This window comes from Schistocerca serialis, chromosome 1 (genome assembly GCF_023864345.2).
Source record: "Schistocerca serialis cubense isolate TAMUIC-IGC-003099 chromosome 1, iqSchSeri2.2, whole genome shotgun sequence".
NCBI classification, from domain to species: Eukaryota; Metazoa; Arthropoda; class Insecta; order Orthoptera; family Acrididae; genus Schistocerca; species Schistocerca serialis.
The window spans coordinates 550058828-550203006 of NC_064638.1; the positions used below are offsets into that span (position 1 = coordinate 550058828).

General features: G+C 41.7%; 1 protein-coding gene and 1 non-coding gene across 2 annotated transcripts; one reads left to right on the top strand and one right to left on the bottom strand.

The window, feature by feature from the left end:
* Positions 1–14145: 14145 nt before the first annotated feature.
* On the top strand, positions 14146–98134 carry LOC126414853 (odorant receptor Or1-like). The gene is made up of 8 exons (XM_050083388.1): positions 14146–14384; positions 36508–36766; positions 47964–48113; positions 57619–58103; positions 72871–72970; positions 79562–79675; positions 84699–84854; positions 98025–98134. Exons 1-8 carry the CDS (start codon positions 14146–14148, stop codon positions 98082–98084), a joined length of 1563 nt encoding a protein of 520 aa, XP_049939345.1. The 3' UTR covers positions 98085–98134.
* A 22571-nt stretch (positions 98135–120705) lies between these two features.
* Positions 120706–120780, bottom strand: Trnat-ugu (transfer RNA threonine (anticodon UGU)). The gene has a single exon. It is a non-coding gene; the product is annotated as a tRNA-Thr (tRNA).
* Positions 120781–144179: the final 23399 nt, after the last annotated feature.

Consider the following 144179-nt stretch of genomic DNA (forward strand, 5'->3'; position numbering starts at 1 on the left):
TACAAAATAGATTGGTGTTTCAAAGTTTTACTGACCTTCAAAGTAGTCACCAGCATTTTATATAACCCGTTGCCAGCGACGTGGAAGTCGTAGGGTACCCTTAGCAGTGCCAGTTGTGTTGACAGTTCAAGCGGCGCTGTCTGTTGCCCGACGAATTTGTAGCAGTTCTGAAGTAAATGCCGTGAAGTGTTTCCTTGAGTTTAGAAATCGAGTTGAACTCATGAGGGCTTAAGTCAGGGGAGTGCAGTAGGTAGAGCAGCACTTAGCAGCCCCATCAGTCAAACAAATCAGTAACAGCCTGCAATGTATGTGCTTGAGCATTGTCCTGCAAAATGATGGTCAGGTCCTGCAGAAAGTGTCATCACTTCTGTCTCTAAGCTGGTCGTAGGTTGTGTTCCAAAAATGAACAGCGTAGATACAGAAGTAATGACAATTTCTGCAGGACCTGACCATCATTTTGCAGGGTAATGTTCAAGCACGTACAGTGCAAGCTGTTACTGATTTGTTTGACTGATGGGGCTGCGAAGTGCTATACCACCTACTGCACTTCCCTGACTTACGCCCTCGTGAGTTCAACTCGATTTCTAAACACTTCACGGCATTCGCTTCAGAACTGCTACAAATTCGTCTGGCGATAGACCGCGCCGCTATAACTGTCAACAAAACTGGCACTGCTATGAGTATCCTACGACCTCCACATCGCTAGCAACGGGTTATACACAATGCTGGTGACTACTTCGAAGGTCAGTAAAACTTTGAAACACATTTCTATTTTGTATGAGCTGTAAATAAATAATTGCCACTATTAAAGTTCCAACCCTCGTACGTTATTATACAGCCAACTGAAATGGCCCTTGTGTACAGCAGCTGTCATTCCTTCTTTGTACTAAATCTAGAAAAAGGTCTCGCTTACACTTCTTCCACGTATTGTCGTATCCTCATGTATACCGACCCTAGATCTCTCTTAACGTCTTCTGACACGCTTACATTGTGTCGTCGTCCCAGCTTTCCTCGCCTCTTGCATATCAACAAAAATCTTTCTTTATCCATTCACAAGCCAAATTTGCTGGCTGCCCGGCCCTTCCTCCTCCATAACATTTTCGGTACAATCCTCGTTTCATCTTCCACTCTAGTAGTTCGACTGATCCATTTTCTTATTTAATATCATCACCATCAGACATTGAAATGGATGCAGAGAAACTAATGTGGGTATCGCAGTGGAATGGTACAGGACACGTCGCTTCGGCAGAGCCCCTAGCGCACGTGTTTACCTGCCAGCGGCAGGAGGGGAGGCTGTTCTATCGCTGATTTCAAAGCCCGGCGGACCAAGCCTCGGACTCAAGCAGTGCACTGTCTCGTGTGCTGTTTTCAGCAACTCCCGCTAGTCGCCTGTGGCGTTTCCCTGCGCGCTCGTTCCCGGCGAGTGGTCGGACTCTCTGCTCCCGGCAGACTGACTCGCATGTCGAATTTCGTTCTTTACTCCGGGACTGATCTTCCCGGCTCGTAGTCGAGCCACCGTCGGCCAGCCTAGTTACATGCGGGTCGATAGTGACGATTCCACGGTGTTTTCACGCCGTGCCGATACTTAACTTTTGCATGTGTCTCGTAATTCTCAGGAAGCAGCTCTTCGTTTGAAGCTGAGTAAACCTCAGTTATTGAATAGTTTTCCCGTTAAAAAATTCGCATTTCTAAGGGACGCATGCAATTTGGTAGAAAACACTGTGTCGGAACAGTGTTTCCACTCTCTTTGCATGAACTAACGCACTTGTTGCAGTCCAGCTTCAGTACAGCTTGAGAGTTCAGAATACAATAGAATGTTTTGGATGGCTGCATTTACACAAAGAATAAACGCTGTGAAATACTGCAAGTCAGTGAATAAAGCGCAAGTCGGTCGTACTGCAATGAAAAATCTAGAAAAAGTCAAACACCAAATGTAGTCCAAGGTCGCAGCTTGCATCACCAATGAGAGGTCGTTCAACAAACATGTTGTAAGCACGTATGCTTACGACACTGGTTTGTGGCCGCCGTGCGGGCAGCTTTCTGCCGCTCTGGAGACCATGGATGTGACGGGACGTGGCGAACGAGGGCGTGTCGACAGCCCGTTGCTGCGTGTTCACTCTGCGCTGCGTGCAGCGATCATATAGTATGTGATCAAAAGTATCCGGCCACCGAAAAACATACGTTTTTCATATTAGGTGCATTGTGGTGCCATCTACTGCCAGCTACTCCATGTCAGCGACATCAGTAGTCATTAGTCATCGTGAGAGAGCAGAATGGGGCGCTTCGTGGAACTCACGGACTTCGACCGTAGTCAGGTGATCGGGTGACGCTTGTGTCATACGTCTGTACGTGAGATTTCCACACCCCTAAACATCCATGGTCCACTGCTTCCGATACGATAGTGAAGCGGAAACATGAAGGGGTAGGTACAGCACAAAGGCGTACAGACCCACCTCGTCTGTTGACTGACAGAGACCGCCGACAGTTGAAGAGGGTCGTAATGTGTAATAGTCAGACATCTATCCAGACCATCACACAGGAATTCCAAACTGCATCAGGATCCACTGCAAGTACCATGACAGTTAAGCAGGAGGTAAGAAAACTTGGATTTCATCGTCGAGCAGCCGATCATAAGCCACACATCACGCCGGTAAATGCCAAACGACGCCTCGCTTGGTGCAAGGAGCGTAAGCACCAGAGGAAAAACGTTGTGTGGAGTGACGAATTACAGTACATAATGTGGCGATCCGATGCCAGGATGCAGGTATGTCGAATTCCTGGTGGACTTCATCTGCCAGCGTGTGTAGTGCCAACAGTAGAATTCGGAGGCTGTGGTGTTATGCTGTGGTCGTGTTTCACATGGAGGGGCCTTGCACCCCTTGTTGTTTTGCGTGGCACTATCATAGCATACGCCTACCTTGATGTTTTAAGTACCTTTTTGCTTACCACTGTTGAAGAGCAATTCGGGGATGGCTATTGCATTTTTCAACACGATCGAGCACCTGTTCATAATGCACGGTCTGTGGCGGAGTGGTTACACGACAATAACATCCCTGTAATGGACTGGCATGCACAGAGTCCTGACCTGAATACCACAGATCACCTGTGGGATGTATTGGAACACCGTGCCAGGCCTCACCGACCGACATCGATGCCTCTCCTCAGTGCAGCACTCCGTGAAGAATGGGCTGTCGTTCCCCAAGAAACCTTCCAGCACCTGATTAAACGTATGTCTGCTAGAGTGGAAGCTGTTCTCAAGGCCAAGTGTGGGCCAACACCATACTGAATTCCAGCATTACCGATGGAGGGCGCCACGAACTTTGGCCAGGTGTCCAGATACCTTTGATCACATGATGCATGTTTTGTGAAATCATTATCTAAACTAGATCAGACAAACATTCGATACGTCATTTGCGTTACATGATTTCGAGTAGCTTGAAGGGTACAGTGTGGGATCGAGTGAATAGTCTCACTCTCTGAGTCTCTGGCCATATAACGGCGCCTGCAAAATTTCTGTTCTAATCTCGTCGTTATTTAGGTCAAATATTTGAGCGGTGCGAAAACAAAACTCACCGTAATTTCTGCTATGAATTTGTGTCTGAATGTTCATAGCCAAACAGTATGGTATTAGTTAACTGCAGAAGCGTCGAAGGAAAAGTCCTAGAATTAGTCTCACCCATAAATGGTAACAATGCCCACACAGTACTGGGATCAGAGCGCTTGCTGAATCCAGATGTCAATTGCAGTGACATTCTAAACTCTGAATAGAATGCATGTAGCAGTGTTTGGCGTAACGATGGTTGTGGAGGTGTGTTAATAGCAAAAATACACGGTAACGTCTAGTGAGATTAGTATAAGTATTTACATATTTACTCACAAAAGTTTACGAACATTTAATAATAAGGTAGCACCACTTGATACTATGTGAGAGAGAGCTTAGTCACACACATTCACAGAAACCCAACTTGAGTGAGAGCACTTAAATTATTCGTGAATGAAGACGCTTACATTTCACGATGGATAGCCAGTATGGAGATTCAGAATAGCCACTGCATGAGACAGCATAATCATGCAAACAGTAAACGGACGCCCACCGTAATCTCTTGGAGAGTTGAGAACTGCTCGGCCAAGGACTGCCATCAAGTAGGTGTTATGATGAGTTTCCTATGAATCAGGAACCTGCGGATGCTATTCTGCAGATCCACCGGCACCCAGTTCTGGAAACTGGAAGATGGGAACCCAGCCCAGAATCACAGTGAACATAGTCTTCTTGGAAATTCAGATGCTGAGAAGAAGGCGGGTTCTGTGCATCGCACAGAGATAGCTTTTTCAATGACCCAAGTTCACATCCTCTGTCGACACCCAATACCACAACAGTGACCAAAAATGCATCTTTCAGCGCCAGGACAAGGATACTGTCGACGTCACGGCAATTTCTGCAACTGCTGTCAAACACACCGCTTAACCGCCTGTCATGTCGAGAACGCATCCTGGCCGCGACAGCGTTTAAATGCTAGCCCACAGCCCTGCTAATTGCGGGCAAGCTGGAGAAGCTGTTGTGGCCGGAGAGGCTAAAAACGAGTCCCCATGACACAGGTCTTCCGGCTAAAATATAACAAGTAGAATCAGTTCTTTTTGGCCGGCCGGAGTGGCCGCGCGGTTTTAGGCGCTACAGTCTGGAACCGAGTGACCGCTACGGTCGCAGGTTCGAATCCTGCCTCGGGCATGGATGTGTGTGATGTCCTTAGGTTAGTTAGGTTTAATTAGTTTTAAGTTCTAGGCGACTGATGAAAAAATGAGCACTATAAGACTTAACTTCTGAGGTCAGCAGTCCCGTAGAACTTAGAACTACTTAAACCTACCTAACCTAAGGACGTCACACACATCCATGCCCGAGGCAGGACTCGAACCTGCGACCGTAGCGGTCGCGCGAATCCAGACTGTAGCGCCTAGAACCGCTCGGCCACTCCGGCCGGGGCTACTGATGACCTTAGAAGTTAAGTCGCATAGTGCTCAGAGCCATTTTGAGTTCTTTTTGCAGATGACGGCAGTATTGTAATCAAACCAATCAATATACAAAAACAGCTGAAGTACTAAACAATGTCCATAAATAAGGTTGTTCTTATTATTACAGAAGTTTATTTACGCAAAGGGTACAAAAGTACAGAATTATTACTAGTTTCAGCGAGGTTAAATCGCCATATTCATATCATTTCTACAGAAAAAAATTTTTACAGTGCCAATCCATTTCGTCCACTGTTCACATTAATCAGACACAATCGTAATGTATATAAAGGAGCAATTACGGAAAATTCTAACGTCAAACCAACACAAAATGCACACAAATTCAAATGTCGTCTCTATAAGCTATGTTTATTTTGTAGAGACGACATTCCACAGTACTGTCTCCCATCATTCAATAAAAATATATATTATTGTATGAAGAGACATGGTGCTATGAATAAGAAACCTTCTACCCTTTCCTTTGACATCATGCTAGTAGTAAGGCTATCGAGCTTCTGGCCTATGGTTTATATGTATATAACCTTGTAAGCTCAAACTTATTATTGTTTATGCAAAGTGATTCAGCAGTTGTGATCAATGCTGAATTCTAACTATTTTACCAAAGCTTTACTTTTTCCTTGTGTATTCTTCACCAAGATCAATGACCTAGTCTTGTTTTCTATATTTTGAAGTATTTAAGAGCGAAATTTAAAGCAATTTGCTTACTTGCATATATTGCATTTTTGCGCTACTAAGACCCTACATTCCAAGTGGAACATACTAAAACTTTATGATAGCTTGCATTGTAGGTGCTGCATCTGTTGCTGCAGGTTGTGATCAGTTATTAGTAGGTACAATGAATGATCTATCGTCACCTGTCATTTTAAGACTTATTCAATAAAGGTTCACTACAACAACCAATACTCAAGAGAAAATGATATTAATGTATATGTTTTACGCTAGAAAAATATAAATGACGTTTGTCTGGCTTTTATAGCTTTTTATTACTTTATATTTTACTTCTACTTGATGTTACGACCCACTTGATGGTTCAATAACCACACTATGGCCATCTAACATTTTTAGAAATTTTTCAGTAATCATTCATTTCACCAAAAAGTAGTTTAGGGAGGAAGATGATAATGCTTCATTTTATGCAACAGAAAAATATATTTGATCTTACTGGCTAGCTAACAGAACTTTTAAATAATTTTTATTAATTTTCCAGAATGAGATTTTCACTCTGCAGCGGAGTGTGCGCTGACATGAAACTTCCTGGCAGATTAAAACTGCGTGCCCGACCGAGACACGAACTCTGGACCACGCCCGATGCGTGAGTCGTGCTTCGGTAGCTCAGATGGTAGAGCACTTGCCCGCGAAAGGCAAAGGTCCCGAGTTCGAGTCTCGGTCGGGCACACAGTTTTAATATGCCAGGAAGTTTCAATTTTTATTAATTTTGTTTTTATCTACATGATAGACAACATTGAAGTAGGAAGTGATGAAGGACAATTTCCTATATAGACATTAATATTACATATTTTCATCAGAGACCTACGACAAATACCAGAAGACCCTCATCCAACTCCACAGCAAAGCTTTAGGTGATCATAGTGTGGTTATTGCACCAAAAAGTGGATCTTAACATCAAACAGACCTAAAAATCTAAAGTAATGAAAAGCTATAATAGGCAGCTAAACGTCAATAACATTTTTCAAGTGTAGAACACATGAATTATTATTTTTTTCTCCCAGTATTGTTTGGTGGAGTGAACCATTACAGATAAAGTCCAAAACGACCGGTGCCGAGGTATCGTTTATTGTACCGATTGTTCCTTGGTCATTACTTGCAATAACATATGCTGCCCTTGGTACACAAACAGCACAGACATAAATTTCAGTACATTTCAGTTAGAATATGGCGTCGTAATGGTGCTAAATTGTAGGCATTCACTGCTCGACTCATTGCAGCTCGCATCGTCGCTGTTATCACTCGTCACGCTCGCCTAAAAATAGCCGACATGTCTGGAGGGAGGCAAAGCGGCTGTAGTGGTTGAGTTCCTACTCAGGACGGCCGGGAACGACCGAGGAGGCAAGAAGAAGAATACAAAGGTAGAGCAGTGCTGTCGTTGTCAACAATTTGGCGATGTCACCAACTACTGCAGCAATGTTAGTGTGTGCTTGAAGTGGGTATAAGCACAGGACACAAGCAACTGCACCAAGACACACGACGAAGTTGCGTCGTTTTTCAACAGCGTTGCCGCACACGAAGCAAACCATTGTGGCTGCATTTATACCACGAACTGGATCCATGACAACAAAAAGAAGAGGAGGAGACGCTCCAGCATGGCAGCAAAAGAAGAGGCTGCGGTGCCCTACATCATCCTGCAAAAGCCGCCAGTAGTCCCCCTGCTCCCTCCCCCCCCCCTCCCCCTCATCCCCTACTACCACTGGGGAAAGAGGGGCAAGCCGGCCACGCTATCATTAAGCTACTTCTGTACAATGTTGCGAAAAGTCACCTATGAAACAGGTTTCCGTTCTCAAATCCGTCATGGTGGAGGACAATGTGACCCTGATGGCAGATTTGGTTTTCGTCTTTTTTTGCTTTAGGGCGCAAAAAATAACTGGGGTCATACGAACCAAAGTCAAAACTGTAGAACACGAAGACAGAGAGGAGCTAAAAAACGACTGTACGTCTCTCCCAATTGACGTAAGAGAAGACAGCTAGAAACAGGCACGTGGAGAAAGAGCTAATAAAGACACCATACAGAAACGGAGGTCCAAAACTAAAAATTAAATATCCTTCGCCATATTGCTTTGGCGGATAAAAAGTAAAACGAGGTCGACAGATTGCGCGTCATTTGCTAAACCGGCTGATAACCCAGACGGAAACCCAATCGGGAGCGTAAACGGTTAAAAAATGCGCATTCCATCAGGAAGTGGTGGACAGTTAAAACTTGGACCCAATGTGTACAAAGTGCTGGGATAGCACCACTAATCAAATGACTATGGCTAAGAAGCCAGTGCCCAATACGCAGCCTAGTTACAAGACGTCCTCCTGGCGGGATGGGCTGGAAGGGGTCGGCCAAGCCGCTGGGAGCTTATTGCCGCGAAGGGAGGACCATTGACAATGCCAAAGGGACACCACCTCCTGAAAGACGACAACACAGAGATCATCGGAGGGAACATGGGAACTAGCGGGCTGAGCTGCCAGGACTGCAGTCTTAGCAGCAGTGTCAGCAGCCTCGTTTCCTGGCAGAACGACATGACCAGAAACCCACATAAACATCACAGTGGCTCCACCAAGGGTGACCAAATGACAGCTTTCCTGGACTCGTTGCACTAAGGGGTAGGCTGTGTTCAGCGGACACAGACTTTGAAGGGCGCCGAGTGTCTGAGCAGAGGACACAATTGCGTCGCTGGATATACTCCATGGGCTGATAGAGGGCAAAGAGCTCTGCTGTATATACTGAGCAGTGTGCCGGAAGCCGATATCGAAAGACACGAGTGCCAATGACGAAGACACACCTGACCCCACGGTCAGTCCGAGAGCCATCAGTGTATATAAAGATACTATCGCGAAGTTCTGTAGGAAGTTCGTGGAACTGGAGGTGATAGAGCGAGGTAGGAGTAGTGTCCTTAGGAAGCGAATGAAGGCCAAGATTAACATGGGCCACTTCACGAAGCCAAGGTGGTAAAGGGTTCACATCCACCGGGAAAGTGGCAGGTAGTGTGAAGTTAAGCCGCCATAGCAAGTTCCGAAAGCGGACCCCAGGAGGTAACGCGCTCCGTAATGGCGATCAAAGGAATCATCGAAGAAGGAGGCATAGGATGGGTGGCCACACAAGGGAGACAAACAACATGCGTACCCGCTGAGAACAAAGTCACGGAGGTAGGACAGTGGTAGTTCAGCAGCTTCGACATACAGACTCTCCACTGGACTACTGTAAAAGGCGAAGTGGCCAAGCAGATGCCACGATGGTAGATAGTGCTGAGACGCCGTAAGAGGGATGGACCTGCAGATGCATAAACAAAGCACCCATAGTCGAGTATGGAACGAGCAAGGGACCGGAACAAACGGAGGAGGATGGTTTGGTCGGCACCCCAGGAAGTATCATTGAGGACACGTAGGAGATTGAGGAACCCCATACTGCGGGCTGCCAGGTAAGACACATGGGAGGACCAAGAGAGTTTCTTATCGAGCATGGGCCCCAGTAATTTTGTAGTTTCAACGAACGGAAGGGCCACAGGGCCAAGATGTAAAGATAGTGGGCGAAACCAGTTGCCTCGCCAGAAATTCATTGTCAACGCTCCAGCTGTAAAGACGATCAAGACACCGCTGAAGACGCCGCTCAGTGAGACAGGTCCGTGGAGAACTGCGATAGATGGCAAAATCGTCAGCAAAAAGGGAGCCGGAGATGCTCGGTGGGAGACAGGCCATTACAGGCTTAACGGCGATAGCAAAGAGGATGACGCTCAGGTTGGAACCCTGAGCACACCGTTTTCCTGGATAAAGGTATCCGACAACCAGAAACCACACGCACCTTCAAAGCCGGCCGCAGTGGCCGTGCGGTTAAAGGCGCTGCAGTCTGGAGCCGCAAGACCGCTACGGTCGCAGGTTCGAATCCTGCCTTGGGCATGGATGTTTGTGATGTCCTTAGGTTAGTTAGGTTTAACTAGTTCTAAGTTCTAGGGGACTAATGACCTCAGCAGTTGAGTCCCATAGTGCTCAGAGCCATTTGAACGCACCTTCAAAACTCGGTCTTTTAAAAATTCCTCAAGGAAACAGGGCAGCCGGCCATGGAAGCCCCACATGTAAAGAGTACCGAGGATACCGGTTCTCCAGCAGGTATCGTAGGCCTTCTCTAAATCGAAAAACACGGCCACAGTCTGGGATTTCCACGGAAAACCATTCATGACATGGGTGGACAAAGTAACGAGATGGTCAACTGCAGAACGCCGCTCTCTAAATCCACACTGTGCATTCGTCAGTAAATTGGGAGACTCAGGCCACCATACCTGTTGGGCATGAATCATACGTTCCATCTCCTTGCAAACGCAGCTGGTGAGAGAGATGGGGCTCTAGCTAGAAGGAAAGTTTTTGTTCTTACTGGTCTTAGGTATGGATATGAAGGTGGCTTCACGCCAACGTCCGCGAAATGTGCCCTCTGCCCAGATGCAGTTGTACGGGTTAAGCAGAAAGTGCTTGCCCACAAGAGAAAAGTGCTACAACATTTGAATGTGGACGGCGTCTGGCCCTGGGGTGGAGGATCGGGATGAACTGAGAGCATGATCCAGCTCCCTCATAGTAAAGGCGGCATTGTAGCACTCACTATTCGGAAAAAAGAAGGCTACCGCCTAAGCCTCCTCCGCTCGTTTCCGATGGAGGAAGGCAGGATGATAGTGGGAAGGGCTCGAAATGTCCGCAAAACGGCGACCCAAGATGTTGTAGACAGCAATAGGGTCCACCATGACATTGTCTGCTACTGTCAGGCCGGAAATTGGGGAATGGATCTTAGTCCCAGAGAGCCATCGGAGGTTTGTCCACACGACAGAGGAAGTGGTAGAACTGTTAAAAGAACTAGTGAATGAAATCCTGCTAGCTCTTTTGCTATCCCGAAGAATGCGACGACAATTTGCAAGCATCCGTTTATAATTAATGCAGTTTGCCATCGTTGGATGACTGTTAAAAACGCGGAGAGCACGTCTCCGTGAACGAATTGCGTCGCGGCATGCCTCTGTCCACCAAGGGATTGGGACACGACGTTGTAAAGAGGAAGTGCGAGGAATGGAACGTTCTGCAGCGCTAAGGATAAAGTTTGTGAGATATTCCACCTGGTCATCACAACTGGGGAAATCTTGTTCCTCAAAGGTCGCCAGGGACGAATAAAGCTGCCAGTCAGCAAGATACCATTTGGGTGTGCACACAGCTGGGATTGTAGTCAGAAAATGGATAGTACACAAGGAAACAGTTGCTCAAGTAGGTGTCAGAAAGAACGCAGCACTCAAGACGATGGGCAAGCTGGGAATTGTAGAAGGATAGGTCCAAATGGGAATAGGTGTGCGAGGAGTCAGGAAAGAGGGTGCCCCAGTGTTAAGGAAGAAGGAGGTAAGTTGTTTAACAAGGTCAGCCAAGAGGACACATTCTGAAAGGTCCTGGGAGAACCCCAAAGAGGAGATGCGCATTAAAATCACCACCAGATGGCAGAGTTGGACGAAGCTCGCCACTATGTGTGGCACCTACGTGAAGCTCTGGCTGGTGTGACTCATGCAAGATGAGGTACTTGTCCCCACAAAAATGAGGGTAGGCACGGAAACCCCCACGGTCGCCACCTCGAGTGGTGTGGAAACACAGGCTGTGAAGGAAGTGGCCATGGAATTGAAGCATCTGCCCCAACCATGCAGATGGACACCATGGACGCTGTAGCCTCACTGGCCCCTGCATAGATGCAGGAGGCTGAGGAGGTGGCCATGGATGTGGAGCTCCGGCGTCTCTCTTTAAGTAGGGGTGACAGAGCCCAAATATGAAGAATACAAGCCTCTTTTCTGTGCCTGCTCCTTCCATACAGGAGCCATGCGGGTAGTGCTCAACAAGGATGCCATATCTCCACATGATAGCTCTCATCCCCACCACAACTATCACTATCATTTCTCTGTTGGCAACATTCCTGAAATCCCATGCCAACCCTACACCTTCCACTGTGGGAGTGAAGCCTTGAATTGGGCATTCAAGAATCAGGAGATCTCTAGCTCATCAGTTCACATTCACATCTTCAGCCCCAGCAACTGGACTTACATGAATGAGGAAGCAGTCAAGAACATTCAGAGGAAAACACCACTGAATCCAAGTATCAGCGAGATTTCCATACCAAAGTGCCAAAGTACAAGAAGAAGAAAATGATGATGATGATGATGAAAAAGGGAAGACCAAGGTCGTCCTCCGAATCATTATTACTAACGACAGTATGTCTAGAACCCATGTTTCTGACGTTTCTTGTTTTCTTTTTCAGTTCATTATCAACCAACTCAATCCATTACGAGAGGTCTATATCGTCACCAACCCACCAGGAACAGCAGGATTAGCACTCTAGTGATTAAACTGCAACCCTGTTGGACCAATGAAAAGTCCGACTGTCAGCATCGGCATCCACAGCACAGCATTCTCAATCAGCACAAAAAGCTAAGCAATTCATACAGAATGACTTGAACCAAATAAAAAACTATACAATTTGCATCTATTGGTAACAACTTACCTGAACATTCCTATAGGCCTACATCACATTATAGACGATATAGAACATATAGTTAAGAAAGTATCAATGGAAATGCAGAAAAAACATAGAGGAAAAGTATAATGTGGTCACGAGACAACAGCTGCAGTAAAAGACATGGACATATCTACGTTATCAAGACTTTCAACATATATTTTTCCCAAAGATAACGAACCTCACTGATGCACAAAAAATGACAATTTTGGATGACTAGATTCTCATCCAGTTGGTAGAGGCAATAAGTTACTCACAAAAGCACAGAAACAAAACGTAGTACAATAAATAATTCACCAACACCAGTTCTCAAATACCAATCCAATAACTGACAAATCTTCAACATATTGAGTAAAATAAACACCTACAAACAAGACAATGCACAACAAATCCTATCACCTATGTTCTGATATAAAGTGTAGCCATCAGACATATGGTGCATAAGAAATGATGAGAGCCTCTAAGGAAACATAACTATAAGGAGGAACTAAACATGTTCATCAACATGGCAGAAAGGAATTGATACCACAGCAATGTAGTACGCAAGCTACGTAGCACCTTAAAAATAAGATACAAACAAAAAAGAACAGAAATAAGAAAAATCCATATATACTAACGGAGAATTACAATCCACATCCTGGTTCACGTCAGGAAACTCGTAGCATAATACAAATAAAACAGTGGCACCACACCACATAGCACAACCAGTTCCCATACAAAATTAATAACACCTTCAAAAAACATATAAGACAAATTATACAATACAAAAAAGTTAAGAACCGTGAAGAAAGAGAAAGATAAATACATTACTGTAGGTGACTTCAGAGGAGGAGAGAGAAAGAGGAGGGAGATGAGTGGGTCTTGAAAGAGAAGAAGGGAAGTAAGGTTAAAAAGGCTTTATGGAAGTCCAATTACGTACCACAAAATATAATCTGGAAAGACGTGTAAACCTGTTAACGCAACAGTTTGCTAACACAGATATCTATCTTTTTTATTATGTAAAAGACTTTCTGAGGTTTGTGCAGCTTAGCATCAGTCTTCATTATAAGTGCCTCGCAGTGTTACAGCCACTCGAGACAGACGTTAGCTGAACACCTAACCACCTGTTCACATCTCAGACCAGTTAACAGTTTAATGGCCAGTTAGCTAAAGGTTCCTTTTGTGATGTATGGAGACACTGAGTGCATACTGGAATCAGTTAACACATGCAGTCATAGTCTAACTTTGGTTCATATTAGGAACAAGAACATGTACATATGACTTTTAGTGTTAGCGATTACTTCCACTGTAGCTATGGTGGTGAATATCAATATTTTAAGTTTTATACAGATGGTGACTAGATGAAGTTGTTCACAGAGTAGCTATACTTGTTTGCCATGATTGTCAATAAATTCTTATTGCAAAATATAAAGACTGACATCAGCTGTGAAGAAGAAATAGTATTTTAGTCAGAAATCTTTGACATATTAAAGAGTTTCAGGAAGGTGAGATAAAAAATATGTATCACAGTTTGCTTATGTATATAGTGCAGCTGTACATGCTTGCTGTAACCTGCAGTATTTTTTTAAACATACACTGTATTTCTGAACTTGAGCAATTATAATGGCCATGTTTCGCTCACAAACGTACATGAAGATTTACAGAGAGAGAGAGTGCATAAAAAAATTAAAAATAAATGAGAAATTTGTTTCTCTGATAGCCTCAGACATGGAGAAGTTCAAGTCATTCATAAAATTTCAGACTTACCATATCAGTTACTGTCTGCTGAGATCGACATTCACTAGGCGATTGACTGATATTCTCCATGGCTAATAAGCTGCAATGACGAATCTGGAACAATTGCAAACGCTGCTCACATTTAACTTCCGTCTACGAGCGCCATGACACTGGTGTGGAGTTTATGGCTGGATGTTTCCCATGACCAGTGCGGCGGCGCGCTGGGATCCCAGAACTTTGTCGTGTGGAATGCTGCTGAGTGCCGGCATAGAGGTGGCAACAATCAAACGTTTCATGGCATGCTAGAGTCGAGACCCTCCGAGCATGTGTGGACTGCGCTGCTGCTGTGTCAGCGTGGTGGTCCGATGACGGCCGGTGTGGTGATGTGGTGGACTGAACACAGGTACTCGGAGCATGGACTTTGCTACGCCGCCATGAAGACCTCACTGCTGCCATACCGGCGATATACGCGCATAGTGGTCGAAATCGAATGATCTCAAGCCCTTAATCTTCACTTGCGATCCACACTTGCTCAACGCAACCTTCAGTTACAGCTCTCTATAAAACTAAATCCCTGAACCGAACCTACATTTGCAGCAGTACTAGTCGGTTCGCCTAGAGGATGATTATTTCTACACTTACTGTAATTTTAATAATAAAAAGATGAATTTCTTTAACTATAATGTAGTAAACAGATTTTAAAAAAAAAGTAAGTTTATCATAGATGCGGCAATTCTAAATAACAAACCCGAAGTACTGATGGTTAATGTTCAATAAACAATGTTTGTTCTTAAACCACGTTGATACTCTGATATGAAATTAAGTGAACTGAAAACAGCTGAGGCCCTCAGTACATAAAAATAAAGTATCTGGAAAAATCAAACGGTGTTTACAGCTAAGTTGTTTGTAGTTAAATTTACCATAACTCAAATTAATACATCTCTGACCGACGCATAATGTAAGTATCGTAAGTGCCACTAAGTCATAAGAACTAATCAAAGTCCTCATTAACAAACTGGGAAAATTCAGTCTCACTGCAGATACTTCTAAGCCCTCATTGACCGTTAGTGAAATATTGTAAAGTATTGTAAGTGCTGTCGCTGGAAAACTTCTAAGTCATACATTGTATGGCTGCACTGCTGCCCATACTAACACATTTCTTGCCTCTGTAACTCCATCCAGAACAATGCTAATGAACAAGGTGGCCACTGTCCTTTTATCGCCTTGGTGGCCCCCAAAAAGTGGTACTCCCACGTCATTTTATGGGTTAAGGCTATCACCTGCCGTTCTTACAACTTTTTATATAAATTTAATGTTTAAAAAATGTAAATTCTTGTTGCAGTGTTCAGTAGCAGTTCATGAATTCTGTGCCTTCAGTGATCACTGTGCAGACACGTGTGGTACCTCTATCTCATACAAATGTTCATCCTGTTCTCACTGCTTCAATCACAATTAACATATATAGATGCTATCATTCTTAATTATCTCGAAAACTGTGCAAATTAATAAGCAATTAATTAAAAGCTGGACTCTAGCCATATTTTTGCTCTCTTGGGACACTTATCTGATATGTAAGTTATGGGGTACAATCACGGTGTTATGCAAATCACTTCGAACTGGGTTTTTATTTAATTTCCACAGGTTGTATAACGCAGTCTTATAATGTCCCTGATATAAATCCTAAGTGGGGTAGCTAGCCTCTCATATAATTTATTCTTTAAAAGAACTGATCAAAGTTCCCCTTCAGAAATGATGATGAGAAAGGATTCTGGTGAGTGAAATTGTTTTGTAGATAAATGGCGTCCTAAAAAATTACAACTAAATTTATTTTCCTTATATGGAACGCAAAATTTATCATGAATTTGTACAAGGAACGATCATGTGTATTAATTAAACCAAACATGCAAATGGTCCTCACCTGATAGAGGTGTTGGCAAGAACCTAGTATAAACGAAACTGCCTCCGCCAGGACTTTGTGCGGGGAGCTTTCTGGCGATAGCTGCAAATGGCACATGATAACGTGGGTGCCAAATGTGACGCCGTTCTGTCAGTTCTCCCGTGGAGCTCGGAACCATTTCTCCGAAACGTCCCAAACAGTTCCACAGCAGGACCCTGAGCTGGTGCATTCCTGCCCAAACCGTGAGGCTTTCACCAGAAACCTGCCACCAGCCACTGTAGAAACAACGAACGTTAGTCCTCTGGCTCTTCAGACCCAGCATCAAGAGACGAAGCCACCCGCCACAAGTCGGGACTCCGTCCGCAACTCACAGTAACTGAATGTTCCCCTCACCTGCTATTCGCTGCTATTGTGAGCGGTTGGCCTCCCCACAGCCCAAAAGTTTCCACTTGTCTCCAGCGTCAAAAGAACAGAATTATAATATGCATTAATCCCACTGTCAACCACGTACATGCTGGTACACAGCTCCCGTTTACCCGCTTTGCATGACAGTGTAATACTGTACTGAAATGACATTAACTTGCAAGTATGTAAATCAAGATTCAGGAAATGCAAGACAGGTTTGTTTAATGGCCCTTCTTAAGTGTATGAAGAGGCCAGGGGGCCTCCCGTCTCGCTAAATAAAAATTAAAATTATATATATCACACACAAAATGTAACTGGTGTGTATTCATATCTGTTAATACATCATGTCTCGCTATTAGTTGTTTTAGATTAAAAGAATATGCTGATTTCAATTAAAAGTTCAATTAAAACGTCTCCCATAGGTTGATTGAATTGAGTAGTGAAACATGTCGATCTTATTGACTATCTCTAGTATTTGATCCATAGGTCGATCTCTTTTTTGCCATTAAAACAGTAGTATTTATTAATTACTTATTATTTTTCCATTAAATAATCTTTGTCTCGACACTACTCATCTCCAAGCATATCGATATATGCACGGTATCGTCTTTCACTCGCCTTTAACATATCGAACTTTGCAGCTGCTCATAGCACATGACCACCACACCTACCCACCACATATCAGAATGTCTGACCACAATCAAACATTAATTCTCAGATACATTGAACATTTATGTGGAAGCGTGCATGTGTGTGTGTGTGTGTGTGTGTGTGTGTGTGTGTGTGTGTGTGTGTGTCACTTTCCACCTGTACCGGCCATTGTAGCTGCAATGCTGGCAGATGGTCAAGAGGTGTATGATGGGAATAGTACTAAAGATTCTATGGTACTAAGCTTATAAAACGTGGGCCAGAAGCCCCATGTTGACTGAGACTATGTTTATATGTTTATCTGTTCTGTTCAAATGGATCAGATGGCTCTAAGCACTATGGGACTTAACATCTGAGGTCATGAGCCCCCTAGACTTAGAACTGCTTAAACCTAACTAACCTAAGAACAGCACACACGTCTCTGCCCGAGGCAGGATTCGAACCTGCGACCTTAGCAGCAGCGCTGTTCCCGACTGAAGCACTTAGAACCGCTCGGCCACAGTGGCCGGCTATCTGTTCTGTCACCTTGGCTATAATGTTTACTATTGGTTAACTTGTAGTCTATTAGTCCTCACCTTCAGCACTAATGTTGATTTGGGCCTCTCTGTTAATCTACCTCACAGTTTTAAAATTTCAGTTTATTAACAAATCGTAAGGACTGACATAGAATCTGAAAATCGTTGTATAGAAACACGCACCAAGCAGAGCAGAAACTGTACTGTCAGGTTTTAATCTAAGTTGTTTGCATATACTTCCGTGTTAGGTCTCTTATCTTCCACATCTTCCACTGTTTACCAAAAGGTAACCCCTCCTTGATAGTATTGCCACTTCGCTGACTGCAGCCAGCATTCTCCGCCCTCAGAAACCTTATTCAGCCACCTTCAAATCACTTGTCCACCGTATTACTCGCATCTCCTGTACCGGCCTTAATAGGCAGGAAGGCAGTCAGGAGAGACGTTGTAGGGACAGGAAGGTAGGAGGGAGGTTATGGCAACTCTAGCCGTGAAGTGGGACTAGATGGCTCAGTCAATAATAGAATTCCCAGGAAAGGCAGCAACCTAGATACGAACTCCAGTTACACAATACGATTCAATTCGTCAGGAACTTGCCAACAGCAGTTGTTGAGTACTGTTATATGCACTTCTGTGTAATATGACAGTATTTATAATAAACTTACTTCAAGCATATAATGTTGCACAGTAAAATATTATTAGTTATGTCGCAAAACAGACATTTGACTTTTTATAACCCAAAATGATGTAAAAATTGTTCATTGGCTGTATAGGATGATTTCAATGTTTTCTTCACATTCATAGTTGAGGTGATTCACAGAGTCTGTTAATGGTTTATGAAATCATTAGACAGAATGAGCATCATTTGTCTCATTTGAACCATCTCTGGTACGTATACAGCTATCGTGAATTCCATATCAAGTGGAACATCAGATTCCATTGGATGAAACAGTATGGTGTAGATCAGTAAGCAAGCATATTGTAGAATCGTTTACCCCAAAACTACCTCTTAACACCAATACGAAGCCATTCCCAAATTTAGAGAAAATTCCATTACTGGTACATAACAACGGTGGTATCAAACGTCCATCATTCTTTGGCGGGCAAAGGAAGGAGAGAGGCCGTGGCGTAAAGCTCCTAATCAGCAACACACTTTGCGCCAGTGCCTTCGATTAAATTCCAAACACCTCCGCAGTGCCTCGTGGGTGAGCGAGCGCGTGTGATACTGTCGACGGCGACACGTCCATCCGAACGCTACGTCAGGACCTGCGGTGTTCTTGGTGCTATTCAAGAAGCGTTGGCTATCTCCTAGCACTGGGTGTCAATCTCTTCCTTCTCTCATTACCGTGCAACTCAAATATGACACTGCGCTATATGCATACCAGTTATTCATTTACGCTTGACAGATACACTTAAGATACAGCACTTACATACCACATGGAAAGGGAATTGTGGGAGGAGGAAGGAAACTAGTTCCGTAGATGGACCCACACTTAGAGTTCTCCCAGCTAATAATAACATACTACTCTCGTTTCTTGCGACGATCGTTGGAATCGCTATCTAAATGTTTTTTCTGAGAAGCAGTATGCACCCGATAAATTGTATCTTGACTGAGGTATGACATTATCAGTAATATTACTCATTTCTAGAAACAATTCTCCGTTTCTATAAAACTGATTTCCGATGTTGCTTAGGACCATATGTTAAACAGGCAACCAAACATTACACACCACTCCCAAATAGCAATAGGTTTCATTAAAAAAACTAAATTAAAAAGTTAGGAGTATCGTACCATTAAAGTCAATTTTCTATAGATCACTGCTGTGAGAGAGTAAAAAGCCATCCTTGAGAATAGGGGCAATGAGGGCTAATCATTTGGTCGAAAATATACAGGTTAAACTGTGTTGCTAGAAGGCAATAAACGAAAGTGTGCTTGAGTTATTCCAAACGAAATATGTAGCCAGCATATTGTTCTGTCGTCGCTGAACATACTACTCACATAATCCACTAGGAAAAGATACCCCCGAAAAAATAGTTACATTTTTGATATGTCAGTTCAAAGATATGTTTGCTATAAAAAGTTAAAGGCTGTTACCATAAGTAATAACAATCAAGCTCTGAAACCTTCAAATTACACATAATGTACATTTCTCAGCACCAGAGGAGCAGTTTTGGAACGCTGTGTGACTCATGAAGTTGAAAAGAAATTCTCTCTCTCTCTCTCTCTCTCGCTCACACACACATATATACTACCTTACTTGAGCGCAACGTAAAATAAATAGGACATGCGTATCTTATACTAAAATATCATACAGTGAGTACTGATTCGTAAGAGACAATGAATAAAATGAAACATGTGTTAGTATTTTACATATAGCATCCAGGGTGCGATAATGTAATTCATGATTATTATTTTAACGTTGCATAAAAACAATGAGTGTGAAATCTGTCTGTAAAATATATAACCAAACAGTAACCTGCCGAAAAGCTCCCTTTCATCTACCTTGAGACCGGACCTGATAACCTAATGCTATGCAAAGAAATACCGCTTTTATAACGAACGTTAAATATGGGTTTGTTGCACCAGCAGCGACATGTGACCGTGTTTGAACTAGAAATAAGATGAGGAAGAGTTCAGTGCTGACTGGTAATCGAACCACAAACATATCGTTGTTGGCCACACACAAAGAGACGTCAACTACCAAATTTTTCTCCACCAGCAGCTCGGAATAACAGCCTGGAACTCACAGTTATCTCGCAAATAGTTCCGTGTCTCACTGGGAGTAAAAAGCGTCAGATATCGTTAGTGTTGACAACTAATGAAACTACATTAAAAATCAAAGTCATTAACCACCAGCAGATACGTGTTCTCATGCTAGAGCTTGATAATACATAATGAAAACTTTAGTGCTAGGCCTGGATTTTAACCCATTAACGAGCAATATGTGGAGCCGTTAGGGAATGTGCAGTTTTGAACAAACAACAAGTTGTAGTCGCACTGTATTGTCATGAAGGGATCAAATTCCGGGTTAAGAGTGGTCTGAGTAGCATTCCCGGTTCAGAACCAATTTTTTCGACTTACAGAAGTTCAAATAAAATATGAAATACTTGTCCTGCAACCCTACATAGCGTTTGTTTCGTCACTAGAAATAAATAACTAGTATAAAAAAGGTTACTGGTGATAGAGTTTTTACATGTCGCCACTCCTGACTGTATTGTGGTTCAATCTAACGTCTACTTGGTAGAGAAGGAATATCGTGTTAAATGTGAATTTCAGACCACAATGCCATTATACCTTCTTCCCTTGCCGTAGCTAAGAGAGAATAGAATCTGTCTCTCCCTATCAAAATCATCAGTAGAAGTTGGAATTGAACCAAGACCGAAAGTGTACGACACTAGCATCAAACCAACAGACAACCAAATCACCTGGTCTGTGACTAATTTTTCTTTCGTAATGCACCACACTGGATGAGAATTCTGACGCACAGGCTCCATGTAGTGGTTTGCAGCATGTTAAGTACATTCATTTGCTTGGTTGACCGAATCGCCATGAACTAGCTGCCTCGGCTACCCACTGCATACATTCGACTCAATTTTGTAATCACCGAAATAAAATCACGTGATTGTCACCTACACAAAACTGCCAACAGTGTAGGATGCAGAAATTTAAATAGGGAGTGTTCCTTTCCAATTGAGCTACTCCATAGCACTATCTGTGTATTGAAAACGTCGTGCAGTGCAAAAGAAAAGCTGTAACTGTCTGTCTCTCAGAAGTCTAGAGCCAGCCATATGCATTATTTCACAGCACTGTGGAATGCAGAAGTTATGGAGGAACTATCGTTGACTTCTGGTGGTGCTGCAGCTGCGTGTCAGCTAGTAGTGTAACGGTAAGCATTGCATACCGTACATAAAAGGTCGGGAGTTCGAGTATATTTACTTCTACATTTTTTTAAACACAATTCTGCTGTCTGCTGAAGTTATCAGTCTACTGGAACTTTGAACATAATTCCCTTCACTACTCAACCCAAAATATTTGCATGTGGAAAAAGGGCTAACTTCTGCGGCATCTTTTTCTTTTCAGGTTTAATAGATGGCTAGGCAGCAGGTGCATCACAAACCTTTTGTATTATGTATGGGGAAAGCGCATCGTGACAAAATGCATCAGAAAAGTATTTTCTGCATTAGCTGTCGTGTTATAGTCTCATTTTATTCTTCCTTAAACCTTGTTTAACAGCTTTAACTCAGTACTAGTTTTCTACATGCATGTTATCAATAAACTGCAAGTGCATTGTCAGACTGTTATAGATAATATCAAAGAATTCGCATATATCGTTGATGTTTAATTTCTCTCTCATGTCTACTATTGTTTTAGCAACACTAAAGGAGACCTTGCGAAAATTGTGCACTGCATTATAAGAAATGAAATAAAACTTCCCACCATAACCTTATGACAAAAGTCTGTTTTAATAAAACTGAGTATATGTACACAAGGGTGCCTCTATTGACACAAATTAGTAAAATACTACTCACTTAGATTTCGATTGGGTCAGTGTTTCATTGGTATGCTTTGTCATACTCAAGAGGTATGCAAATGTGAGATTTCATAAATAAAGTTAAGTATTCCTGGAAACCCAAAATTTGCTTGTCAGCATCGGAAAGCGGTGTTACCTCTTGTGCAGCATTGTGAGTTTTTCACAATTGCACTACGAACCGAAAGTATTTTCTTGCGATTTCCTTATCGATGTCTGATGTGACAGCTTGTAGCTCTTTCACAGAAGGGATAAAAAGCTACAGTGAGCGAGACTGGAACGGGAACCAGAACAGACCCTTTTACGATTGAGCTAGCGAGGAGGTATACGGCTTGCTTTCCTATTATGAGGCCAATAGTGACTAGAACACATAAACCGCTATTTAAAGGATATTAGTTGCGACTTTCTTGGGCTGAAAACCGTAAATTTACAATCTTTTGTTACACCTGAAGCGGTAATAACTCAGATTATTCATTGGAAATAACAGGAAAAATCAAGTGAACTTTGAGGCTTACTTCCGTGCACACCAGAAAGTAACTTGTCGATCACAGAGTTGCCAAACATACCTTGCCTTGTTGCCAAATACCAGTTACAGTACCAGCAGGAAGAAGACGAACCAATGTGTTCCTACAGCGGGCTGGGAAGTGACCAAAGCTGGCATCTCAAAGACATGGCTGCCACGGCCTGGAATACGTCTGATTCGCGTTCCTGTAACTAGGTTCAGAGACTGGAGCTTAGTTACTAATAATACTCAGAACTGACTGCAAACTAAGCACCATAAATCAGTAACTCTCATAGTTTTTTATATTTGTTTCATAAGAGTACTCAAAACTAAGGAACGCATTCATAGACGTTTTCGTGACTGGCCGACAGTCGAGCACAACAAATAAATAAAAAAAAAAAAAAAGAATGTGTGTGTGTGTGTGTGTGTGTGTGTGTGTGTGTGTGTGTGTGTGTGTGTGTGTGTATTTGTGTGTGTGTGTGTGTGAGAGAGAGAGAGAGAGGGAAGAGAGAAAGAGAGAGAGAGAGAAAGAGATAAATATAAAAAAGAATGAGGGAGGGAGAAATTCAATCATGATATGTAATGAAATCTTTCACTAAAATGACATGTTCTGCATCATTACGAAATGTCGTATTCATGAACTATGGAACAAGTATTAATCTAATCAAATCCAATCCAATATAATCCAATCATACTTTTTACTAGCCATGAAGAGTCATGAATTACCGAAATTTTCGCCAATATCAGTAACCAAATCTAAGCTTGAAAATCAAAGACGAAAGTTTTTGTAATAAACCGGGACTCCTATCAAGATCCTTTCGTCCCTGTTAACTAACCACGAAAGATGTCTGATTTCCCACCATTCAGAAGTAACATAGTGTGTATGCATTTAAAGATGAAGCACATGATGTGAAGTTCTGCGACGGAGATACAAACCCAACAAGTAATCGGATTGTTAAGTAAGTAAAATCAAATGTTACATATCGGTTTTTCTCACCAGCTGCTAGGTGTTTGAATCTAAAATAAGGATACAAATTTTTGTGCCTGAGCGACAATTGAACCGTACACCTACCATCTTTCTTTATCATCCACGACTATAACTTAAGTATCAATTGCTTACTCACCAACAGTAAGATGTATGCATGTTTGACCAGAAATAACGACACTCATTGCGATTGTTGGCAACACATAAACAGACATTAAAAATGCACGTTAATTTTCACTATCAGGCCAGTGTGGACATGATAGGGCTTGAAATGAAATTATGAATATTTTTGTACTGGTTCAGGATTCGGACCCAAATACTTACCTTTGGAGGAGACCTAGGGAAGATTGCAGTCTTGGGAAAAGGAAAGAAAGGATTGAACTATACTGTTCCGAGAGATTCAGATCCTCGAAAGAGGAGATACGAATTCAAATCGCAGTCCAGTGCCAAATTTTTCAACGTCTCTAGTTCAATCAAGTACAAGTAAAATACGAGCCCTGTTCCATTAAATGGCTATCAGTTCATCAAATAAAATATGATGTAAGTAAGCTTACAGGCGACAGTATTCCTGTTTACCATGATTCCGCCTATGTCATTTCCCAACGTAAACCAGCTCTGTCCAGTTGGTAACGAAGGAACATGATGTTGAATGCGGATTCTCGATTATAAAGTCTCTTGAGGTTACCAGAGGTAAAGTAAATCTGTCTGTACCTCTTAAAAGTAAATCCTTGAACCCACGCATTGCACCTGTGATAGTTCGTTCCACCAGACCATTGTGGCCAAATTGCCCAGCCCCAGGAGTGTGTTGTAACGGATGATGTGCTTAGCTTACAAAATTAGCCACGGTGGAAACTTAGTTCAAGAAAATCCACTGTGAAGTGTGAAGTTACAGGATAATTCGATTATTACCGTCATTATTACTATCATTTTCTTCATACCGCTGCTGGAACACATGTGCCTCAAGATCATTTAATGCCTTTTGGTCATTACAGAAGTAGTTGCCCAAGAACAGGTTCTTTCCCTGTCTACGGAATCCTTTTCATGTTAATATCAAACATCAGCAACTACTCGTAGATTAGATTAAAACTAAAGTAATTGATGAAGACGTTACTTGATAACAAAAACGCGCTACCTTTCTTCATTTACTTGCGCCTAGAAATGGCTGTCGAATACTGCCAAACCAAAAGCCAAGGGATCTTACTGCCTTCTGATATACGTCGCTGTCGGTTCTTCCATATGATTTTGTCGACGTGATCTGCTTCAAGTTGTGTATGACAGAGAATGCTTTAGAAAATCAATTTTTTTCCCTTGCAGTAAACAGAAAGATTTTCATTCTAAGCTATCAAAATCCAAAGTTTTCGCAATGTTATTTCAAATTTAATATTCGCTTCTATGATGTATTAAAGTATTTCATGGTTACAAAACCCGTATCAGACTCATTGACCTTACACTTAGTCGCTGACCATAAATTCTAGCTCAGAGTGACGCCAGTTTAAGTAACCTAATGTAGCGAAGACTATTTGCTAGTGCTCTTTCTCACCGTAAAATACGAAATTCACTCATTGGGCTCCATAAGTACACTGGAACAATAATTTCTGTATGTATGCAATGCATACGGATTGTAGAATTTAGTGGTGCTCTCTCTTTCACTTCTGTATACAATAAGCCTGACCTATATGGGCCCTATATCATTACAGGCTCTGGGCAGTGCAACATCATACTGACAAAAGTAATGTGCTTATACTGACAACGTCACAGTTCGTTTTACCTGATTTTGTAATCATTTAAATAAAACAATATGACCTTCCAATGGGAGACATTTCGTACCTCTTTTCCTTCTGTGAAATTTGTCACTAAGCTTTTTGCCTTCCAACCAGCGAAATGCGACAGAGAACGGCCAGTAAACGATTCACAAACCACGATTTAGTGCCGTTAAGACGATTTCTTCAATCATTGTCGCAGCTGAAGCAATTTAGTGTCTTCTTAAATCGTCTTATGCAGCAACGTTCACAAATATCTCAAACAGGAAAAGTTCTTTATCCAGGTACGAAGGTTGTAAAACAAATTCCCACAGTTTGTGTCATGTTGATCTTTTCGGCAGATAGCACTGCGCAAGTATTTTATCTAAGAGGTATCACAAGTAGTGTTCCTGTAGCTGTGAGAATCGTTGGTTGAAAACGAGTTTAAAACCCATGGGTACAGTGCTGCTAAATGTTCAAAATGATTATCAACCTAAGACTGAGTTCATCCACAAACTGAGGCGTATTTATAATATTGAAGCCAGAATGTGTATCCATGTCTTCTATGAGTGGGCATTGGGAGGCGTTTACACACACGTATACAGTACTATGAATACTTCGAACGCTACTGTTAACGTTGCTCTCATAAACTAATTTTCTTTTTTTAATTCTTCTGGATCTTCAGCATGCAATTTGTGTTGTAGACACAGCCTTAGACAAAAAAATTGACCTCCGAGCCGCTCACGTAAGGTGGACAATACGGTCGTGCCCCCCTCAGAATTCTATGTCGAGGAGTCTGCTCGATCTGGCAACATTGTAGACTGCGGCACTTCCCGGAGGAAGTCTTCACTCCAGACTGCAAATTTTGGGTTTCCAGGAATACATAACTTAATTATGAAATGCCACATTTGCATACCTCTTGAGTATGACACAACATACAAATTATACACTGACCCATTCGAAATCTAACTGAGTAGTATTTTACTATTTCGTGCCGATAGAGGCACAATTGTGTACAGATACTCAATTTTACTAAAACAGACTTTCGTCATAACGTTATCGTGGGTAGTTTTACTTCATTTCTTGTAAAACAGTGCAACGATATACGCGAATTCTCTGATGATGTCCATAACAGTCTGACAATGCACATGCAATTTATTGATTACATGCATGTAGAAAACTTGTACTGAGTTAAAGCAGTCAAACATCTAATGTAGAAAACACTTTTCTGAAGCGTTTTGGCACGATACGCTCTCCACATACGTAATACAAAAGGTTTGTGATGCACCTGCTGCCTGGCCATCTATTAAACCTGAAAAGAAAAAGATGCCGCAGAAGTTAGCCTTTTTTCCACATGCAACTATTTTGGGTTGAGAAGTGAAGGGGATTATGTTCAAAGTTCCAGTAGATTGATAACTTCAGCAGACAGCAGAATTGCGTTTTAAAAAATGGAGAAGTAAATATACTCGAACTGCAGACGTTTTATGTACGGTACGCAATGCTTACCGTTACACTACTAGCTGACACGCAGCTGCAGCACCACCAGAAGTCAACAATACTTCCTCCATAACTTCTGCATTCCACAGTGCTGTGAAATAATGCATATGGTTGGCTCTAGACTTCTGAGAGACACACAGTTACAGCTTTTCTTTTGCACTGCACGACGTTTTCAATACACAGATAGTGCTATGGAGTAGCTCAATTGGAAAGGAACACTCCCTATTTAAATTTCTGCATCCTACACTGTTGGCAGTTTTGTGTAGGTGACAATCACGTAATTTTATTTCGGTGATTACAAAATTGAGTTGAATGTATGCAGTGGGTAACCGAGGCAGCTAGTTCATGGCGATTCGGTCAACCAAGTAAATGAATGTACTTAACATGCCGCAAACCACTGCATGGAGCCTGTGCGTCAGAATTCTCATCCAGTGTAGTGCAACGGCTTTACGAAAGAAAAAGGAGACACAGACCAGGGGATTTGATTGTCTGTTGGTTTGATGCTAGTGTCGTACACTTACGGTCTTGGTTCAATTCCAACTTCTACTGATGATTTTGATAGGAAGAGACAGATTCATTTCTCTTTTAGCTACGGCAAGGGGTATAATGGCATTCTGGTCTGAAATTCACATTTAAATTGATATTCCTTCTCTACCAAGTAGACGTTGGATTGAACCACAGTACAGTCAGGAGTGGCGACATGTAGAAACTCTATCGCCAGTAACCTTTCTTATACTAGTTATTTATTTCTAGTGACGAAACAAACGCTATGTCGGGTTGCAGGACAAGTATTTCGTATTTCATTTGAACTTCTGTACGTCGAAAAAGTTGGTTCTGAACTGGGAATGCTACTCAGACCGCCCATAACGCGAAATTTGATCCCTTCATGACAATACAGTTCGACTACAACTTGTTGTTTGTTCAAAACTGCACATTCCTCAACAGCTCCACATATTGCGCGTGAATGGGTTCGAATCCGGACCCGGCACTTAAGTTTTCATTATGTATTATCAAGCTCTAGCATGAGAACACGTATCTGCTGGTGGTTAATAATTTTGATTTTTAATGTAGTTTCATTAGTTGTCAACACTAACGAATCTGACGTTTTTTACTCCCAGTGAGACACGGAACTATTTGCGAGATAACTGTGAGTTCCAGGCTGTTATTCCGAGTTGCTGGTGGAGAAAAATTTGGTAGTTGACGTCTCTTTGTGTGTAGCCAACAACGATATGTGTGGGGTTCGATTACCAGTCAGCACTGAACTCTTCCTCATCTTATTTCTAGTTCATACATGCTCACATGTCGCTGCTGGTGCAAAAAACGCATATTTAACATTCGTTTTCTCTAGAATATAAGAGCGACAGGTGCCGGGTTTGAGTCTTTGGAAGGCAAAAATTAATGTTTCGTCTCGTCATTTCAGTTAAAACATCTAGCTAGTGCCGAGAAAAATCGATATGTCACAGTTTATTGTGCTTCGATAACAATCCGATTAGGTTCTGGGTTCGATCCCTGTCCAACACAAAGCTTTACGTCACGGCATTTCAAGTAAGTTACTTGTGAAGAAGCAGTATTTAACATCTCTCGTAATTCGTTAACAGGGACAATAGATGCTGGGTAGGAATTCGCATTCGTTAAAAATGTTTAAGTTATGTAATTTAAAGTTGATGTTTGCTAACTGATACTGCCTAAAATCGAGGTATATCACTCTCTGTACGCCTAGTCAGGAATGACTGTTAGCTTCCGTCCGCAACATCTGCAATTAAATGTGGACAATCGTAACATGATATACATAAATAGATAATAGAATAAGAACTAGAGACATATTCTATGCTTCTCAACCGTAAATATAGGATGTAGATGCTTACTTTCCCTTCTTCTGTGTAAGTACTCATCGACAGTGCCAGTAAATATTACTTCCGTTCCATTTTACGAGGTGCATTTGAGTTCTAAGGCCTCCCATTTTTTTTCTCCGGACTGGAAAGAGATAGAAACATGCGCATTGTTTTAAAATGAGGCCGCATTCGTTATCAATACGTCCCAGAGATGGCAGCACCGTACGGCAGATGGAATTTTACCGCCAGCGGCGAGAATGAGAACTGTTTTAAATACTCAAAATGGCGACGTTTTCCTTACTTGAACAGCGTGCAATCACTCGTTTTCTGAATTTGAGTGGTGTGAAACCAATTGAAATTCATTGACAGTTGAAGGAGACATGTGGTGATGGAGTTATGGATGTATCAAAAGTGCGTTCGTGGGTGCGACAGTTTAATGAAGGCAGAACATCGTGTGACAACAAACCGAAACAACCTCGGGTTCGCACAACCCGGTCTGACGACATGATCGAGAAAGTGGAGAGAATTGTTTTGGGGGATCGCCGAATGACTGTTGAACAGATCGCCTCCAGAGTTGGCATTTCTGTGGGTTGTGTGCACACAGTCCTGCATGACGACCTGAAAATGCGAAAAGTGTCATCCAGGTGGGTGCCACAAATGCTGACGGACGACCACATGGCTGCTCGTGTGGCATGTTGCCAAGCAATGTTGACGCACGACAGCATGAATGGTACTTTCTTTTCGTCGGTTGTGACAATGGATGAGACGTAGATGCCATTTTTCAATCCAGAAACAAAGCGCTAGTCAGCTCAATGGAAGCACACAGATTCACCGCCACCAAAAAAGTTTCGGGTAACGCCAGTGCTGAAAAAATGACGGTGTCCATGTTCTGGGTCAGCGAGGGCGTAATCCTTACCCATTGCGTTCCAAAGGGCACTACAGTAACAGGTGCATCCTACGAAAATGTTTTGAAGAACAAATTCCTTTCTGCACTGCAACAAAAACGTCCGGGAAGGGCTGCGCGTGTGTTGTTTCACCAAGACAACGCACCCGCACATCAAACTAACGTTACGCAACAGTTTCTTCGTGATAACAACTTTGAAGTGATTCCTCATGCTCGCTACTCACCTGACCTGGCTCCTAGTGACTTTTGGCTTTTTCCAACAATGAAAGACACTCTCCATGGCCGCACATTCACCAGCCGTGCTGCTATTGCCTCAGCGATTTTCTAGTGCTCAAAACAGACTCCTAAAGAAGCCTTCGCCGCTGCCATGGAATCATGGCGTCAGCGTTGTGAAAAATGTGTACGTCTGCAGGGCGATTACGTCGAGATGTAATGCCAGTTTCATCGATTTCGGGTGAGTAGTTAATTAGAAAAAAAATCGGAGGCCTTAGAACTTGGATGCACCTCGTATAACCAGTACATAGCAGTCGAGATTTGAAACCATGATTCGTATCAGAAGAAACGCTACATTTCTGGAATGTGTGTACTAACACAAACTTCCTCAGAGAGGTAAGGTGAAAAATTTGTGACAGTAAGTAGTGAAAATCGACACTGCAAATCTGCCCCAGCATGGTGGGTCCCACTTTGAGTCTTTGGGTATTCCCACATTCGTTCGTTTAATGTGCAGTTTTCCACCCCAACTCTTATTTACAGAAATACATTGTACCGGTTACCTGTTGTGTACCTGACAGCGTTTCCTGAAATGTTACGTTTCTGATCAACAGTTGCACTGCTTGATGCATGTACCAGATAAGCAAAAAAAAAAAAAAAAAAGAAAAAAAAAGAAAAATAGTGTATGAATTCCTAAGAGACCAAACTTCTGAGGCCTTCGGCCCCTGTACTTACACTCTACTTAACCTACCTTAAACTAACTTATGCTAAGAACAACATGCACACCACGCGCCAGGGAGGACTCGAACCTCCGTCGGCAGGGGCCGCACAATCCGTAGCATGGCACCTTTTTTTTTATTTTGTTCGTTATGGTTCGTTGTATTTCGTCGTAGTGGACGTCACATGACATCCGTTGAAGTTCGTTTTGATCTTTTCACTCAGTTTTTTTTTAATTTTTTTTTTATTTACAGAGGCTAGCCAGCTCTCTGACCGAACACGCTGAGCTACCGTACCGGCGTCTGAGACCACGTGGCCACTCCGCGCGGCGCCAGATAAGCATTACGCAACCGTTTTAAGTCATTGTGGACGATGTTATTGACGATCAACAGGACGTAATGCCGGATACGCCTACATCTTTCTTTTCAAGTGCCATTTACTAACAATAACAGCTTATCATGTCTAACGAATATAGGTTTGCGTCGGAAACATTTTGACGTCGCGTAATGTGCTGTGTTTCGTAAGGTACTCCATTATGCAGCAGACGTATCTAGTAACGCTAAAGCTTTTGTGTACTGTGTGAACGAACTGATCGTAGGTGCAAATATGAATTAGAACCGCATCTTGAAAGTGTTGTCTAAACCGATACAAAGAGCGCTTTGGATAATGCAGGCTTAAGAAAGTAGAATGACGTACTGAGAAAATTGAGGTATCCTTTTCGTGTTTGAAAATTACCACCGGCACGTGACCCAAGACTTATCCCTTAAACTAAGCAGGCGGGACCACAGTCTCCTCCACTGCTGCCTGAGATCCGGGGAGGACAGCTGGTGGAACAGCAACACGGAGTAACTCAAGGTCTGCACACGTCGAACATTCACGTTATCTGTCACTGATTTAAGCTTGTTATCTCTTACTTGCTTCTGTCACTCTATAGCTCTGTCGAATCCCATGAGAACTGTATCCTCTTTCTCACTCTCATTTCATCTACGACTTGTCAACTTTATAAGCTTTGAGGTCCTCACATTCTTGTTAGACTTTCAGAACGTGTCACGATTCTTAGTGGCCTTTAAGACTTATCCCATTATCGAAATTGTAGTTGTAGCGTTCACCGCGTTCATTTCCTGAATACCAAAATTCAGTATGTGGGATGCCGCAGTACAAGACTGCACCACAGATACTCTCCCTCTATCTTAACCATTTTCCATCCATATTTCTTCTAATATATGCTTACCAAACGAGCTGGTTCCTTTTGCTTCTTTCTTTCATAGCTGTGAAGGATATATGAGCATAGGACCGATATTTCCGTTCCTTAACTTCTTTTCGTCATGTCCATCTCTAGAATTTGCCGTTGATTCTGTTAATTCTAGGCTGACATGCAAAACTGAGAACTGAGTACACAGCTCCGTCAACTTTTGTGTTACTATATTACTATTCATTTGTTGAACTTAACTCTGTCTCCGATCAACTCAGTGTTGTAAGCACCTGATTTGGCATTCATTTTTACCATGAGGAACAAATGTCTGTATTTAATTTCTTTTAAATTTCACAAACACTTTATCTTCAACTTTTAATACTGAACGCTTGCTCCTAAAAAGTGTAGCCTCTCTTCTTGTTGCCATTGTTTCCTTTCCATCTCAGTATCACCAATTTTTAAAACAAAATCTCATTTCAAAGCACATTCATGTAAACAGACGAAGTTCCAACGCAACCACAGCTACGTGGAATGAAAATACTGGCACATCTTTTTATAGTACTTCTAGCAGACGTCTCCTGCAACCGTCTTTTAAATCTTTCAAGTTTTATTTGTTAACGGAAATACTGAAATTCTTCAGCAAGAGTTATCGCACTGCACAGTCTGTAAAACTTGATATATGGTACAATGCAAATTTCGATAGATTTGATCTTATACTGAAATAGAAGTATTGTAACGGAGTTAAAACAAAAGTTATCCTCCAGAGCAAGACAAGCACCATGAAATTGTCGTTGATTGGTGCTACAAACTATAATAATTTCTAAAGCCGAGTAATGCTTGTTTCTCCGTCAGTCTTATATTAATCTTGAAATATTTATCGCTTCAACGAGACAACAAATAAATATTATAAAAATATCATTATGATATTAATATTACTCTAGTTTGTGTGTACCTGTCTTTACATCAGATACACGGCTTCCTCAAGTCAGATAAATTTCTTTCTGCTCGATGTTAAATTCTGGAAAGAACAACACGGGGCGGAGGGAAAGGCTTAATTAGACTTCAATAAGCAATCACTGTGACACTTTTTACACAGAGTAACTTCTTGTTTCTTTTTTAATTATTTTTTTTTTTAATTTAGTGAAACCTAAGCACATTTCAGTCAGTCTAAAGAAAAAAGGTTTGTTGATTGGCTTGTAATAGAGGATCGTTCAAACTTTTCCAATAAAAATTGTAAAAAATCAATAGTTTCCTGGAAGTCACACATCAGGCTGTCTACACTGTTTTGTAGGAACTTGTGTCCAAAAAATGGAATTTGTTGTGCCGAATTAAAGGAGTCCGAATTACGCTTGAGCATTACTCTCTGTATATACATAAATGACTACGACATATATTAAGAATACACAGCACTTCTCTGGTTGCAGCCACCGTAACCGAGCATATGAGGACCTAGGGAGAACAAGTAACCAAACGTTACACACTTCATTTACGCTAGCCTTCAAGGTTTGCTCGATTCGTGTGACTTTATCAACAATGTCACAGTCTTAAATTACATCACAAGGCATGAGAAGTAGGATGTACATGTTATGGTAGTTTGTCTTGCCCAATTTGATGTTTAACCAGATCTGTGCCAAGATCTTTTACTGTTTGATAAGATAGATAAGGCGTATCATCAAGGAACAAGCGAGAAACCGTTTCATAGGGATAGTCACTGACCAAGTTGGGGTTTGATGTGAGGATCAATGATTTCTTACGATTTAATTTCCGGCTTAAGGTTTGGGCTGATCTTATTATTGAACAAAGGCAGTAATTCATGCCTCATTTGGCAGAAACGACTTTCTTAGGATTGGCATATAGGTACAGACAGATGTCATCACGGTACAAGTGACAGGTGAGAAATGATAATGACATTAGTAAACAAAACTAATGGACAAAAATCTGAACCCTAAAGGATGCCTGACTTCATCATTCCACAGATGACTCATTGATACATGTTGTTCCCGAGAGATCCGTCAAGCTCACCATTAACTTTTTGTTTTGTTTTGACTTATTAAAATGTTCCTTCACATCTATCCACATCTCTTCTGACATCATCAGTCACCCATATTGATGCACTAATTGTGCTGCGGTGTTATCAAAATCCCGAACGATATTTGTAGCAGGTTTTATTAATTGTAAGTCAGTTCACTACTTGATGATATATGATGATCTCTAAAGCTACGAATAGTGTGCAGTTTAATTCACACACGTGTTACACTTTGGACTACCTTCATATCATATAAGGATTTATATGCACTCTGTTGTAGTAGTAGTAGTAGTAGTAGTATACATCCTTACTGGTACTGAAATTGAAGCTATCTGCGGCCAGCGGAGTAATGGCTTCGGCAGCGTTTTCAATCACGTCTACACTCGCTACATCCTAGCCCATCACCTCAAAAGAGGTTCTCGACTTTCGTTCGTTGATACGTGTTATGAGACCAAGGCGTCTGATACATAATTGGTATGACCGATAAATTTATGATGAGTGAGAGCTATCTTTGTTTTGATATTCACACTTACTTATCAGAGTGATCTGAAAGTCCATTCCATTGTAAGCTCGACAAGCAAAGTATTAGCACCAACGTAAAAGAGGACACTAGTCGCTTTGGAGATCAGCTACTAGGCGATCATCTGATGCTCCACCGGTGGCGTAAGTCACAGCAGTTACGTGGTGTGTATGTGTTGGCTGGTTGTATGGAATCTGTGCAGTAAGATGGGTCGACGTGTAGACGTGATAGAATGGCTGGAAGGAGCTGTGGTGTTTGCACTTCTCTGTCACCACACCGCGAATGAAACTGCCTGATTCGTTGGTGTATCAATGCGCACTGCCAAACGTATATTTAAGGAATGGCAGTCATTTGCAACCATGTAAGACGGTGAAAGAACGGTGGTCGTAAAAACAGCCTAACCGACAGGGACTGGAGACGAGAGTACGCCTTCTCAATGACAATCGGTTTAAAACCCTACGGAAATTGCTCCTGTTAATAAATGTAGGTTCGTCTCAATCAGTTTTTGAGCAATATTGTGAAGGGAACCGTGTTAGAGACCTATACCTCCAACATGGTCTTTCCTCACAGCGTCACATGAAGCTGCATGTGTTTAGTAGTATGGATGGCGTACTTCAGACAGGAGTGAGTTCTGTGATATTTGGGTGGTGTTATTCGTACCGTGACTAGGGTCCACTCGTTCAGGTTGACATGAACATGAAGCAGGGTGTTTACCTCAAGATTTTCGCTGACCAAGCGTTGCCCTCCCTTCTACATCCCGATGATGAGTATTCTGCAGACCCTCCCGCCTTCCAAGACGACATACGTTACTAGTTTGACGAACACTCACGCATCTTACTGTATCACCACTGGCCCTTGATATCACTCTGTCTTACTCCCACAGAAAATGTCTGGAAGTATTTGGAATGTCGGGTGGAATGCCGGAATCAACATTCCCTCAACTGCGTACCTCTATGAGATTTATAGCAATCGATTTCTTCAACTGGATATGGCATACCAGAAGAAACTTATGGGTTGTCTCCCTCACCGAACTGAGGCAATTATGAGGGGGAGAGGTGGCGTTATGCGGTATAAGAATGGTTTCTGCTGGGTATAGGTAATATCTTGTCCAGTGTCCTTACTTGTCATGCTGACTGATCCTCCTGTCGTTTGAAAGCTCATAAAATACCCTGAATAATACACTGGGTGAACATTAATAAAACCGACAAACTGCAGGGACGGATTTCTGACTGGATAGGAGGGAAAACGCTCGTATGAACATGTGTCCGGAAAACTCTGTCTAGGTTAATGCGTATGTGATCGTTTCCCTATCCATCTCAGTTCTTTTTTCTAACATCATTCGTAGTCATTTTGGATAATCGCGGTGATCCGCCTCGTACTTACACGATATTTAGATTGCGAGTTACGCGATCGAAGTATCATGCAAACAGTAAACCTTATTTTCCAAGATGACAACGTTTAGCCGGAGAAACACGAAAACCTACCGGTTTAGATATCTTGCTTGGTTTCTTTTTCATACACCCAAATTTGTCTTCTGCTGATGTTGGTTATTCAGTGTATCCATATTTTTCTTTCTACTTTTCACCACACGGGTTGCATGTAAGTACAGGATGGTTACAACATCACCCACGCTATTTGAGCCAGTTTAGAAGGAAAGTATTTATTGTGTGGGCACTCAACTTTATAGGAATGATGTTCGTACTTTACGCCACAGTATTTTCGTTGTCAATATTGTTAGTGTCGCGAGTGGCCGTTAGGCGCCGGTGCTGGTACGGCACGTATGGTTGAAATACAAGCGTCCGTGTGAATGACGGCTGCAGACAGTCAACACGAGTCTGGACGAGGTGAGCAGAGCTTTATTCGTATTTTCGTCTCATTAAAACATTAGCAATAGTGCTGCTGCTCTTCGAGAGTATCGACGCATTAAAAGAATACGTAGAGGTCCTCTTTCAGCGGCAGATCACCGGATTTGGCTCCGTATTGTGTCCGGCTGTGGAGTAATCTGAAGGACAGTGTTTTTCAACGGGACAGTAACGCACGTTAGGGGTGTAACATAAGCATAGCGAGAGAGCTAGCCAACATTGCACCTGAGATGTCTGGTGCAGGAGAAGAGCAATCTCTTTTGCACTTCCAGGCTGTCGTCGATGTGGATGGCCGACACCTCGAGTGATGTTCGTAACCTAGAATGTAAACAGGGTACGCAATAAACAAATGTTATGTTCTCAAGTCGAAATTAGTGTTTCTTCCACTGGTTTATTCGTTATTTCCCTTCCGTACGTCCGTACAAATGTTTACACAACGTTTCATTGTCCTACCATCACTCGTTCATAGGGGCCCTCTCAAGCAGCGAAAGTTTAATTGTAACCATCCTAAAGATTCAAAGATGATTAAAGTGTGTTTGTATCTGACAGCTTGATGGAGGAGACGGGAAGTGACGAGCGCGCGCTGCTGGGCTCTGGAGCCTCCCTGCGCCGGCTGCTAGGCCTGTGGTGGCCCCAGAGGGGGCGGGGCCGCTTCCGGGCCGCCGCCTCCGCCTCCTTCTCGATGCTCGTCGTCGCCTGGCTGCCGTCTTTCACCGCCCTGAAGCTCATCATGGACACCTCACAGGAGCTGGACGAGATCGCACTCTGCTCTCTCGTCATTTTCGTCTCTTTCGGATTTGTGACCAAGGTAGGCATCAAGTAAGAGCTGGTCCACAGATACGTCCATCTAATTGTGGTCACCTGCAACCGTCTGCCGACAACCCAGACTTGTGCCAGCGTACTGAAGGAGCGTGGCTGCGCAGGCAGTGGTCTGGGTGAGCATGTAGCTGTCCGCTGATAGAATTGACAGTCAGAACCATCTACATCTACATCTACACCCATACTCCGCTAGCCTCCTGACGGTGTGTGGCGGAGGGTACCTTGAGTACCTCTATCGGTTCTCCCTTCTATTCCAGTCTCGTATTGTTCGTGGAAAGAAGGATTGTCGGTATGCCTCTGTATGGACTCTAATCTCTCTGATTTTATCCTCATGGTCTCTTCGCGAGATATACGTAGGAGGGAGCAATATACGCCGGCCGGAGTGGCCGTGCGGTTCTAGGCACTACAGTCTGGAGCCGAGCGACCGCTACGGTCGCAGGTTCGAATCCTGCCTCGGGCATGGATGTGTGTGGTATCCTTAGGTTGGTTAGGTTTAATTAGTTCTAAGTTCTAGGCGACTGCTGACCTCAGAAGTTAAGTCGCATAGTGCTCAGAGCCATTTGAACCATTTTTGAGCAATATACGGTTTGACTCCTCGGTGAAGGTATGTTCTCGAAACTTCAACAAAAGCCCGTACCGAGCTACTGAGCGTATCTCCTGCAGAGTCTTCCACTGGAATTTATCTATCATCTCCATAACGCTTTCACGATTACTAAATGATTCTGTAACGAAGCGCGCTGCTCTGCGTTGGATCTTCTCTATCTCTTCTATCAAACCTATCTGGTATGGATCCCACATTGGTGAGCAGTATTCAGGCAGTGGGCGAACAAGCGTACTGTAACCTACTTTCTTTGTTTTCGGATTGCATTTCCTTAGGATTCTTCCAATGAATCCCAGTCTGGCATCTGCATTACCGACGATCAACTTTACATGATCATTCCATTTTAAATCACGCCTAATGCGTAATCCCAGATAATTTATGGAATTAACTGCTTCCAGTTGCTGACCTGCTATATTGTAGCTAAATGATAAGGGATCTTTCTTTCTATGTATTACACTTGTCTACACTGAGATTCAATTGCCATTCCCTGCACCATGCGTCAATTCGCTGCAGATACTCCTGCATTTCAGTACAATTTTCCATTGTTACAACCTCTCGATATACCACAGCATCATCCGCAAAAAGCCTCAGTGAACTTCCGATGTCACCCACAAGGTCATTTATGTATATTGTGAAAAGCAACGGTCCTCCGACACTCCCCTGCGGCACACCTGAAATCACTCTTACTTCGGAAGACTTCTCTCCATTGAGAATGACATGCTGCGTTCTGTTATCTAGGAACTCTTCAATCCAATCACACAATTGGTCTGATAGTCCATATGCTCTTACTTTGTTTATTAAACGACTGTGGGGAACTGTATCGAACGCCTTGCGGAATTCAATAAACACTACCTGAGAACCCGTGTCTACGGCCCTCTGAGTCTCGCGGACGAATAGCGTGAGCTGAGTTTCACACGATCGTCTTTTTCGAAACCCATTCTGATTCCTACAGAGTAGATTTCTATTCTCCAGAAAAGTCATTATACTCGAACATATTACGTGTTCCAAAATTCTACAACTGATCGACATTAGAGATATAGGTCTACAGTTCTGCACGTCTGTTCGATGTCCCTTCTTGAAAACGAGGATGACCTGTGCCCTTTTCCAATCCTTTGGAACGCTACGCTCTTCTAGAGACCTACGGTACACCGCTGCAAGAAGGGGGCCAATAACGGCAGACCTGTCGGCCAGACAGGTACGCGGAGCGATCTCCCTGTGAACATGGGCCTTAACCCGATAGCTACCATGATCCCCATTTGGGAATCGTCTAAAATATATCGAGTACTTCAAGGTCCGAGCGGTCTAAGGCGCTGCAGTCACGGACTGTGCGGCTGGTCCCGGCGGAGATTCGAGTCCTCCCTCGGGCATGGGTGTGTGTGTGTGTTTGTCCTTAGGATAATTTAGGTTAAGTAGTGTGTAAGCTTAAGAACTGATGACCTTAGTTTTTAAGTCCCATAAGATTTCACACACATTTGAACATTTTGAACTTCAAGATCATTCCATTTCTTTTTTGTTATTTTACATTCATTTTTCCAGTCTCCATGTCAATCAGGTAGCCCAAAAACAAATGTACGTTGAAAAACAATAATTTGGCAGTTCATGGATTAAGGGTACATAACGTTATCTTCAGTCTACGTGATATCTTTAGTAAACTGAAAATTAATTTTGTGTGAAAACTTGTACTATGGTGGTATTTTTTCATGAGACGTGACGTGCTTATCGCGTGCCTTGCATATTGGTCGCGCGACCTCGTTTTACTTCGTGAGAGACCGTATTTCAAAGCCCAAATGCATGACCTTGAGATGAGCAATAATCCAGCTACTCGCTCACTTTGATCAGCGTACAATCCGCTCTAGGCGCCTAATCTGCTTTGCTGTTTGTCTCATGTACGATGTGCCCGCAGTAATTACAAGTAGCGCATGGATCTCCACCAAGGAAGTGGACAGTGACAGGACGTTCCAAACAAAAAGCAAGATGCCTTTTAAAACCGCTGTTTAATCACAACTTCTGATGGTTGATTGGTTGGTTGGTTTGGGGGAGGGGGCCAAACAGCAAGTTCATCAGTCCCATCGAATCACGGAAGGAAGTCGGCCATGCCCTTTCGAAGGAAAGGCATTTGCCTCAAGCGATTTAAAGAAATAATGGAAAAGCTAAAACAGGATGGCTGGACACGGGTTTGAATTGTCGTCCTCCCGAATGCGAGTTCAGTGTGCTAACCACTGCGTCACCTCGCTCGGTCTAATGGTTGTTGCTTACTTATTAGTGTTTCTGTCACATGACTTAGCTTTTCGAGTGCCATATTTCATATTTCTCTTATTACGTGGATCAGTTTCGACTTAATGAGACTTTTTGTAGTCATTTGTCTTTGGTTTCATGTAACATGCTGTGGTTTCTTCTCCTCTGGCAACCTATATCTGAAAGCAGCACTTACTCTTACAGCCCTACATAATTAGTTGTATAAATTTCGATCTCTGTCTTCCCCTACTAATTTTGCTCTCTACAGACCTCTCAAATTATATGATACTTACTCTTCTAAAATGTATTGGCTAGTTGTGAATTCCATAAAATCAGCTGTGTAGCTACATATCTACTATCCAGTAGTGACAAATGAAAATTTGTGCCGGACTGGACCTCGAAACCGGATTTCCAGCTTCCCGCATGCGAGCGCCTTAACCACTTCGGAATTCCAATAGTGCACAGATAGCCGAAATGGTTAAGCTGACAGCTCGGGTTCGAGTCCCGACCCAACACAAATTTTCATATGTCACACTCGGATAGTAGATACATACCTAAACAGCTGACGTTATCGAATTCGTAGTCAGACCTGCACGAAAGAAACTAATTCCCTGTTGTCTTAACGCATGTCCTGCCTTCCTGTCGCTTCTTCAAGTTTGTGACTTCCATGTATTCCTTTCTTCGCTAGTTCTGATTTCTTATTTTATCAGTCCATTCAATTTTCAGCGTACTTCTCTCGAACCACATTTCAAACTCTTCTTCCTTCTTTCGTTTCACCCTCTTTGGGGTACGCTGGATCAATCATTTCTTTGTGTGTTGTTCTTTTCTTAGGGCCCAGTATTTCTTCATTCTTTCTGATCTTCTTCTCCTCTCTTCTTCCGAGATGAAGGATTTGGACTTTTGTGTGCATTTGTCTTGGAACCTTATGTTTTCATCTCTAGTAATTAATTTAGCAGTTCGATCAATAAGTGAATTTTCTGAAATATTTAATTCCACTAGGTCTTTCTCAGTTTCTTTAAACCAGTTGGGCTTCGTTTTTCGGTTACGGAAGAAGTCAAAGATTTGTTTAGTTAATCTGTTGGAATTCATTCTGAGAAGATGACCATAAAAATTTATTCTCCTTTTTCGCATAGAATCTGAAAGTTTTTCAATTTTCTTGTAGAGAGTTTCATTTTTGATGTATATAATCTTATTGTCTTGAAATTTTGGCCCAATGATTTTTCTTAAAATTTTTCTTTCCTTTATCTCAAGTTTCTCCATTTGGCCTTTGAAATTCATGTTAAGTGTTTCTGCTGCATACAGTGCTTCTGGCTTAATCACTGTCTTGTAATGTGTAATTTTGGACCCCCATGAAAGGGATTTTTTGTTGTATGTACTTTTTGTTAGTAGGAAGGCCAATTCAAGTTTATTTTTTCTGGATTCCATTGCTTTGCTTTCCCCAGCATTCCAAGTAATCCATTCTCCGAGATATTTGAATTCTTTTACTATTTCAATCTTCTGTTCTTGAACTTTGAGGTATTTACATGAGTGCTTGACATTTGTCAATATCTTAGTTTTTTCAGAGGAGATGTGAAGACCAATTTTAGCTGCTTGTTTCTTTAGTTCAAGGATTTGCTCCCGTGCTTCTTCCATTGTTTCAGCAAACAGGGCCATATCATCTGCAAAAGCAATGCAATTTACTTTAAGATTCTTCTTTTTGCAACCCAGTCTTATACCACTCTTAATATTTGTGTTCCATTCTCTGACTACTTTCTCAAGAGCACAATTGAACAGCAACGGTGAGAGCCCATCGCCTTGTCGCACTCCCGTTTTTATTTCAAAGGGTTCCGATAGTTCGCCCATAAATTTAACTTTCGAAAACGTATTTGTAAGGTTCGCTTTTATAATATTAGTTGTTTTCTTATCCAAACCCATTTCTTCCAGGACTGATAACAGAGATTCTCTATCAATCGAATCATATGCTTTTTTGAAATCAATGAAGGAGATTACGTATGTCTTTGCCCTTGATTTTTGGTAAGCCATGATGTTTTTGGGGTTTAGTATTTGTTCCGAACATGATCTACCCTTTCCAAAACCTCCCTGGTATTCCCCGATTTGCGGATCCAATTGCGGCTCTGCCCTGTTCAAAAGGAATTTAGAAAGAATCTTGTACGTTATATCCAGCAGTGATATTCCTCTGTAATTGTTGGGGTCTTTCTTGTGGATAAGGTGGATGAGAGCTGTTCTCCATTCTGCGGGGATCTCTTCTTCTTTCCAGATTTGATCGAAAACACACTTTAGGGATGTAACTGCATTTTTGTCAGCCTTTTTCCATAGTTCGGCTACTATTTGATTTTCTCCGGACGCTTTGTTGTTTTTAAGTTCTGAGATGACCTTCTGTAGTTCTTCAGTCGTCGGTGGTTCTCAATCCGGCTTTTCACGGTTCTTTGGAATGGATTCAAATTTTTCAAGGATGGGTTCACAATTCAAGAGTTTCTCAAAGTAGCCTGCTAGTATTTTGCAGTTTTCCGTGTTGTTGTGAGCGATGGTCCCATTTACATCTCGAAATTGGAGGGTGGGTGCTTTGTATCTTGATAACCTTTGTTTGAAAGTTCTGTAAAAGCTCCTTGTGTTGTTTTTAGCAAATTCTTCATCAATTTGGAGGAGAGTTTTGTTTTCATGTGTCTTCTTAATCCTTTTTATATTTTTATCTACCAGTTTTTTAACTGTAATGAAATTCAGTCTACTTTCTTCTGTTTTCTGTGATTGCCAATTTTGCCATGCCTGTTTTCTCGTTTCAATGAGGGCATCACATTCCAGCGACCACCAGGCATGTTTTTTACTTTTTTTGTTAGGTGCTATCCGTTCAGCTGTAGTAATGAGGTTTTCCTTGATATCCCCCCAGCTTTGTGTCTGAATGGTTTCTGTTGCTTTTGTGAATTCATCTGATTTTAATATCTTTTCTGTGCTATACTTCCGACCCTTAATTTGTTTCACGCTGCGTTTCCTGTTTGGGATGACTTTGAACTTAATTTTAGAAAGGTAATGGTCTGAATCCAAGTTTGCACCCCTGAGTACCCTAACGTTCATGATTTCTTTGCTAGAAATCTTCTTAATTGCCACATGATCAAGTTGAAATTCCCCAAGGCTCGGATTTGGGGATACCCATGTTTTTTGTCTTCGTGGTAGTTTCTTGAAAGCTGTGGATTTAAGAATTAAATTGTGTGCTTGGCAAAGTTCTACTAGTCTCACACCATTTCTATTTGTTCTCTTGTGTGCAGGATAGTTTCCAACTATTTTCTTGTATCTTTTTTCTTTACCAATCTGTGCATTAAAATCTCCAAGAAGAATGATGATGTTTTTATCTGGAATTTTCTGAATAATGTCATCTAGATGATTCCAAAAGGCCTCCACTTTTTCTTTGTTTTTCCTGTTATCCTCGTTTATAGGGGCATGTGCATTGATAATTGTGTAGATTTTGTTTGTGCTTGTGAATGTAAGACTTGAGATTCTTTCTGATTGGGAATCAAAGCCAACTATTGAGTTCAAGATTTGTTTGTTGATTATAAAGGCTGTACCAAGATGTGGTACATTTTTCATTACTCTCGGTCCCACTTTCCCTTTGTATATCCTAAAACCTTCGGAATCGAAGGTATCTGTATCCATGTATCGTGTTTCTTGAATGGCTGTTATGAGTATGTTGTGGTTCTTTAGCGTATCTGTTAGATGTTTTAGTTTTCCGGTTTTCAACAATGAGTTTGCATTGAAAGTTGCTAGGTACGTTGATTGCCTATATTGAAATTTGGATGAGATTCCAAGACACTCCGACTTGTCTTTGTGCAATGTTGCAGACTCCCCAGTATCCGAATGTCTGCTGACGTACTGGCGTACGGTGGATCGTCCACCTGGGGTAAAATAGTTTACATCACACACTTCCATGATTGATGAAAGTTATTTTGGGTGTGGCCCAAAGGCCACAAAATGTACAACCAAGATTGTGAGTCCTGGAGGTAGTTCTTCCGCTCTCTCCGCCGTTGGGAGTCTGAACTTCCTCTTCCGCCTTTGAGACCGTTGACCAGGTTTCACCTAGTAACCCTAGGCAGGGGCCCTTACAGGGTGCTACCATCCGGAGCCAGATGGACCCAGGTTTTTTTTAACGAGGTGTTACTCCTCCCCCTCCTCCTTCCTCATCACTTGCGAAATGAGGCCCCGGACTTGGGACCGGCAGTGGTGGAGTTTTCAAACTCTTCTATTCTACTCCATTTTGTTTTTCCACTGCCCATATTCTACTTCGATACAATACTGTGCATCGGGAGCACGTTCTCATCAATTTCTTCAACAACTTAAGAACTATGTTTCATACAAATAGACTTCCTTCAACTAGAATGCTCCCTCCGTTTGAGCTAGATTACTTCTTACATCTTCTTTCCTTCACCTTTCACGTGTTACTTGCTTACAAGGCAGCGCAATTCCTCGACATAGTCTGCTACGTCACCCCCAGTTTTGATGTAAGTTTGTCGCTAGACTCATTTCTGTTGCTCCTCAGTACTTCCATTTTCTTTAGTTTACTCTCAGTCCACATTGAGTAAGAATAGACTGTGTATTTAAGTGAACAGGTTCTGGAATTCTTCCTCATTTTCACAGAGTACAGCACTGTCATCAGCAAATTTTATAATTAATATGTTTTCATATCGATTTTTAAACCGATTTCTGAAGTTTTCTTGTGTTCCCTTGATTACTTATTCGATATACATGTTGAACAGTAAAGGATAAATATTGTACCCCAGCCTTTTTAATCTGAGCACATATTTCTTGGTCTCCTGTTCTTATTACGCTCTTCTTGCGTGAACATGTTATGTGATACCCGCTTCGCCCTGCAGCATAGGCCTATTTTTCAGAAGATTTTGAACATCATACTTCACTTTACGTTGTCGAATGCTGTTCTTTCTCCATTTTTTCACCGCTAGCCTTCCAAAGCTGTGTCAAACTCTTACCCTAATACTCGTCCACATATCGTCCAAGTTGGCACACAATTCTCTTTCCAGATTTTTAGCAGACACTTCCGACCACTTGTAGGTCATCTGTCTGGTCTTACCTCTGCACTTAACAAAGAAATTTTTACGCAGTCTTAATGCTGACTGTTTCATGAGACATTAGTAAGAAAATACTGTTTAACCTCTTTGCGAAATAAAAGAAATACTAGGTGCCCTTCAACAATCTCTATGACCTACCATCTCGAATATTAGAACAGACTATGGGAACTAAAATTTGTTATGCTAAAGCTCGACTGTAACTCTGAACACAAAGTAGCTTGAAACTTAGGATGTGTGAGACTTTGCTTTTCTCAGTTAACGGTCTTTATTATTATTTATTCAGACTTTAAGGAAGGTGAAAATTTAATAGTGATGAAGGACTGGAATCTGATAGCAGGATAAACAGGAGAAGGGAATACAGAAGAAAAATGTAGACTCGAGGCAAGGAACGAAAGATAAGCTGTTTGGCAGAATTTTGTACAGAGCACAAATTAATCATTGCAACACTCGGTTTAAGAATCATAAAAGACGCTGGAGGCAACGAAGAAAGCATTAAATAATGACGATCACCACCACGAAGATTACGTCTCTGATGATGCAGCAACAATGACAAGTTTCCCACATCTCACCACGCTCATTCAACAAGTTCCAACAGGCAAAAGATGTGATTAATAAGCACTAGCCAGCAAGTCCTATCTTACTGACGAGGCATCGCATTTCAGTTTTCCACATTCGTGAGGCACATCGTCTCAGAATTATGCAAGCTTCGAGATAGGCGTAATCAAAGATACTCAATCTCTAAGGGTGTGTTGTAACTCAGCATTTCAAAACTAGAGGAAAAAGATATGCATGTTGCAGGAACTAAAGTGTCTCTCTGCATCTCTGTGTTGTGGCTGACCACAGTTTTGCCGTAAGGCGAATTATTGAAATACTGCTATTTAAAGAGTACAAGGTAATGCAAGCAAGCATGTCTCACATACCATATCGGTTGTCAGTGATCGCTAGCCTCCTCGGAGATAGAACATAACTCCAGCTGGGTGCTACTGTAGACGCTGCAAAAATGGTTCAAATGGCTCTGAGCACTATGGGACTTAACTACTGAGGTCATCAGTCCCCTAGAACTTAGAACTACTTAAACCTAACTAACCTAAGGACATCACACACATCCATGCCCGAGGCAGGATTCGAACCTGCGACCGTAGCGGTCACGCGGTTCCAAACTGACGCGCTTAGAACCGCACGGCCACACCGGACGGCATATAGACGCTGCACTCTATTACATACCGAGGTACTAGATGTAATACTGCCTATGTTTTTAGATCTCCTTTGAAATCGAATACAATCTCTCGTATCTGTTCCCAAAATCCAATACTTGGTGTCGATGCTGATAATGGTCTGCATTAAGATGAAATTGATGAAGACATTGACGAACAGGCACTCACGTTAAACTGAGGAAGATATTAATGAAATAATTAGACAGCCGCCTAGACATTAGAGAGAACATTTGCTTTAGAGCAAAGTAATCCTTTTTTTCATTTTACGAAGATTAAATTGAACAATTAATGAAATTATTAGACTAATGTAAAGTTCTGTGTAATAAAACTTTTTATCGAAAGTATTTTTCTTTGGAAGATTTGTTTATTATTACTGCAGTTGATGCAATTCAAAAGGATAGTTTATTACCACAAAAACTCAACAGCTATGCTCTATTACACTAACCCCATGAATATGACGTGTGATTCTATCCTCATACCACATGTGCCGTTCCTAGTTTAATGGTACAATGAATCTCAATTCCATTTTTAAAAATGATTCGTTAGCAAATAACTGCTGAACTATTGCATGCAAATAAGAAATACAAAGAGAAAGAGAGAAATGGAGTCTGACGTAAGATTAGCAGAGTTGATAAGTGTCGTGTCTCTTAGTAGGCCAGTCGGGGTCTTACCAGACACTCCCACTGCAGATATGTGAAGATCCTCCTTAAAGTCACTGTCACTCCCCCCCCCCTTTCTCTCTCTCTCTTTTCTAGGCCAAACAGCAGGTGGTTGCACGTACGTTAGTAGTATATCAATACAGAGCGTATGCGTGCGTGTGTGTGTGTGTGTGTGTGTGTGTGTGTGTGTGCGGGTGTGTGTGTCTTAAATTTAATGACCAGACAGGACAGTACGTACAGAGGACAAGCATTATTGTGCAGTGTTTGTGTGTGAGTGTGTGTGTGTGTGTGTGTGTGTGTGTGCGTGTGTGTGTGTGTATGTGTGTGCGTGTTTGTGTACGGTCTTTGAAAATGACGCTAGTTCAAGCGTAGCTCATGTAAGTTTTCCGAAATACTGCATATCTTCTAACTTGGTGCTATTTCTATACAATTCAAGTGACTGACCATCTTACTTTAACACTAGACTGAGAATCACGGTTGCGGGGGAGGGGAGAGTGGGAAAGGGGGAGAGGAGAGCATGGAGTACAATACACAACTCGGCTAGTTCTACAATGTCGCCATTTTTATATTTCCCACCATCATTGTGTTCTTGCATTTGATTAATTTACCACCACTGTTACCCCGCATTTTTCAATTTCATCTTGCATTTTTAAATTTCCCATCACCACTGTATTATTTTCTTTAAATTTCCTGCCAGCAGCATCTCGAACTATTTTACTTTCTCACTGCTACAATCTTTGATTTTTTCGGCGACTGCTGCGTCAGTTACCGGCAGAAACCTGATCTATGAGTCAGAAAATATAGATATACTGCTGATCAAAACGACGTTTCCTTGATTTCCCGAAATCTTTCCAGGTGAATGGCAGGACGGTGCCTTTGAAAGGCACTGCCGATTTTCTTCGCTGTCCTTGACGCAATCTGCGTTTGTGCTCCATCTCTAATGACCTAGATATCGACGGGGCGTTAAACCAAATCTTTCTTCCTTCTTCTTCAAAAATACATTGTCAACTTTTACCTGCAGTCTCTCCCTGTAGCTAACTAACTTCTACCATACCGACGACGACTTACAAACAACTCAAAAATCTCCAACACATGCAAAATGCCCTGTCGTTACTCACTTCTGTTATCGTAACTGACTCGTCTAGTAACGGTCTTACTTATTTTCCAGCGGTAATACTTTAAAGTGATATTCCAGTCCTTTATATGGGCAACACTCTCTTCAGGATTTAGCAGAGTACTGAGTAATTTACTCTCTACTTTTCTGCTATTTGTCCTAAATTACAGAATATACTACAAATACGGGCAGTCTGCATTACGCGATTTGGACTGGATATGAATGTTGATTATGTTTGCAGTCAGTCTACAAGTAAGTACTATTATAGCTGTTGGTATTATCTGTTGGCAGGCCTCGTTCTTCATCTACCAGAGTAATACTCTGCACCAGCTGCTGCAAGTGCTGCATGAATCGAGGCGTTTCAACAGCGGCCGAAAAGACAGTGAGGAAATCCGGCGCCGATACCAAAAGCTGTCACGCCGCATGTATATCTTCATGCAGGTCTGGACCCACAGATTTCTATTTGGCAAATTATATTACACGTGACACAGTTCGGCGCATGGAAAGGTTTTCTCTAATTAGTAATGACAGTTGATATTTTACATTAGATTAACGAAGAGAAGCAGAGTTCTGTAATGACAACTATGCCTCTAACTTAACTTCTTTGCTTGAACTAGTCAGCTAAGTGATGGTTTTTACAGAAGTTGAGCAAATTAATGTGAATATGGTGGAAGGCCGCCGTTTCACATCGATATAGCGAAACATCTCCTGGGGATCGATTCATATATATCCTGAATGATGTTCAACTGATTCTGTATCATTCTTTGCAAATATTCAGTTCCATTCCCTTGAGAAATTGTGAAAGAGATTAAGGACCCTTAACTTACGTTTCCAAATATAATTAATACTGAAATTTAATTCTTATGGACGTCAGCAGATAAATGTCTCTACATAAACAATGTGAATAAAATAAAACATAGCTAAAATGTGACACGACCCACCCATGTTTTGGGTGGAGCAGTCTGTGGACAATATAAGCCTGATCTTCCAATACCTGCCATAGTCCTCACGTTCACACTCATGAACTTCCGTTTTGTGACATTCCAGTTGCCGAATTTGCAGCTTTTTGCTCAAGATGGCCAGCGAATGCAATACCAGTGTCTTACTAGCAACTCCTGCATCTCCAGTACTTCCAAAAAAAAAATCCAATTACTCACTTGTGTAACAGGCAGTCAGTTTTTGATTACCAAAAGTTGTATGAGGAAGATATGATGCTCTCAGAAGATGCAGTCACCTGCCGAAAATAATGACTGCGCCACTGGCTGATCATTGTCATCTAAAAAAACTTTTACGCCTTAAAAGTTATATTTCCTTAGGGTGTTAGCAGAAGACCGCAGAACATCACAATATGACAACCCAAATTACACTCCTGGAAATTGAAATAAGAACACCGTGAATTCATTGTCCCAGGAAGGGGAAACTTTATTGACACATTCCTGGGGTCAGATACATCACATGATCACACTTACAGAACCACAGGCACATAGACACAGGCAACAGAGCATGCACAATGTCGGCACTAGTACAGTTTATATCCACCTTTCGCAGCAATGCAGGCTGCTATTCTCCCATGGAGACGATCGTAGAGATGCTGGATGTAGTCCTGTGGAACGGCTTGCCATGCCATTTCCACCTGGCGCCTCAGTTGGACCAGCGTTCGTGCTGGACGTGCAGACCGCGTGAGACGACGCTTCATCCAGTCCCAAATATGCTCAATGGGGGACAGTTCCGGAGATCTTGCTGGCCAGGGTAGTTGACTTACACCTTTTAGAGCACGTTGGGTGGCACGGGATACATGCGGACGTGCATTGTCCTGTTGGAACAGCAAGTTCCCTTGCCGGTCTAGGAACGGTAGAACGATGGGTTCGATGACGGTTTGGATGTACCGTGCACTATTCAGTGTCCCCTCGACGATCACCAGTGGTGTACGGCCAGTGTAGGAGATCGCTCCCCACACCATGATGCCGGGTGTTGGCCCAGTGTGCCTCGGTCGTATGCAGTCCTGATTGTGGCGCTCACCTGCACGGCGCCAAACACGCATACGACCATCATTAGCACCAAGGCAGAAGCGACTCTCATCGCTGAAGACGACACGTCTCCATTCGTCCCTCCATTCACGCCTGTCGCGGCACCACTGGAGGCGGGCTGCACGATGTTGGGGCGTGAGCGGAAGACGGCCTAACGGTGTGCGAGACCGTAGCCCAGCTTCATGGAGACGGTTGCGAATGGTCCACGCCGATACCCCAGGAGCAACAGTGCCCCTAATTTGCTGGGAAGTGGCGGTGCGGTCCCCTACGGCACTGCGTAGGATCCTACGGTCTTGGCGTGCATCCGTGCGTCGTTGCGGTCCGGTCCCAGGTCGACGGGCACGTGCACCTTCCGCCGACCACTGGCGACAACATCGATGTACTGTGGAGACCTCACGCCCCACGTGTTGAGCAATTCGGCGGTACGTCCACCCGGCCTCCCGCATGCCCACTATAAGCCCTCGCTCAAAGTCCGTCAACTGCACATACGGTTCACGTCCACGCTGTCGCGGCATGCTACCAGTGTTAAAGACTGCGATGGAGCTCCGTATGCCACGGCAAACTGGCTGACACTGACGGCGGCGGTGCACAAATGCTGCGCAGCTAGCGCCATTCGACGGCCAACAACGCGGTTCCTGGTGTGTCCGCTGTGCCGTGCGTGTGATCATTGCATGTACAGCCCTCTCGCAGTGTCCGGAGCAAGTATGGTGGGTCTGACACACCGGTGTCAATGTGTTCTTTTTTCCATTTCCAGGAGTGTATATGAGAACTTTATCGAACTTCGCGATATGAATTAGAGGCTTCCAGTAATTTCGCCAAATGTAAACGCGTTCTGCGGCGGAGAACAGCGTAAAAGTTAACTCGACGAATCACATAAAACATTCCCTTCGGCCATCAGTCGCGGTTTCTCTTCTATTGCACCGCTGAAACCTCTTCTGGTTTGTACTAATCTTGGCGTTTCGACTCTATGCAGTACCGGCAACACTGTTTCCGTTGACAGTTTCATCAAGAAGTAAGTTTAGTGTTTTTTCCCCTGCATTTAGAGCAAAACACGAATTCTTCGTTATCTCTACCACATATGCGATTCTTGTTACAGATGCTATGATTAAACAGTTGTTGACAAATGGATTCGGTTGAAAGTTGTAAATTGCCTCCCACTATAATTCCCTTATTCTTAACTGGCGGCGATTGGAAATGCGTTCGAATCCTGCATCGGGCATGGATGTGTGTGCTGTCCTTAGGTTAGTTAGGATTAAGTAGTTCTAAGTTCTAGGGGACTGATGACCTCAGCAGTTAAGTCCCATAGTGCTCAGCGCCATTTGCAGATGTGTGAGGGATCATTAACAGAGAGAACAGACGTGGCTTTGGGTCTTGTACACTCGTCTCGTATAGGGTGCCTAATGGATGCCGCGTTCTTGGAATGCTATACAACAATTCCAGAAAATAACATTAGTAGTTTTATTTCTATAAAGCAGGTTGACAGCACTTAACTTTAATGTACAAAGCGATTGGCGACATGCAACATAAATCCGAGTCCAGACTATTTAACATTTTATTATTACTGTTAAACACTGCATTCAGTCGGGAGAATCAATCGTGTGGACAATTTGTTCCTTTTACGAAAGATTGCGAATTCCAGATGTGCACGAAGCCTTTTTGGACGATTTAACACAGACTCAGTGATTGCAGGCTCTCTTCGACACAGCTGAAACTTCCCCACTAATTACAGGGCCAACGTGATCATCAAATGATTCAGAAAAAACCCATTCGTTCATTCACTCCAGAACCAAAAATCACAAACCTTATTTATGAAGGATATTGTGTATTCAATCCATCTCCATTACATGTCCAGATCTCCGGTGATTCCACGTCTTAATTATTTTCCGTTTACAGTCTCTTTCTCTTCAAACAAACCGCTAGCGGTACAAATGTTAATTGGCTCGCTTTAGCGAGAAGAAAAGCAAAATATATATCTCTCAGAAACACGTCAGTCCCTCAACAGATACTCCAGAAGCTGTCCTAGTTACCACTCTCACAACCATGGAGAATGCATATATGCATCTCTGTTATTTCAAAGAATAAACGCACTAGAAAATACTTTGGCGTCGTCGAGCTGTCGCCGCGTATGTTACGGGAAAATCAGATCAGATACTTTTCCAAAGTGAATGAATGTGGATGGTTTGATTGACAATGATTAATTGGTGCGTGGTAGAGGGTATTTTCTGTGGGGACATCACAACTGTACACAATGTTCTTGCAAGTTGACACACGTCACTGATAACGGTTCTCGTAACACTCTGTGCAAGGCCATGCTAATACTCCGTGAATACTTTCCACTAATGTCCGGGCGAGGCTCGCAGAAGTCGCGCTTATATTCGCTACTTGCAGGTGTCGCTCCTGTCGTGGCGCGGCGGCACCACAGGCCGACGGAGTTTCACCGCCTTCTCTGGTCTTGCGTTCTTCGTCTTCGTTTCGGCGCTTGTGGTTATGCCAGATCGCTTGGTATGAAACCTGTCCGGGTTTCCTAAAACAAAAGCGTGACTCCTATCTTTAGGGAACATTAAAGTCATCAGTTGCTCAAATTAACCGAATCAGTTGCTCTGAACGGATAACAATTCATACTATTTACTTCGTTTATTCAATTCATAAGTAACAAACCTCATACCAGTGGTTAGAGCCAAACAAACGCATTTTCTCCTAGTTGTCAGTTTTCTGGCTGATTTTATGCGGTCCTCCTGAGCCAACCTCTTCATCTCACGGTATATGCTCAGTTACGTGTTGGGTGCATACGAATCTCTGTTTTCCCCTTCAGTTTTTACCCTCTACAACCCCATCTAGTACCATGAAAGTAATTCTCTGATGCGTAAATCATGTCCTACCATCCTGACGCTTCTTCTTGTCAGTGATTTCCTTATGTTCCCTTCTCCATCGATCCTATGAAAAACCCCCTCATTCCTTATCAATCTACTTATGAGGGCTGTTCAATAAAGAATGATCATAGTTTTCTATGGTGATAATTTCCCGTGCTAAAATTTAATCTTATGATATTCTGTTAGCTTCATGTACAACAAACACGCCATAATAGTTTCATTGTTGGGACTCCTGGTACCCGCCTGCGAGAGGCAGGCATGGTCAGACATATATAGTGTCGCCTATCGCTGCAATGGAAGTAACACGCGAGGAACAATATGCGGCTTCGGAATTCTGCTTTCGTCTCAACAAATCTTCAGCTGAGGCCTATGCAATGTTGCAGGAGGCCTATAGAGAGTCTGTTCTTCCCTACAGCACAGCTCGAAGGTGGTTTAAATGTTTAAAGAGGGGAGACAATCAATTTCAAAGGTAGATGGACCCCGTGCTCCAATTACTGCTCTTACAGGAGGAAACATCAACTCTGCTGCTGTCATTGTGAGAGAGGATGGACGAATTACGTTTCTGAAATACTGAACATTTCATTTGGTGCCACCCACACGTTGGTGACAGAAAAATTACACATGACACCTGCTTGTGCGCAATGGGTTCCAATACTGTTGATTCCCGAACAAAAGGACGTTCACGTGCAGGTTTGAAAGCAAATAAAGCTAATGTTAGAAGAAGATCCGGAGTCTCTTTCAAATATAATCACTGCTGATAAAACTTGGCTACATCATTTTGATCCTGAGAGCAAACAGTGTGGAAATGTCATTCATCTCCAACTCCCAAGAAAGCAAAAGTGGATGCGCCTGCTGGGAAAGTTACGTTCATCTCATTCTTTGATATTCATGGAATGGTTTATCAGCATGATGTACATACACACACATCAGTAACTGGACAATACAACGGGGATGCCCTGAAAAAATTGCCCATATCTGGCGCAAAAGACCACATTCCCGTGAAGCAGGTCGGATGCTGCACCACGATAGTGCGCTGCCGCATATTGCGAATGTTGTTGCTGAATATGTTACAAAACTCAACTTGAAGTGCATCCCTCACCCTTCCTATAGTCCGGATTTAGCACCATGTGGCTTTTTTCTATTTCCTGACATGAAGAAACGACTTCGTGGGAGGCATTATCAATCATCAGAAGGAGTGTTGAAGCATGCGGAGGCGATTTTGAAAGACCTCTCAATACTGGTTTCCAGCATGTATTTGAAGACTGGCAGAAACGCTGGGACAAGTGCATCGTATTCATGGGAGACTAGTTTGAGAAGGACCATCAAAATGATGAGGATGAGTAAAAGTATGTTGTCAAAAAAAATTATGATCATTCTTTATTGAACAACCCACGTACATTCAGATGGACGTAGGCTACATATTTTAAATAGATAACTATTTACGCAATATGTAAATGGGAAACTTTACCAAAAATCTAGAACACATTTATTTTTTTAATATATGTGCTGTATGCAAATATATGTATCGTACAAAGGGGAAACATTGTTACCAAAAATCTCGAAAAGTTCTTGACCAGTATATCTAAACTAGTTACAAGATACTCTAATGAACGTTCGGACATAGGCTATGTACAGTTTAATGTATACAATATATAAATATATATGCAATGTATAAAGGGGAACTATCATTACCACAAATGTCGAAAATTTCTGCACCGATTTACTGCAGTTTGTACATGATAGTCTCATGAACAGTCGGACAAACATATGCCATATAAACAAGTGGATGATATTTCTCCGAAAGTCTGATAGTATGTCGCCAACCCATAGATACTACACACCAACTTGAACAGTGTATGCTTGCCTTCCCCCCCCCCCCCCCCCCCCCCCGCCCCATGGTCATGGTTTCAGAAATTCAGGTGCAATGTTATCAATTCCTTCTGCCTCATTTGACCTCATGTCTTCCAGAGTTCTATTAAATTTGTTTGTAATACTGATACGTCTTCCATATAGGATCCAATTTATTGTTTTGTCGCTTCATAATGACAAGTCCTCCCAGTACTAAGGACCCTCAGTGTACTCTTTCCATCTACATCCTCTCTCCTCTGCTTTCAACAGCGGAATTCCCGTTGCACTATTAATGTTACCACAGTTACTTTTAATTTCTCTCGTCTTCTTGACCTTTATATACGATGTCAGTCCCCCAAACGGCCATTTCCTTTTCGATTTCTTCACATCTTTTCTACACCCGTTTCAGCCTGACTGCCCTGCACTTCCTATCTATTTAATTCCTAAGGGATTTATTTTCCTGTGTTTCCGTCTTGTCCTCAACACTTTTGTAACATCCTTCTTTCGTCGATCAATTTAAGTATTTCTTTTGGTACCAAAAGTTTCTATGCAGTTATCTTCTTGTATCTATGTTGTCCAAAATCTGGGACTGCCCTTATAAGCAGTTGAATAAAATTTGACTTTCACAATGAAGTTTCCATTGTTGTTCTCAGTCTCCATACTGAAACATCATACTGTAACAGTTCTCGGTAGCCTAATAATTGTTTATACAAGAATGTAGTTCGCCGACTGCTGCTACTAACTAAGAATGACGATATTGATTTGTCAGCTGAGTTGTAATTACGCGCATTATCGGCAAATAAACCAGTTAATCTTTCACTGCTGCCCTACCGATTGACGGAAAACTTCTAAACTCATATTTGATCAACATCTGCAAACTGTTCAAGGTTTATACTACACATAATCTGAACAATGATATTTTCACATAAAGGCGTTGGTGGTACTTGAATTAGATAGCAAGATATGTCTCGTACAGGAGAAGGTGCGCTTAGCTCCCAAAATTCCAGAGAACCGGCGATGCATAATGGATCACATTGATCTCCAAAATGAAGAGGTGGCACAGGAGAAGAATTTGTGGCAAGCCGCAGCAAACCAGACAGAAGACTGATGACACAAAAGAAGCAATACCTGTTAGGAAGTTTGCTAATACCAAAATAACGATGCAACAATGTAATTATCGCAGACGTACTGATGTGTAGACCAGTTTCAAAGATGATACCATTTTTGTGTCGTCACCTCCTCTCCTGTCCCAGCTTCTTCGTCTCAGAGTAGCACTTGCACCCTATATCCTCAATTACACTCCTGGAAATTGAAATAAGAACACCGTGAATTCATTGTCCCAGGAAGGGGAAACTTTATTGACACATTCCTGGGGTCAGATACATCACATGATCACACTGACAGAACCACATGCACATAGACACAGGCAACAGAGCATGCACAATGTCGGCACTAGTACAGTGTATATCCACCTTTCGCAGCAATGCAGGCTGCTATTCTCCCATGGAGACGATCGTAGAGATGCTGGATGTAGTCCTGTGGAACGGCTTGCCATGCCATTTCCACCTCGCGCCTCAGTTGGACCAGCGTTCGTGCTGGACGTGCAGACCCCGTGAGACGACGCTTCATCCAGTCCCAAACATGCTCAATGGGGGACAGATCCGGAGATCTTGCTGGCCAGGGTAGTTGACGTACACCTTCTAGAGCATGTTGGGTGGCACGGGATACATGCGGACGTGCATTGTCCTGTTGGAACAGCAAGTTCCCTTGCCGGTCTAGGAATGGTAGAACGATGGGTTCGATGACGGTTTGGATGTACCGTGCACTATTCAGTGTCCCCTCGACGATCACCAGTGGTGTACGGCCAGTGTAGGAGATCGCTCCCCACACCATGATGCCGGGCGTTGGCCCTGTGTGCCTCTGTCGTATGCAGTCCTGATTGTGGCGCTCACCTGCACGGCGCCAAACACGCATACGACCATCATTGGCACCAAGGCAGAAGCGACTCTCATCGCTGAAGACGACACGTCTCCATTCGTCCCTCCATTCACGCCTGTCGCGACACCACTGGAGGCGGGCTGCACGATGTTGGGGCGTGAGCGGAAGACGGCCTAACGGTGTGCGGGACCGTAGCCCAGCTTCATGGAGACGGTTGCGAATGGTCCTCGCCGATACCCCAGGAGCAACAGTGTCCCTAATTTGCTGGGAAGTGGCGGTGCGGTCCCCTACGGCACTGCGTAGGATCCTACGGCCTTGGCGTGCATCCGTGCGTCGCTGCGCTCCGGTCCCAGGTCGACGGGCACATGCACATTCCGCCGACCACTGGCGACAACATCGATGTACTGTGGAGACCTCACGCCCCACGTGTTGAGCAATTCGGCGGTACGTCCACCCGGCCTCCCGCATGCCCACTATACACCCTCGCTCAAAGTCCGTCAACTGCACATACGCTTCACGTCCACGCTGTCGCGCCATGCTACCAGTGTTAAAGACTGCGATGGAGCTCCGTATGCCACGGCAAACTGGCTGACACTGACGGCGGCGGTGCACAAATGCTGCGCAGCTAGCGCCATTCGACGGCCAACACCGCGGTTCCTGGTGTGTCCGCTGTGCCGTGCGTGTGATCATTGCTTGTACAGCCCTCTCGCAGTGTCCGGAGCAAGTATGGTGGGTCTGACACACCGGTGTCAATGTGTTCTTTTTTCCATTTCCAGGAGTGTATTTGTTGAATATGTTCCAGTGTGTCTGTTCCTCTATAACTTTGACCCCCTACACCTCCATCTACTACCATGGAAGATATTCCCTGAAATCTTAACAGATGTCCTATCATCCTGTCTCATCTTCTTGTCAGTAATTATCCTGTCCTTTCTTCTTGTCAGTATTTCCATATGTTACTTTATTCGCCGATTTTACGGAGAACCTCCCTTTCCTTATCTTATCAGTCCACCAAATTTTGAACATTCTCCTATATCTCCACACATCAAACACTTTGATTCTCTTCTCTTTTGGTTTTCCTACAGAACTTACATAAGCGAAAGGTCGACCAAGAGTGCAATGAATTACTGATAAGTTCCTAAACAAGCTCCTGATACAGGATGTGTATTCCTGGTTGTTCATGTTATTTCGTTCAGACCTTGAATATAGCGTATGGCACTGTTCTGTCGTGAACGTAACAGTTATTTTTTCTTTTTGTTTTTTCAGGTGACCTCGTTACAGGCGCTCGCCGGTTGGGTCTCTGCTCCACTACTGGTACGCGCTTTCCGGACCTCTGACGAGGATTCAGTTGAATCCTATCGCCAGTTTCCGGTTCCTCTCTGGTTCCCGGGGAATATATATTCGTCACCAACATACGAAATACTTTATATAGTTCAGTTTCTATGTATAATAGTAGCACCTCAAACATCCACTTGTATAAATATCTTCTTCATACACATGATGCTGATGGTTGCAGCAGAACTCGAAGTTTTGAATGTTAACATCTCATCTATTCAGAAAGTTCACCTAAGGCTTGAAGGGTCTGAAGATCAAGAGCAGAGACGTCGGAACAAAGAAAAGTATGAAGAATTCGACATTAAAAGTAATGCATTTGTTCATAACACAGGCGATTCGTCGACGGAAGATGTCTCAAATGAAAATACAAATCTGCTACTGGTGAAGAACATTCAGCACCATCAGGTAATCCTCAGGTAAGCAAGAACGGCTTCTATGATAATTGGACACACATTTCAGATTGTAGCTGCCACTCTACGGCAAACAGTGAGTCGTGTTGTAACTTCATGAAATATTAGAGCTGTATATTGGACTGGAGATGTTTTCAAAGACCGAAACGTGTAGATGGAAGTACGGATAGTTTGAAGATTTGTAAGAGAAAGGAGGCATAAGGCGTGGCTCAGCAGCTAATTCAGGAAGATCATTTCCTTCAACGGTGACGGTCTAATTCAGCTTTTCTCATGTGGCTTGTCGCGACACATTGGTGTGTCGCCAATACGTCTCAGATGTGTCGAGTGATTTTTAATGTCTTCTCTTCGGCTGATAAAATATCTAGAACATAGGAAATTGGTGCAAAATTGTTTCTTAGAGTTGCCCAAATTGCAAGAAATCGCCTATATTATAAGTGATTATAGGCACTTAAACGTATCATATCATGGTAATTGGGATTTTTTTTTGTATTCAGCTCTAAAGCGAACCATCCTGCATTCCATGGGTAATTTTCACCCAAGAGTACCGTTTTCGGTAGCGTGCAGCATCCATTGATCTATTTCCCGAGCGGTCTCCATTATATTTTTCGGCTGAGTCAGTAAAAAATGTCGGTAGATACTCAAAGTGAATTTCTGGAAATACTGGATTATTTTTTGTCTATCAGTTCTATCAGAGCCAAAGAAACTGGTACATCTGCCTAATATGTGTTGGGCCCCGATCACGCAGAAGTGCAGCAACACGACGTGGCATGGACTCGACGAATGTCTGAAGTGCTGGAGGGAACTGACACAACGAATCCTGCAGGTCTGTCCACAAATTCGTAAGAGTACAATGGGGTGGAGATCTGGTCTGAACAGCACTTTGTAAGGTATCCCAGGAATGGTCAATAATGTTCATCTCTGGGGAGTTTGGTGGCCAGCGGAAGTGTTTCGGAGGAATGTTCCTGGAGTCACTCTGCAGCAATTCTGGACGTGTGGGGTGTCGCACTCTCATGCTGGAATTGTCGGAATGCACTTCATACGTGTCACCTGTCAGAGTCGTATCTAGGCGTATCAGTGGTCGCATATCACTCCACGCCCCACAACATTACAGAGCCTCCACCAGCTTGAACAGTCCTCTGCTTGCATGCACGGTCCATGGATTCAAGAGGTTGTCTCCATACCCATACACGTTAGTCCGGTCGACACAATTTGAAATGAGACTCGCCCGACCACGCAACATGGTTCTAGTCATCAACAGTCCAATGTCGGTGTTGACGGGCACAAGCGAGGCATATAGCTTTGTGTCGAGCAGTCATAGAATGTACATGGGTGGCCCTTCGGCCCATATCGATGACGTTTCGTTGAATGGTTCGCACGCTGACACTTGTTGACGACCCAGCATTGAAATCTGTAGCATTTTTTCGGAAGGGTTGCACTTCTGTCAGGTGGAACGATTCTCTTCAGTCGTTTTTGGTCCCGTTCTTGTAGGATCTTCTTTCGACCGCAGTGATGTCAGAGATTTGATGTTTTAAGGGATTCCTGATTTCCACGGGACACTCGTGAAATGGTCATATGGGAAAATCCCCACTCATGACTCTCGGAGATGCTGTGTCCCATCGTTCGAGCGCCGACTGTAACACCATGTTCAACCTCACTTAAACCATGATAACCTGCGTTGTAGCAGCATTAACCGATGTGACAATTGCGCCACACACTTGTTGTTTTATATATGCGTTGTCAACCGCAGTGCCGTATTGAGCCTGTTTACATAGCTCCGTATTTGAATACGTATGCCTATACCAGTTTCTTTGGCGTTTCAGTTGATAACAGGGCCGGCGTCAATTTCTCAGTATTTTATTTTTGGGTAATCAATCGTCATTTGTTTCGTTGCTCGGGCCAGTTTATCTACGAGTTTCAATAGTTTTCGTGCCTTTGCTAGTTCCTTGTGAGGTTGATTTGTAATAGGAAAGCAAAAAGAAAGCCTTAGACATCAACAGCTCTTGTACGTTTGGGGAGAGTGGAGATGAATACAGAGTTACTAACATTAGAAACAGACCATAATTTGAGCCGTCTCTGGCATCAGCTCTCTATAACAACATAAAACCAGGATCAATCAAGGTCCAACATAACGGCCTCTGTAGAGAAGAATATATTAGTTTGGGGTTCACGTGCACAGGCGAGGAGGGCAATCCTGCAGTGAAACGTTTAGTGTGCGGCACGATTTTGTCAAATGAGAGTGTGGTACTTCACACGCTGGAAACCTTTTCAGAAAGAAACCACCCCCGCGTCTCTCAAAAATGTCGATAGCATTTTCAGTGTCTGTATGTTTCCACTCAAGCATCTTCAGTAGTGATGGGAAAACAAGTAAAGCCCTCAGCTAAAGCCCTTTTGGCAATATTCAAAATGTCTGAAATGATTTCCAAGAAACAGAAAACCCATAACAACGACGAAAAGCTTGTTTCACGAGCACGTAAAGAAATTGTTGCTAGTATGTTGGGACCGGAAGGAGTCGGTCAGATTTCAAAAGTACCTCTGTCAAATGATACAGTTCATCGGCTCATTATGGATATGTCGGTTGATATTCAAAGTAATGTTATAGAAAATTTAACAAACACGCAGTTCGTCCCCAGCTACATGAAATCACAGACATTTCCGAAAAAGCTCAATTATTATCTTTTGTAAGGTCTGTTTGCGTATCCGAAATTACTGAGCAATACTTGTTTTGTCAAGAACTGGAAACGGCAATCATTGGAGCTGATATATTTCTGCTGTTGGGAGTTGCTTTCAGCAAAACGGATTCACATTGACGGACTGCATTGATGTATGTACTTGTGGCAGTGCTGCAACGATAGAAAATATAAAAGGGTTGCTAACTTTTGTGCGGAATAAAAAATTATCAGTAATAACTACTGATTTATTTCTACATAGAGAGGCTTTATTAGTGAAGTCTATGGACGGAAATCGTTTGGGCGACGTGATTCAAACGACTGTTTCAGTTACCAAAAAACTAAAAGTTCCTCCTGTAAAATCGCGAGTGTCTGAGAAACTATGTAAAGTGATGGGTACAGATCATAAAGTGTTGTTATTCCATAGGAAAATCTGTCGGCTTTCCAAATGAAAAATACTTACCAGAGTCTTAGAACTTCAAGACGAGTTGCTTGCATATTTTGAAACTAATGATAATTGTAAGTTTGATCACTCTGATTGTCTTAAAAGCCTAGTCTGGTGAGTCGAGGTGTTGCACCTTTCCAATATTTTCAACAAAATTCATGCTTTGAATTCAAGTGTGCATGACGGCATGAAACGATCGTATTATCAGCGTATTTTCTAAGAAGCTCAACATTTGATCTCAGCTGTAAGGGGAACGATCAATCCGCTTTTCCAGCAACGGCTACTGCCTTAAGTTAGCTAAATACAGAAGAAAAAATCAGATAAGAAACATATGAGAGGGCACCTGTCTGAGTTACAAGAAGGGATTTTTCCCCATCTCGAGTAGTGGCTGGAAGTGTTCGATTGTACATCACGAGGAAAATATATTCAAAGCAGAATTAAACAGGTTCGAAAAACAGAAACTTAATGGAATATCCATAGATCGAAACTTAAAGTAAATGTTCCCAAGTTTAATGGATCTCACACAAAAATGAATATCCGGATAACGCGAACAAACCAATATCCATTACAATGTCCTTCTCAAAACCCTACATGTGCGAGGCTGCATTCCCTACATTGAAGTTTATGACGAATATTAAACACGACTACAAGTCTCGTGGATGGTTAGATGATTGTTGAATTTGTCAAGAGATCGTCCAGGCATGGGCCCACTTTGAAAAATTGCAAGTCTCTCACTAGTTTATGTCTTTTTGTATTTCTGATGTTACTGTTTATTTTTGTATTCCTGCTTAAGAGTTGTAAGTTCCTTTTATGTTCATATGTTTCTACTCATGAATCTTATGTAATTATATTGTGAAATTCGTATCTCACAATCTTCCCATGAAAACAAAATATGTGTTCTATCTACTTTATGTGTTTTCGTTTTTTTCTTTAATTCCTGTTTAAGAGGTATAAGTATCTGATTTGAATAATGAAACCTGCACCAGTTGCTTATTTTTTCAAGCTTAGCACAAAACACTTGGAAAATTTTTTCTCAAGTCCGTCTGTTTACATGAGTATCTTTGGTCAGGTCTGCGTGCGCGATTTTCCGCGTCTCACGCGTCTGTTTGAGGATATACTGCTATCGTAAGATCGAAAAAAAAGAGTCTTTGAGTGTTCTTAAATACTAATGTTAGAAATGGTATTTGGTTTGTCTGATTATCGGTGTTGTGCCTGCTCCATTTTACAGAATATCGCACACACACAAATCATCACTTACACTGTTTGTTTTAATAATCAGAACATGCTACAAAAATATTACGATACTATGGTTTCACAAAGAGTTTGTACACAGTCAGAAGTGTTACAGTGTTTTTGGATAACATTATTTCTATAAGGCTGTCGATTACAAAATGTATTTCTGGCAGTACTGACTACTGAATTACAGATTAAGTTTTTAGAAAACTGAGAATATGTACATATTTATGAAAACTGCTGCAGCTATCTTATGCAAGAGAAACATTTATAGAAATTAACTGATTCACTATCTAGTCCGGTTCATGAAAATCTCTGTTATTGGGCCAGATCTAGATGAGCGCATGACCTCGTGTGTTCGCTGATAAATGTTGTCACTGTATGCAAAGTAATTCTATTTGAGAATTATTTTTAGTAACTCTATAAATTCAATAATAACAACTTGCGAACACTTTTTGTGGTTTATAAAGGTGTTCTTTGTTACTGCAATGGCATCTTTAACAGGGATATTGGAATATAGTTTTCGTGATACGAATATATGTTTCGTGATATGTGTGCAATACTGTAAAAATCCGAACCACATTAGTCAGGAAAATGAAAGAAATAAACTTTCCAGGAAGTGCACATTTTACAGCACTAGACATCACAAACTTACATTCCAATATCCCTGTTACAGAAGGCATTGCTGTAATAAAGAACAACTTATTAAATCACAAGATGAGTTCACTAGCTGAAATTACTGAATTTATAGAGTTACTAGAGATAATCATCAACTACAACTACTTTACATTCAATGGTAACACTTGTCAGTAACCAGATGGGATAGCCATGGGATCAGCCATATCTGCACAATAGCAGACATTTTCATAAAACACCTACAACAGAAAATATTCAAGGAACCCTGCTTAAAAAACGCAGTATTCTAAAAAAGATATGTAGATGATACCTTAATTTCTCTCAAAGAGAACAGCATAGACATCAATAAGATCATAAATTTGTTTAATTAAGTAATAAGTAAAAAAAACTTCACAGCTGAATACTAAAACAATAATAGCATTAATTTTCTGGACCTGTGAGTAGAAAACAGAAACAACCGGCACAATTTCAAAATATACGAAAAAAGACAACTTCCAGAAACACAATCCATGCCATATCATGTTACCCACGTGTACAGAAGAGAGCAGAACACTTAACGACGGTACACGGAGCAAACAAAATCCCAATGAACAAAGATACAGGGAAAAAGAGTGTGACATCATTAGGCAAACTACCGAGGCCAGTGACTTCCTCAGGCTAATGACAGACAGTATGCAGAGGAAATAACAAAAAAATGTAATCCAAACACACTGTAACACCTCTGATAGTGTACAAAGTCTTTGTGAAACCATAGTTTCGTAATAGTTTTGTAGCTTGTTTTGATTACTAAAACTAACAGTGTAAGTGATGATTTGCGTGTGATTGAATTTCTGTATAAAGGAGCAGGCCCAATACCTGTAAGTAGACAAACAAAAATACTATTTTCCTTTGCGACATACTTTTTGCCTAACATACAATCATCAAAATCTTGGATGATTTGCACAGTGATGAATTGAAGCAAATTTTGTCTCTAATCTTAGATTATTACTTCCCAGTTACTCCTACTATGCTGTGTAAGGATCTTTAATTAAAAAATAATAGTAACTGATGTCAGTATATATACTGTAAAGACGCACAAGTCCACATCCGGAAGCGGTGTCGTCAGTGAAATACAATACATTCGCATTGAAAGCAAATTTGTTACGAAGACCAATTTGTAGCCAGAAGACAACTGACTTCCTGGGTGGAAATTGCAGCTGTTTATTCAAACATCGAATATTGCAGAACATACAAATATTAGAGTCATTAGATACACTCCTGGAAATTGAAATAAGAACACCGTGAATTCATTGTCCCAGGAAGGGGAAACTTTATTGACACATTCCTAGGGTCAGATACATCACATGATCACACTGACAGAACCACAGGCACATAGACACAGGCAACAGAGCATGCACAATGTCGGCTCTAGTACAGTTTATATCCACCTTTCGCAGCAATGCAGGCTGCTATTCTCCCATGGAGACGATCGTAGAGATGCTGGATGTAGTCCTGTGGAATGGCTTGCCATACCATTTCCACCTGGCGCCTCAGTTGGACCAGCGTTCGTGCTGGACGTGCAGACCGCGTGAGACGACGCTTCATCCAGTCCCAAACATGCTCAATGGGGGACAGATCCGGAGATCTTGCTGACCAGGGTAGTTGACTTACACCTTCTAGAGCACGTTGGGTGGCACGGGATACATGCGGACGTGCATTGTCCTGTTGGAACAGCAAGTTCCCTTGCCGGTCTAGGAATGGTAGAACGATGGGTTCGATGACGGTTTGGATGTACCGTGCACTATTCAGTGTCCCCTCGACGATCACCAGTGGTGTACGGCCAGTGTAGGAGATCGCTCCCCACACCATGATGCCGGGTGTTGGCCCTGTGTGCCTCGGTCGTATGCAGTCCTGATTGTGGCGCTCACCTGCAAGGCGCCAAACACGCATACGACCATCATTGGCACCAAGGCAGAAGCGACTCTCATCGCTGAAGACGACACGTCTCCATTCGTCCCTCCATTCACGCCTGTCGCGACACCACTGGAGGCGGGCTGCACGATGTTAGGGCGTGAGCGGAAGACGGCCTAACGGTGTGCGGGACCGTAGCCCAGCTTCATGGAGACGGTTGCGAATGGTCCTCGCCGATACCCCAGGAGCAACAGTGTCCCTAATTTGCTGGGAAGTGGCGGTGCGGTCCCCTACGGCAGTGCGTAGGATCCTACGGTCTTGGCGTGCATCCGTGCGTCGCTGCGGTCCGGTCCCAGGTCGACGGGCACGTGCACCTTCCGCCGACCACTGGCGACAACATCGATGTACTGTGGAGACCTCACGCCCCACGTGTTGAGCAATTCGGCGGTACGTCCACCCGGCCTCCCGCATGCCCACTATACGCCCTCGCTCAAAGTCCGTCAACTGCACATACGGTTCACGTCCACGCTGTCGCGGCATGCTACCAGTGTTAAAGACTGCGATGGAGCTCCGTATGCCACGGCAAACTGGCTGACACTGACGGCGGCGGTGCACAAATGCTGCGCAGCTAGCGCCATTCGACGGCCAACACCGCGGTTCCTGGCGTGTCCGCTGTGCCGTGCGTGTGATCATTGCTTGTACAGCCCTCTCGCAGTGTCCGGAGCAAGTATGGTGGGTCTGACACACCGGTGTCAATGTGTTCTTTTTTCCATTTCCAGGAGTGTATGTTAAGAACCTTCTAGTAATGATAAATATTAAATAACAAATAATTACTGATGGTCTGATTTGAAGTTGCGACCCAAGTACGCCAACTAGCGATACTAGCTACTACGCCATACCGCATACACCACAGCCATTGACACTGCTCCCTCTCCTAGAAACACAGTGACCCGCTTTTTCAGAACTAAAAAAAAAAAAGTGAACAAGGTTAGAATGTAGCGTCCCGTCGACAGTGAGGTCGTTAGAGACGGAGTACAACCTCGCGTTATCGAAAGGCTGGGGATGGAATTTGTCCATGTCCTTTTCAAAGGAAGGATCCCGGCATTTTCTTGGAGCGATTTGGGAAATCACGGTAAACCCAAATCTGGGTGGCCACATGGTATTTGAAACGCCGTCCTCCTGAATGGGAGTCTATTGTGCTAACCGTTGCACCACCTCTCTCGATCAGAAGTTCTTAGTGGAGTCGACTACAACACCCTGGACCTAAATCTAATCCTTCTCTCCTTCGGAATTAACGTACCTTTCATCAACGATCTCAAGACTGACCAGAAATTACGTCATAGCATCAACACAAGAAAACCACTACAACACAGAGGTGTATCCAAAGCTGAATGTTTGGGCTGAAGGAGAATCCTATATATTCTGCGGGTTTCAGATAAAACTGCTCTTCCTTTCATGCTACTTTGTTTCAGTGAATAGATTTCACGATCACTATCACGGAAAGTCTACAAAATACCAACGAAGAACTTCTGTAACTTCTTCATTGGACTTTCTCAGCCACTGAAAGTTGCTTGTTCATTCCACTGAAAGTTACCTGTTCATTCAGCACATTTGTTTCTTCCCATTATATTTTGCTTTTAATATATTGCGACAATTATCTTTGGTGTATTTTCCGTGTATCTGCTATGATCAGCTTTGGTTAACCGATATAAGCAGTCTGAGCAACCTTTTCGCGTGGTTGCTGTATATGAATTTTTGGGGAGTCAGTTCGTTTCGGCCAATGGGCTACCTTCGCAGTTTGTACTTCACATAGCTCACATCCTTTCGAATGGGCATTCTCTGTTTCTACTCGTATTCCTGTTTCTGTTCTATTACGTGTTCTGATGAGGAGGAGTCGTGTTTTGTATTCCGACTTGTAAGACAGACTGTCTTGTATTGGTGGCGATCTGTGCTGGTGTGGACCTTCTACAGAGACGGAAGAACTGGATGTAATCATTTCAGTTATTTGTAGTGGTGAAGCTTACATAAAGTGGTCACACTGTTTCTGGATAGCTTGATCACGAGTACTTCACCATTAGGGAGGCAGCAATGTTGTAGCGTATAGTAAAAGCGTATGAGGATATTGAAAGGGTAATGCAGTATGTAAAGGGGGACGAAAATCTAATAATCATGGGCGACTGGAATTCAGTTGTAGGGGAAGGGGTAGAAGAAAAGGTTACAGGAGAATATGCGCTTGGGACAAGGAATGAAAGAGGAGAAAGACTAATTGAGTTCTGTAACAAGTTTCAGCTAGTAATAGCGAATACCCTCTTCAAGAATCACAAGAGGAGTAGGTATACTTGGAAAAGGCCGGGAGATACGGGAAGATTTCAATTAGATTACATCATGGTCAGACAGAGATTCCGAAATCAGATACTGGATTGTAAGGCGTACCCAGGAGCAGATATAGACTCAGATCACAATATAGTAGTGATGAAGAGTAGGCTGAAGTTCAAGACATTAGTCAGGAAGAATCAATACGCAAAGAAGTGGGATACGGAAGTACTAAGGAATGACGAGATACGTTTGAAGTTCTCTAACGCTGTAGATACAGCAATAAGGAATAGTGCAGTAGGTAGTACAGTTGAAGAGGAATGGACGTCTCTAAAAAGGGCCATCACAGAAGTTGGGAAGGAAAACATAGGTACAAAGAAGGTAGCTGTGAAGAAACCATGGGTAACAGAAGAAATACTTCAGTTGATTGATGAAAGGAGGAAGTACAAACATGTTCCGGGAAAATCAGGAATACAGAAATACAAGTCGCTGACGAATGAAATAAATAGGAAGTGCAGGGAAGCTCAGACGAAATGTCTGCAGGAAAAATGTGAAGACATCGAAAAAGATATGATTGTCGGGAGGACAGACTCAGCATACAGGAAAGTCAAAACAACCTTTGGTGACATTAAAAGCAACGGTGGTAACATTAAGAGTGCAACGGGAATTCCACTGTTAAATGCAGAGGAGAGAGCAGATAGGTGGAAAGAATACATTGAAAGCCTCTATGAGGGTGACAATTTGTCTGACGTGATAGAAGAAGTAACAGGAGTCGATTTAGAAGAGATAGGGGATCCAGTATTAAAATCGGAATTTAAAAGAGCTTTGGAGGACTTACGGTCAAATAAGGCAGAAGGGATAGATAACATTCCATCAGAATTTCTAAAATCATTGGGGTAAATGGCAACAAAAAGACTATTCACGTTGGTGTGTAGATTATATGAGTCTAGCGATATACCACCTGACTTTCGGAAAAGCATCATCCACACAATTCCGAAGACGGCAAGAGCTGACAAGTGCGAGAATTATCGCCCAATCAGCTTAACAGCTCATGCATCGAAGCTGCTTACAAGAATAATATACAGAAGAATGGAAAAGAAAATTGAAAATGCGCTAGGTGCCGATCAGTTTGGCTTTAGGAAAAGTAAAGGGACGAGAGAGACAATTCTGACGTTACGGCTAATAATGGAAGCAAGGCTAAAGAAAAATCATGACACTTTCATAGGATTTGTCGACCTGGAAAAAGCATTCGACAATATAAAATGGTGCAAGCTGTTAGAGATTCTGAAAAAAGTAGGGGTAAGCTATAGGGAGAGACGGGTCATATACAATATGTATAACAACCAAGAGGGAATAATAAGAGTGGACGATCAAGAACGAAGTGCTCGTATTAAGAAGGGTGTAAGACAAGGCTGTAGCCTTTCGCCCCTACTCTTCAATCTGTACATCGAGGAAGCAATGATGGAAATAAAAGAAAGGTTCAGGAGTGGAATTAAAATACAAGGTGAAAGGATATCAATGATACGATTCGCTGATGACATCGCTATCCTGAGTGAAAGTGAAGAAGAATTAAATGATCTGCTGAAAGGAATGAACAGTCTAATGAGTACACAGTATGGTTTGAGAGTAAATCGGAGAAAGACGAAGGTAATGAGAAGTAGTAGAAATGAGAACAGCGAGAAACTTAACATCAGGATTGATGATCACGAAGTCAATGAGGTTAAGGAATTCTGCTACCTAGGCAGTAAAATAACCAATGACGGACGGAGCAAGGAGGACATCAAAAGCAGACTCGCTATGGCAAAAAAGGCGTTTCTGGCCAAGAGAAGTCTACTAATATCAAATACCGGCCTTAATTTGAGGAAGAAATTTCTGAAGATGTGCGACTGGAGTACAGCATTGTATGGTAGTGAAACATGGACTGTGGGAAAACCGGAACAGAAGAGAATCGAAGCATTTGAGATTTGGTGCTATAGACGAATGTTAAAAATTAGGTGGACTGATAAGGTAAGGAATGAGGAGGTTCTACGCAGAATCGGAGAGGAAAGGAATATGTGGAAAACACTGATAAGGAGAAGGGACAGGATGATAGGACATCTGCTAAGACATGAGGGAATGACTTCCATGGTACTAGAGGGAGCTGTAGAGAGCAAAAACTGTAGAGGAAGACAGAGATTGGAATACGTCAAGCAAATAATTGAGGACGTAGGTTGCAAGTGCTACTCCGAGATGAAAAGGTTAGCACAGGAAAGGAATTCGTGGCGGGCTGCATCAAACCAGTCAGTAGACTAATTACCAAAAAAAAAAAAAAAAATAGTAAAATAGGAACCCATAGGTCGCTAATACCTTACCGAATGGAAGCTGAATATAGCGTCGTTATTATCTCTTCGATTCGCGGTGTTGTCAGACTGGTCCCCCTTTCCGTATTATGAAATAGCTGTTACCTTCCTCAGTGTCGTGGAATGGGTACGTGATTTTCCGATCCCTTGTCGTGAATTTGAATTTTGTGTCTATTGCTTGTAATTTAAATGGTTCAAATGGCTCTGAGCACTATGGGACTTAACATCTATGGTCATCAGTCCCCTAGAACTTAGAACTACTTAAACCTAACTAACCTAAGGACATCACACAACACCCAGTCATTACGAGGCAGAGAAAATCCCTGACCCCGCCGGGAATCGAACCCGGAAGCTTGTAATTTATTTACTGTGCTTAACAACGCTGTATAGTCTATTCAGTCTATTTCTTCCTGAATTAATTCGATTTAAAATGCGTCATTCCTCGTTACAGGTGCATGCCACAGTTCATAAATATTGTGAGGTACCGAAAACCACATACTGAGCTACAGTCACGAAACATTAGTAATAGCAGCATTTGTTTGTATGTTATCATGTTTTACATGCATACAAGGTAGGTCGATGGATGCAGTTTCGACGATTGCTGATAGCTAAATATTGAGCTGAGTGATTTCGCTCATTTTTATCACGTAGCATGAGAAAGATATTTTGTTCATCCAGTCGTATCCGAAGGCTAGACAATATTTTCCATTTACATTTCTACTCTAGCCAAGGTAATAAGTTAGAGGAATCTTCTTCGCATATTTCTGGTGGATGGATATGACACCGCCTGTTTTGAAATATGACCATCACTTGCTTTAACTGCTGATTCTTTTCTGGTGGCTAGCCGTTCCCCCAAAGGCAACACATCAGTGGAGGACAGTTTTCAAGAGAAGATAATTCAATCATCCATTCATTAAATGTCGAAAAAACGGGACAGCTTGCTTATAAAACTTTGCTTAACAGATTTGAATAAATTTCCGTTTGTAGTTCTCCAGTTTATCCATTTCATTGTAATATACTCACCACGACAACTTTAAAAAAAACTTTTAAACACATCTGTCTACAGTTCAAGTTGACACATAACTTACGGTGAGACATAACAAAAGGAAATTTGATTGTGTCATCCCAGCAATAGCAATTATCTCAAACTTCCTGACATGTTAAAATGTTAGCTAACCCAAGTTTCTCAACCGTTTTTGCTTTGGGGCACACCCAAGTACGTTTCAAACTTTCTTGACACTCTTATGTGCGATTTTTTCCCTAAATGCAAGAAACCAAACATACAAAGTACATACAATAATTTTTTTGTAATCAAACGATTATTAGGTAAAACTCTTCAACAGGCACATATGAACACAGATATAAGGCATGCAGTAAAATAAACTCATTACCTAATTTTGTTCGGCGTATTCGGTGTTTCTCAACCACTGACAGGTTTCATAATGAGTATCAGAGGTCATTTTTTACATTTAATGTTGTACCTGTATATATTAATTTGCAAATAAGAATGAATATTGTGAAGCAATGATGAGATGCATAGAAGATGACTGTGGGTGAATATCGAATATTATTCTTAATGCTTGCTTTGGTGCAATCGATACTTTTTTATGTGATAACCCCAGAAAGTTGTGCGATAAAGCACCATTGAGTGGAAATATGAAATTATTTAAGATATTGATTCATTTAGCTTTGAATCTTGCTATTTTACCAAGAGATACAGTTTTGCAATTTGTTGAGTAAATTTCTAATTTATTTTTTCAAGGTCGAATTCCAATAAATCTGCATCCTCAGATACATACATTATTCTACAGTATTCACTGGCTCTGGTATATATCCTGCATTAAGCGTTGGAGGCAACCTGCAAAAAATTCATTAACAATTCTTTGTTAAACGTTATTAACAGTTTCTTCTGCTGCTGCTTCTCCAACATAATTAATGTTGTAACACTTGTATAATCTGTAAACATTTCAAACTGTGCATGTCATGTGTGTGTGTGTGTGTGTGTGTGTGTGTGTGTGAGAGAGAGAGAGAGAGAGAGAGAGAGAGAGAGAGAGAGAGAGAGAGACTCCATTTGTGATTTATTCACAATCACAATATATTTTTCTTCTTCCAGTATTCTCTGAATTCCTTAATGCGACTTATTGTATCAGTTCTGGTGCGTATAATTCAGATCAGTCGTTTGTAACTCCACGAATCCCATAAATCTTATATATTTCTGAAAGAGAACATGGGCATACTTATTTAATTGTTGTGTGCAGATTACAAAAACTATTGGTTAATGATGTATTGTTGTTTATAGTATGTAATATTATTAGCTCATTAAATGTGAAAGTTGCGTTATCAGTCGATCAAAGCTTCACGAAATCAAAGTTGTGATGTAAGTAAATTATTTCTTCTTATGTGTAACACTAGGCTTGAATACATTCCTTTCTCGAATACTCTGAATAAAGATTACAGGAAAAGGATAATATCCAAGTCCCTTATCACAAAAAGATTTAACAATAATATATTTTAACTGTCTAGAAAAATTTCGTGTTTCACTCATATAACAACTATATACATTAATCAAAACATTAGTTATATATCAGACCTAAACTTCATCGTTATGTTTATATTTCTAACGACAGCATTTTGGAAACTTCTATAACTCTATTAATTTCATTGAAGATTGTTCATACTACTTCTTGTTAACTATCTTTTTAATGAGATCTTTAAAGTACGTTATCTTCTTTCTTTTTAGACGAAACTATTTGACTTCTTTTTTTCTCCTAAATTTGGAAAGTGATTATTCAGAAAAATTGGAAGTTGTCAGTCAGAGCATAACCATTTAGTTTAATTGAGCAGCTGTTGTGTGTTCTGTCTCTCATTTAACTGTATATAATGCAATTTGAGTACTGTTATCAGTATCATTAATTTCTGAAACGAATTTTCAGTGTCTCACTGTAAACTAAGACAAATACTGCATGCTTTTGTAAGTGAAATAAAAGAACTTATGTTTCTACGTTGACAGAAGCCACAGGTGTCGATAATGTGTCTCAATATATCGATTCATTAATTTTTTTGAAAACAATGTTCAATGCCTTTACGTTAGTAAATTAAATTTGTTTTAAATTGTAAATATTATGCAGCTTATTCATCATCTGTACAGAAGTATGATATACTTCCGTTCAGTGCATTAATTCAGTGAGGCAAACCTAAACTTCTTTGTTTCATGCTAGAATTTAATGTCAGTACTGTAACTTTTGTTGCAGATCTGTCTACCTCTTGCAGAGAGTGATGAATGTATCAATCTTCATCCTTCTTTTCGTCAATATGACTGGGTTGTGTTCCTGTCTGTTCGTTACAGCCGTGGTAAGTAAATTATCCAATTTTTTGATGTATATAACACGTCAGTCAACTACAAGCAATGTTACATTCAATTCGTGTCTTTGTTCGTAAGATATTCGGCGTTAATTACAATTTTTTTCCACAGTACGCACAAGTTCGTACACGAGACAGAAATCGCCTACAACTTCTCCTTATCCTTTGTTTATTTCCATAGCCACAATTAGTAGCGACCACAGTCCATATTAAAAGACATGTCTGTTATCTGTCCCGCAGCCAGCTTATACAGCAGCTAAAAGGCACAGTTATATTTAACACAAACAAGAGATCGAGCAACCAGATCTTGCACCTGGGTATTATGTCTACTTCATTTATAAGCTGATCAATAAGCATGCAGACTCTCCCATTATCACTTCTTTTCATACATTCAAATCGATTTTTCTTTAACTTGGTTACGTACCTGGTCACAGCTCATAATCTTGGACGAATCTCTGATACTAATTAGCATACTGTAGAAATGACAGTGTCTCCTCCGCAGCTTTAGGTACAGGAAAATTATCAGCTACTTCTGTAAGTTTCACAGAAATTGCACATAAGATTCCAAAAAGAGTTCTTTTTCTTCTTCCGTGAGAACCTATAATGTAGCTCATATACAGCACTTAAGATTCCGCAGAAAAACATTTTACCAACTTCAGTCTCAAGTTTGGCCCCTTGTAGGCCTGAAAGTACACTTTTTAGTTATTCGACATGTTCCTCTATTGTCCACGAAAGGCAATGATATCATCAAGTTATAATATATACATTGTCGTTTTCTACACCTATAATAACAGATCCCCAAACCATTGGAATGTAGTGGGTGCATTTCTCAAACGTAAAGACATTCTAAGAAATTCCAGAAAGGGCAAAAAAGCCGTTTGAGGCCTGTTCTGAGGCACAATAGCAATCTGATGAAAGCTTGAATTCATATTAAGAAGAGTGAAATACTTACTGTTTGCTAATGCGTCAAGTGTCTCGTGCACGTGAGGCACCAGATACGTATTAGGGGTGGTTACCCGGGTGTGACAATGTGACATCTTTGCCCTCTGTTCATTTATAAGGAGTGGCCCGATTGTGTACACGTCTCATTGGCAATGACCTTTGCTTTGATCTAATCTCAAATGGCACTCCTCCTATTCATCATGAGGTGTCTTTTGTAATCTGGCCAGCACTGTTAAGCATGGAATTTCAACATCTCTTCTACCAAAATTATTTAAATAAACACAGAGAATTTTCCCCTCTGCATTTTCAGTTTCACAGATGACTCGTTTGGCACGAATCTGAAAACGATCTATAGCTTCATTCTAGCTGAGCGACTCAGTCAGAAAGGTTGTCGTGTTAAGCCCTTCGATGGTGACTGGCACCCATAGACCTCACCCCACGTTCCCACATGCTGGCGTTTAACATAAAGACACACAGTCCAGCGGAATCTTTGGGAATAGAAGTTTTTCCCTTAGTTCGTTGCAGGGAAGCATAGCTCCGGGTCTTTTCCCTGCCCCAGCCTTCCGTTGCCTCTGTAGCTTTCAAACATTTTCTGGCTTCGCTTCGCTCCATGCCACGTCTGACGACACTCAACACCTAGATGGCCAATCTCCCTACAATGAGGGCTGCAAGGAGCCCGACACCTGTCAGCTGTGTGACCCGCCCACTAGCATCACCTACAGTTTGTCCCATTGTTGGAAACACTGCGGGGGTCATTATTGTGTGAAGGTAACGAAACAAAACGTTCTACATTTTGTCATGATAGTGCAAGACAAACTGCCTTGTGCAAGGAAGAGAGCGATGTAACGTTTAGTTCGCCTCCAATTTTTGTATTCCTCTGGTAAGTACATCAACAACTTCGCCGCTGCTTCCTCTAGCAACACTTCGTTCCTCGATCTATCCAACCCCAGGATATAAGTCTGGCACGAAATTGCACGTATACGATCGACAAATCCTTCAAACCCTTCTCCCAACCTTTGTCTAAGAGTGGATAGCTTTTCCTTATAGTAACTAAGTAACTTATGCTCCTTTTGTTTGAATCTCGCTCTGCTAATCTTTTAGCCAGCACCTCGAAGCTATAGACATTTTTCTTGATTCTACGTACGCACACACGCCTCCCGGCAAATTCAACAGTGCCATGTTCAACTGAAACCCATCCGGCCACGAACAAATATGATGGCATCTCTTATATTCAGTAAAAATGTAGAGGCTACACCGTGGCACAAATGCAGGTATGTGGGCATCCGAGGAATTTGTCAATTAAGACAAAGTAGATAAAATTCCATATATTTTCCTTATGGGATATAAAGGGTACACTCTAGAGACAGCGTACTTGCCACCATACATTCGGAGGAGCCATTGTGGCTGATCTGTCATGGACCAAAGTACAAACGTAGCAGAGGAGTCGGAAGGAGGAGTGCATGCTGTCACTTTTGGAGCTGGTAGCAGGGAGATCATGGCGTCTTCAGCCACGTTCTGTTCCCGTCACCCGTCCCTCATGTGACACTTCTCCTACTCGCCCCGTTGCCTGCCACTGATACCACTCAGAAAATTGCCGCCTGTCAGCAGCCTCACTGAAATAAATTGCTTCTGACCGGAACCACTGGTTGACTCAGTCACGTATACCACATGAAAAAGTGTCGAGTACGGACTGTACATCCAAACGTGAAGTTTTTCTTTAAATTTTTAATAAACTACTCCAGGTAGCATCCCACAGGGATGGTGGCGTGGACATTAGTTAATTATCAAATACTTCGCTAAAATGTCACAGTTTCTTGGTTATTAAGTCCTATTTTTCCATTTTGGTCTTTGAGCCAAAAGTTTGGGTGAGAATATTTACTTAAGTTTATTTTAAAAGTCTCATAGAACTTAATATTATTGAACATTTTGAAGTCATTGTCTCTGTTTTGCAAACGGTTTTTATCATCTGAGTAGTCATGGTCACTTTGGCTGTTTCAACGAATCTTACCGGTTTTCCGTGTTCTTATCTTTATTTCAGTTTTGCCACGCATTTAATCTTCTTATAAGTGCTGCGTCACATTGCAAATTCCATCACATCTACCTTTGACTTTCGGTATAGAGAATTATTTCTTTTGCTGTTCTCAATTTTCTAGATTTTTTGTTTCTAGTTTACTGCATAAGTTTTTCCATGTTTGCGCCTGCCACTCATTTACTGCAGAATCCTTGGTTTGGCTTGTCTCTTGGTATTTCATTTGGGATAGACAGTGGTCACAATCTAACTCAGTATTTCTTATTAACTTAACATTCTGGCTTTCTTGGGAGGATTCGCAGGATGTTCCAACGTAGCATACTTCAAATTTACCTATATTGAAATTTGAAGAACTCCACGTTTTCTGTTTTCTGGGGAAATGCTTAAAGTCGGCGGATTTCGTTACTAGTCTGGTTACTCTGCAGAGTTCTATCAGTCATTTGTCGTTCCTGCTTGTTCCTAAATTTTTTTCCCTGTGCAGTTATGCATTAATATCTTGCAGCAATATTGTAGTATACTTATTTGGAATTTTTGTCATAATTTCTTCAAGTTCTTGAGTATTATTGTGTGGTGTGAGATCAGCATCATTTGGTACTGACGGAGAAAGGCAGCTTGTTTTCTATTATCCCGAAATAGGAGAGAGAGAGAGCCACGGACATGATACATGAAATGGAGTGGCAATCATTAAAACAAAGGCGTTTTTTGTTGCGGCGGGGTCTTCTGGTGAAATTTCCGTCATCAACTTTCTCCACCGATTGCGAAAATAGTTTGCTGGTGCCCACCCACATAGACAGAAATGATCGTCATGATAAAACATGAGAAACCAGTTATCCCAGAGAAAGATTTAAGTGCGCGTTTTCCCGCACGACCGAGCGAGGTAGCCGCGTGGTCTTAGGGACTTTGCCACGGTTCGCGTAGCTCCCCCCGTCGGAGGTTCGTGTCCTCCCTCGGGCATGAGTATGTGTGTTATCAAAATGGTTCAAATGGCTCTGAGCACTATGGGACTTAACATCTGACGTCATCAGTCCCCTAGAACTTAGAACTACTTAAACCTAACTAACCTAAGGACATCACACATATCCATTCCCGAGGCAGCATTCGAACCTGCGACCGCAGCGGTCGTGCGGTTCCAGACTGAAGCGCCTAGAACCGCTCGGCCACAGCGGCCGACGTGTGTTTGGTCCTTAGCTTAACAGTTTAATTTAGATTAAGTAGTTTGTAAGCCTAGGGACTGATAATCTCAGCAGTTTGGTCCCGTAGTATCTTACTACAAATTTCCACTTTGCCGCACGCCGTTCGAGATTGGAAAGCTTGAAACGGTACAGTAGTTTCCGTTCTATAAGCATCAGGTTTCGCTGCTCGCTCGCACCGGGAAATAGCAAGAGAGACGACTCCGCAGCCAATTTTATTACACGACGCGGCCGGCCGCGGGTGCAACAGAACCCATGTGGACGGGTGGAAAGAAATGTGTCAGGCTTCATAATACGTATTTATATGTGTCATGTATTATGCATTTCTTGTACGTGGATGTGAATCTGCACATGAACTTTCTTAGTCCTCCTCACACCTTTCCGTAAAGCGTGCCAAATATTTGTTGGGAAGTAGTCCTGTAGTATAGTAGTGCCAACCTTACTCCAGCCTAGGGGATCAGAGAGACAGCACAGGCAGGTAAAAGTCAAAGACTTTCGAGTGTCACAAGATTTGGGGTGGAGAGGTTGGTCACGACCAAGTGGTTCGACCACCCCCTCCACCGGGGCCCAGGAAGACCTCCGGGTGCCCGCCATATTCGTGGAGTGTTACAGAAGACGGGTAAGTGAGCAGACGTGCCCTCAGTGCGTCTGTCTCAATGTTCACGCATGGAAGAGAGGTATTTGAATATTTGTACTAATTCTTTTATTTCCAGCTTCGGATTGTGTAAGGAAATGAATGATCTCGTTAATTTAGGAAATTTGACCCCCTGTGTTAATGTATCTGGTTCCCAGTTCGCCCGTTATCCTCCTCACATAGTGGATGTCCTATGTAAAATATTGGGAGACTTTGCTGATATACATTTGGCCAACGCAATTCCGTCTTACCTGTAGAAATGTGCGTGCGGTTTAGTATATAATATACCCGAGCTATAAGTTGAAAATTTGTAATATCTGTAAACTGAAACAATTGCTGCTATTAGTGTAAAGTCGTGTGATAATGCTTAAAATAAATAGGAAATCGTCTGTCATCAATCTTTAACATACCTTAAAAATCACAAAGAAGTCAAGTTAAGGGAATTTATTTAAAATGAAAGCTATAGAATGCAGGGACCCACACATCAGCGTGTGAGGCCTCCAGCCCAGCCCCTTGCCTAGTAACGTACAGAAAGAACACGCTCTCTAGGTACCGCCCTCAAGCTCGTCTCCCCAGTTATCCGTTGCGCAATTTTGATTCAGGGCTTGACATCAACTTTCGTCTGGCGTCCCTAGGCAAGGAGATAAGACGGTAAACTTTCAAGCTAGAGAGACAGCTTGAATGTGGTTCGATGAACACTCTGCCAGCCACTTAATTGTGAACTGCATAGTAATCATGTAAATGCATATGTTGAAGTTGTTCACAAGATTTATATATTTCTTCTCTGTTTGTGTTAATTCGCTTAGTTAATTGTGCATTGTGTGGACCTTATTTGTGCCATCAGGCGACTGGAAATCGATTGTGGATTAGAAAACTTTTCAGCTGACAACGAAGATTGTTTTTAAATGTGGGACATTTTTCTTAACCCTTTACCCTACTTTTCCTTTGAAAATTGTATAGCCTTCTAATTCAAAGGCCTGCTCGTCCGCAAATCTTGTTCCTTATACTCCTGTTATGAGCATATTGCATTTAATAAGAGCATTTGTCATTATTAAATTTACCGTTTTCAGAAGTAAATTCACGTTAACTGTTACAGAAAAATTATTCTGTTTCTGCATAATTTTGTTATTCCTGTTTCCAAGGAACTTCAATTTTTTCCATCATGTTAGTACAGGTTCTCCAGAATCCGATGACTTGCTCGTGCTGTCCTTGGTAACAGTGGACTGGATACCACCTGCAGCAGTTTTTCGTATTTGACTTTCCATCGGGCTTTCTGTTTGAAAAATTGTGTCTTTATGAGATTAACAGTTTCAGCGAAATCAAATACAGGAGGTCTACTGCGTTGTTCTTAATTGGTTCTTCCCGCTTTAGGGACTATTTCTCATCCCAGTGACAACAGAGTTCCCTGTGCCTCTGACCGTTCTTCCGCCCTTAAAGGCCCGTGGCACTTGGTAGAGGATGACTCCTTATCCCGTAAGTCACTTCGTACCTACCCAAGTTCACCGCCAGTGCGTTACCTGCTTTCCGCCATTAGAAGGTATGCGTTGGGTTTTTCCCTTCTCCGAGTGTGAAACTTTAAGACTAGTTTCATTTCTTTTCGGAACTTTCGGAGAGCATTGCTGTAGTGTAAACTATAAAATATTACTGTAGTGTTACATAATTTCAGATATTCCAGCGCTCTATGTTGGTCCAAACTGACCATGAAACCATTCTGGCCGTTCAGTACTGTTGTTAACTGTAATTCTTTTAAAGTATATGTCAGTGAATCTCATACTGTGAACTGATAGCTGTTGCAGAGAGACGGGAGTCTGGCAAAGGCGTTGAAGTCACTGTTAAGCATACTACCTCTCCTGTACGAAACTGGCTTGTACTGCATCTTCGGGCAGATTTTAACGGATCAGGTAAGAGACACACTGAGATGGGAAGTAATGTTCACATCTGACACATAAGGCAAGTTCACTGTAGGCAGTACTTGTTTGAAGGGTCAGGGGATTGAACCAGATCAGTCTCTTTTTATCGAAACTGAGATATTGCTACATTTCGATTCAGACTGCTCATACGCATCTGCTGAAGGGTTAAAACGGGAAAAAAACCACATGAGTTCAGAGAAATTAGCATTCAAAGTTTTCTGTACAAGGAAAGAATGAGGCAAGTCAGTACTGACTCACTCGGCCACAAGAGAGTAGAGCAAAGTTCTTCTGCAACCTGTCCCCCATCCCACTCCCCAGTGGATTGGATGCAAGGAAAGATAAAAATAAGGTGGCTGTCTGCATAGACTTCGCAAAGAAATGTATCTCTATCATACACTGCAATCAATGAGTTTACTTTAAGCGGCAATTTTCGATGTATTCGTTTCATGTCCATGTTTGTGCAACAGAACAATCCTTTTTATGTTTATATTGAATGCACTGCGGAGAAGGACGCAAATGAGGTTATGTCATTCCTTTTCCACTTCATCACTTCAGTCTTGGATGAGGACACTGGGGAGCCGTATACAGAGTGTCACTGGATGAATGGTCAAAATTCAGCGATGTGACGGGAACCATCATTCGAAGCAAAAAATCTCTGCTAAACATGGAGTCTAAATTGCATACTTTAAGAGCAATGAGCACTTCTTCAGCTTCGAGACTGTGAAATAAATCTCCCATACTGCAAGCTGCTTGCTTTCTATAGTTAATGATTAAATAATATTGACCAAACCTCGAAAAAATAACTTAATAAACATAGGTTCTAAATTGCATATCTTAAGAGCTACGACCACTTGTTCAGCAGAAGACGTTCGTTTCACAAAAGCAAAGATGAACAATTGCTCATAGCTCTTCAGAAATGCACTTTACAGGCCATTTTTATTTGACTTGCGGCTTCGAGTGATCGTTACTGTCGTAGCCCTGAATATCGACCATTCCTCCTAGGACATCCTGTATATTTTGTGATTGTGTTGGTGATCAAAATAAAAAATTCATCTTCCCCTGCATTCATTACATAACTCTCAATCAAATTAGTGGCCGGAAGAACAGCAAAATTACAATCCCTGTGCAAGGCCATGGAAACACAAGATTTCAGGGAAATCCAGATGCAAGCCATCTCCTTTGACTGTGGTCAGAGTTAATCACGAAATGTAAAATACTGTTTGACTCAAATACTGTTTGATTCGAAGTGCGCTGAAAAATAGCCTTTCAAAATTAAGCCTATTGAGATTAATATCATCTGAATCCAGCCACTGCCGTATACTGACATATCAGACGACTTATCACGGAGGAATCCAAAATGGCATCATAAGGACACCATGATAATGTCAACCAATGGGCGGCTTGTTTGAACTGCCCATATCTTACAACTGTCTAACTTTAGAATTTCTTACTGGTCCAGGACGCAGTTATCTTTTGTTCAGTGTAATCTAACTCGAACAATTCCGTTCTCCTTCCAGTTTCTGGTTAAAATATAAAGATTTATATAGCGTGATTAAGTTTTTCCGCCATGATACGACGAAGTTCTTCTGTTACGTGCCCCACATACATATGCGGTATGAGTACTATCACTGTATTATCACAATCAAAATTCGTATACTGTTAATTATAATGGAATTATTGCTCCTGTTTTGCTTGACTTACCTTATAGAGTGACGTATGAATGCATTTTGGGAAATTACTTCATTCGTGGACACACCGTATGCCAATAACGCTATTTCCACATTCGGCGCACCCATTATGCTTAATCTGTGAAATAAAAAGTATTGTATGTGCTTATATACTGATGTAAGCACAGTTCAACCACTGAAATCGATTTTTCTCAAGTTTCACAAAAATAGACTTACCTGCTTCTTTCTCCTGGTCCTTCATCTGTGGAGCCCATCGTAGCTGAGAAGGTATGAAAACTCAAGCGAATTGTGATAGGAGTGACTCAAGCAGCAGCATAAGCATCAGCAGTAGAAACAACTGTAGTGACTGACAGAATTTTCCGTTAATGGGCGTAAGACGTCATGTGGTAAGTGCTTAGCATAAGTTCATTAGATTTCTCTTCACACCACGCAAATTGACTGACGAATGGAAAGCAACACCAATGAACTGTATTAAAGATTTGATTGGCATGTGGATGGCATCCATTTTTTCTGCAAATAATCATCACAGTGGATTAAAAGTACAGCTACCATATCGATCGAGAGTAGACCAGACTAACGGAGTGCTGAGCCTGAGAAATCATTATGACTACCTTCAGTGGGAGCTGACCAAAAAATTTGTGGTTTGTGAGGCAATAGGGAGTCACGTCATGAGAGCAGTACGCAGAACTTCAGTGCCCTGTATTGTTCGGTGTGACCCACCAGTCAGTATTTACAATTGCTATTTACTCCAGACGTCAAGAGCTAGGAGCACTTCTTCATCTTAGATACTATGAAACAAATCTCTTATACTGCGAGCCCTTTGCTTTTATTATTTGAGAAGAGGTAGTATGGACCATAAAAGAAAAAAATTGTCCAGTATATATGGGCTCTAAAATGGGTAGCTTAAGAGCTACGATCGTTTGTTTAAAGAAACGAGTTCCACAGTAGCGAATGTGAACAAGTGGGCATAGCTCTTAAGGCAAGCATTTTAGAGCCCATGTTTACTAATCTGCTTTGCTTCAAATGATCGTTCATGCCATATCGCCGATTATTGAGCATCTCTCCTGGGACACCCTGATATTTACGCTCATAACGCAGCCACCGTCTACAATATATTGAAATCGCATCATTTATCTGTCAACATCAGTGGTATAGACTTGCCGAAAGAGTTGTCTCTGATATGCCTTAGTCCCAACAAACTATTTATGTCCTCAGGTTAGTTAATGGTAAATGGTTGCATAATACGTATGAATTATTGTGATGTTAAGTGGATGTAAACAAGAGGGACAGTTTCGCTTACACACAGTAAATGATCACATAAAGTAGCTGTAGGTGTGCAGGACGGTTATAATTAAACTTTTGCTACTCTGGCCAGTATAGACGGAAAACTCTTTATCGTATGGATGCCCACCTTTATAGGAATGATGTTCAGATTGTGGGCTGCAGGATTTGCATTGTCAGTAGGACTATTGTCGTGACTTGCCGTTAGGCTCCGCTACTGCTAATCCGAGGTAGGGATGAAACACAAGCTTGAGTGTGGATTATAGTAGCAGGCAGACAACATGGTTCTGGACGTTCTGAACATGGTGAGCAGGACTTTTCTCGTGAAGTTGTTCTACCAAAACAACATAAATAGTTCTGCTGCTGTTCACGAGTATCGATGCATTAAAAGAAGACGAAGAGGTTCTCTTTCAGCTCCGGGGTTGATGAACATGAAACGGCGTGGCTACCAGGCTCACCGGATTTGAACCTAACACAGACTAGTAGCTGAAATGGGTATAGCGAGGTTAGTAACCCACATCCTACGTAAGATGATTCCAACAGCAATCGAGCAGCCTCCATAGCGGTTCCTGGCTATCATGGATGTGGTTGGTCGTCACACTGAGCAACGTTTGTAGCCTGAAACATAAACATAGTACGCAATTAACAAATGTTACTTTCACAAATATAAATTAAAATGTGTTTCTTGCGACGTTTTATTTGTTATATGTCCTTAAAATGTTTACAAAAAGTTCCGTTGTCCTATGATCAGCGGTTTTTCATAGGGGCTCTCAAGTAGCAAAAGATTAATTATGACTACCCTCTATACACTGAAGCGATAAAAGTCATAGGACACCTCCTAATATCGTGTCGGGCTAGCTTTTGTCAAGCGTAGTGCAGCAGCTCGACGTGCCATTGGACTCAATAAGGTGTCGGAAATCCTCTAGAGAAAAACTGAGCCATGCTGCCTCAATAGCCATCCATAGCTGCGAAAGCGTTGCCGATGCAGTGCACGAATTGACCTCTCGATCATGCCACATAAATGTTCAATGGGCTTCATGTTGGGTGATTTGGGTGGCCAAATCATTCACTCGAATTGTCCTAAATGTTCTTCAAACCAACTACGACCAGTTGTGGTCCAGTGGCGTGACGCGTTGTAATCTATAAAAATTCCATCCTTGCTTTGGAAGATGAAGTCCATGAATGGCCGAAAATGGTCTCCAAGTTGCCGAACATAAACATTTAAAGTCAATGATCGGTTCCATTGGACTAGAGGACCCAGTCCACTCCATGTAAACACAGCCCACACAATCATGGAGCCACCACCAGCTTACACAGTGCCTTGTTTGACAATTTGGCTCCATTGCTTCGTGGAGTCTGCGCCACACTCTAACTTTTCCATACGGTCCAACCGATATGGTTAAGAGCCCAGGAGAGGCGTTGAGGGCGAACTCACGCTGTTAGCAAAGACATATGGGTCAGTCATCTGCTGCAGTAGCCGTTCGACGCCATGTTTAGCGGCACTCTCCAACGAATACGTTCGTCTGAAGTCCCTATCGATTCCTGCGGTTATTTCACGCACTGTTGCTTTTCTGTTAGCACTGACAGCCCTACAGAAACCTCGCTGCTTACGTGTGGCTAAATGAACGCAGTTGGCCACCACGCTGTTGATTCTGAGAAGTAATGCCTGAAGTATGGAATTCTCGGCTCACTGTTGACACTATGGATCTCGGAATACTGGATATCCCGATCATTTCTGAAATGGAATGTTCCATGCGTCTAGCCCCAACTACCATTCTCCGTTCAGAGTCTGTTAATTCCAGTCGTGCGGCCACAATCTCGTCAGATACCTTTCCATGTGTATCGTCTGAGTATAAATGACAGCGCCGCCAGTGCAATATCTTGTGTACGCGGTACTGCGGCCATCTGATTGTGTGCACATCACTATCTCATGGCTTTTGTCAAATCATAAGATGTAAGGTGCCTAATTTCAGAATGCCTTTTAATGTTGTTCCATGCAGTATTCTTCTGAGGATCGTTAAGGTAGGCACGTACACGTGTTCCAGAGTGAAAAGCTAGTCAACTCGGCCGTCAGCTGTGGCTGGGCAGACTGCGACACCCGCTTCAAGAGGAGCCTCCTGGTTTTCCTGACGGTGGCTGGGCGGCCTTTGGAAATCATTGTGGGCAAGAGGAACAAGCTGTCCAAAGAGACGTTGGTTCAGGTCAGTGAAAAAGAGTCTAACGTTTTCCATCAGGGCTCTGGAAGTCCGTATACCATCACAATCGCTATGTACTACTCACGTGAACAATTCAGAGCACAACTGTCCATCTAAACCTGCAGAATACGTAACATCCTCACTCGTAAACCGAGAAAGTGAGAGATCCCAAACCAATGTTCCGAGCATCGTCACGATTCATGATGTCTCTTTCTCTCCAATAGCTAAAGGGTGCCTTCGAGTTATTCTCGTCCCACTTGTGGCTCATCATCATATGACTTCATATCGCATGACACTGTTAAGTGTGCTACAAATACAGAAGAAGGAAGTTCCTCTCCTTTTTGACCAGTGAGTTATTTCCCCCATATGGAATCAAAATCGAGTCAGCTACGTCCTCCTGGAAGGTCCGTCATCTAACAGTAAGTAGGAGTCCACACTTCAAGGTAAACAGAATTAAAGCTGATATGTGCAGGCGTCAAGCGGTGACAGTTTGAAAAGAAATTACCCTCCATGTTGTGTCATCACCCCTCTGGTTTCCAGCTTCCCACAACTAATTCCTCACCTGTGCCGATCTCTTCACGTCGGAGCAGCAATTTCACCTAACGTCCTCAATTATTTGTTGAATTTATTGCAGTCTCTTTCTTCCTCTATTTTTTTACCCTCTCCTGCGCCCTCTAGTACAATGCTTACCACTCCCTGGTGTGTTGGCTTGTGTCGCGTCATTGTATTCCTCCTTCGCATCAGTGCTTTCCACACATTTCTTCCTCACCCATTCTATGAAGAACTTCCTCATCTCCTATCAGTCCGTACTTCTGTAGCGCTACATCTCAAAGACTTCGATTCTCTTATTTTCCGGTTTCCTCACAGTCCATGTCTGATTTTCACACAATGCTGTGTTTCAAACGTACATTCTCAGAAACTTCTTCCTCAAAGTAAGGCCTATGTTTTTTCATTACTATACTTCTTTTTGGCAGGAATGCTCTCTTTTCCCTTATTAGTCTGCTATTTATACCCCCCTTTGCTTCGTCCATCATGTGCTACTTCGTAGCAGAATTCCTTCATTTAGTCCACTTCGTGGTCCTGCAATCCTATCACATAGCTGTTGATTAACGAATTTCTCTATCATCATTTGCAGATGAAGAAGCACACAGTACATACGATACAAAAGTAGTTTATTCCCAGTTGGGATTCTATGCTGTGTTACCGGGGACATTGGCAAAGATCTATTAGGACTAAACAGGCCTTCAAATTCTAACAACTCCTGCAATCCTAGTCTTTCCATTCCTCCTAAGTGCTTCACTTTCTCTGTCTCCTGCAATGCAATCCCGAAGCTATCTATTACGAGGAGCACTACATCCTCACCATCTATCTCCCATAAATACACAACACTTCTTCATACACAACACCATGCTTTATCGAAGTGTCATACTCCTTCAATGGTTCAACCACACATTGTCAAAAAAATGGTTCAAATGGCTGTGAGCACTATGGGACTTAACATCTGAGGTCATCAGTCCCCTAGAACTTAGAACTACTTAAACCTAACTAACCTAAGGACATCACACACATCCATGCTCGAGGCAGGATTCGAACCTGCGACCGTAGCGGTCGCGCGGTTCCAGACTGAAGCGCCTAGAACCGCCCCGCTACTCCGGCCGGCCACACATTGTCAATCTGTTCCATATGGTCACCCATAGTAGTTTCCCTGTACCTTTCAGTACTCCGACTTAATCCTTAGTGGGCAAGCACACATTTAACTGGTTCACCTTTCATGAGAGATGAACGTTGTGAAGTGTGGGTCCGTCAGCAATTTTACCCAGATGAAACTATGTGCCATCGAGTTCTACTGCACACTATTCAAGGTCAATTTTAGCGTGATGTTCACATAGGAAATGTAACTCTAAGACAGAGTAATAACCATCATCTACATGAAGCAAAATTTCCATAAATCCCCTGAAATGTTTTCCCCCATGAATATCGCTGATCCGAATGAACACGTATCACTACCCTTCCACTCCACACAACTTGTCTCACGGTGATCTTAACCACCTTCTTCCTACTAATCTTCGTACATCCATATTTAAATTGGATGATAGTGGGACATCAGCTGGTACAATTTTTATTGAAAACGAAACTCCTCCAGCTGTACTTAAGATTTCATATTTGTTTGGCTACTAGTTTCGACGTTTCGTCAACGCCATCTTCAGGCCATATATAACACATCATACATAAAACAAACAATGTGAGACATCAGCAGTCTGTGAGCTATTGTACAAAATAAATATATTGTAAACATATTATATACAGGATGACTTCATTAAAAGTAGTTACATTTCCTTCATTTGCATTAAGATGCAATTTACCTTGACATTAGCCATTTATATTGTACAAACAAGTACAAATGCGGTTATATACAGGGAGAGTCACCTAACATTACCGCTGGATATATTTCGTAAACCACATCAAATACTGACGAATCGATTCCACAGACCGAACGTGAGGAGAGGGGCTAGTGTAATTGGTTAATACAAACCATACAAAAATGCACGGAAGTTTTTTTTTAACACAAACCTACCTTTTTTAAATGGAACCCCGTTAGTTTTGCTAGCACATCTGAACATATAAACAAATACGTAATCAGTGCCGTTTGTTGCATTGTAAAATGTTAATTACATCCGGAGATATTGTAACCTAAAGTTGACGCTTGAGTACCACTCCTACGCTGTTCGATCGTGTGTATCGGAGAGCACCGAATTATGTAGGGATCCAAAGGGAACGGTGATGGACCTTAGGTACAGAAGAGACTGGAACAGCACATTACGTCCACATGCTAACACCTTTTTATTGGTCTTTTTCACTGACACACATGTACATTACCATGATGGGTGAGGTACACGTACACACGTGGTTTCCGTTTTCAATTACGGAGTGGAATAGAGTGTGTCCCGACATGTCAGGCCAATAGATGTTCAATGTGGTGGCCATCATTTGCTGCACACAATTGCAATCTCTGGCGTAATGAATGTCGTACACGCCGCAGTACATCAGGTGTAATGTCGCCGCAGGCTGCCACAATACGTTGTTTCATATTCTCTGGGGTTGTAGGCACATCACGGTACACATTCTCCTTCAACGTACCCCGCAGAAAGAAGTCCAGAGGTGTAAGATCAGGAGAACTGGCTGGCCATTTTATGCGTCCTCCACGTCCTATGAAACGCCCGTCGAACATCCTGTCAAGGGTCAGCCTAGTGTTAATTGCGGAATGTGCAGGTGCACCATCATGCTGATACCACATACGCCGACGCGTTTCCAGTGGGACACTTTCGAGCAACGTTGGCAGATCATTCTGTAGAAACGCGATGTATGTTGCAGCTGTTTGGGCCCCTGCAATGAAGTGAGGACCAATGAGGTGGTCGCCAATGATTCCGCACCATACTTTTACAGTCCACGGTCGCTGTCGCTCTACCTGTCTAAGACAGCGAGGATTGTCCACGGACCAGTAATGCATGTTCCGTAGATTCACTGCCCCGTGGTTTGTGAAACCAGCTTCATCGGTAAACAGGTAGAACTGCAACGCATTCTCAGTTAATGCCCATTGACAGAATTGCACTCGATGATTAAAGTCATCACCATGTAATTGCTGATGTAGCGACACATGAAGTGGGTGAAAGCGGTGACGATGCAGTATGCGCATTACACTACTTTGACTCAGTCCACCGGCTCTCGCAATGTCCCGTGTACTCATGTGTGGGTTCATGGCATCAGCAGCTAACACACCAACTGCAGCCGCTTCTCCTGTGACGGGCCTGTTACGGGCCCGTTTGCGTGCTACCACCATACCTGTCGCATACAGTTGGCGGTAGATGTTTTGCAATGTGCGGCACGTTGGATGCTCTCTGTCCGGGTACCGTTCTGCATACAACCTGCAGGCTTCAGCTGCATTTCGTCGACACTCGCCATTGATGAGTATCATCTCCGCCTTTTCAGAGTTCGAATACACCATGGTCACAGTTCCTACAACACTACAATATCACAGACGTCTGGTAACACGGTGTACTACAGTTGGTCTGCGTGCGGAGACGAATGCAGAATAAGAATAGCAGCAAGCGCTACATGCGGATACTGCGACAGCCAGACCAAACAACAACAGTGCACTACAGCCACACTCGTAAACACGGTCGTCATCGTAAACATGTCCCTGCAGATGCTGCTCGCCCACCGTGACCCGTGTTTGTTACAACACGCAACTGAACGTCGGAGGTTTCAAGCGTCAACTTTAGGTTACAATATCTCCGGATGTAATTAACATTTTACAATGCAACAAACGGCACTGATTACGTATTTGTTTATATGTTGAGATGTGCTAACAAAACTAACGTGGTTCCATTTTAAAAAACGTAGGTTTGTGTTAAAAAACATATTTCCGTGCATTTTTGTATGGTTTGTATTAAACAATTACACTAGCCCCTCTCCTCACGTTCGGTCTGTGGAATCGGTTCGTCAGTATTTGATGTGGTTTACGAAATACATCCAGCGATAATGTTAGGTGACTCACCCTGTATACACGGTTATTTGCATTACAGATCAATACCAGACATTTGAATAAAATGGGGGTATATATACTTCTAGTTGACAAACCGTTACTCTTAGAGATAATAATATAGGCACGAAACAGTACTGAAATTGTGTTAAAAGCGAATAATACTGCCATAAACCCTTCTTTGTATGCACAATTTAACTAACAGGAAGGAAAATACGCATTGCCAATCAGACATATGTAATGTATGATTCCATTGGTTATAAATAGTGAAGGGTGGAAAAGGTGGAAAGGAGTTAACGTTTGCATAACACTGTATCGTCATCACTATAAAGTAACAAAGTGAAATAGGTTACTTAAACAACATCATTCATAACGATACGACACACATGTGAACTGGAAGAATGGTATGGAAGCCAGTTAATAAATTAAAAGGTAGTCAGTGGTGTAAAATAAATACACATGAGTCAATTCATAAATCTACTCGTTCAACAAGAGAAATGTAAGCTAACATGCCACCATAATGTGCCATTTCAGTATCGATGCCTCATTTATGGCCGTAACCCAGGTGTAAAATAATCTAATTCTGATAGGCCTGCACTAGTAAAAGAACGATCAGGTACATAACAGTGCTCCAAATAGAAGTAAACAGAGTGTTGTCAGTCAAAACAGATCGTCACATATGTAAAATACTCGTAGTTTCTCTAGTAACTAATTACTAAAGAAGAGTACACAGTAAGATATACAAAGTATAACTCTCATATTGTTATACATAATCTAGTCAAGAGTTGACATAAGTCAGCAACAATCATTCAACGCTTAATCACGCACTTACTTGGACGACTAAAGTCTAACTTTTATATCGTCTCTACACCATAAGTACTCACTCATTTCTCCTATGCTTATAAACCTGCTCTTGTATAAAATTACTAGTTTAAGTATATTGACTAGCCACTCATTTACGAGAACGATCATGAGAGTGGGGGGTACAATTATTCTGAATAAAAGGCCCATCAAATGATTAGGATAAAACTGGATTATAGCACTGACTCCTATAAACGAAACATGATATGTGTCAAATATAGATTCTGTCTAAGGGAGGCTTGTTCTTTCATCAAAGTGACAACATGGTGACCTCCGTAGTACATATAAACGAGTACAGAAACGAACTACTTGTCTTGTAGTCAATACTAAACGAAAAAGTCTTCACACCAGGGGAATCAATCCAAATATACGAGATTCGACACAATCTAGAGTCAAATTCCCATATATAAAACGGATAACCATAAAAATCCTTCTTAACGATTCATATAATGGTTACCAGACATCCGGTAACCATTAACAGAAGGACGTATCTCGCGATAATGCATCCTGTGATCCTACTGGGTCCAAACTTGCCAAAGACACAGGCGTTATTTGTCCAATAAAAACTTACGTTTCCTACCGTCGACTAGGTCAGTTAAGCAAAATTCCTCCTCTGCGCACGTTTCAGTTGTCCTAAAATTTAGTGGGTGCCCCGCTCGCAGCCTTGGTGGCACTACTGCCGTTTAATAACAGGTGACCATTCGCATTGCGTGCTTTTCCGCTGTGCCCCCTATTCTGTCTTCAATCGTCTTCCCAGTGTCTTGTTTTGCCACATTAGCAACACTGCAGCTGATAGCAGTTTCGCCCGGTTGACCATATCACGCATATTTATGAGCAAGGATAACCGTAGAAGGATGCAGACGCCAGATTCGGTCTTTAATACGAGGCCTGTTCAGAAAGTAAGCTCCGATTGATTGCCAAATTGAAACCACAGTGAACATCAGAAATGTTTTACTTGTAACAATTAGCTACACCTTTCAGCTACTTCTCTACGTAGTCGCCGTTCTGACTTAGACTTTTGTCATAGCGTTGTACCAACTTTTCAATAGCCTCATCATAGAAGGCAGCCGCCAGTGCTTTCCGCCAATTCTCCACGCTGGTCTACACCTCGTTGTCTGTGTCAAAATGTTGTCTTCAAAGACAGCGGTTCATGTGACCAGAGATGAAACTCAGGGGGAGACAATTGCGGACTGTATTGTGGGTAATCTAACATTTCCATTTGAAAACGATGCAGGAGCATCTTCATTGCCCCTGCAGAATGCGGCTGAGAATTGTCGTGAAGACGAAACAGCACGACTGTTATGTAATGTTAGCTGCATAGCTTCAGGCGAAATTTCTCACCAGGCTCTCGTACTTGGCGGCAGACACTATTTTCTAGACATCTTTACGCACTCACTGCGAGCTCAGAAATGAGAAGAGCGACGTGATGCTAACTGGGGTTATACTAGAGACACTACCCAACACATCTGTGCAAAGCTTTATCGGATTTTCATAGTCGTTTCCATTTCGCGACCGATCGGAGCTTACTTTCTGAACGCCCCTCGTAGTTTTAGTAGTTTCAGTCGGTTTTGGGATTTTTGTTGGATGGTAAGGAGTTGTGTATCCCGTGTTAGTTTTCTGTCAAGAGTTAGTTCCAAATACTCGACTGCGTTAGTCAGAGAGATAGGTTGGTCGTAGATGCAGAAGTGGAAATCTGGGCTACACAAACGCTGAATCGTGGAACCAGAGATAGTCCACTGGCTGTTTTGCGGTTTTTCTTGAAGTTTCCACTATCATTCATCATAATGGTTCGAGTATTGTCGGCCCCGTAAAGAGTCGAGATGCCATCGCAGAATGGTTGACTGGGTAGCAGGCACAAGAAAGTAGCTCGACAGCTGCCATGAAATCGCAGATGAATCGGTAATAACTACATACTTATTTATTTATTAGTATAATTCATACAGTCAATGTAGACAATGTCCCAGAGGCGCATGCAGACTCTGGCAACCGTTTTGACCACAGCAAAACAAGGCAGCACGTGGAGAAGCGGTAGCAGCTTTGCTCTGTATCACATGGCAGCGCATAGTTCTTGTGTGGTAAACACGTCCCTTAAATGATCGGGTGCCGATACTGCACAGTCAACAAGCAGTGTTAAACGTTGGCGGGCGTAGCCCGGTGCCCCAGCAGCAGTGTGGAGTTACGATACACTGCACCCTCAGTCTGGGACCTCAGGGTAGGATACAGTGTCAGCAGCCCGCAGACGCAGGTCTCTGGCAGCAGACTGTGATCAGGGAAGACAGAAGTTACTCAGATCCGGTTGATATATACTTCAGACTGTATGTCAAGGATTCCCAGAAGACACCGTGAAGGTGAAGGTGCATCAGCCGGGAGTAGGCCTCAGCTGGAAGGCAGCCGTTCAGCTGCTGGCCGTATCAGGGCTAGACGTGGCCCGTAGACCAGCAGCTAGCGGAGACAGTAACTAGTTGCAGTTGAGACTTGATGATCAACATCGGATCGATGGCCGGCATGGAGTTCTTCTCTATTTATACGACAGATACAGCATAACTGGAACAGCTTTCACTTACATTAGCCTGATCTGGTCTTTATGGCATCGCCTCCAATCACGTGCAGGTGCATGGAGATCTTGAGATAACCCATCACCTCACTATGCCAGGCTGCTGGCTTGTATCATGCCATCTGAGCAGTATTGTGGCCCTGCCAGCTGAATTCGAATGCAGCGTATTCGCTTGCCATCTTTTAGGTCGTGGGGAATGCTAGGGCAAGTTACTAGTGCAACATTTCTCCAATCTTTAGAAGATCCGGTCCAACAGATCGTCTGTTGGTTTCACCCCTGAAAACCACCTAAACATTGCATTTTATATGTCCTTCTTTACATTTGTGTACACTTCTCGTTCCAACTGCCATTTTACTAAAGCAGTCCAGTTTAAAATGTCCTCCACACCATCGGCAAGCGCGCGTAAGAGCCTTGCCACAGGCAACTGGGTATCCATTAGGGCTAACGGAGCCCGTATTATACTCTAATTCTGGTTTTTCAGAATTGATTGCCGTTTTGATATAACTGACTAGCCCTGCCATTAAACCCCGCAGCATTCTAGTATTATTCAATGCTTGCTGTTCCAGATTTGTTAGCTGCATTTCGTTCCATGGTTCTGATGGTTTCTGGTGGCTTTCTGTACGTGTCCTTGAGCCCCTCACGGAGTTCACGGCTTGTAGCAGTTGGTCCTGGAGGCGCTCGTACGGGATACGTAGCAATTGGTACTCCCCTTCTGCCTCACTTAACAACCCTTTCTCCCCAGCTTCCAGGTTTAATTCCAAGAAAACGTCGTCTTGCTTTCATACCTCTCGTTTCTTACGTCAGTCTCAACGTCCACTTTTCGTTGGGCAAGACGATGTCTTCCTGCCTGCGGAAAAGCACCCCTCCCTTCAGAGGTCATTCCTGCAAGATGTTCACCCCCTTACCCCTGTAATGGTGCAGCACAGTACTAATATGATACACCCCCCGGTCATCTTCGTTGGTGATGTCGCCTGAAGGAACGAAGCCGTAATCACTTTCTCTTCCTCAGTTTGAGTGTCCCCGCTCAATAAACAAACTTCATCGATGTCATCCAACGTTCCTGTGTAAACACAACAAATCCTCGAAGTACTACAACAATATGGTCAATCGATCCTAGTGAATGAGGTATACAGCATTCCCCAACACAGTCGTTAAGCTGTGAGTGCAGGCTTTCTCGGCAAATTTCATATATGAAATCTTCACGGGTTGGCAGCCGAGTAGCGTCGTAGTCTCGTAGCAACGTTTCGATGGAATGTGTCTCCATCATCTTCCATCGAAACGTTGCTACGAGACGAAGACGCTACTCGGCTGACAACCCGTGAAGACTTCATATAAGTCGTTAATCTGTCACAATATGAAATCCACCCTCGTATTATTATACGCAAATAATATCTCCAAATACCAAAAAACTTTCTTCATTATTTGTACAAAATTGACATATCTTTGTGAACATGATACTTTACACAAAAACCACACTCAATAAAACACCAAACTCTTAAAATGCTATCACTTGTGCGACCTCAACGCATACGGTAACGTGCGAGTAGCTTGCGCGGGCCCTTCTTCAACTACAAGCCTCCTACCCCTTTTTCCCGATGCAGCTGCTGCCGGCAGCAATAAATCTTGCTCGTATCGTAAACGACATATATTTTTGGCGTATACGAACTTAGTATGCACTGCTCATTCAGAATGGCCGTGATGAGATTGTGAACAGCAAACGAGAAGGAAAATCCACAGCTAAACCACGACCACACAGACGGCGGACAGAGACCGTCAAGCATTGCAGAGGGTGGTTGTAAAATGTTTCATGAAATCAGCGAAATGAATAATTCGTGAGTTCCAAAGTGCTACCAACAGACCAGCCAGCACAATGAGGATGCGTAGGGAGGTAAAGGATGATTTACAATGATCAAGCAGCTACTCATAAGCCACACATTTCTGTAGTCAACGCTAATCTACGATTGAGGTGGGGTAAAGAGCGACGCCCTTGGACATTGAATGACAGGAAAAGAGTAATTTGGAGTGTTGAATCTTGCTATACCCTGTGACAATATGATGGAACGTTCTGGATTTGTCGAAAGCCTGGAAAACGTTACCAGCCCGCCATGTGTAGTGCCAAGAGTGAAATACAGAGGAGGTGGCGTTGCAATATGGGGATGTTTTTCATGGCTAAAGTATGGCCACCATATTGCTCTTAAAAAAACACTAAATGCGGAGGTATATAAACGCTTTTTAGAGCATTGTGGACGGTGCACAGTAGAGGAACAGTTCGGGGACACTTTGTACCAGCACGACAACAGACTCTGTCATAAGGCAGATAGTTTGTGAAGTGAATTGGCCGGCCAAGAGTACCGAGGTGAATCGAATGAAACACCTCTGGGATGAGTTAGAACGTTCACTTCACTCCAAACCCCAGTTTTCAACATTACTACCTATTCTGGTTTCGGCTGTCGAGGAATTATGGGCTGCCGTTCACAGACAGACCCTCAGACACCTCACTGAAAGTGTGCCCAGAACAGATAAAACTGTCATAAAGGCAAAGGGCGGACACATTACACTTTAATGTTCACCAACTGGTGTCCGCATACTTTTGTTGCTACCAGCTCTCAAACAAACTAGAGTACTTTTTAAACCTAGTGTGAAATTTCGTCCCGTCCGACTTACACAATTTTTTTTTTCATCCATCACAGTTAATTTTGAAAATTCCCGCCGTGCAATATGTGTAGCGCATCAACCTATTCACTGTATACTCAGTATAGAAAGTGCTGGCGTTTTACGAACTGGTGCGTGTAATGTTTACGTTTGCTACGTTGGTAGGGGAACTCGAGAATCTAAACGAGAAATGAAGACTGTAAAGTCAGACTTGGCAAGAGTTAGTGAATTGAAATGGGTATAGAACCTATTTCTGTTCGGACGACCAAACGGTAGTAAGAACAGTATCAGTGAACGGTGCAAGAGGTGGTAGCATCTTTATGAATAGAAAGGTAGGTGACAGAGTGAGTTACTATCATGCAAAGCTCGAATTATTCTCCACTGAAACTAAGCCAGCACCAGCCACCACAGCAAAAATTTCGATTAAACGATACGTGATATTTAGAGATTTAGCGAAAATAGTATCCACAACAACATAACGCGGTAACGAGTGATGTTTGACGGCTGAAACAGCTTGCATTGCGCTAGAACTGAGACCGTGTGCGAATGTGATTTTACTGTATATATTTCTAGCAAAGAAACTTCCCAAATGGTCAACAGATACCAAAGACAGTAAACAGATATTTAATCCTTACCTATTACATACGACAAAGCTCCAGTCACGTTTCATATCTACAGGTTTCGATGCCCAAAAAGGTGTATTATTTCATCTTCATATTCTTCAAAACATACTTAAAATGCCTAAACAGGTACACCTTGCAATTGAGAGACAACTACACTGAAGAGACAAAGAAACTAGTACGCCTGCCTTATATCGTGTAGAGCCCCCGCGAGCACGCAGAAGTTCCGCAACACGACGTGGCATGTACTCGACGAATGTCTGAAGTACTGCTGGAGGTAATTGACACCATGAATCCTGCATGGCTGTGCATAAATCCGTAAGAGTGCGAGGGGGTGGAGCTCTCTTCTCAACAGCACGTTGCAAGGCATCCCAGATATATTCGATAATGTTCATGTCTGCCGAGTTTGGTGGGCAGCGAAAGTGTTTAAACTCAGAAGAATGTTCCTGTAGCCACTCTGTAGCAATTCTGGACGTGTGAGGTGTGGCATTTTCCTGCTGTAATTGCCCAGTCCGCAGATGCAGGTGATCAGACAGGATGCTTCCGTACCTGCCGTATCAGGGTTCCCATATCACTCCAACTGCATACGCCCCACACTATCACAGAGCCTCCACCAGCTTGAACAATCGCCTGCTGACATGCAAGGTCCACGGGTTCATGAGGTTGTCTCCATATCCTTACACGTCTATCCGCTCGATACAATTTGAAACGAGACTCATCCTACCAGGCAACGTGCTTCCAGTCATCAACAGTTCACTGTTGGTGTTGAATGGCCCAGGCGAGGCGTAAAGCTTTGTGTCATGCAGTCATCAAAGGTACACGAGTGGGCCTTCCGCTCCGAAAGCCCCTATCGTTGTTGTTTCGTTGAATGGTTGGCACGCTGATATTTGTTGATGGCCCAGCATAGAACCCTGCAGCAATCTGCAGAAGGGTTGCACTTCTATCATGTTGAACGATTCTCTTCAGGCATCGTTGGTCCCGTTCTTGCATGATCTTTTTCCGGTAGCAGCGATGTCGGAGATTTGATGTTTTACCGGATTCCTGGTATCACGGTACGCTTATGAAATGGTCGTGCTGGAAAATCCCCACTTCAGCGCTACCTCAGAGATGCTGCGTCCCATCACTCGCGCGCCGACTGTAACACCACGTTCAAAGTCGCTTGAATCTTGATAACCTTGCAGTCTAGAAGCAGCAACCCATCTAACAACTGCGCCAGACACTTGTTTTATAGAGGCGTTGCCGACCGCAGCGCGTATTCTGCCTGTTTTCATATCTTTTTATTTGAATACGCATGACTACACCAGTTTCTTTGGTGCTTCAGTGTAAAACAAGATGGGAATTCACCCTCAGCTTCTTGCTCTATGTTTCTATTTAGCTATTAGTAGTCTATTATTATTTTTCTTACTGAGTGAACTATTCAATAATGAATTATCGCTAAATAACTGTGGCTGCCTCTTTAAAATCTTTAATATGTCGACACAGAAGGTCATGCGCAGTTTACTTGAAATACTGATATTACAACGCACTAATTAAAGGTTATCTTGAGGAGTTTACGCAACGTATTTATGTAATATCAGATTATGTCAGTTGAAACTGACTAGTGTTTACGACCAGCAATTTGCGATCATGTTACAGCATCTAGCCTCTTGCGCATTTGCATTTTTGTGAGACACAATAGTAATTTATATTGTCTAGTCTTCCACTAACAATTTCCTGTGGATGGCACTGTCTACTTCTAGGAGGAAATGTAAATCTTACAAAATACACAGCTTTTCCTTGTGACTTATGACTTTTACAATACTTCCTCCATTTCAACAAGAATTTCACTTGAGTCGCAGAAGAATTCATAATCTAGCTTTGTCTTCCTACATGATACATGCTAATTTAGTTAAAAGTAATTAAAATGTAATTAGTAGTCAGTGCATTAACATTGTTTTTTTTTTTCACAGGTGCTGAATGGATCGTATGGATTGCTGAACTTGCTGTATCATTTTCATAACACTCAGTGAAATTAAAGAATACCGAAAGTGTTGTGAAACCCGAACTACAGAAACGCAACGTAGAATATTTTTTCCTGGAACAAATTTTTATACAGAAGAAGGTTGCACAGCTCAACGTTGTTCATAAAACACAGTGTATGAGAAACTTGGACTAAATCTAAAACAAAATAACTTCACATTTAGTCAAATATTCTTGAGACAAGAACACATTTCTTCAGACTGCAAACGTATCTTTATTTTATTATATGTGTGCCTATTCAATCCCTTTGTATGTTAATTCTTAATTCAGATAAGTGTGTTTCTCATTCAGCGTAGTGCTTATTATTATTGTATGATTATAAGATACGTCGACACCACTTGCAGCTACATCGGTGCAATTTCTTTGATATTTTAACAGTCAGCGTCGGCAAATAAGAGAGTAAGCGAGAATTCACAAAGAGAAAAGTTAAGATCGCGCTAGTTGTTAATACTGCTTCCAGATATAATTACATGATCACTGTATGGATTTCTTTCAAATTCCTCTCTCTGGAACAGAATGCTCGCGAAATACGTTTTTTCATGCACATACACAGGGTCTCTTTTTCTTGCTGATATGTAATGAGTGAAATTGTTGGGCAACCGAACTGAACGCAACAGCCATATTGTTGTACCCTTCGCCTTCTCGATATTCAAATTTCACCGTACCACGTGACTGCGATGTCATCTGACTCTGCACTGGCCTTCATAGTGAAAGTTACATACGGGAGGAAGAAGACTAGTACTTTATCACTGAGACGTCAGAGTGACGCAACCCGTCGAAGTTTTGCGAACTCTGAACCTATTCACGGAGCGCAGTATCAAGACCCTGTTGTTGAGTTCAACATTTCGAGTGAAACCGCTGCTACCAGTCATAGTTATGCATGGCCGGGGACCCAGTGAATTACTGGGGCTACAACTTCGCGTCCGCCGTTTTTGTCAAAGTTTGAGGCTTTATTGGGAGCATTACAAAAAATTTATGTTTCAAAGTATTGGCCATCGCTGGCCACTACTTTCTTCCATCTTTTATGCAGCATACAAATCCCGCGGCGGAAGAACTGGGCGTCTTTCGAGAAGATCCATGCATCGATCCAATTTTGCAATTGTTCATATGACACGAAGTGCTGGGCAGATAGGTCGTATGCCATTGAACTAAAAAGCTGGTAGTGAACAATGTCTGGAGAAAATGGCGGGTGGGGTAGGACTTCCCTTTTCAACCTCTCCAGGTATGTTTTGCAGGGTTTTGCGACATGGGGTCGAGTACTGTCATGCTACAAAATCACCTTTTCGTGTCTATCGCTGTATTGTGGCTGTTTGCCTTTCAGTGATCGGCTCAAACACATAAATCGCTCTCGATAACGATCTCCTGTGATTGTTACCGTCGGTTGCAGTAGCATCGAAAGCTTTCTCTCTTTCACAACCATGCCGGTCTTCAACGTGAAATTCACAGTTCTTGAAGCATAGAAACCATTTTCTGCAAAGTTCTGTCACTAACAAGCGTCTCATCATAGATCTTCCCAGCTTTTTATGAGCCTCAGCCGCAGATTTCTTCATATCAAAGCAGGTTGGCTCAATGGCTCTGAGCACTATGGGACTTAACAGCTGTGGTCATCAGTCCCCTAGAACTTAGAACTACTTAAACCTAACTAACCTGAGGACATCACACACATCCATGCCCGAGGCAGGATTCGAACCTGCGACCGTAGCAGTCGCGCGGTTCCGGACTGCGCGCCTAGAACCGCGAGACCACCGCGGCCGGCTCAAAGCAGGTAATTAAAACCTCCCTCAGATGACGAGAACTGACCTCGCAAGTTGATGTATTCAGCAGAGAATAACTTTAAGGTGCAATCAAAAATCGACTAATACTTTGATGGCGCTATGTTCTCAAATGCCTACGCTTACTGTATGACACTTACTACCTACGACATGCGCCACTACTTTCCACTAATGCCATCTACTGCAAAACGGCGGAAGCAAAGTTGTATACCTAATAGATCGGATTGTAACTACACATAGACGGGCCAGCTTTTAAAACCGTAAAATATTTGGCGAAAAGAGAAGCAACTGAGAAAAGTCTCGTTAACGTCTTCAACTTTTGTGGTCCTGTCCTCCTCAGTTGCGCGTAATACTACGGTATGTTGACGATTTTCACTTATGGACCGTCTGACACACACACACACACACACACACACACACACACACACACACACACACACACAAGCGCACACACAAATGCATACACGAACAGACCACAGATACTTCGATAGTTACACTCATAAGTTTGGCAGTAATATTCGATCTTTGGCAAAAACATTTGACAGTCGGCAACAGAAACCAAAACATTGCATTAAAACAAGCGTTCAGTGCGTAGTGCTGTGGAATGCGGAAAAAACAGCAAATTGGCGCTCATAGGAAGAAGAACAAGACCAAAAATTCAACAGGAGCGTAATATGTAAGAAACTGTCTACGCAACCTGTAGGTACAGTTCAAAACATTACTACTTAATAGGAAATACCAACCACCAGAACTGTTTATAACCTATAGGCACAGTGACAAAAATGTAAATAAAATACCTAACATATGTACATATTACAGGCCACTGATGATGCCTTGCAGAAAATAAAGGCGAAACGCGTATGGCACTAAAATTGTGTTTTATTCAGTTGCTGTCAGACGGTCCATAAGTGAAAATCATCAACATACCGTAGTAAGTCTCGTTAAATTTTTTGTCTGGAGCGTAATATTATAGACTGTAATAATGAATAATTTACAGTCACATATTAAAGGGAAAAACACTTCAAAACTTTTGAAATCTATTTGTAGAAAACTACGTTTGATGTGGAACAGATTCACAGAATGAGGTATGAAGAAGTGTTTCTAAGAGTAGAAGACGAAAGAAGACTTGTAGAAATGGTTTGTAATGCGAACAAGGAGGAAAACCTTTTGGCTGCAGCATCGTAAACTGTATGCCCAAAAGTTTCCATACATCTTTGGGAACTGCATAATTGATAACTAGATGTCACAAGGGTATAAAACAACACTTCGTCGGGTTGTCAATAGAGAAACAGTAACTACATATGTGTCGGTTAGATGAGCCCAGTCACTTCGAACGTGTATTAGTCATTGCGTGTCACCTGAGTGAAAGATGTGATTGTAAAATGTAAACCGAAAGGAACAAGGACCAGGCAAACATCATGTGGTAACGGTCATGAACCATCGAACATTGAGGAGGTTAGCTGCAAAAATTGAAAGAAATCAGCGTAAGGTATTAGTCGTCAATTCCAGACTGCTTCCAGCAGTCCAACTAGTACAAAGACCATGCGTAAGGAATTAAAAATGTGGGTTACAAGGGTCGAGCTGCTCCTCGTAAGCAACACGTCGCTGACATGGTGTAAAGAGCGAAGCCATTTTACAGTGTATGACAAGAAACGAGTGATCTGGAATGATGAATCATGCTATATAACCTGAGACATAATGATTGAAGGATTTGGGTTTGGCGAAAGCCTGGAGAACGCTACCTGCCACCGTGTGTAGCGCCAGCAGTGAACTACACGCAGATGGTGCTACTTACTGTACGGGGATATTTTTCGTGGTTAGGGTGTTGACCCGTTATTGCACTCAATAAAACGCTAAGTGCAGATGGATCTGAACGCATTTTAGAGCATTGTGTACGACGTACAGTAGAGGAACAGTTCGGAGATGATGATACTTTGTGCCAGCGTGACAATACATCCTCTCAGAAAGCAACGTCTGAGAAGCATTCCGGCCTGCCCAGAGTTCAGAAATGAAACCAATGAATATGAGTTAGAACGTCGACCTCGCTCCAGGCCCCAGTCTCAAACGTAATTGGCTTTATGGTTTCGGCTACTGAGGCTGCCATTCTTCCACAGACATTCAGACACATAATTAAAAGTGCTCCTAACAGAATTCAAGTCGTCACGAGGGCGAAGGGTGGACACATTCCATATGAATGTCCGCTAACATATGTCCGAATACTTTTGGTAAGGTAGTGTATCAGAGAAACCTTTATCATAGAAGTACCTCTTCGTTCTAATAGAAAGACAGCCAGAAATGTCAGAGAACATTCCGTTAAAAAATGGTTCAAATGGCTTTGAACACTAAAGGACTTAAGTGCTGTGGTCATCAGTCCCCTAGAACTTAGAACTACTTAAACCTAACTAACCTAAGCACATCACACACATCCATGTCCGAGGCAGGATTCGAACCTGCGACCGTAGCGGTCACGCGGTTCCAGACTGTAGCGCCTAGAACCGCACGGCCACACCGGCCGGCCAACATTCCGTTAGAGACGCGGAAAAATCTGTGTACGTGGTGCTATTAAACATCCACCAGTATTTGGTGGGAAAAATGGGCAGAAATGTGATGTGAAATTCCTGACCAGCAGGCTTCGCGATGTCCTGGATTAAATTCGAAATCTCTGCACAGTGTCTTGGTATTAGGGCTTCTGAAACTGTTGATGGTGGTCGGTCAGTTGGAAGGACACGTTAAGCCTTCAGTCCCCTTATTGCAGTTCAAGAGCAGTGAGCTATGTCCTGGAACTGGGTATCAGACTCCCTTCTCTCATCATCATAAAACACAAACGTGACACTACACTATACGTACACCCATTATAGTCATTTACACTTAAGACACACTCTTAAGACACAACTCCCATACACCACGTGGGAAAGGAAGGAGGAAAAAATTTCCAATTATGCGGCTGAACCCATCCCTTGTGGTCTCCTAGCCAACAACATCATACAACTCACCCATTTCTTTACCTGATTGATGAAATTTCTATGTAGATGTATTTTCCGAACCGCAGTGCATACTTGATGTATTGCATCTTCGATTGAGTTATGACAGAACTAGTAGTGCGACTCAGGTTTTCCAGCAATCATTCTTCCCACGCACCATTCGAGAGTGGAAGAGGGTAGGTACGACTTAGTGGTACCAGAAGTACCCTCCTCTGCACACCACTAGGTAGTTTCTGAAGCATGATGTAAATGTAGAAACAGATTACCAGAAAACTGATTTCTGATTTTCGTTGGGATTGTGTATCATACAGGCAACCAAAAAATTAAGACTACCGTGAAACCGGTTTCAATAGGTAAAACTACACCAAAAAGTTAGATATATGATATCATTCAAGTCACTTTACCGATGAGCATTGCCGTGAGAGAATAGAAAAAGCCCATCCTTGGGAACATGGTTGATAAACGTTCATCAGTTGGTAATTGTATTACAGTTAAGAAGAACTTTAAATGCATTTTGGTGTGTTATTTGGAAAACTAACAAAAATAATTTGGAAGAAAACAAATAGCAACGATTAAAATCTATAACTAATGTTGTAATACAACGAAGAGTCATTTCGTCACAGAATTGTTTCATATACTTTATTTTCCCCAATAGTAAACATAGCACAAATGTAGTTGCAGTTATTATCATTATCAACAAGGATCATGACATTCAAGACTGTCGACAGCTATATGCAGTCTAGATTGAAGATATTGTCAGCCTGTTCACACATGGCAGCCCAAAAATGTCTCCAGTGCAATCAGTCCAACACGAGAGAATACAGATACAATATGATCCGGTAGACACAGCGAAGGTCCTAGCTGACCGTGGCCTATTGACTTACATGCTGCCCCATCAGCTGAAACTCAACTCAGAGAGCGGTGTGTGACGTTGTTCTATCCTGTTAGCTTGTTGCTTAGTTGAAGCTCCGCCAGCACTGGGGTCGATGGTGCAAATGTGTGCTCTGTTGAATTAACTCATTACGATTTTATTTAATTTTCGAACAAGATTACAGTATACTTACTCCGTTTCTGTGACCACTTCTACTATGTACTGATCTTTTTTCTGGGCAGATTCATGATATATCTACTGTATGCTTTATATTGATACTGCGACCAGTAGCTCTATAATGCCTTTAAAAAATTAAAAAATAGGAAAATGGTCTGCATTTTTATAGCCTTAGTGCCACTGCAGGTTCATCTTCATATGGTGGTTATTTAAAGAAACTTTGTATTGCATACAAGGTTAGGCAGAGTAGTGTAATCGGTGAAAACGGTTGTAATTATTTTACTTATGAGTTTAATGCTCATAAGTAAATGATTGCTGTGTTATTTTATTATTTAGACGTTATGGAGCTCAAGACGTTTGTAAGTGGGACGCTCTAACGCTAGACACTACATATCAGTGTGAGCAAAATGACACTTAGATGCACTTGTTGTTGGCATTAGGTTTGTAGTAAATAAATGTGTAGGTAGGTTGTTTAGGTTTTTATGTTGGTAACACCACGTAGCGCACTGTATGAAAATCGCTGACTGTGCTGTGTGCAGTCTGTGGCTGGTTTGCATTGTTGGAATTTTTCCTATTGTAGTGTTGGGCAGTTGGATGTGAACAACGCGTAGCGTTGCGCATTTGAAGGTGAGCCGCCAGAAGTGGTGGATGTGGGGAGAGAGATGGCAGAATTTTAAGAACGCACAATCTGGACGTGTGTCCATCAGAAAGAGTAAATGTGTAAAATATATATATATATATATATATATATATATATATATATATATATATATATATATATATATACGACGACTTTTGAATATTATTAAGGTAAATACATTGTTTGATCTCCATCAAAATCTTTCATTTGCTAACTATGCCTATCACTAGTTAGTGCCTTCAGTAGTTAGAATCTTTTATTTAGCTGGCAGTATTGGCGCTCACTGTATTTCAGTAGTTTGAGTAACGAAGATTTTTGTGAGGTAAGTGATTCATGAAAGGTATAGGTTATTGTCAGTCAGGGCCATTATTTTGCAGGGATTATTGAAAGTCAGATTGCGTTGCACTAAAAAAAATATTGTGTGTCAGTTTAGTGTTGATCAGAATAAGTAAAGAGAGAAATGTCTGAGTACGTTCAGTTTTGCTCAGCTGTTTGAAAGTCAAATAACGTAGAATTTTTCTATGGGGCTGTTTCAAATGTATATGCAGTGTTGAAGCAAAGAACACAAAGGACATAACGAAATCCTATGGTAAGTTTCTGGGTGAACTCATAACCATTATTGTGTTAGGTTCTGTTAAATTTTGAGAGAAGTACCTTTGTTGTGATATTGCTAAAACATTTGGATTGTTTCCACTTTGAAAACATAATCCCATCCAAAACATCAGGTTCTGCAAATAATTTTTTCAGACGTGTAACATATCACACATTTGATGACAGCATCAAAAGACCTGAGTGATGATACACTTCATTGTCACATTCAGACAAGACAATAAACTTTATGTCCACCTATGAAGTCTCTACAACATTGAAATGTATTCCAATGAATTTGGAAGACTGCTGAAATCCAATAAAATATGATTCCATAGTTACCATCAAAACTGAGAATTTTCCTAGTGAATAGTACACACGCACCATCAAAAATTTTACAGACACAGATACACTGCCTTACAAAAAAAGTGAAGCACTCAGAAGACATGGCCGAATGTCGGTGTAACTTCATACACATACACAGCCTTGCCGTGTATGTAAGTGATTATAGAGTGAATAGTGGAACAGTCAACAGAGAGCGTTATTGTTGTTCGTGTTTAGTGTTGTTAACGGACCTGGGAGGGTGTATAAGGACCTTAACTGCCTCACTTTTTGAGTGATCATTGACAAGAACACGGAGATATCTTGTTCTCGTTTGAGACAGCGTTATTAGTCCCTGACTTAGAAAGGGGCCTCACTGTGGGTCTAAATTTCGCCACTGGGCCGAGTCGTACTATAATCTGATTTATGGGACTTTCCGACGTGACAGTGGGCTGATGTTGGAGAGAATGGGAATGTGAAGGCAGATATACCTGTCATCAAGTTTCTGTTGAACAGCTGAGCTACCATAAGGGAGGATCGCCATATTGTGCGCCAAGCACATCATAACCCTTTCACAACTGTACCTGTCTCCTGAGAACAAGTAACAGATTCCCTGCAACATTCTTTATTATCCCACATAACTGTTCGGATACTAACACCAGTCGTAATAGGGACCTATTGTCCTGTGGGTAGGTTGCTGCTAACACCACAACACACATATTTGGAGTGGTGCTATGACAGAGAAGCATACTTGCAGATGAATGGTGTCGTACTGTGTTCAGCAATGAATCATGCTCCTACACTACCCTGCATCACCAATTCACCATCGTAGGTCGATAGGAACAGCAGTGGCGGTGTTTTGGAGGGGGACGGGTTTGGGGGGGGGGGGGGGGGGTGCCGTTGGGTATGACTTCTTCAGGTCAAGCTGGAAGTGACTGATGGAACTCTGACAGCACAACAGTACGTCAAGGATATCTTGTGTTACCACTTATGTGACAGTGTCTTTGTGCCATTTTTTCAACAGTATAATGCTTGCCTACATATAGCATGGGTGTTCATGTTTTTGAGGTGCTCCTGAGGCCAGAACTATCCACTTTTTTCCATCCTCGATGTGACATTTCTGAAACCAGTTTGGACGTCAACTCCATCCAGACTATCAAGTGCCAGTTAGAACAGTTGTGAGCCAGCCTACCTCATGAAAGAGTACAACAGCTTTATGACACTCTCCCCAACCGAATCAGTGCACGCACGTATCCAGAGAAGGTGCAATGTTCTTTGTAAACTTGACCGGATTTTATAGTCACTGAAACAGTACCACATATCCTCCTGACCAATGAACTTTCATTTAATTTCCTCCTACCCTTCTGGATGCGTATATAGCTCTTTATGGAACGCTTTTGTCCACTAGAGGTGTGCATGTAACTTATGCTAGAGATTAACAGAGCCTGTATAGTATTGGCAACCAGTAATGAAAAGGCACAACACAGCACCACCAGTCAACTTACAATATTAGCGGAGGTTCCTTTCCACGTACATATTTATCTTTTCGATATAAGTCTATGAGGAAAACGACAATTTACCGATATAGGAATGCTGTGACAACTAGCAATGACATAGCAGACCAATACACACACACACACACACACATGTTGGTGATAATGAGCGAGACACACAGTGTGTCCACACAGCCTACTGCACACATCGTGTTGTGTTCCCTCCTCTTACTGCTGGCTGTGCTTCAGACATGTGGTCGGCAGAGTGTTTGTGTGGTCCTCACACTCCACAAAGTGTCCTTATCGTTAAGCAAGGCGATTACACTTCGTGAATCATAATATCGCCACAGATCCATGGCATTTAGGAGAAGTTTGGCGAGCTTTCAATTTCGTCTAAAGATGTTCATTCAGCGAAACAGGTTATGATGTAATAAAAGCACCTAACTGCATCAATTGCGCGCGGGGTAGTCATGCGGTCTTCGGCGCCTTGGCACAGTTCGCGCGACTCCTCCCGTCGGAGGTTCGAGTCCTCCCTCGGGGATGGGTGTGTGTGTTGTCCTTGGCGCAAGTTAGTTTAAGTTAGATTAAGTAGTGCGTAAGCCTAGGGACCGATGACCTCAACTGTTTGGTCCCATAAGACCATACTACTAATTTCCAAATTTCCTAAATTTTCGAAGTGCATCGGTGGTGGTTCTTATTAACAGTAAAATATTAATAGTATTTATAGACCGAATTCCAGCTTTTAATATCGATCTATTCATGCGCCGACTTTAATCTTTAAATAGAATGACCTAATACAGAGTGAAAACTGTAATTTAAATTTTCTAGTGTGAAGCTCATCTAAACTGCTATAGTTTTCGCATCTTCAGGTGATACTTACTTATTTCCTCTGGCAATACAAGTATAGTAACTCTGTGGATTGGAATACATGTATTAGGTTCTTACATTTGTTTAAATTACATATATATCTATTCGACCTCATATTTGGTGTAAAGTGGATAAATGGGAACAAAAAAAACAAAACGTAATCTAAAGGCACCATACAATAGACATAAAAGCAGTGTAAACTGTTTCAGTAACTTAGTTCATATATTCCAAATTCATGGAATACCTGCCATTGTACATTAAAGGAAGTAAATAACCACACAAGTATGGCTGAATAAACAATAGTAAAAACTTATTTTTCGTCATCATTGCATGGCGATAGTAAGGTAATCGGTGTTGGTCTACCTAATACATAATAAAATGCAAAATGTAAGGTAGGGAATTAAGATATATAAGAGGCATAGCTACATTTATGGAATATTCCATCGGAACTCGTAAGAAAAAAAGATATATTAAAAACTGAATATACAGTATTGATGTTCAACAACAATATTTATTTCATAGTTCACTATGAACCGTGTTCGAGGTTTCTAGGCCATCCTCAGACAACTTAAAACTAAACAGACAGTCCATTTACTTCCTGAAATGTTCATGGATGATTTCGAAAAAAAAATATTTAAATTAACAGTGTTCGAGTTCTAAAATACACCATTAGACCTGCTATGTGGACGACGTACAGAGCTTGTGGACTGTTACTACCAGACAGTTTAGCAAATTCTTCCAGCCTTTAAATTCACTTCCCAATAAAATTAAGTACGCAATGGAATTGGGAGGAGGCTAAATCAAATTGTTAGACCTTATTACTGACATTAACAAGCAAAATCATTTGTTTAAGACGTACAGGAAAGTAACATCAACATAGACAGTAGTACCTAGCAATTTCCGATTGAAAGTAGTTTGTTAAAACGTCAGCTTATACATTATTCACTGTTCTGCGAATTCCCACTCGCAAGTATGTTGTAAAGATGTACTTAGTGCCTGATGTAGTACAGTCTTTGATTAATCGAGTGAAGGCATGTCCTCTTGCACATACTTCGGAAGCAGCGTGTAGGAGCCTTCACAGCACCGCACGGGCCGAGCAGCGTGTTTGTAAGCCCCGATGAACGAGGGACAAAGCATTCTGGTACTCGTTCTGGTTTCCATTGGGCTCTTTGCTTGCTGACTCTGTTTTTGGTGGCTTTTTTGGCTATTGGCTTGTCTCAATACTTCCACATCTTTGCTACGAATGACTGTTTGCTCGGGAGGTTACCTTCGATGGGCGCTCTCATGCAACTAGCTACGTTAAGTATAGTGAGGTTGCGTTATGCATTTTGCACTTTGACGTAATATTCGTCTGCAGTATTTTCAGGTGCTTAAATGTACCTTCGCCTGTATTAAAAGCTAACTGCCACTCTTCAGAGGTGTACAGGAAAGTCGATGCACATGGTACAGTTTAGGTATTTCCCTCGATTATCCATACAATAGCCCTTTGTTGATGTGTCTAGAAGTTTTCTTTGTTCAGCTTGTCCATACATTGTGACCCTCTATACCAAGCAGTCTATCAGTAGTGTTCCATATGTTATTGCTTTTGATATGAATCACAACAACCAAAAATGTGATTAAAACCAATAACCTTACGGTTTACAATAAGCATCAGTTCGAATAATACCCCGGATGTTACCGATACCGTAGGACTGAAGAGCTGAATTATTAACTGCCGAGGCTGGAATGGAAACAGTTAGTTTAACTTCTTTAAATGGGCTTAAACAGTTAAAAATCGAGCTCTCCCAGATGGGATGTTCAACACCCGTCACCCGCTGTATGATGATATGATGGCAAGAAGCGAACGAACGCCATCTTGATCCTGATGAAGCTCTGGATCCTGACCGTCCCCACGAACACGCGATGGTAAGGTCTAAAACAACAGTGATTCGATACACATCGAGCCATCACATTTGTAATGTGACTTTCTGGAGGGAAACCCATATTCATCCACAGCATATTTTTATTGAATTGAATATTTCTCTCATGTTTATCTGCCAGTAACGAAAGATACGATAAAACAGCGCTTCTATAGCCTCCTCACAAGGCACTAAATCGCATTGGTTACAAATAGGGGCCCCCCACCCCCAACTCACACGTAGATAGGAATTCTCAGGTACCTGCCAGGAAACTAAAATCCAGAAAATGTACACCATCTTTCTATAGTAGAAATACTGTTGCCTGCATTCTGTTCGACGATAAAGAGAAGATTCCAACTTCAAAATAGAAAGGACTTCACGGTAAATTACTTGAAACATCGATCACAAAATCCTAACTTAATCATTAATGACCAAATGCAGTTCCTTTATTATTTTTCTCATCATAAGATAACATGTATGCTGTAAGCAGGATAACTGTCTGCCACTCACATTTCATTGCCACCTTGCTTCGCCAGTTTTTTGTCCATATATCGCCAAACCTTAAAATTCCTCTATCCACACTCCCATGACACCTGCCTCCCCCTCCCCCTCCCCCCCCCTCAATCCTCCAACCGTCTTTTTGTTCATACCGCCAAACCTTCTTTACTTTCTGGATGGACCTCGTATTACATACTTTCTGACTTAGTACTTCTGCTTGTCAAAACTTGTTCACAGTCGCTGAGTGAGCGGGAAAATATATATAAAATGAGGTGGCTGCAAGTAGAAGTAAGTCACTGGCTTTCTGTTCCTGGTGCTGCTGCTGTTGCTGTCCTCTGTACATGCATCATCATATTAGAAAAAATAAAAGTCTAATCTGCACAACTACTACTGCTACTAAACATCACATTTCGATTTTGATTTCAAGTTATCTACCATATGTAAGAAAGCAGGAGTTCTTCTGTTTCCGTGTTCTAAAACTTGAAGAACCTGAAAGATTATTGTCTTGGGTAATGGCAGCAGTACCCATTCTTGAAGGCAATAAGTGTCAGCGCCAAATATGGAGTGGCTGTGCTGGTCTATCTGAAGGTCTGCAAGATATATCTTCCATCAAGATTCTCGGATATCAGCGAAAATGAACTTAACTTTCTCAGCTTTGGTACCATGAGCATGATATATTTTGGAAGGACTAATAACATAAACACAGTTTATCTAGAGAACCGTGATGTTAACTATCAACCTAATAGAAAACAGTGTATAAAAATGTCAGTGCCTTTCCTTAGGTATCAGGCAGTGAGAGCATTTTTACAGTGTGGAAAAAGGAACAAATTAGACACTGAATATTCCTTAGATTTACATGCTCACTGTCAACTAAGTGTTCATCTGACTTTCTTTAGAACATAATAAATTTTACACTAAAAGTATTTTTGTGTCCGAGGTTTTTTGTTCCTTTTTGCCATTACCCTGTAACGTATCAGAAAGGCAGAGATGAAGTTAACTGATGATGAGGCAGTACAGTATTCACACAAAATGGACTGATTATGAGGTAGTACAGTATTTTGACATAACATCAGTGAAGTATGACAAAAGAGAGAGAGAGAGAGAGAGAGAGAGAGGGGGGGGGGGAAATGAAGTCTGGCATAAACTTTTCATTGAAGTACAATACAGAACGATGAAATTTACTGATGAAGCGATAAAGTATTTGGCATAAACCATTTTGTTAGTGGAGTGTAGAACAGATGACAGAGAGAAATTTACTGATATGGTACAATTTTTGGTAAATAACACAGTTGTGGAAATACAATAACTTTTATTTTTGATACTGTGTGTGCCGATTTCTATTTTTGATAATGTGTGTGTGTGTGTGTGTGTGTGTGTGTGTGTGTGTGTACGCAAGTACTTAGTGTGATTGGTTGAAACAATTCAATTTTTTTAAAAATTTGTTACCAAATTTCGTACATTTATTTCTTGATCCATCATACAAACGTGTGTCAAGGCCAAAGGTCATTGACCAATCTATTACGCGTTGGGAACCTGACTAAGACTTGCTCTATTCAAGGTGAAGTAGACGCCATCTTGCATTTTGATGTCACTGGTATCGAACACTTAAGCGCCTCAGTGTGCCAAAATCGCCATAGCTATATTACAAACGTTAAATTGGCAAGAAACGTACTGCATGCACCGATATGGAAATTATCGACATTTTAGCTCAACCACACAAAGCAGATGGGATTAATGCTATGCACTTTATTTGTGTAAGGAAAGATTACCTTGTAGATTTGTCATTCAGAGATCACTCTTGAATGTTGATTGACTGTGAAAAGATCATGTTATTCCTCACGGAAAGAAGGCAAACGTTTACCTGTACGTGTCGTAATGCTACAGGGACAGGACTACTTCTTACCATCTCATCATACTGCTGCTGGCGTTGATCGGGATCCCACGATTATCATGTGAGAATGGAATCTATGGGTTCAGGTGAGCCATCCTCAGCTCCACGCAGGATATCAACGATCCTATACGAGTGGCACCCAAGATGACAGATATATTGTCCAGTCAGCCATGCAGGGTTGTACAGCCACGTCACGCACCTTTGGTCAGGAAATGGGATTGTCTGCAGCAAGACAGGTATCAACGAGACGGTTTGAGGATTTCTGGAGAACCACCAACGGTCAGTATGGAGACTACCTACCGCTGAGGCTTCCATTCACCCAGTAGCAGAGAAGGCCGCACAGACTGTAGTGCAGCAATCAATAACAGCAGAGACAAAGGTAGTACCAAGTCATCTTTCCCTGCCGTTCCCATTCTACGTACAGTATCACTGGTAGGGGGGAGGGGTTGTTAGGAAATGGTAAGACATGGGATATGATTTCAACCAGGGTATTAGCACAACGTTTTTATTCAACTAAATAACAAATAGAAAATTCTTTTGCAAACATATTTGTTGTATTGAATAGTAAAAATAAACACCGATGAAATTAACAAGCACTATCTCTAGCTATATGAATTAACAACAGTTACTTCAAGATTATCAGTGAGACTATCAAACTCTAAAAACTTTAACTAGTTGTATTACGTAACGACTCTTGTAACAAAACAATAAATTAAGTACACTTCTAATTCACTGGTGCTGGCACAACCACCCGACTGGCGCCTTGGAATGGTAATAACAAATGAACAGCATAACAAAATAATGAATTGCGATAAAATACAAAAAGCAACAGAATTAAAAACAACATTTATTCCGTTAAAAAGTCAGTTTAAACACGAATCGCATCTGGCGACTAAAGGTACAGGAGATGTACAATCTGAAAACATATCAGGTTTAATTTTAAGCTATCTGTTATATATAAGAAACCAGGGATTCTTCTGACCCCATGTTACAAAACTTGAGGCATCTAAAAAACTGTCAGGATTGGCAAACAGCGAGCAGTACCAATACTCGAAGGGAAGACGTGTCAGCACCAAATACTGTGTGATTGTACTGGTCTATCTGAAGGATTTCGTATATATCTACCATCAAGATTCTCGGCTATCAGCGAAGATGAACTTCACTTTCTCAACCGTGGCACCACTTTAAAAGATTTAAAACTGCAGCAGAATGCAAACAAAGATAGTTGTGATTAAAACTATTAAGTTATATTCTGCTTTGGCACTCCCGAAATCAACATAGCTGAAGAATGACAACAACAGCTGTGTTAAAAAATGAATACACAAATGAGATAATAATAAAAAAATCACAATATTCAAATCACACGGCTCTGAGGCATATCTGTACGTGTTATCTCGCAGAATAAATGACACTGGTGAACATAAACACAAAACGCCTACCGTGGCCAGCAAAAATAGCTCAAATTCTAGTAGTCTCCGGTGAGACCGGATAGGACAACGTTTAATATGAAGTTCTCACCAAAATAAAGCACCTCTGCAACTACCCTGGAAAACCGATTTCATAGCCGGCCGTCTCCCGTGCGAATGTCAATGCACTCGGTCTCAGTCCCTCCTTAAGCTACTTCTCAAATTAACAGCCCGATCATGGACCAGAATCAAAGGCCCGGCTGGAAACCTTTTCGATCGGCCACAACATGGAGTGATATGTCAAACCAGCACATCAGACCTGCGACCGGAGGCACTGCCTGCACTTGCTCCAACACACGACTGTCCTGGGCGAGCACGAGTGCTCCGCTTAAATCGGCATACGGCGGTTGCCCCTTCCGGGCGAGCAAGGTAAACACGTACTCCCGATTCTAGCAACGATACCGTCACATACATTTATCGATCCCGCGCACTAACACGGCTCAGTTTCGACAGACATATCTGTGTATGGAGGCACCGAAGAGAATGAAATAGGCCAGACTGTACCCGTCGTCGTCGTCTAGCTTACGTTACTATTGAGTACGCATGATTACTTCTTATTCGCATAGGCGGTAATTTGGACTGCACGTACTAAGCCCTGAACCTATGCCCTCTCTTCGACGTCTTTGTGATGTTATCTTTCGACAAAAAGCAAGACCGTATGTTGCCCACGTTGTCTAGACGTACTCGGTAACAAAGTGTGTTCGACTGTTTCCCATGTGAGTACATTCTCTAGATCGCTTACCCATTAAAAACATCTGGCAATGGGTTCGAAGAGACCGGTATGCCACCACTCGCTACTCACAAAGATTAAAGAGCTCTGCTACAGAGGTGGAGCAGCAGGGATTGACGTACTATTGTCAATTATCCAAGCCAAATTCCATTCAATGCTCAGAAACATTAGAGCGGTCGGCTTTAAATTTAACCTTACATACTTGCTGCTCTATTGAATAACCACTATAAACACTTGCAATTCCTCCTTGCGTTGTAATTTTAACGACTCGGAATGTAATTCAGATCTGTATAGCTTCTTATTCTCAAACTTTCTTATGGCTCTCACTTTAGCCATTGCACACATTCCACACTCTCATGTACTGTATGTTGTGATGGTTATTCCATTCTCAATAAATATTCATTATCCGCCGAATGTTGGACAATACGACAGTTTTAGGTCCAATTTTCAAAATAGGTTTGAGTGCAAAGCAGCGAACAGAATTACACTTTACATGACACACATTTGGATTTCACTAGATCAAAAGTGGATTATCGCTGTTAGCTCGTAATCGTTATCCACGTTTACTGCATCATTTTGAGCTGCGGGAGATGACACAGTGGAAAGACAATGGACTCGTATGCGGAAGGGCGGCAGCTGAAGTCCTTGTCCCGCCATCTAGATTAGAAGAATCCACTGAAATTGCATGGACCTCGCGTTGACCCACATAATCACCCATAATCAGACGCCGTAAAACAAGGGACCCAGGGATATGTGACTGGTTAACCATTTACAAAAGAACTTGGGTGATCCAGTCATCCTGTTAACACATTAAGAATGTCTCCCTAAAATGTCTGGAAACAAGTTGGACAGATCACAAAACCTTACAAGTCTAATCACATTCGTTTCAGTGTAACCTAAAATAGAGAGCAGATCTGTCGGTTGATCTGTCGCTGCCCACTTGTCCGAAAACAGAAGACAGTCTAGTAAAATGTGGCGTGCAGTGACCTGTAAGCCACAAGAACCACACATTGGAGGGTCCTCTCGTCACAGCATGACGACATGCGCCCGAAAACCCTCGCCTATGCGAAGACGAAGGAGGACCTCGTCCCATCTTTTTGGCTGAGAGGACGTACGCCACAGTCGCGTATTGGGCTTTACTAGACGCAGCTTACTATCTGTCACTTCTAGCCGCATTTCTTCCCATCGTATGACACGGTACCTCAACAGCGAGGCGATAGCATGATGCAGAGATATGGCACATCAAAATAACTGAGAATCACGACATGCCACCTTGACTGCTACATCCGCCCTTTCGTTCCCCCCAATATCCACGTGACCTGTTACCCAGCAGAAAGACAACTCCTTCCCCAACCGTTTTAATTGGAGAATGGCGTCCTGTATCTTCTGAACTACTGTATCTGCTGGGCACAAGCATTTTAGAGTTTGTAGAGTACTAAGATAATCGGAACAGACAAGGAATTTGCCGCTCGAATCACGTCTCATCTGCTACAGTGCGCGCAAGGTGTCTTATAATTCCGCTTCGAAGACAGAAGACAGTAAAGTCGGACCTTTAGGACACGATAAGGGATACAACGGAGCAATCATGGGGGTCCCCCTGTTTCGACCATCTGTAAAGACAGCTGTGGAGTTTTGGTGCTCAGTTAAATTGCCATATAATAATGTATTAAAACATGTGCAGGAGGGAAATCTCTCCTCTACTGCACCAAATCTGAAGTTACTCTGGGCGTCTGCAGTAAACCTGGTGGCAGGTGGTTAAAATCCTAGATTTGGAGTTGTACTTGCTCCACGCCAAGTAACTCCAGCACACGTTACCCGCAGATCCCAAATGACATCGTTGCTCGAGGACAATTGGAGAAAAGGCCTTCAAGAGGTGGACGAGCAACATTATGATATGCACGTGAAGTCTGAACTACCAGGAACTTAAGATGCCTGACGCGCTATGAGATGTTGCCGCCGGTTGGTGAGTAGCCGTTCCTCAGCCTCAGCAAGGAGACGGAGTATGGGGTTGATCCCGTAAGCACCGTGGCTAGACTAGTCCCCTCATGATTGGTTGTGCCAATAAGCTTCAGGTAAAAAGATCCCGCTGACCCGTACACTGTGAACCCACAGACTAACCATGAACGCATGAAAGCCATCTAAAACTGGAGCAGACGCGCCCTGTCTGCTACCAAGACTTGCGGCTAGGGAGCGTTACGATATTCAGTGTCTTCTGGGCTCTGTCTTTCATATCTCTGGGGTGTGGTAACCACGATAGGTTAAGAGTCAAAAATAGGCCCAGAAACCTCACTGAGTCTTTAAGATGCAGAATGGTATCACTCATATGCAACCCAAGTTAAATAAAAATATCACGAGAATAATTAAAATGAACACGCACACACACTTATTTGCACAAAACTGAAAGCTTGTCATTACAGCCCACTCCTCTAACCTCCGCACTGAAAGCTGCAACTGATAAGCTGCTGTTGCAACAGTGGAGGAGGAATAGGAAACAGCAAATTCGTCCACGCATAAGGAGTATCGTATGGGATTCCTTACTGTAGACTTTAAACACCGCCCTTAGGGACACCATTCTCCTGCTCAAAACGATCGGACAGCGTGTCACAAAAGCAGGACCTAAAAATTCGCCTATACGGGAAAGACGGTATGAAGATGGAGATGTGGTCACGAAAGCCCATTGATACAGTTGCACGAGAATACCGACTCTCCGGCTGAATAGTTGCCTCTAGTAGTATCAGGTTGTCGACAGTGGACGTAAATCTCCGGAATCAAGACTTCAAGTGGCTCAGGAGTAGCCAGGTATCTAACAACCAAATAAGGCGACGGTTAACCATTCCGTACAGGGTCTTTCCTACATAGCTCGTTAGGGCGACTGTCAGGTAACTACTGGGAAATGTGCGATGCTTTCTTGGTTTGGAGGGAGGTATCAACATTGCCTCTCTTCACGAGTTAGGAAAGTGACTTATCTGTCATATCAAATTAAAACATTCGAGGAGGATTTCCTTTGACGCTGCTGGCAAATGTCGAAACATGCAGTACCGGATTTGTCGTGATCACGTGGAGTATCACGAGTCTCACACTGTGCCAATTCCAACTCCCACGTGGAGAAAGGGCAGTTCTAGGTCGCAGAATTGTAGAATCTGAAATCCATCTTGCCCATCTCTCCAATGGCGCGGTAGTGGCGAAGCGCCGGATCCTGGCTGGCATTAGCAACATTCCTTACAAAATGCTCTGCCTTCGTCTGGGCGAAGTTTCTGGCAGTTGTTTGAAGACATTCCTATTTCAGCACTGTTGCAGTACACTTTTGTGGAACAAGTGGAACGCTTGACAGAATCTAGGAACGCTTGTCACGACCTCTTCTTGCTCTCCTTAATGATGAGTCGAGTCTTGGCTCTCGCGACTCGAAACGTTGTGAGGGCTTCTGCCATTGGGTGGTATTTAAGCCGTCAAAGAGCCGCGCGCCTTAAGACATGAAGACTTTGGGATGGATAAGTCAGCAGAATGATGGTTCACTTATATGACGTGGTGTACCCATTCCGTGACGCTGTTGTGGCTTTCAAACACAATAAGTTGGCCGAACAGCGTCCAATTAACCCTGCTGACCATCCACTTTGTTCGCTTCAGTTCAGGTAATCCTCTGTCCAGTAGGTGGATCCACAGTGGTAAGAAATCACTGGAATGAAGGTAATCGGTTCCTTCCAACTGTGCAGAGTGTGCAATGGTTGGAGAGTGAAAGAGAGGTCGATGGCTGAGGACGACCCGGTAGCAGCGGAAAAATGAGTGGGCCCTGCCTGTGTTGAGGATGCAGACCTCCTGAGACATCATGAGGTTCTCCACTATTCGGTCCCTGGGGCAAGTATAGTTTGAGTCCCATAACACATTATGGGCACTGAACTCACCCAGTATGAGAAGTGGGCCGGACGGTTCTTCAGTTGGCTTGTGAGAGCCTCAGAGTCATTCGTATCCTGCACAGGTAACAACAGGGAGCAGATATTGATGTTCTGACCCACACGAACAACAACATCTACTGCTTGCAGGCAGTAAAGAAGAGAGCAGAGGAGAGTTATTGACAAACACTGCCAGCCCTCAATTGGCTCCTTCTCCAGTTAGGTGTTCTTTTCGTCTGAGGGCCCCATTGGACAGGGGCTTCAGTGGTTTTAAAATGTGTTTCCTGTAAACACAAACACAGGTTTTGTGCCTATGCCATCAGTTTCAGTTCCTCCATATGAGTGTTGAAACCATTCATGTTCCATTGTAGTATGAGGGCCCTTTACCACTGTCTTTCTGCCTGGACAAGGAGCCCGCAACTGGTGGAGGTCAGCCTAGGGGTAAGATTGTTGCCGCTGCCTGACTTCGCATTCCATTGGCCCTGAAGCAGAAGCACTAGAACTATCACGTCGAATGAAATCGGCATGGTCTGACAGTCTACCAACTGTTTTTGCCTTTGCTTTTTTTGCCTGAGTGGGCTTTCTAGGAACTACCACACCAGCAGTAGATGCAGTGCTGAATTTTTTACCAGACTTTGCCTTTGGAGGTACCAAGAGCTCCGAAATGGTGGCAACTGTGGGGCTGTGGGCTCTTAAACGACTACAACTTGACATGCGCACTGACAAACGTAGGTACTAGTGTCGACACTAACAACCTCCGTTTGTGTAGAAGTATTAGCTGTCGAAATAGGCTTTTTAGGGGTGAAATAAAATATGTAGTGAATGTGGAAGGCTGCATGGTCTTATAGATCTTCTTGGTCTCACCATACAAGACGCGTTTCGATGTTTTAATCTCCTGTATCTTCCTTCCTTCAATAAATACACTACAGTCCCTAGTCCAGACAGGGTGATCTCCATAGGAATTTACACACTTCGGAGGAGAGGAGCAACCAACTCCTTCATGGACAGCCTTGCCACATTTTCTCAAGTGGTTTCACCCCTACATCCTAAGGGGTCGTGCCCAAAGCGCATTTACGGTACAACAACACATTGGGTTAGAGCCATAGGACTTACAATTAGGCGAAGGAAATCTTGATATGATCCAGGAGTTTCGTTTACTGAACGTATGGATTATGGAGTCCAATTTTTCTAGGCCCCTTTCTGCGATTCTCAATATATTTTGCTCATCGACAGTCCTTTCTAGAGCCCACTTATCTTTCAGTTTCTCCTTGGGAATATCGACCAGATCTCTACATGACACAATACCTTTGCTGTAGTGCGAGATGATGCGCAGCTCCGTTTCTATGGAATACCACCCAAGACATTTAGCTTTGCCGAGGTTTGTTGTTTGTTGAAAACTTGCAGTTTTAACCAATAGTGCTCCATAACAAATTGGCTAACTTATTTCAGTGTAACCACAACGCCCTCTAAATCCTGCTGGTGGGTGGGTCAAATGGTAATGGAGCCATGTTTTAAAGTTTACTTCCCATCCTCCACTGGTGAAGGGAGAGTATGGTGTCCACATTTAAGCACCAAATGTTGAAAGTGCTGAGTACTTTCACCACCATAGCATAGCATGGCGGAACTCCTCCACGGGCAACTGTCATGTATTCTCCTCCACCTCATGCCCCCATAGGCGAAGGAAATCCGATTCCAGTGTGTCCAGCACTTTCTGCTTGGCGAAGCTGTGTGGGCTACCATCCTTGCCCATAACCGTGGGTGCTTCAGTATTACTGGAACATAGTGTCGTATATAACGTAAACCATACATTGTTGAAAAACAAGAGATAGAAGAAACTAGAAGTGACGCCACGGAAGAACCATAGATAAGCTGAGACTTCTGTGTAAAATCGTAGCTGTAACAAGATTTCAAAAAGAACTACACCCTTTATAAATTCTACTTTCTCGAATACACTACCACTGAGGAGCACTACTTGGTTTTAAAGTAGATGTACAATTTTTTTACTAAATTCGGTATAACAATTAATAGTTCATGAAACATTAGAAGCATCCCTAGTGATACCAAACACCAACTTACATTCTAGAGGCAGTATGTTTGAATCTTCAGTATCCAATACGGACACCAAAATGAGTTCTAATATACTGGTTCTGTTCTCAATATGCGTATCTATTTATTTAAAAATGCAGAAGACCTATTTTTGAGTCATAAAGGGGAATCAAAGATAATAATTGTCTCCTAATTCGTGTGTGAACACTTCTAAATGCCTCATTTCTTCACGTTCATAATAGCTTTATGCAATGAGAGTACCGTTCACCGTTGAAGGGCAGCATACTACTGCCTACAGAGGTGATAGTGCTGTTAACTACATCTGCCTAGCAAATATAACGATATATGACGGTAGTATCCGTTCCCGAAAGAACAGTTACCGTGGATGACCATGCAGCTTTGCTAGAAATGAAATGATAATTGAATGGACACACTAGCTGCAAACAGGCGTTGATGTACTTTATTGGGAACATGTTGAAAATGTGTGCCCCGACCGGGACTCGAACCCGGGATCTCCTGCTTACATGGCAGACGCTCTATCCATGTGAGCCACCGCGGGCACAGAGGATAGTGCGTCTGCAGGGACTTAGCCCTTGAACGCTCCCCGTGAAATCCACATTCCCAACATTTCCACACCACTACATTCGTAGTGCGCCTGATAGATGTTTGCCCATCATATTCATTACTCGTGGCAGATTAATCTACCAAGTCCCGTACGAGTTCGGGCATAGCGTGTGCGTTCAAGTCACAGGAGTGCTCCACAAACAGCCTCAGAATGATATTCTCCCCTTTTTGTAAGATATGAACAAACTGAGCACTATGGGATGGTAAGTTTCACCCCACTAAGTTGAAGAATCGGCGGTGTCATCATATTCACTAAGAAAACCTCGGGTTTTATGCAATTTGTAGTGTTTACTGATATGTGGCGTGAACCATACTTAATAAAAAGAGTGCAAAAGTTTGTACAAAACAATTAAAACAATGCTAAAAGGTGAAAAACAATTACCAACTTTAGAGAAATAACTAAGGAAGTTCAACAGTGCCTCATTTTGGGATCAATTTTATTCCTTATACATATGAATTCCATTGCAGTTAGCATACATCAAGAGGAATTGTTACTTTTTGCAGACGCTCCCCGTGAAATCCACATTCCCAACATTTCCACACCACTACATTCGTAGTGCGCCTGATAGATGTTTGCCCATCATATTCATTACTCGTGGCAGATTAACTTCAGAAACTGGAAAATGTTACCCCAAAATCTAATGTTGTTCATGCAAAAAGAGCTGTCAATTGCGAACACCAATTTTTCGACAGAGTACTAAACAAAACTTCTATAAGCTTTACCCCTCAAGAAAGCGCCATGCTAGCGAGAGGTTTTAAATACAATTTCATGCCTGATATTAACGATCATAAAGTGATAGATAATTTTATTGTTGACCTTAAAGTTGGTCTTGACTCCGTAAAAACTGAAAAATCCCAACAAAATAGGATAGCTCATGAATGTAGCGCAATTATAGAAAGAGAGGTCAAGTCGGTAAAAAACAGTGATTTAAAACAGAGAGGTGGTAACATTATTACTAGTATTAACCGTAAATTAAAAAATAATGAGGCTCTCATCACTAAATCAGACAAAGGAAATTCGCTTGTTGTAGCCTATAAAAGTGAATACATTGCTAAAACTTTGGCTTTTTTCGAAGAAAATGGTATATTTGAAATTGAGCAGGATCATACCCCTACGTTACAAAAGCAAATTAGAGATACGTTAAGAAGTAGTAAACATCTTATGAAAGAGTTTCAAAAGAAAACCTTAATTAACATGAACCCTAGAGCACCTACGCTTAGAAGTCAGTTTAAGGTACACAAAAGTCAACACCCAGTTCGTCCCATTGTTAATGGAATAAAGAGCCCACATCACAAATTAGCGAGATTTTTACACACTAAAATTAAAGAAACCTTTGTTTTTGGAAACAATTACTCTGTTAAAAATAGTGCTGAGGTAATAAACAAGCTAAAATCAATAGAGATCACTTCTTCCTCTCGTATGGTTTCTTTTGACGTCATAAGTTTATACACTAATGTTCCAGTGGATATCACTCTTAAGATTATTGAAGGTAACATTCGACAACATAAAACTTTAAGTGAGCTACAGTTGTCGGAACTTATGTCACTACTGCAGGTTGTACTAGATTACAATTACTTTCAGTTTAATGGTAAAATGTATGAGCAACCATTCGGCTTAGCCATGGGTTGCCCGTTAGCTGGCATCTTTGCTGACATCTTTATGAATGCACTAGAAGAAAATTTCTTCAAAAACAACCCTACGTTAGGCAATAAGATTTCTTTTTATGCTCGTTATGTTGATGATATACTCATACTATTTCAAGGGTGTGACCAAGATCTAAAACAACTGTTTCATGTTTTCAACAGTTTCCACGAGAAAATGAAATTTACAAAAGAGATACAAAATAACGAGAGAGAACTCAATTTTCTTGATTTGAAACTTAAGTTATCGGGTAACACTATTAGCTTCGACATTTTCCGTAAAGAAACTTTTTCTGATAATATTATTCCAGCAGATTCCTGTCATCCTCAAACTCACAAGATCGCCTTTTTTCATTCTGCAGTTCATCGCGCTGTGAGCACACCTTTAGCACAGAATTGTTTTGAAAATGAAATATTTTTATTAAAATCAATAGCTACTAACAATGGATACGACCCTAAATTAATTGACCAAATTGCTAAGAAAAAAACAGCTGTAAAATTTTCTACTTTAGGAGATAACAGGGCAAAAAACTATGAGAGTAATAACTTTATTTCTATTCAATTTTTAGGGAACGTTTCATTAAGATTAAAAGACTTTTACAGAAACAATACGGTTATAGAGTTGCTTTTTCCGTAAATAATAGCCTCAAACGTAGAGTAATTCATAATATTGGAGCACGAGAAGAACTCAGCACTAAGTCCGGTGTATACAAAATTACTTGTAACGACTGCCCAAACTATTACATAGGGCAGACAGGTAGACCCATTAAAGTTAGGTATAAAGAACACAGGTTAGGTAAAAATGGGGAAAACGTATATAATTCCACCTTTGCTGAACATCTATGGCTCTTACAGCACACGCCAAGTGAACTGGATGACGTAGAGCTGCTTCATGAAGCTGATAAAGGTGACAAACTAGACTTGCTCGAAGAATTAGAGATTTTCAAGCATCTGTCTCTAAAAGATGGTTTTGTTCTTAATGAACAGGTGCAGCTTCGAAACAAAAATTTTTTAGACAGTTTCAAACCCCTCATTGCCTTAATGTAATATAGTCTGGCTGACTAGGAGTTATTTTCTTGCTTGTTGATGCCGGTGAAATGCGCTTTTCCTGTCTTGTTGGGATCTACATATTGTGATGTTTGTTAATTATGAATTTCAATGTGTATGTGTGGTTAAATGACTACTATGTTTTATTCATACAGACAGATGGTTTCGTTTTATTATAACATTTTGGTTGTTTCGCTAGTATGTATTTCACTGCCTACGTTACGCGAGACTCTCGCGCATTACAGTAGTGCCCTCTCTCGTTAGATGTTCCAAGCGCAAGCTTTATCCGTTTGACACTAGGACACAGGTAAATTTGGTTCTATATTCTAGTTTACATAAATGTCTTTAATTGGCGTGATACGCTTTATTTATTAAGACAAAGTTTGAATTAACACAACCTTCAATAATTTTTGATGCGCTTATGTATGTATTTATGGATTGTAATATGCGCGAGTCTGGCACATGCAAGTGCCCTCTCTCGGCGAAACAATCTGCCTTAGTGCCTTCACACTCGTGTCTCAACAGTTCATAGGCGAAGTAACATTGTTAAACTGTTCGCTTTGATCCTGTGCCCATTACACATGTTGTACAAATGGAGATGATATTTTAATTACTGACGACGCCTTTTGGCATAATTGTTTTATTATTCTCCAGTGCATGATGTAATTTTAGTAAGTACTAAAGATTGTGTGCCTGTATTACTTTAGCAATTTCACCGTTATTTAAGCTTCTGTTTCTCACTTTCGTTGATATGGCTTTTCTAATGAATGGGTCTTTCTATTCAGGAAGTTTTACTTCTGATGAAGGTATATTTATATGTACCGAAACCTTGGTCAAGAATTTCAATAAAAAAAATTCTATCCTGCAACTGTTTTTGGCTGCCATCCTTTATTGTGAAGAATTTCAACAGTTGCTGCTGCAGCCATGTTTAAAATCTTGAGATGACATAAGCTTATAATTAATCTTTTTGAGAGAAAGTAACTCAAGGAATTGTTAAAAACGTTTCGGAATCAATCTTTAATTGGTGTTCTCAAAATGGACATTCTGTTAATTAAAAAAAAAGAAACACCGTAATCTGTTATGAACAATAAACTGATTAAGACTAACAGTTGAGAGGGTGTCAGTAAATAGGGCGGAATGATCTATATTCAGTCATGTTATAGATGCCAATTAAAGGAGTAAGAAATTAACTGCACATACCCAGCTGCCTATTCATACCCAGCTGCCTATTCACTGATTCGCAATAATACTTTACAATCTGAGAAGAGCAGCTATACCCATAAAAAGAAAGCGCACCTTTACTTCCAATTACTAAAACTGCAAGTCAGTCAGAAAGGAGATAAACATTCAGCCACAAAAATTTGTATCATTTTCCCATTAAAGAAAATGTCTGACAGATAGCAATTTTATTCAAGCATAAAATCATTTCAGCTGGGCAGCCAACCCGTTTTAATACATACATGAACTTTTATTAAAATCTGGTAGCATGTCTAGCTAAAAAGAAAAAGAAAACAAAATTTAGGTGTATCACTAGGTACAAGAGCAACAAAATTTAGGTGTATCACTAGGTGCAAGAGCAGTATTAAAGACTAGTATCTTCATACTTATTAAATTAATGCTACATAACTATTTAATAACCCCTAAATGGACAGCAATTAGACGTACAAATAAATTATGTATGTAAAGCCTATAAACTGTTTCGTTCTACATTCTTTCGATAACAACAGTGCAAATGATGCACAGAACATAAAACTCAATACTAAGAATCTCGTTTCTGCACCTTCAAGCTATGAATGGTTTCGTATTCTTTCCTTGGTAAGCATCACCCACAAATAAAGGATTCTTTCGCGCAGCACAACTGCTGTGAATGTAAATATAGCTAATACTATTTTAAACACTTTACCCCGACTATCATGCTATTCATTAGCGCAACAATTCATGCAAATTATATTATCATAAAACTGAATCTTTACGACTCATTCGTAATCGACAAGCAAGTAGGTCGATGTGACACAGACCGTTCATCAGAATTCATTTTTTTTCTTTCGAGGGGGAAATGTAATGTAACATCGCGATATATTCTTGGAGATGAGACTCTCGTTAGTATCTATGGCTTTCAATTCAAAGTGTGGTAGTGAAAGACAGTAACAACTGCTAGCTCTTTGGAAACAGTGTGTTGAAGAGAGTGTTACAGTGGCATTACACTGACTATGACAAAGAAACGGCGCTGTATTTTACTGATTATTGAAAGGAACATCAGCCTCACGTCATGGATTCCACCATCACCATCTTGAATTGTGATGTCGTGTGGTCAAGGCCAGTGATCTGCACATGAAGTCAAAATGTCATGATGAAGTGGCGCGGAGTGTGATGTCTTGGATAGGATACTGACCTGTGCACGTCACCTGACCCAAGTAGCTAACACCCCAGTAACTAACGACCCCCATACTAATACTCCCAGAAGGTGTTGGTTCAAATGGCTCTGAGCACTATGGGACTTAACATCTGAGGTCATCAGTCCCCTAGAACTTACAACTACTTAAACCCTAACTAAGGACATCGCACACATCCATGCCCGAGGCAGGATTCGAACCTGCTACCGCAGCGGTCGCTCGGTTCCAGACTGGAGCGCCTAGAACCGCTCGGCCACACCGACCGGCAGAGGGTGTTGGAATAGGTACTATCTCAGTTCTGAATGCCTGTTTGTATGTGTCAACTGACACTGCCTTCCCTTCTTCAAGGAAGGTATAATTTATTTCAGCAGTGCCAACAACAGAGGTGTGTATACTACAATGAGTAGTAAAGACAATTTAAACGTGGAAATGTACAACTTTTAGGATTAGAGACCTGTAATTACACTCGCATGTTATGATATGCAATCTCTGTGTGTGTGTGTGTGTGTGTGTGTGTGTGTGTGTGTGTGTGTGTCCAAAATCGTTAATTATTTTAATAAATAATTTTATTTTTGTGATAAAGGTTGTCTTTTCGAGATATCGAGCTCTCACCTGTGTCGTGGTATAAATTGTCTATGGCTATGTTTCATTTCCATCTTGTTCTATCACAGTCTTTGGCCATGTTGTGTTGACTGTAAACTGTTTTTTATTTCATGGGATTATGAAGTTCCTCGCATGTTACAAAAATGTGTAGCTGAAGTGATATAAAATATTATCGACTTCGTCAAAACGCATAATTTGCAGTACTGTGTCTTGTGCTAAAGCATCAGAAAATGTGGCATCGGTAAATAATCTTGCTACCACAGGTATCTGTCATATATGACGAATCAACACTTCATCTAAATAGGAATGTGAACACACACAATGTGCACATCTGGGGGTCAGTAAATCTCTAAGAATGGCTCAGCTGCAATGAGACTCCCCTAAATTGAATTTTTTTGTGTCTTACCCCGACGGAAAGTTTATGCGCCTTTCTTTTTTCAGTGAAGCAACTTTAACTGTTGTTTCTTATCTTGATGCTTCGTTCCTCAGTTGGAAGAAGCTGAACCACAGAACTTCATCTGGCAGCAAGATGGTGCACTGCCTCACTGAGGTAGCTCAATACGGGATTGGTTAAATAACGCTGCACCCTACCGCTGGATTGGCCGCAAGGGCCCAGGTGACCCAAGCTTCTCTGGCATGGCCTCCACATGACACCCTGCGATTCTTACCTTTGAGAGTTCATAAATTATCAGGTGTATCTGCCTCCGCTACCAGCTGATCTACTGACGTTAGAAGAACGTTATTGCAACAATTACTCCCAACAAACTGAGCAAGGTTTGGGAAAAACTAGTCTGTCGACTCGATGAGTGACGAATGGTGCTCATATTGAACACAATTTTTTACTTACAAGAAAAACTGTTTGACTTGCTCGTTCTTTTAAAATAGTATTTATGGCTCTGAGCTGAATGCTATAAAGTCTTAAAATCTGTATATTCAGTTTGAAACACCGTGTATTATTTTGGTGTAGTACAAAATGCGTTATCTTATTTCCCCTTAAAATGGTGTACGGTGGCGTGATGAAGGTTCTTTTTGAGCTATCAGTAACATGGCCTCATTTAGATCCTGTTCGGCGGCGCGGTTTCTTTCGTCCATTACCTGCACGTACCTACAAACTCTCTGCATCATATCGCCGGTAGGAAAGCCGAGCAGAAACCCATCGTACTGCAACTTGCACCAGGCTGCATATAACGTAACTGTTCTATGAATCGGGAAAAAGTCTTAATTTTGATTGAAAGGTGGAAATACTGGCAAAACTTCGGTATATTCTGAACCTTGAGACGTACACGTTCACTACCAAGTCCGTGCTAATCTTAACACAGTCCTGCACAAATCCGTTCATTCACGTTAGCAAGTTTATGGTAACGTATTTTCCGAAATCTGAACAGTTACTAAGCAAGTTTGCAGTGGAGCTGGCAGCAGTAGCTTCCTTACAGCCAGACTTGTGGTTCCATAGACGATCGGGGACAGGTAATCGTGCTGAGGGCCAGCCTCCACTGCCTCCGCTCCCACTAGATAGCAGTAACTGACACAAGTGCCGAGACACCACACTGGGCAGTTGGCAATCAGCACTCATCAATCAGACATTTGTTAAGAAAGGTGGCGCTTCCTGCACGCTTTGCAGCGATAGGGATGGCTACATCATGTGTCCTTATTTTTCCTTGCTGTCAGTTCACCTAGTGCTTCACGCTTTCGTCTTCCTTACGAATGCTTTTTCACTAGTATGACGGTATCTCTCGCCTTCCATGATGTCTTTATGCTTTGCTTGTAGAGTTGGTCACTCGGTCGTTTTCTCATGCGACAATAGCTTCGATGTTTACTTCAAATCTTTCAGCATTTCTCCCCAAACTGGCAGCATTGACACAGGCGGTTCCCCTTCTGGTAGATGCCAAGGTGTAGAACTTGGACGAATTTTTAGTGTCTGCCAGGGATACTATCTTGAGACGTAACAGTACAATTCGGTTTGCGCACATATTGACTAATTTCACATCCACTTATTCTTTCCCCTATCGACATATTTTCATTAAAACACAGTCGACCACTGTTTAATTTTTACACTGACGCAAAAATTACATATTAAATTCAAATTATTCGAATTTAAAGTAGAGATAAGGTGAAAACGACAATTTCTCCCAAAACTTCTCTTCCTTTAAGTTAATGTGTATTTAACTTCTATTGTCCATTAATTTCATCACTTTGTTGCTAACTTTTACTGGTAGTCGCAAGATCATCGATAATTTCGCCATTCAGTCCTAATAAGGAAGTGAGATTACGATAACGTTCGGTCGACGGTGGGGTCACTAGAGACGAAGGACGGCCATGGATTGCAGGAGCAGACGGAAGGAAATCTGTTGTGCCCATTTTGAAGAATTGCCCTCGTACTTGCCTCAATCGGCTTAGAAAAACAACAGGAAACTTTAATCTGCATGACCGGACGGGGAACTGAACCACTGTCCTTCAGACAGATACTTACTTTACTTTCCCGTCATTTTATTGCTGCGAGATGGAAAGCTGTCTACATTTCTTTGGAACCCACTTGCTATATCATGTTGCTGTTCCTCGTTTCTATCTTTCTCATTTGCAAAAGAAAATAAAATACATGTGTAATGTCTAGAAAACACCTCGGCTTTAGGAATATGTCCCACTGAAAGTAACAGTACCCTTGCACAAACGATTTAATTGTGTGAACGAGTCAGAATTATGCTATCATTAATCTTTTATTAATGATATTCTTCAAGTAAGACCTAACTACGCAAGCACTTACGGTTCGGAATTTCTGCACTTGAGTATGAAAAAACCTGACACTAAATACTAAGATAAATATAAAATTCGAAGTAGAGAAATATTTATGCTTTACATAACTTAAAAATGTGATTCTAGATGTTTACTTTCCCTCCTGTACTGTAAGTATAAGTACTTTCTGACATAGCCAGCAAATAATTTCTTGCGCTACTTTTGATAGCTTGTACGTAATAGATGTGCTTTAAAATCATGGTTTGTATCTAACGAGTGTGTTTGCTGACACGAAATCGTTCAGCTGAGCTGCGAGAAAAATGTGCAACAATACACATTGATAATCGACACTGCAGATCTGCCACAGTGTAACGTGCCCCATTGTGCGTATTTCAGCGTTCGTGCAGTTTTCTATCCTACATCTTATTTACTGGAATACATTAGACACGTTGCGTATCTGAAATGTTACGTTTCTTATCCACAGTCGCACTGCATAATGTACGTACTAGATAAGCATTATGCAACCATTTTAAATCATTATGCACGATGCTATTGATGATCAATAGGACGTAATTCCAGATACACCTACAGCTTTCTTTCCAAGTGCCAGTTAAATAACAATAACAGCCTATCACGTGGAACAAACATACGTTTGCCTCCGAAACATCTTGAGGTAGCGTAATTCGTCTACCGTCAGGCAATGCATTATGAAGCAGACACTTACAGTAATGCCGAAGCTTTTGTGTCTGTGTGAACGAACTACTTATGGGTGCAATTACGAATTATAAATATGTCTCGAAAGTCTTGTATCACGCTTTGGAAAACTCAGGGTTCATGTAAGAGAGCAGAACGATGTACTGAGAAAATTAAGGCACTCTTTTCGTGTCTTTAAATTATCGCCAGCACGTGACCAAAGACTAACCATTTAAACTAAGCAGGCGGATCACATTTTCCTCCACTGTCGCACTGGGTCCGGAGACTGCAACTGGCGGAACAGCAACACGGAGTAACTCAAGGTTTGCACACGCCTAAAGTTCACATTTATCACAGACTTAAAGTCGTTGTCTTTTACTCGCTTCTGCAGCTGCATAACACTATCGAAAACAACCTAATACCATCAACGATTAGCCAGCCTTATAAGCCTTGAGATCCATAAACTTTTTGTTAGACTTTCAGAATGTGCCAAGATTCAGAAAGGCCTTAACATTTACCTCGTTATCGGGATTTTAACTGTAGCTTTCGTTGCGTTCGTGTTTTGAATACCACAATTAAGCGTATGGAATATCGCAGTACAAGTCTGTTTCCCAAATACTCTTCCTCTCTCCTAACCGTTTTTCATCCAAATTTCTTCTAATTTAAGCGAATCAAGCGAGCCATTTCTTTTTGCTCTCCTCTATGACTGAGTACGATATATTAGCACATGCCCGATATTTCCATACTGTAACTTCTTTTCGTCACGCCCATTTCTAGAATTCGTGGTTTATTTTGTTTATTCTTGGTAGACACCCACAGTTCAGAACTGTATACAACAATTTCCTCAGTTCTTCTGTTATAAAATTCCCACTCATTTGTCGAATTTCACTCTGTCTCTGATGAAAAACCTGTTCTAAGTACCTCAACGGCATTCATCATCTCCCTGAGAAAAGTAGATAGCAGATATTTAATTTCATTAAATTTCATTCATAGCTTCTCTTCTACTTTTAATTCTGCACGTTAGCCCCCAAAAGCGTACAGTCTCACTTCTTGTTGTCATTTTCTCCTTTTCCATGAAATGACAGGAATTTGGGAATACAATCTCAATTCAAACTATATTTATGTAAACAGTACCACCGTAGCCGGTACTACATGCAATCAACAATGCCTTGGCACTCCTTTTCGTAGTAAACTCTTGCAATTGCCTTTTTAATTTTTTTCTTCGTTACCGAAAATATTAAAAACCTCCAATAAGAAGTATCACACCAAATAGTTTCTACTACTTTATACATGTTACAATGCAGGTTACAACGTCCCATTTATTTTAATAACAATCCATAAACGCATTGTACTGAAACAAAAATAAAACAAAAGTTAGTATCTAGGGTAAAGCACATGCTACGAAAGTGTGTCTCATTGATGCTAAAAGTTACAAATAACTTCTAAATTCGATGGGCGTTTGCTTTTCTGTCTCTCTCATATTAATGCCGAAATATTTTACTCTTCAGCGGCACAACAAAAACATGTTAGAAGAAATATCATTAGGATATAAATACAACACTGTTTATTGATGTACCTGCTTTTACCTTATATCGACGACTTTATAAGCTGAGATAAACCACTATAGCAATGTCCTTTTGGCCTGATGATTGCTTCAGGAGACAACAGCTCAGGGGAGAGGGGAGAGTGTAAAGTGTAATTACATATAAATAAACGATGATCTGAATACGTTTTACACAGAGGAGCTTCTAGAATATAGAATTTTATCATTTAGAGTAAAATTTTTCAGTTTTTATATAATAGCTTGATTCCTTAGTCTGTCTTCTAAACTGCGATCTTTAACTGTTCTCAAAAGTTTCATTTCTTGTGTCTGGAAGCGGCTGTTTTGGTTTTTGTTAATCAACCAAGTCTTGCTTCCATAGAGCAGTGTAGAGATTGCAATACATGTGTAGAACTTAATTTGAGTCGCTTTCCAAGGTTTGCTTTTAAGGATTGTGTTAATTGTTTCACAAACCCGGCTGAATTTATTACGCTTAATTTCTATCCTTACTGTAGCCATATACTAGATGCTTGAACTAGATAACTTGTTCTGAAATCTTATGACCTACGACTGTTTTGCTTCCATTGCGTTCTTTTACTATAAAGACCATTGTCTTAGTTTTTTTGTTGAGATGTTGAGATCTTCATGTCATACGTCATACTTGTTTCAGCAAATAAATTCCTTTCTGTAGGTCCGTTCTTTATCTGCTAGTTATACCCCTTTTTGAAATTCTGTTTCCCATATCTACATTTCATGTATGTAAATGTTGAATAAAGTTAGGGAGCTACAGCAACCTTGTCGTACTTCTTTATCAATTGGTGTCTCGTTAGCCATTTTTATGTTGAGACTTACATTAATAGTCGCGTTCTGATACAAACTTTTTATCGCATTGTCTAGATGTTTCGGATATCCGCAATTCTTCATTACCTTCCAGAGTTTCTGTCTACTGACATTGTCTAAATGATAAAAGTCTTGATTACGGGAGGAAATAGGACAAACACGGAGAAACAATGGAGAGTAAGACACTAGCCTTAAAGAATAGAAGAGACGTAGAAAGACCACAGCAAAGATGGGTTCCCTGACAAGCAATTTAGAATAATACCTAACAAGAAGAAGAAGAAGAAACTTCTTGTTTTTAATTACTTTTTTAATTAGGTGACATCTGCGAACATGTAAAGGATTAAGGTTTATTGTCTGGCTTGTAATAACGGATTATTCGAACTTTTATTATAAAAACTGTAAAAAACTAATAGTTTACTGGAAATCACACAACAGTTTTTTGTGTTCTGAGAAAACTCATGGGCCAAAAATGACAATCATTGTGTCGAGTTCATGTAGACAGAGTCTTACGCTCAGTAAGCAAATAAATGACTAGACAACCTCTGAGGAAGACCACCATAACGTGACTAACTAACGAGAACAGACAATCAGATTTAGTAGACGACTAAATCTATTCATTTGGAGTCAGTAACATTGATGCCGGCTTGAACGTCACAGGGCGGGTCTAATAATTTGATTAGTACTTGTTTTACTTCAGGTAAAAGCGCGTAAAAGCACAGATGCATGTTACGATAATTTATCTTTCTTATCTTTCCCTGGTTTGACGTTCATCCAGGTCTATGCCAAGATCTTTTACTGTTTCATTATGTGAGGAGTACCACCTAGGAGTAAGGGGGTAAAAGATACATCCGAACATTCACTTAAAGTGTAAGCTTGTGATGTGAGGACTAACTGGGATATCTTAGGGTTTAGTTTGAGACTCAGGTTTTATGCCCGTCTTAGTATTGAACAAAGATCGTAATTCATGCCTGAAATGGCATAAACGTTTTTTTAGGGCTGAGCCATAGACACAGGAGGACGTCATCACCATACAAGTGATGTTGAAATAAAAAAAGAATAATAATGGACGAAGGTCTGAGCTCTGAAGAGATGCCTAAGAGCACACTATGACTTCTCCATTCCACAGATACTCACTGATACATGTTCGTCTGGTAGGCGTCAAAGCACGCCAGAGCACTGAGAATCTTAACCTTTTTTTCCAAAGGCAATATATTGACTTCAACAATATCAACTGCCTTCTCAAAATCGAGTTAAATCGTTCACTTTACGCCTATTCGAATCTCTTCTAATATAATCAATCACTCGTATAAGTGCCATTATTGTGTTGTGGTGCTCTAGAAATTCCGATTGACATTGATCGTAAAAGTTATGAATTTTAAGTCAATCTGTTAGTTGATGATAAATTACGTTCTCCAAATCTACGGCTAATATTAGAACAGTTCTTAATCGTGAATTGCTTTGGACTGTCTTTATAGTATATAGGCCGAACTAAGTTTTATATCAACTCAGTAGAATACATATTGTTACAGTAAGACAAACTGAAGATATCTATAACTCTTTTGCAAATAAAAATCACATTTTTATTTATAAATCGAATATTTCTTTGCTTACTGCTGATGATGACCACACAGACAAACTTTTTATATCTATAACCCACGGAATAAAGGTTTCAGCAGCGTTTTTAATCATTCCTCTGTTCACTACATCCTAATCCACCACCTATGAAAGGACCCTCAACCTAAATCGTTCGTTGAAACATGTTTTAAGACCAAGACGTTTGACGCTTAATTTCTATAGCTGATAAATTTGTAATGAGTGTCTTTATCTTCCGTTTTTATTAGAGGGAACTGAAAGCTCATTACAAGGTAAGCTCACCATACGAAGTATCACTAACGCCTTAAAAGAGGACACTAGTCGCTTTGGAAAACTGCACCAGTCACATAAGTCACGGCAGTGACACGTTGTGTGTGTGTGTGTGTGTGTGTGTGTGTGTGTGTGTGTGTGTGTCTACCAGTCGGTTAATGGAAGCAGCGCAGTAAGATCCGTCGAAGTGCAGACGTGACAGAATGAGAAAAATGAGTTATCGTGTTCGAACATTTCTGTCACCACACACCATGAATGACCTGATTTATTGGTGTAGAAGAGTCGTTTATCAAGTGCACTAAAAGCCAAAAAAACTTCTCTAGATAGTCTCCATTGAGGAATACACATCGAGTTCAGCGATGGTCCAACTTCTTCACCCCATCCGGAAAGTAAGTTCTGTCAGGCTCTGCAAAATACTCGTTGAATGCCACTATCACTTCCTCATTTGATGAAAACGTTTTCCCTGCAAGACGAACTTTCAAGTTATGGAACAAGAAGAGGTCACTTGTAGCTTATACTGGTGAATATTGTGAATGAGGAACCAACTCAAGACCCAGTTCATGCACGTCAGCTATTGTTATGGCTGATATGTGGGATGGTGCCTTATTCTGCTGAAAGAGCACCTTTTGCACGCCAACTTCGTTTTTTTTTCAACCAACTCAACTCAACTCAACAATGAAGCATAGTGGAGTCTAGTTCTGATTCAGCATTGGGAATTCCAAAATGCACTGACCAACACCTTACCAGTTGATAAAATGGTCTTTGCCTTCTTCGGTGCACTTTCAGCTGCATATGCCAGTTGTTTTGACTGCCGTTTAGACTGTGGTGTTACGATGAATCCAGATTACATCAACAGTCACAAATCGCTCGAAAAATTCTTGCAGATTGCAATTAAACGTCGCCGTGCATTTTGTTGAAAAATTGGGCCAGATGCTGTTTTCGTTGACAGTGAACAGTCGCGGCACCCAGCGCACACACAGCTTCTTCATGCCCTGTTCTCCGCGCAGGATATTATGCACTCACTCAGTTGAGATGCGTACCGTCTCAGTAATCTCAAGGCTGTCTTACATTACCATATCATGGATTTCGTCAATGGTTTACTTTGAGGCGACCTCTAATGGACGGCTTGTCGGGCTTGTCCGACCACATTTAAATTCATTAAACGAAAAAAAAAGATCTTCAATCATGGTGCAGAGTCCGCGAGAACCTCATCTAATTTATCTAATTCCGTTTAGATTTGTGCAGCAGTCCAACACTTCAAATGAAAATGTTTATTAATAGCACAAAACTAGGTTTTCTCTACTTTTAGTCAAAGTAGATACACTGACCAATTCTGACACTTGTCAGAATTGTAGGCTGTACATTGTTGAAATTCTTTATATGACCCTTGTAATAATCAAGCTAAGCAACCATGAAGGTAAAAAGAATATTCCATTCTGCTTGGAAATTTACCAGACTTTTCAGGCCACACTCGTATCAATGCGGACTACCCAACACAACAGGACCGTAAGGAAAGGTGTACCATTCGCAGTCACGCTATAGGACGTAAGAACAGAGAGTGGTCGTAAAAAGACCCTATCCGACAGTAAGTGAAGACAAGTGTGATGCTTTGTCAGCGACGATCCGTTTAAAACCCTACTGGAATTACTGCTGTCAGTGAATGTAGATCCATCTCTATCAGTTTCCGAGCAAGAATGTGAAGGATACTGAGTTGGAGTGAGATACCTTGAAAACGGCGCCACATGAAGCTGCACATCTTCAATAAGCCAAACAACACAGAACGTGGACGGCAGCTGACTGGCGGGGTGTAGTGTGGTGCGCCGACACGCCTTTTTGCATCTCTTCCAGTGATGCACAGTGTCAAGAGCAACAACAGCCCAATTAGGCGTTTAATCTCAGTTTGTCGACGGTGCGATTCAGTTTGGAGGGTGTTCTGTGACATTTTGGTGGTGTTTTCCGTACCATGACAAGAGCCCAGTCCTTGAGGTTTCCGTGAACATGAACCAGAATGTTTATTTCTACATTCTCGCTGACTAAGCGTTGCCCTTCCTTCTGCATGCGGATGATGAATATTCTGCAACTATTCCTGTCTTCCAATTTAACAATACGTTCCTGGTTTGAAGAACACTCAGGCACACTATCACATCTTCACTGGCGCTCTAAATCATTCTATCTTACTGCCACAGAAAATGTCTGGGAATATTTGGAAACTCGGATGGAACGCAGCAATCAACATTCCCGCAACTGCGTTGCTCTATAGTTTCTAATATCAGTCTATCGCTTCAACTGGATATGGCATACTTGGAGAAACTTTTAGAAACTCTACCTCACCAAACTGAGGCCGTTATAAGGGCTAGAGCTGGCGTTATGGGGTATCAGAATGATATGTCCTCGGGGTGAGTACTGTCTTGTCCATTGTGCCTACATGTCATGCGGACTCATCCTCCTGTTGTTTAAAAACATATAAAATACTGTGACTAATATACAAATTGGCGCATGAACGTAACAAGGAGAACTCCAACTCAACAAGCTCTGAGGAAATTGTGCACAAACTTAGCTACGCCGCTTTTTGCAGATCCGCTGGTCTGTAGCGAGGTTGATACATTCCACACTAAGTACAATAATAATCATGCTGCTACTCTACCATGGCAGCTCGAAGCTTAATAATGCTTACGGGGAAATGTATTTAAAATTTAAAAAGCTCTGCTGGTTTGAAATAAAGACAGCAAAGCCAAAGCAAATGATATACAATTGCTCACCCATCCAATAAATGCAAAGCGATGATATAAAGTACACCAGACGCCAATTAAACCTAACATTCTAAATGCACATTTCGTCAGTCGTCACTCTCGTGATGCGTGTGAGTAAGAGAGAGGTACTTCTCCAGAAATAAACAGTAAATTAACGGACAGATACCACAACACTCGTATAAAGGGGAAGGTAGACAGTCAAGCAATAGTTAACATCAGTAAGAAGATTACTGTAGCCTCTCATATTATACATACTGCCTGGTAATGTAATTTAAGCTCACAGGAGGCATGGTCAGATGACAATGTAACTTCGTACACGTCCACATCATCGGCGGATATGTAAATGTAATACTCTGTGTTCATTAGAACGACCACCAGATAGAATCAGTGTTCGTGATCAGTATTGTTACTACGTAAAGATGCGTAGGGAATAGCGTCTGCCGCCAAGTGTGAGGGCCTGGTGTGAGATTTCGCTTGCGTCATGCAGCACATATAACACAACTGTCGAGCAGTTCCTTCTTCATGTCAATTCTCGGCCGCACACTGCAGGCGCAATGAAGACGCTCCTGCAGCGTTTCCGATGAGAAGTGTTTGATCACACACAGTACAGTCCGTAATTGGCTCCCCCTGAGTCTCATCTCTGCTCACTAGAACCGCTGGCTATGAAGACAAAATTTTTCCACAGACAACGAGCTGCAGACCAGTGCAGATAACTGGCCGAAAGCACAGGTGGCTGCTTTCTACGACGAGGATATTGCAAAGTTGATACAACACTACGACAGCACTCGAAGTTGGAGCGGCGACTGTGCGGAGAAGTACTGTACGTGGAAGGTGTACCTAACTGTTGCGATTAAAACGTTTCTGGTTTTCACTGTGGTTTCCATTTTGCGACCGATTGGAACTTACTTTCTGGACAACCCTCGTATAACGGGCGTGACCAGCGTCAGGTGTTGAGTGATGACTGTGGAAAACACGAAGACCTCGCATACTCTTGTGAGACAGCGTTATCAGTATCTGACAGAATGCATTTTGCAAATGACACAACCCTCTTCAAATTTGATACTAACCTCGAAATATGCAATACAACGTGGCAGTAGCAATTGAGAGATGAAGTACTTGGTTCAAGATAAATGTATTGCAAAAAAATGACAGTAAAACTGAAGATATTGTATCCAGTGTGAATGCTGCTGGTCGTGATAACAAAGCAGTCAAATAATTGTGATTTCAAATAAACCCATTGTTCAGCTTGAATACCAACCCATGAAAATTATGTGACATACCAGCACGTATCATCTATCTGCTCCACAAAATTAGAAGCAGTGTCAGTTAATAACTTGTACTAAATGCGTATTTTGCATTCTTCGAAGTCCACCTGTTTTAGAGAATACTACCAAAGGGCACTTTTTATTGCTCAAAAATTGATGTTTAAATGGTGGAAAAAAGGTACAATATGCATTGGAAAACTTAGCCCAGGTCAATCGTGTAGAGGTTATTTTAAACCACTAAATGTTATGACACTACTTACCCTCTAAAATCTACAAGTTCCTTGTCGTTGTTCAAGAAATCCCGAGGAAGTTTGACCTATGGGCGACGATCCAAAACTGCAACATAAGAAGTGGGAATACAACTAATGTGCCAAATTCTAGGCTGAGAAAGACACATAACAGCTGCAAATATCTTGATGTTCTTACTTCAACAAATTGCCTCAAAATTCCTAAACAGTTCCAATAAATAAATTTAAAACTAGCATTACAAAATGGTTGAAAATTGATAGGTTTTACTCTTGTCGCGAGTTTCTTGAGTTTGTGACACATGACATACATTTCTTGTGAGAACGAACTGTAACCAAGCAACAGACTTTATTTTATAACCATATATGCCATGCTCTGTCAATAACTTGTTATTGTCTTGAACGTATCATCATTTGCCTGACATATTGATTATTCTCTTTGCCATACAATTAACTATCTAGTGCATTTATCTCGTAAATGTTCTATTATGTAATTATTTATTGTTATTGTCATTTGCTAAATTATGTAGTGTCATCATCATCAGACATCAAAGGCAAGAGCAATGTTTATTGGACTGATGACCTCAGATGTTAAGTCCCATAGTGCTCAGAGCCATTTGAGAACCAATGTTTATTGAGGTAGTCACTCTTCTCTGTTTCTCGACATCTGTACCTTTTGGTAGTATCTTCTGCAGCTCATTCCATGGATAACAGTGTTAATATGGATGCTCTAATTAAATGACTTACTGAGTTTTTCTTGTTTCTATGTTAAGGTAGTTGTCTTTTCATAAATTGCTCCCGTTTCTGAAGGCTGGTTCAGTCATTAGAATTCTTATTTTAATTTCCATTATATTTCTATTGTCATCCGTTATTGTACTTTCCAAATAGCAAAATTTATTTACTTGCATTTACATTTTTATTTCTTGTCTTAATATTTGGCCTTACTTTGCTGTTAATTTAATCCAGGACCAATATTTTAACCTTACTTCTTTTTGTTTTCAATTCTTGACTATCTAAGGCATCTGACAAAGTTTTTAACTTTAGTTCGTGTTCATTTCAGAATCTTCTAAAACTACTATATCATCAGCAAACCGAACGCAATGCATTTGTTTACCTTTAATTTTGATCCATTTCGCGCTACTTTTCACTGTTTCTATTGCTCTTTCTGTAAATCAATTAAATAAACTGGGAAGAGAGGGCGACCTTCTCAGACACCTCTTATTATCTTGCCTCTATCTTAGTGCCATTTAATTTTGATCTGTTTAACGTTTCTTCTCACTTTTGTGAAGCTTTTTCTGTAATACGAGTACATTAAATAAATATGGAGAGAGAGAAGGGCCTTAAATCTCTTATTTTCCTGATCTCTTTCTTAGTGCCATTGATTTTTATTCATGAACTCTGGTTTTTGTACAGTTTGAGAATCAATCATTTATCTATCCAGTTTACTTCAATTTTCGAAATAGTATCTTCCCATCCACTCCAGCATGAGTTTATTCTAGGTCAACGAATACGTCATTCATTTTTCCGTTCATCTCAGTCCTTCTTTCTAAGGTCTTTTTAGTTTCAATATAGTTTCCCTGTTTCCTTTTTCGTTCCCGTGTTCAAATGTTGGTTACGCAGGGTGCCTATCTTAAAAAAAGAAAAACCTTTTGATGACACCGGTGTCAGATAAAGGTGTCCAAGGGTTAATAAATCATTTGTATTTCTATTTGACAGCAGTCATGGAAGAGGAGGGAAGTGAAATGCGTGTACTGTTGGGTTCTGGAGCGTCCCTGCGCCGGCTGTTGGGCCTGTGGTGGCCCCAGACGGGTCGTGGCCGTTTCCGGGCTGCCGCCTCCGCCTCTGTGACGCTGCTCTTTCTCGCCTGGCTGCCGTCTTTCACCGCCCTCAAGCTCATCATGGACACCTCACAGGAGCTGGACGAGATAGCACTCTGCTGCCTCGTCATTTTCGTCTCTTTCGGATTTGTGACCAAGGTATGAATCAGTTCTTTGTTAGAACTGGTCCGTGGACCTGTCCAGTTGTATATGGTCACCAATAACAGTCTGAGAGACTCTCTGGACTGCCATCCACTCAGTCACCTGGTAGCGTATTGAGGGCACGTGCGTTTCCAGGTAAAGATGTGGGTAAGCAGGTACCGGTCCGCTGGTGGAACCGACAGTCCTAGGCCTCGGACCCCATCTGGGCAGACCTAACCGTCGGACAGGAACAAGCACCAGTCCGCCTGTGAACGAGGGCCTTAAGAACAGATTACTTGTGTCTGCGTGGTATCTTTAGTAGAGTTTAAAACGGTTTTGTATCAGAATTTATACTGTGGTGGTCTTTTATCATGGCACTACGTCACGTCCTCATTGTATACCTTGGTTATTACATGCGGAAGCTTGTGTAATATCGAAGCCTTATTTTACATCCACTAGACACATCCTCGTGATGAGCAATAAATCAGCAGCTCATTCTCTTTACTCAGCTAACAATCCGCCCCACACACATAACCTCCGTTGCTGTTTGTCTCACGCACAGTGCCCATGTAGCAATTACAAGCTGTTAACGGCTATTTGTGAAGGAAGAGGTCAGTGGTAGAGAGCAGTATGCCTTTAAAATAACTGTTTATCTATAACTTGTAACAGTTGCTACTTTTTTTACTTACATTACTGTCACAATACCTTAGCTTTACTAGGCATCAGATTAATGTTATGACATGCATCAGTTTCGGGTTAATGAGACTATTTTGCGATCATGACTCTAGCGACTGGTTTGGTGCAGCCTATCGCGATTTTCTCTCGTCTTCCAACCTCTTTTCTCATAGCAGCACTTACATAGGTAGTCCTCAACATATTCATTCCAATTTCTCTCTTCCACTATAATTTTTGTTTCTATGGCTGCCTCACTTAGTCTGAACTTGTTCCCTAATCTCTTAACGTAAGAACTACCAACCTGTCCCTTCTTCTAGTGTGCCTATTGTAGATATACCTTTCTTCACTGACTCTCATTTCTTATCTTTTCGGCCAATTTAATTTTCGCTTACTTCTTTTACACTAAATCTCAGATTCATCAATTCCATTCCTTTCTGCGTCCCCCACAGCTCATAATTCACCTCCCCACATTGCTGTGCTCCAGGTGTCCGTTCTCATAAACTGCTTGCACAAATTAAGGTCTGTGTTACTACTAGTAGATTTCCTTTTGCGAAGAATGTTTCCTTCATTTGCGCTATGCTACTTCTTACATCCTCTTTCCTTCACCTTCCATGCGTTATTTTGCTTGCAAGGCAACATAATTTCTCCACATTGTCCGCTACGTCGCATTTCTATTGCTCCTCACTACTTTTATTTTCTTTGGTGTACTCTCAGTCCACATTATTTCCAAACTATTTATTCGATTCAGTTGGTCCTGAAATTCCTCATTTGCACAGAAGATAGTAATGTTGACGAATCTTACCACCTTCTCCTTGGCTTTTATTATTCTTTTATTTCCTTCGTTGCTTTTCCAACATACAGGCTGAAAAGCAAAGGAGAAATACATCGTCCTTTCCTTTCACAGTTTTTGGTCTGATCACTTCTTTCTTGATCGTCCATTCTTATTGCATGTTCTTGGTGCTTGAAAGTGTTGTATGCTCCCATATTCCCCTTTAGCACATATCTATTTTTCTAAGGATTCCGAACATCATGCACCACTTTACGTTGTCGAACGCTTTTCCTTCTCTATTTTCTTACTGTAAGGTTTCCAAAGTCCTGTCAAACTCTGATTCTAATACTGGGTCCCCCATAATCTTCAAGTCTGCATAAATTTCTTCCTCTATCATATCAACAGTCAGTTCCGACGGCTTGTAGATCATCTCTGCATTGAACACAGGAACCATCTGTGGAGTCTTGACGTTGGCAACTTCATGAGATATTAGTAAGAAAATATTCTGGAACCTCCTTATGAAAAAAACTGAAATATTATCAGCATTGGTTGAGTGTACTTTCTCTAATCTGTTTGATATACCATCTGCGATGTTAAAACAGACTATTAGAATTAACACTTTTTAATGCTGAAACCGAACTAAGTCGGTGTAATTCTACCAGAGCATTCTCTGTGCTGAACAGTCAAGGCAACTTGAAACTTATTGCGCGCAGGACTTAATTTTTGCTGGCGTTGCTCTATCACTTGAGCCATCTCGGCGTGTCTCCGTAATTCAATCACAAGTATAAGCTTCCACTACCACAGTTTCGTTTCTATTCTGTGCAAAATTAACTATTCAAGACTGTCAATTGGGAGTAATTTATATAGTGGAGAGTGTTATCTTTATATGTAAGTTCTACGATATCCCGTAGATCTGAAGTTCATAGTATTTTTTCTTCTATTGTAGACTTAAATAAATAAGTGTCCAGAGGAGTATTGTAGACCTTAGACACAAAGATAACATCCATCGTAGTGGTACAGATTTACATGTCTGCTCGCTCTGCAGGTGATTAAGAGTATGAAAGAATGTGTGACGACATACAATAAATTACTCAGATTTTAAATGAAGATGAAAACTTAATAGTGATGTGGGACAGGAATTCGATAATAGGAAAAGGAGGAAAAGGAAATACATTTGGAAAATGTGGACTGGAGGAAAGGAACGGAAGAGTAATCGATAGGCAGAATTTTGTATGGAGCGCAATTTAATCATTGCAACGCTTCGTTTAAGAATTATGTAAGATGGTTGTAGGTCCAGGGGAAATAAGGTGATATCACAAGGCTTCGGACAGATTATCCAATTTTAATACAGACACTTAGAAACGAGATTTTAAACTGCAAAACATTTAATGAACTGTAGACGAAAACTGAAGTAATTGTAGAGAGATAAGATTTAAGAAAACGAGATTTCAGCAAATTGAAAACCCATACGTTTTTGAGAGTTTCAAAGGGAGTATTAGGCAACCATAGACTGAATCATGGGAGATGAACAGTTATATGACCAATGGGTATTCGATTATTTACCAAAATGCATGTGTATCTTCTCATTAGGGGCTTAATTTTTAGATTAAGCAGCCTTTGTGAGTGACACAGTTCAATTCTATATCATACTTGCTGTAAGGAATAACAGACCCTCAAATTAAACATTTTCACATTTAAATTGTTATAAAAAGTACAATACTTGTTAGGTGTCATTATGTTAATTCAAGTTTAATAAGTTTACGTAAACATGTCGGCAAAATAAAAATGCAGAGTTTACATCGAGTGGCACAACGTTATTTCCATGTACACATACAGACATACCTCTCAAAATTGATGTCCAAAATATGACAGTGACCTCTCAATTGCGCCCTCCCCCCCATGCTATTTCCACATATGAATTCCTACAAAACACATGTGGCTACAGCATAACATCCTAAGCAATTAGCTGACTTCCATTTTAATACGTAAATGAGACGATGTACCAAAACGGATCTGACGTACCCAATAACTTCTTAGAACACACTCTGATTAAAATAATATGCTTAGCTGGTAAGTATACAAATAAATAAGCAGTCTGATTATCGTCAGCTACTGGCAGAAAGCTTTTAATGTGCAATGCCTACAGCTTGACCCTGAAATCTCAAATCATTTGCCACAATGCTAATTAGATATCTTAGTTCTTCTGCAAAACACATAATGCTTGTGAAGTTTCACAATGTTAAATCAGTTTCTAAAAAAAGTATGCAAAATTAAGTCAATGATATAAAAATTCTGCGTTTATGTCACTTTTCACATTGTTATC

What these genes read in the sequence shown, in the direction of transcription:
- LOC126414853 (XM_050083388.1), top strand. Translation starts at nt 14,146, where the DNA reads ATGACACTGGTGTGGAGTTTATGGCTGGATGTTTCCCATGACCAGTGC. An exon ending in GCATGTATATCTTCATGCAG is followed by an intron (nt 48,114 to 57,618) that starts GTCTGGACCCAC and finishes TTGTTTTTTCAG; the next exon opens with GTGACCTCGTTACAGGCGCT. An exon ending in CACCATCAGGTAATCCTCAG is followed by an intron (nt 58,104 to 72,870) that starts GTAAGCAAGAAC and finishes CTTTTGTTGCAG; the next exon opens with ATCTGTCTACCTCTTGCAGA.